This window comes from Polyodon spathula, chromosome 15 (genome assembly GCF_017654505.1).
Source record: "Polyodon spathula isolate WHYD16114869_AA chromosome 15, ASM1765450v1, whole genome shotgun sequence".
Classification (NCBI taxonomy): Eukaryota; Metazoa; Chordata; class Actinopteri; order Acipenseriformes; family Polyodontidae; genus Polyodon; species Polyodon spathula.
The window spans coordinates 8,002,369-8,146,547 of NC_054548.1; the positions used below are offsets into that span (position 1 = coordinate 8,002,369).

At 36.4% G+C, this 144,179-nt stretch overlaps 4 protein-coding genes across 12 annotated transcripts; 2 read left to right on the forward strand and 2 right to left on the reverse strand.

Annotated features, from left to right (window-relative positions):
• Positions 1-747: 747 nt before the first annotated feature.
• Positions 748-39,421, reverse strand: LOC121327880 (CRACD-like protein). 7 transcript variants are annotated; one of them, XM_041272182.1, is made up of 13 exons: positions 39,292-39,380; positions 29,999-30,142; positions 19,045-19,082; positions 17,827-17,903; positions 15,593-15,764; positions 15,351-15,486; positions 14,018-14,179; positions 12,401-12,469; positions 10,360-10,593; positions 8,399-9,932; positions 3,691-3,881; positions 1,893-2,034; positions 748-1,087 (listed from the first exon to the last, which is right to left on the reverse strand). In XM_041272182.1, exons 4-13 carry the CDS (start codon positions 17,873-17,875, stop codon positions 927-929), a joined length of 2,850 nt encoding a protein of 949 aa, XP_041128116.1. In that variant the 5' UTR covers positions 17,876-17,903; positions 19,045-19,082; positions 29,999-30,142; positions 39,292-39,380; the 3' UTR covers positions 748-926. The 7 variants fall into 7 exon arrangements, with proteins under 7 accessions (XP_041128116.1, XP_041128117.1, XP_041128118.1 ...); XM_041272183.1 differs by lacking the exon at positions 29,999-30,142 and having other exon boundaries at positions 39,292-39,421; XM_041272184.1 differs by lacking the exon at positions 19,045-19,082.
• Positions 39,422-43,773: 4,352 nt separating this feature from the next.
• LOC121327881 (testis-specific gene 10 protein-like) lies at positions 43,774-61,547 on the reverse strand. Its single transcript, XM_041272187.1, has 16 exons — positions 61,228-61,547; positions 60,406-60,563; positions 59,240-59,416; positions 58,350-58,427; positions 57,824-57,975; positions 56,447-56,562; positions 55,660-55,814; positions 55,003-55,058; positions 53,969-54,137; positions 53,253-53,363; positions 51,664-51,849; positions 50,328-50,537; positions 49,624-49,826; positions 48,721-48,825; positions 48,454-48,609; positions 43,774-46,388 (listed from the first exon to the last, which is right to left on the reverse strand). Exons 1-16 carry the CDS (start codon positions 61,301-61,303, stop codon positions 46,364-46,366), a joined length of 2,133 nt encoding a protein of 710 aa, XP_041128121.1. The 5' UTR covers positions 61,304-61,547; the 3' UTR covers positions 43,774-46,363.
• An 11,163-nt stretch (positions 61,548-72,710) lies between these two features.
• On the forward strand, positions 72,711-87,556 carry LOC121328187 (interleukin-5 receptor subunit alpha-like). Of its 3 annotated transcripts, none has more exons than XM_041272747.1 (12): positions 72,711-72,754; positions 73,754-73,816; positions 75,023-75,105; positions 76,383-76,531; positions 77,807-77,942; positions 79,487-79,607; positions 82,842-83,020; positions 83,323-83,471; positions 84,009-84,147; positions 84,690-84,789; positions 85,074-85,155; positions 86,225-87,556. In XM_041272747.1, exons 3-12 carry the CDS (start codon positions 75,030-75,032, stop codon positions 86,303-86,305), a joined length of 1,212 nt encoding a protein of 403 aa, XP_041128681.1. In that variant the 5' UTR covers positions 72,711-72,754; positions 73,754-73,816; positions 75,023-75,029; the 3' UTR covers positions 86,306-87,556. The 3 variants fall into 3 exon arrangements, with proteins under 3 accessions (XP_041128681.1, XP_041128682.1, XP_041128683.1); XM_041272748.1 differs by lacking the exon at positions 72,711-72,754 and adding an exon at positions 73,535-73,654; XM_041272749.1 differs by lacking the exon at positions 72,711-72,754 and having other exon boundaries at positions 73,662-73,816; positions 76,386-76,531.
• Positions 87,557-103,577: 16,021 nt separating this feature from the next.
• LOC121327543 (cytokine receptor-like factor 2) lies at positions 103,578-108,822 on the forward strand. Its single transcript, XM_041271618.1, has 4 exons — positions 103,578-103,735; positions 106,185-106,314; positions 107,528-107,612; positions 107,712-108,822. Exons 1-4 carry the CDS (start codon positions 103,591-103,593, stop codon positions 107,964-107,966), a joined length of 615 nt encoding a protein of 204 aa, XP_041127552.1. The 5' UTR covers positions 103,578-103,590; the 3' UTR covers positions 107,967-108,822.
• The last annotated feature ends 35,357 nt before the right edge of the window (positions 108,823-144,179 follow it).

Genomic DNA, 144,179 nt, shown 5'->3' on the forward strand with positions numbered 1-144,179 from the left:
TATAATCATTATATTATATATATCTATATATCTATATATAAAGCTACATTTCCATGTTGCAGCCACAATGGTAAAGACAACTTGTCTGACAGACATTGAGAGTTTGCATAGTCTACAGGAATGTCTAGGCTGTGTTTACAGAGACAGAGGAAATTGAAATCATAAATGCAAAGCTTCAACTGAGGCTGAAGGAAGACATTTTAACTGAACTACAATTCAACATACTGCAGGCACTCTACTAACAATTGTTGTTGCATTAGTAATCATATACCTCCTTCTTGTCACAGTCACTTCTTATATTAACAAAATCCTCTTATTCACAGCTCTGCGGGGTTGACGAGAGAGGGTTCAGTACACTCAAAACCAGTTCGAACTTTACGTTGCTCTTGCACTTCCTCAGTTTGCTTAGTGTCTCTGTATGGTGAGCATTAGTCTCCATTTAGTTGGACTGCATTTTTCACTGTGGGTGAGAATACTCAGACATGTCAATTTAATTTGTGCTCTCATAACACTATGTTTATACAATCTAATTTAGTGTACAGTCTTCATTGTACTTGTTAGATCAGATACTGCAATAACTGGCATAATCTGATTGTTATGGATTTTAAGAGTGATGTCAATGAAGCTATTTTATATCAACTACCCGTAATGTCACTCTGCACTACTCATAATGGGGAAATGCAAGAGAAATTAAAGGCTCTTTGACATGTTGCAGTTCAAAACACTGTAATGTCTCCCTGCAAAAAAACGGTTAACATACAGCAAAACTATTGCACTTCACCCTCTAAGAAGCAGTTCATTTAATGGAATCAGTTCTTCACATGCTACTGACATTAAACTGCTCACCAATGAAATGTTTGTGATACTGCAGTGTGTGTCTCTGTGCCATGTATAATAGGTGGTACAATTCTGAGGATGTGGATCTTTTAATCCATAGAAATGTCATTCCATGCCTGGGACTTCTTCTTCGCAAGCTCCATCCATGGAGGCTGACCAGCTTCTGCAGTAGGCACTGGCAGGTCCTTGCTCAGTTGGGGTTTTCCTTCTTTATCCGTGCTTATTAGTATGACTGTTGATGGAACCCCTTCTGCACATCAAAACACAAGCAATAATTCTGGTTAATCCTTCATGCTGAACAGAAAGTTACATGTTTTACATACAAGGCCAACAACAAAATAGTCTCACAATTTTCATGTAACAACTCAAAATGTATTGTAACTTTAAAACTGATTGTCCGGTTTCACAGACACCAATTAGCCCTAACCCTGGACTACCTTATCAAGGCAACGTTAGCAAAGAGAGGAGGCCATTGGCCCTTTAGTGCCCGCCCGCTTCCTATTAGCACATTGACCCCAAGACTTAGTCAAGAGTTGGTTCTTAAAGGACAGGTATTGCATGTCAACAAACTTGCAGAACACAAAAATAAAACCAATTTGAATCTGTTTAAGACAGCCAAGTGTTCAGTGCTTAGTAATGATAATGGCAATGATAGCACTAGGGGTGCTACAATATTCTGAGACACTGGTAGAAGGTTACCTCAGTGGTACGGCTGCCATACTTTCTTTGTAAACATGTAAACCTCTGCAGTAAACTGAACAGCTCTGTTTAAACAACTCATATTAAATTCATATATTACATTCATTAAGAACATAACCAATTAAAAAAAAAACTGTTACCTTTCAATTGCATATTAAACATAAAGTTAAGTCTGGTCAGGTGCATAGTGTAGTTTCTTAACAAGGGCTTGTGTACCAGTGCTGGCATGCAAGTATATAAAGAAAAATGTATCTACACTCTTGCATGAAAAAAGCTAGGTTGTTTAATAATGAGCCCCTAGCAATACATGCTGTATTCGAGTATGTATAACTGTTTGGTGTTGTGTCATACAGTACCTGCTGTGGGTAGTGCAGTGGTTTGAGTGGACAGAGGATGTTTCCACTCCATCGTGACGTCCTGCCTGTGATCCAGTGTGGCTCTCCGCTGGGTGGGAGAAAGAACTCTGTCGACCCGGACTTCAGATTGTAATGTTTCTTGCTAAAAAATAAATGAAGAAATGCATGCATGGAAAAAGAATAATAATAATAATAATAATAATAATAATAATAATAATAATAATAATAATAATAATCCAGCACTACAGTTGTGATAATTGCCCTCTATGGGTCTCATTAAGTAAATGTGGGTACTGTTTTATGCATGTATTGGTATAGTAAATTTGCATCACAACCTTTGAAATATTTCTAACCATATACAGCTAGCAAAAAGCTACTCAGAGCTGTAATTCAATTGTTCCTTCCTGCAACTCTGCAACTGCAACTTTGCAACCAAAGTGTTTCTCATTAGTTTTATCCCATTCATATTGGACTATGTGCAAGTGCTTAAAAACCATCCCAATATATTTTAAATGAACATGTATGTTGGTGGGGGTGGCAAATATCATGCTGGCATTTGGTAGTAAGTGCTCTATCTGATAAATGGCAAGTAGCAGTGGGAGCTGATGGTGATCATTTTATTGTAATAAAGTAATTTTATTGTTTATTTTGCATCCTGTAACTTGCCAAGTCCACTCCCCAATGCACCATTATTACTGACTCTGTGAGTAATAGCCTGGTTTTAATAATGTGGAATAAATAGTTTGATTAATTATTAATTTCTGTGTTTAAAATCAGTATTAAAAGTCCTAGTACTGCCAGGGCTGGTTGGTCTGGTTTAAATTTCAGTTGGCCAGGTGAGATAATGAATTCGTGTGCATGTGTTTATTTAAAGGAATGGGTCAAAGCACAGGGGTTAAAACAGCATGTGTATGAAAGCACTGCGAGACATACAGCTCTGTGTCATACTGATGTCCTAGTTTGCGACTGTCAAATGACACTTGACAATAACTAGGAGACCCGGCATCAATCAATAAATGACTCAATTTCATTAAACTCTTCTTGATCATTATCCTTTTAGACACAATGTAGGACTAGAAATATCAATCTGCAAAGGCTATTGCACCTACTGAACCATCCATCCATTATCAATAACCACTTAACCCTTAACAGGGTTGCAGTGAGCCAGAGACTAACCTGACATACACAGGGCACAAGGCAGGACTACCCCCTGGATGGGATGCCAGTCCATTGCAGAGCACCACACTCACACTGAGGTGAATTTAGAGTGACCAGTCAACCTAACCAGCATGTCTTTGGCCTGTGGGAGGAAACCCACGTGAACACGGGGAGAACATGCAAACTCCACATACAGATGACCCTCCCCCCCCGGCCAGATTTGAACCCAGGACCCTGTTGCTGTGATGCAGCAGTGCTAACCACTACACCACTGTGCCACCCTCTGCTGAACTATATTTTGCACAAATAGTGGCAGTACTGTGTTTATTTTCTTACCTGTCCTTTATACAACCACAATTATCAAAATTTCTGACATTCATAATTCATATTATCTAAGCAGGGCAGTAATTAAACACAAATAATAGGATATTGAACAAGTAAGCGATTAAATGTTCAGAAAATGTAGACGTGTATAAAACTATCCCTTTAAGACATGATTTCTATGGCACCCTGAATTCAGACTAACCTCTTCATTAGCCCCATAATTCAAGGGTTTCTACAATGCACTGAAAAACCAACATAAACACAACTGGACAAGTGTTTTTGCCTGTAGAGAGCAGGCATCACAGTGAGTTGCTACCTTCGCCTCTCCTTGTTTTACTTTGTCAGGCTTCACTTCTGGGATTGGGTATTTTTCTTCTTTGCTCGTACTATGATGCTGCTCTTGGTATCCTCTTTGTTTCAGTCTGGCCATGTTGATCCATGCAGGCTTGGCGTCAGCTGCAGTCTCTTTAGTCACCTCTGACATGCTCTTTGTGAGAGTTCCTTTTTCTGTAATCCAAAGGAAGTAAACATGGAATGTAATACATATTCAGGATACAATTATATTAAAGGGACTGGGATTTAATCACATATTCATACTATGTACTTCAACATTTTACATCATTTTCCTGAGAGTAAAAGCTTAATGCTGATTTCAAAGACCCCAAAGCGCTAATCTTGAACTACCCCATGTTAACCTAGGTAAGGTAGTCTCTGATTACTGCTAATCAGGTTATGTAAAAGAGGATCATCTATAAAAGACTATTAGGAAATTATTTCATGGCTTTATAAGCAGCAAATGTAGCTACAATATCCACCACTTACACCAGCCAGGGTTTTTTGCCGCTTATGTTGAGCAAATACAGGTTGCCATTCCCATTGAGTTCAATAACAAAGGCATAGTTTATACCGTGTTAAGCTAATAAAGTTGCTCTGTTGCATTATTATTATTATTATTATTATTATTATTATTATTATTATTATTATTATTTTTTGTTATAGTTTTTATTTTTTTTATTTTTACTAGACTAAACAGGTCATAACGCTTTCAAATGAGTTCTGCTGATATGATAATATGATGGTTAAACATTTTTAAAATGAGTTAAAGTGTACCCTAAACAGTAGCAGAGCATATAAGCTGGGCCACAGCAGTTTTCTGTTTGTTTATTACTAATACTGTGCATGTTTTAATGTCCATAAAATCTTCAGGCATTATAACTGGGTATCGTATTTATGTGTATATATTTTACATTCGAATGCAAAGGCTCACAGAAACGAACCTTAATGCATTAAGACAGTAGTATTTTGTTATAGCTTTACTGTACCATATTCATTAGGTATTACCTCACAGTTTAATAATCAGCCCAAGAGAAATTTGAAATACTTCTGCTTGAAGCTGTTAGATTTCACTGTCTGACAGTAACTGGTTGAGACGTCTTCCCCAGAGAAGGTTAGTGTCCCTTTATCTTAAAGATTAAAGGTAAACCCTGACAACAGGTGGCCTGCCTCGTGACCTTCAAGGGAGTAGAATTCTCTTAAACTACACTATACCACACTTACTATATTATTAAAAAAAAACAAAGAAACCAAAACAAATAGAGCAATATAAAGTGCCTTCAAACAGGTTTGCTTTGACGTTGGAAACCATCGGTGAACCAATAAAGAAAAAACGTTTTTTTATGAAAGACACAAAAGGCTTGACACAGAAGGCAACTAGACTTTGGTCCCTATTCTGTGTTCCACTTCGATTACCAGCATGTAGAAGCACAGCGCTGACCAGCTGAAACACAAGTTCAACAACAGTGGGGCTGTTACTTGTTGGGGCCTGGCTTGTTAAAAGCACATTTGCAAATAATAGCTGTGTCCAACCAGAGCTGGTGCTTGGCAACTTGCCACCCTAAGCAAAGTCTAGCATGGCACCCTTACATCAGTCAGATAATGATTATTTTATTTAGTTTTTAAAATCAACAGGTTTTTGATTCAGCTTGTACTGTGCTATCGCTCTTTGTGCATTACTGTCAATACTGTCAGACTAATTACACACAGCACTGTAATTAAACTAACTTCATGCGTTTAGAATATGTGCACAAGTCCCAATCCATACATTTTTTTTTTTTAGGGGTAAGAACTTAGGCGATTATTAAACATGAAGGCAGCAAACACCATCTGTATGCACAGCAAATCAACAAACAGAAAATACAGTACAGTGAGGATGGGAGTCTCATCATAGACAGAGAGCCAACTGGTCACCCCAGTAATAATGACAAGTGTAAGTAGAAAAATGACAGTAGCTTGGCTAAAGCAGTTTTACCACTGAATATCTGAGACGGATTCCATTTAAGTTGAATTTCATATCTATTTCCAGGTTAGTACTATTGCCAATGTGATGTGACAGGCAAAATTCAGATTTTTATTTTTGTATTAATTGATTCAGGACTTCAGAGATCGGAATTGAACACATTTTATTAGCACTGCTATTTACTGTCAAAATACTGTAAATTCACATAAGTTGAAATTATTAACTTACCAAAGGTTTTGTTCTGACAGCTTCTCCATAAAGCAATTTCCTCTGGTTCTCACATAATGCAGATTCCTTGCTTTAATGTTTGTGTTTTTTTACCATCCCCCTAAATTTGCCAGCTGGGGAGGTTGCCGAGTTTGGCCTGTGGCTAACCCCATTTTTTCAAGCTTTTTATAAAATGCAGAACTTGCTGAAATGTTTGCTGATGTGACACTATGGGGGAACCTGTTTTGAACATATGAACTTGTTTTATTTGGACTGAGATGGTATGATCATTAACATGTTTTCTTGTCAATATCAAACTAAACTGGTTAGCATTGAAAACAAAGGATGGAAAAAGTTAAATCCCTCTAAGCACTGAAGTCATTAAGTTTTAATTGTAACTGAAGACCAATGTCCCTTTCATGGCAGGCTAATTAAAATATGTCTGTATACTAAACTGAAAGATTAATAGCAGATTATTTGGTTTAACCAAACAGTTAAACAGAAAGATGAGAGCAATTATCAGGCGTGTAAAATCAGACTGGTGGACCTTACAAGAGTCTGTATTTGGACCCTTACTGTTTCTCATTAATATAAATTACTTGGATCAAGATACAAAAGGCAATATTGTTAAATTTGGGGAAGTAGTGGTCCAGATAATTAAAGGGATTTGGCAAACTAATTTGAATGTTAAAAAATGTAAATATTGCATATTGGGCATACAAATCTATGATATGTGTAACAATGGTATAGAAATAAAATGTTAGGCTATATTGCAAAAAGTGTGGAATATATGTCTAGAGAGGTTATGCCAGTTATATTGAGAACTGGCGACTACACACACCACAAGCAAGCACCTGAAGCACAGTGCAAAACAGAGCTAGTCATACAGCTTTTAACCTCATCTCACCGTCAGGATACAAAATCTGTAATGTATCAATTTCAAAACCAAAATTTCTGTGACATTTGTTGCCCACCCAGGCTGTAAATATAAAGTTTTATCACAGCTGAATAAGCATTTCTCTAGGTTTAAATGCAACAACTTAGTGTGACATATAGGCAGACAGACAGAAAGGTTCTTCCATAGTCTGGTACACTCAAAAAACTGATTTTCATTATAAAAGGATAAGCCGTTCTCTCGATATATGTAGCAAGACAGACACCATATAATCCCCAGATACACTCATTAACCTCAACTAATGTTTTGATTTAATCTTCCCAACACAAAAGCAAGCGTATGAGCGTCTGGATTTCTGTGTTACCAGATGATTGCATTCTCTGTCAATGATCTCATTAACGCAAATTGACTGGGAAATTAGAATCTTTCTAAAGACATTGTAAACTATCCAGCTTTTGGCAGGAAACAACTGTTCACACAAAGAAACAAGGGAAGGGTTTCCATTAACTTGCTTTCACTAGAATAAACATGACTCTGAAAATAGGCCCAACATTAAAAAACATTAATTTCTATTAGATAATTCTGTTTTCTCTGTTCTTTTATCAAACTGTGTACAGGAAAATGATTACATTTTCTTGTACGGTATGACCACCTGTGACAGAGCAAGGCTATTAGCTGTAAATCTCCCTCCTGACCAGAAAAGGCGCTGTGTAAGGTTGGTGGTATGCTTCCCCTCGACTGGCAGACTCGTTGCTTGGTGGAAACCGGAAGTCAGCCCTCTTGGATGAAGCACGTACCTGCGCGCATGCAGAATGACTCTATTTCTGCGAGGCAGGCAGTGATTGGATAAGCCAGGGCACCAGGCTGATCGTGGGGAGGACTTCTGGTAGTACAGAGGGGACACACATACGTGAGTACGGCCATTACGCTGGATATGAAACCTGAGCTGGAGCACTGTGTGTTTGGTGTTTTTGTTGTTAAATGTTGTTTGTCTTGCAGTGGAGGATTGAGATCTAGGAGCTGCAGCCACAGAGCCAGCACCCCACCTTGAGCACTACCCTCACTGCACTGCGCACGCATCACGTCCTGCACTGAAGAGCACATTTTTTGCGCACGAAGGATTGTGGTTACAGGAGTATTATAATTGTACTTGGGACTGAAATCAACCGTGAACACTTGCCCTATACCATTGTTGGTATAGGGTTGGATTATTAGTTAAGTGTGAAATAAACCAAGAACGTTTTACACTTTAAAGCACTGCTTGGACATTTCCTTTTATCCATGCACCACTCACATCCTGACACCTCCTTATTAAACAAAGCAAATAATACAGCATTTCATACAACTACGACAGGGAGTGATAATGGTCCAGGTTCTGATTAGTCACAACTGAGTGTTAGCCAGTCCATATATGAAGTATTAGAGCACCTTTTCTACACATAGACTGTCTCAAAATACTGCAGCTACACTTAGAAAGTGACAATCCACCTTGTATTTTTTTTTATTAAAACTAGTTTGCCCAACCCTTCTGGGAAGTAATACAGGGCTCCTACCACAGAAGAAAAACTACATCACTCATTATAATTTTCTGTAGTCAGTTAAAACATACATTACAGCAGGTCTTACCACTGTTTTTATGAAAACTCAATCTTTCCCCTTCTGTATTTTCACTCTTGGTTGTGACTGAAGACAGATCTGTCATGCCAGCACTTTGCAACATAGGTTTCCTCAGTAAGGGGGGTTTTACATTGAGCTGCTCAGAGGATTTGGCCTTGATTTTCCCATTGTCTTTAAAAGGGCTACCAAGGACATCCGATGGCTTTGGGTCCTCTGCTTTCCCACCAGTAGGGAGCCCGGTGAAGTTATCTGTGTCCATGAGTGTGGATACCTCTGCACTATGACGTTTCACACTGAAGTCGGGATGAGATCCCTCTCTGTATCTCAGGGATAACGAAGTAGAGCGAAGTTTAATGCCAAAGGGAGACTTCTCTTCATTATCCTCTCCTTGGCTGTCTTTCCCTACTGCAGCAACGACAGAGTCCTCAGGCTTTTTGCTAGTGATTTCACAAGACTCCTTTGCTACTTTAGGAGGTGTCTCTTCCTTCTCCACCCCGACAACAGGATTGGGTTTAGAATGGGACGATGTACTCCCCTGAAAATCATCCTTCTTTATCTCTGTTTGCTCTGCCCCTGTGAAGCTGCTCATTCTTGGACGACCCCAGGCGGATGAAATAGAAAACTGGAACGACCCAGCATTCATTTTCTTAAATGATGACTGCTGAGATAAGGGCTTGACATCAGCCCCCCTAACTATATTGGCAGGTACTGTAATGACTTGTTCTTTTTCAGCAGTTGGAATACTGTCAATCGGTTTTTTAGCAGGCTCTGAAGATTGCTTGTTCTGTGGCAATTCCTCAGGCAATGATTTCATTTTCAGGGGAGATAATTTGTGATTTTTCATTGAGTCTTTTGAATGCAGGCTATTAACTGTCCTTGAGGAAGCTGAAGGCAGCTCCTTAGTGTGGGTTTCTGATTGTGCCACATTGTACAGATCTTGTGTGTACCTGGTTATACTTTCTGTCATGTTCACAGAACAAATCATACTACTTGCTTCTGATTTGGGAACATCTCTTAAGGTGTTATCACCAATATTCATATCTAGCATTTGGAAATTCTCAGTATCCTCTCTTACTTGTAATGTAGCAGTATGTGCACCTGCACCTGTATTTAAGATCTCTTTAATCAAGTCCTTACTCTGTGTTGTTTGTATGCTTACAGGTTTTACTGGTACTGTTTTATCAAGTTTTAAGAAGTTTGTTTCAACTTTAGCATGCACAGTCACAGGATTCAGCTCCCGTGTTGTACTGGAATCTGGCGATAACGCCTGGTTATTGTCAGAACTTGAAGAATTACGCAGTAAGCAAAGGGCACTCTCCTTTTCTGTTGGCTCTGTAATCTTCTCAGTCTGCTGTTCCATTACTGTGTCAGATGCCTTGACCACTGTAGGCTTTTTATTGAGCAGAGCAGTTAAAATCCCTGTCCTAGACACTTGGCTGGAATATGAATAGCATCTTATTATTTCTTGGGGCTCATTTTCTTCTTTTTCTAACAGGGTATAGTCCAACTCATTCAGGCTCTCACAACGGGGTCTGTGTACGTTCTGCAAGGACAAAAAACTGAATTACTGCTAAAATCAAACATTAACTATAATATATATATATATATATATATATTGCATGCTGTTTGCATTATTATACTGCCATTGCTTTGTACTGATTCCACTATGTCCTAATTCTGCCATGCTACTGCATACTTAAATGGCTGTTGATTGAGCTTTACACTACACTACACAATACAGCTGTTGTACTGCTTTTTCTTCATTGCTAAAATTTAGGCCGTCCAATTTTGAGTAAGAAAGAAAGTGGCCAGATTTGTATAAGTTTACTGCGGTCTGAGGATTTATACTTTGTGGGCTCCATATAGAGCAGACAGCATTGAAAGGCCAGATCATTGCATAACATTTTAAAACATGAAGCCAATAAGAAAGGCTTCACAGTTATTCATAAATGAATGGACTGGGATCTTACAGAGGGTTGGCCTCTCCCTTTGGCTCCAGCTCTCTGGTTTCTTGGTTTTACTGAAAGACGGTGTTTGGCAGCAGAATTGTCCAAACAGGCGGAGAACTCAGGAGGAGAGCTGAAGTCCACGACAGGGGAGGTGCATCTACTGGAGGTCTGAACAGTGGGTGACAGAGGGCTTGAGGTCCTGTAGTTGGTTTTAGTGACTGGAGAGAGAGCTCTGGATGATGGTTCAGAAGAGACCTGAAATAAACAACAACAAGAAAATAAAAGCATGATAAATACAAAGTTTTCTTCTCAATAACCACATCCTTGACTATTGAAATATACGCTTTATACAGTACATCTGATGCAAAACACAAGTCTCTCGATTTTTTCTTTTGCAATTACATAACTTTCAATCACTACTGAATAACTTATCCTCCAATGTTTAGTTAACTCAAAGGAACTTTATGTTCTATTTTCCACTGTGATGTAATGACAAGGAATTACTTTTTAAATGTATACTATATTCACATATTTTGCAATGACAAGCATTTCATATATTCCGTTTAATCTTACATTACATTTATTTTACACTGCTGTTTCAGTCATGTACAAACATTCAGACATACTGTTTGTATAATGCCTTTCATTTCTTTGTTGTACCATTTCCCAAAAAAGACATATTACAGAAACTAAACAATGTAGAGCCACTGGGATATTTTAAATTGTGCTTCTTAGTCAGTGCTGTTTTTTTTTTACATGTGTGAGTGTTAGTAGTGAGTAAATACATTCAGGCAAGAACTGGGAGATCCAGAACACAATGCGAAACAGTGCTTGGCTTTCTTGTCTGCCAAATAAATTATATGAATTGTAAACTATGCTGTTCCAATAACCCTTTAATGTCAATTTACCTTTTTATTTGTTTTGACTGTGTATGACTAGTAGAAATACATGAAAAAACTTGATAATGCACAAATACACTGCCCTACTGTACACTGTAACCAATATTGTTAAACACTGATAAAGGTGGTAACATTAGTGAGTCACCTGCTATTGATGGAATTAACATGAATACAAGCATCTCATTGGTTTTACATTTTTTACAGATTATAGTATGATGTAGAAAGGTGTCCCATGAAAGTCGAGTCAACATTGTAGAAGAAACATGGTTCATTCTACATTTCCTGTCAACACATTGGCTCACAAGGTTTGCAAACATATATTTCTTTAACCTAATTGTAAAACCACATATATGTTTTTCTTTGCTAAAAAAGATTTTCTTAAAAACTACTAATTTTATACCTACAGTTATGGTCAAACGTCTTGCATCACCTTATAGAATGAACACATTTTACTTCATAAAGTCAAATGAAACCTGCTGAATCATGTTAACTTAACATACTGAATTATACACCGCTTTGTAGTTTTCCAATACTTAACGAAAAACTGACAAAAATGTAAAAATGCGACATTTTGAAATCTAACATGAAATACTATAGTACTATTATGGCTTCTGGTACCCTTTTGCAATACAAATTTATAGTTTCTTTGATTACAAGATGTTAAATAAAATAACTAAATTATGTTCATATATATATATATATATATATATATATATATATATATATATATATATATATATATATAAATTTTAATTATCTCAATGCAAACATTCTAGGTGATGTAAAGCTTTTGGCCATAGCTCTATACTGAAAAATGCATATTTGTGTCAAATGGGATTGGTAGTTCTAAAAGTTGTAACTACAAATAAATTGCATTTTACACACACACACACACACACACACACACACTCACTAATGTATGTCTCAATCCTACAATTATAGGTGATGCTAAACTTTTGGCTATTTCTATATGTAGTGAATGGATGAGCATGGTGTTATAGAATTATTTTGTTAGCTACAATCACTTTAAGTCAGTGGTGATAAAGACAGGTCATTTCAATTTGAGGGCACAGCCTTTTCAATTTCAGATCACATCTTTACATATCCTAGTTTGACTCGAATTCTGCGTCGTTTTTTGTATGAACTGGATGCATCAGAATTACCTGCTCTTCGTCTTCACTGCCTGTCCCAGTTAAACTCAAAGAGCTAAGATGTCTGTAAGTATCACTGAACTGTGGGATGGAATTAGGAACAGTTTCAGTCAAAGGTGACAAAGAAAACAATGGGTTACCAGCACAAAATCACATACAATTTCAAGATGGTTAGTAAACATAAAAACACAACACAGTTAAATATACTGGCAGGGTTTGTATGAAAAGGAAAGTAATTAAATGTTAAAAAGCAAAAGCAAGAGTATATGCATGACGTGACAGGGATCGCAATCATCCAGAAATGTAATCAAACACTGCTACACTGTATTACACTTTGAATGTATACACCAATAAATTACGGTTTGTAGCCAATGAGCATACACCAACAGCAACACTGCTTCTACACTCATAGCTTAAGTCAAAGTAAAGAAAGGTCCAAGTTCAGTCGTGTCTTTTTCATTACTACATTGATAACTGAGCAAACAGATTTGGAACAGCTATTATGAGTGAGCAGAGACTAGATGAAAAGTATTTATACTCAGCTGTACCAATAACATCAAATATAAAAAGAAAAAAATTGATTAAAAAAAAAAAAAAAAAAACTTTTCTGACCTTAAATTTAACTTTTTTTTTTACCCATATATAATATTTCCTAGGTTGGTTTCACAAACTTAAAAACAGAAAATAAGAACTGTGATATGTTTTTTTTTTTTTTTTTTAGAACATTCATGATATAGCATCAGCATTTGATCTTTTGATACTACCAGCAATCAAAAATATAATACTGGAAATTACAAACTTAGAATTCAGAAGATATTTTGATGGGAAGAGACGAAGCATAACTGAACATAGCTAGTCAGAAGTGATTTATGACCCGGGTTACTTTTGTTAGTTGGAGTGTAGAGATCCAAGTAGTGTTGGAAATGACTCAAGCACTCCAAAGTCATAATGTCACGTGTGACAACTTCTTCACATCCTACAGATTTGGTGGTGAGCTACTGAAAGGAAAATTTACCATGCTTAGAACTGTGAGAAAAAGCAAGCCTAACAAACGTACCTACATTCTAAACATAATAGGAGGGTTAACAATTTTCTTTATAAACGTCATGAATCTCACATAACCATATTACAATTAAGCATTATTCCGAGGCAAGCTGCAAAGTGTAATACTGTTTACCTTTCGCTGACAGCATTTTGGTTGAGATATTTGACCATTTACTTTCAACCTTTCTTGCACATCAAATAACATCAGAGCATAAAATAGTTGAGACATTGTTATATTAAAACAATAAATACAACTGCGATTTCTAAATCTAGCCTAACTAGCTGTCACTTTTACCCCCGAACTAAACTATACCCCACAACAGAGGGAATTACCTTAGATCAGTGGCACTAACATTCCAGTCAATTCCATTCCAGAGACTCGTTTCAACCAGGTCCTTCATTATTTAAATATGCTTGCTAGGTACAACTAAATAATTACTGCCACAGGTAATTAACTTCGTCTTTCCTCGTAGGTTATGAACATTGTGTTGGACATTAAAACACAGACTGGAGCTTTCTCAAGCCAAGTTTAAACAAAGCCCATTGGAAGAAGAAAGACGTTTCAGTAGAATGTATTGCTCTTACCTGTGCAGCACTGCCATGCGCCATGCTTTCGGGTATTGCAGATATTTCTGGAGGGCTCCTGGGCAGTCCATCATCTTCAGAGCTGGCGCCTGTGTCCTCATTCCTTTTTCCAGGGATCACCAGTGGAGGTGGGCCAAGTCTGATGTTCTGCTGAAGCTTTAACTTTTACCATGAAACAGGATGAAAGGGTCTTAATTACCATCACATTTAATTCCCAAAATACAAAAGTTTGGTTGTGAACAGTACATGGGAACAGCACCTCTATTTCAAGCATTACAGCTACCTGTTATTCTTTGTGTAACATACGTTGTTTTGTGATGCAGATTTTATAAAAGGAAAAGGAAAAACAATAATGTAGCATTAAAGTTTATTTTAACATATCTATCTGGTTGTTCAGCATGTGCATTGCTGCTTTCTAAATAATGTTTATTATTTACCAAAATAAAATTACACAGACTGAATAACTGTTCTGTTGAATATTTTCTCATAAAAACTATTTTTACTATGCTTAATCAGGTAGCTCTGGGAGTTACTTAGCTTCTTAACAGTATCTTGTCAATGAATCTCAAACCTTAGAGGGACTAGCTTCTAATTTAATTTAATTTAATTTAATTTAAATCTTTGCACTCACAGAAAGAGAGCTAGGAGAATTCTTAGTGGACACCTGAGACAAGACCATTATTTTATAAGCCAGTGCCATTCATACTGGAAAATAAAAAGTGAAATACTACATAATAAGCACTAAGTAATCTGCTACCCAACCCCTCTTAGATCAACATTTGAAAACAAAAGGATCTGTTTCTTGAACAAAGCTGCTACGTCAGAAAACACTGAAGATTTATTTATTTTTAACACTGTAAGTGCCAGAATTTCAAACTACCTAGAAACAGCAAACCGGTCATTTTAACCGGTAGCTTTTTAAACAGCTGTAATACGATAATGAAAGACAAACGATCATATAAAACTCAAACGTTTTATTTATGAACATCAAATCAAACATTTGCATAACAGAAACACCACATTTAAAAGGTGGCGCTTCTAGTGTTAATCAGTATTTATTCAGGTGTGAAGAAATATTGTGGTCTATTTTAACAATCTAAATGTATAACCCCTTTGACTTCATTGACAATAGTGATGTCTATATGGTGGTCAGTGAAGCAAAACTTATGAATGAGAGGAGGCGTTTTGGCCCATCTAAGCTTGCCCAGTTCCTAGTAGCTGACTGATCTCAGAACTTTCTCAAATTCAGTCATGAAGTGGAGTTAGAAGTTCTGTTTAGATCAATAAAATAGACCTCACTATCTGAATTCTGTTCTCTTTGAACAAAAGATACCTGTAAAGCTTTGATCTTCCCAGACACATTTTCCTGGGATAACACACGTGCTGTTACGGAGGACTCGGGCGTGGCCTCAGGAATGAAGATACTGTCATGGGACAAAGCTCTTGAACCCAGAACACCTTTTGGACACCTGAAACCATAAATATTTAGAAAACACATATATTACATATTTGCTATAAACTATTAATTCTCACCCAGCCCATTACAAGCCCCCAGAATACAATGGGAAGTTTTACCCAAGTTCATCTTCAGAGTCAGAAATGACTGCCATGGATTCTGGAGCCATGACATCACTAGCTGACTGGCTCTGCTTCAGCCCACCATTTGAAGCAGAAGCGGTGCCCTCCTTCCTCTTTCTTTTACCGAACAGACGGATTTTAAAGGCTTTGAACTTCGACTTCTTCTTTCCTGAGAAAGGATTTCCATTTGATAAAAAGAAAGGAAAATAATTTAGGTTTCAAAAGAAAGAAAAAAAATCTACTTACTCTTCTCACACTAATAGTTCAACTTAAAGGAACACTTGGTTTAATTGTTAAAGAAAGTAGTTGAATTTGCTGAATCTAATTCCCATATAAGTAATGATTTTGCCACATTAGGCAAGGCCCTTTCCAAATGATCTTCAATTACAATGCAATAGTTCTGGACTAAGGTGCAATGGAAGCTCAAGGACAGCATTGCTAGAATATACACACTGTTAATCAATTGAAGTACCAAAGCACCATATCAGTAACAGTGTGGTTCCGAATCTATATTGGTTCCACATTCATTGTGTTGTCAATGGCTAGGTTTACAAACTCAAAATTCTATCTCCACAGCCATGACTTATGTGACGTAGCACTTACATGACAAGCACATGCCTCACGCTATAGGAAGTGTGCTTCTAAAACATTGTACAACTTTAAAGGGCGGGTAAATCGCCTTCTCACGCTAAAAAAAAAAAACATACAATAGACCTAAAACTCAGTTTGTTTTGCATGGAAACATGCCCAAAAGTACTCAGTAGTAAAAATCCTGTTTGTGATGAAACATGGCGCAACTTTCTACTATAACTAAAGGCTGTACCAAGCAGTCCTTTACTATCTGAGAGCTGCTGGAAGTAGCTTTGGCAAAAACATTTAAATATACCCTACCGTATTTTATATTAATTAGGTTATTTCCTTTTGGAAGGAGAATGTACCTGGCTAAAAGAAAACTACATGGAAACCCACACTAACCCAAAAGTTAATATCAAAATAGCGTGAGAAAATGGAAACCTGACCAGTGTTGGTAAAGCTGATGTCTCCTGTAAGTATTCTGCTTGGGTTTCTTCTGGATAATATGGTGATACAGCATTATATTAGTATCCTACTGGTATTTTTCTAGAAGGAGAACATTTTCACATTCCTGTCTTGACAATCTATTAAATTGATTTCAACAGATTCTTCTTTGCAATACATTTATAGTAGTACATTATAGTTTACATTTTGGTCAACACTCTGGCCACAGGCGGTGGTTTATAAAAACTTTAATTGCTCACCACTGGTACAGTCCCTACAGCACTGGAATGCAGGAAGCCACCTTTTGAAGGGAACACCAGTGTTTCAGCTTCACCAATGTAAACAGAATTGGCAAGCAATTTCTGTTCCCTCTTTTATGGATAGTCGGATTATAGATTTGCTGTCTTAGATTGATAAAGGAATTGTTTTCAATATTGCTAGTGCTTCCACATCCAGTGCTCTTGGTTCTGGTCCAGTTTCTTTAGTGCAAGCATCATGTTCTGGATCATTGTTTATTGCTTGTGAATTGCCTAGCAGTGGCCAGTCCATTTGATATAGTTTTCATACACAATATGAATACATATTTACAATACTTATAGATTAGAGAGCAGAGTGATATACTGTACAATACAGGCTGGCAGCACCTTGAGTGACCACTGCAGCTGAAAGGGTGATTATGAAATTACACACCAGCTAGGTTATCAGAAGTGTATGAAAAATTGCATTTTTTATTTAACTTTGACTGTAAATATAACAGTAAAAAAAGAAGATGATGCATGATATACTAAAGCAATTTTTCTCCATTGCAGCCACCAGCGTGATTTTGTGCAGTCACAACACTGACCCAACCTGCAAGGTAAATGTCTAGTAATCAGCATTTTGTTTTCTATTGTGACACAGTTTTCTGTTACGAGGAATGCAATAAACAAAAGCGATTTTTTTTAAAAATTGTACAATGCTCCCTTTTCCACATTTATTTTAAGCGCGTGTACAGTTAAACAAAAAGGCACAAATAAACCTCAGTAAAGCTGTCACTGTCTTTTGCCATATTCTATTAAAAACTGTGTGTACTGTTTCTGCCTGAAATACTCACAAGAAAATGTTTAACTACTCTTAGTCATTCTTTCCTTTGTACAGTAGTTAATTCAGGGGGGTACTGTACACTGAGGCCACCAACACATCTGACTTGAGAACCTCTGGAGGGAGGTTCCTACCTGTAATATCTTCACTGCATCCTTCAACTTCCTCCATTTTAGAGTCCATTAGGCCTTTAGCCAAAATATTGTTCTCACTGAAACAAAACCAAAAAACATCTTGAGGGTAGCTAAACTTTTATACATACAGTAGTACAGTTCAACAGCAATAAATACAATTTTACTTAAACTATCCATATTGTATTATGGGCCCTATTCACAAAGCTTTCCTTGATAGCTCTTGCATTAAAAAGATGTTCAAGTTTCAGGTTGTTTTGTGAGTGACCATAATAAAAACAATAGATTAGAAAACATTTGTTAATATTAAACCATATTTAATCCACCAAACAGAACTTAAAAAAAAACCATATGTGACCACCTGATACTTTGTTTCTCTTAATAGTATTTTTGTTTGTATTTCCAGTTTAAATATACTGCTTAACCATCAATCAAAAGTCATTTTAACCTGTAATACTCAAAGGCCAACTACATTGGAACTGATCTTCATGTGTAGGTCAAATTAAGTTGAACAAACAATAACTAAGATCTGATAAGATACTGTATTGCACAACAAAGATTGGTTTCTATAAGCAATGTTTTCTCCAAAATATACATGTGCCTTTAGGTCAACAGAGCCTATATAAAATATCTAATTAAATTTTTCAGTGCCTAACATTTGGCAATAACATGTCTCTCCAATTTGTTACATCAGTTTTAAGAAGAAAGTTGTACAGTCTACCCTTGTCAGGTTTAAATAAAACACTTTACACAAGAAGGTATACGTTTGCTGGTTATTAACTATCTGAACCTATTACACCACAGTGTATCCCCCTGGTTAGTATATCATTCTGTTCACACTGTGTTCCCTTCTCACAAACCAATAAACGAAAAACAGGATAAAGAAATAGATTCTGATATAATGAAAGCAAGACAACAAATGGGCCATTGTACATAAACACTTCTCTCTCAGATAGTGTTAACAAGTTAGTTATTTACCAGTAAGCATTAGCCATTGCCTAGCAACATCATATTTGACCTTTGCTACGTTGCTGTGTTTGCAATACAAGTATTACGTGTGTTACATTTTATTATCATGTGCTGTTACATGTTGGATTTCCAATTTGCATTTAATGTGCACAAAATAAAATATTTAAATATTCTGCAATACTGTAGTGGCCAGATGTGAATTCTGTCTTACACAATTTTGAAAATATATTGCATTCTGATTGGTCGGCTCACCTTTTCAAAGTATGGGCAGTTAGCTGATTGTCTGGACCCTGAAAGTAACAAGGAAACAATTTAAGACCAAAAACTGCTGCTACTGGCAGTTACAAATCTTTGTAGCTTGCTAAACCCAAATGAAACATGTTCTATTGTGGCCAGATAGTGGTCATGTAAAATGACGGTGAAAAGAATAGATTTTGTACTTGACTTGGAAAATGTCAATTATACAGATGGTATTCCCAAATATCTATGCTGCACCTGGTGCCTCAATGGTTGTCAGCATCTCTTTGGGCTGTTTTCCAGCTATATCTGGCTGTGTTTCTCTAAACACTTCCTGCCACACAGACGCCAGGTGGGAACCAGCAAATACCCTGACGACACTGGTTTCAAGGGGAGTCAGCCAATGAGACACAACACACCTTTTTAAAACATCAATACGCTGACACCGTCGTTGTTGCTATCATGCTTAGCTTTTTTATCGAGTTCTTGAAAGTGCTAAGAAGCACAATCATTCCTGCTGAAAAAATAAAACAGCATTGAGTCTTTTAAAAATAGTAAAGTTAGAAAAATGTAGAGAAGCAACCAGAAATCATTTTTTTAAATATTTGTAGGACATTAAATATGTAATTTGTATTGGTTACTCTATGTTTGAAATGTGTGTCCACACAAAAGGTTTCAATTAATGCACGTTTGCATGTGTATTGATTGGGGGAAGCTTTATGTAGGGGATACAGTAAATGAGAATGGGTGAGAAAAGCGAGACTTGCAAGCAAAACGAAACAGCAGCACTATCCCTTTTGCTCTGCACACCTCCTCATACCATGTACTCTCCCAATAAAGGTGTTTAAGCTCCATTAGCGTGTATCAGAAATGAACAGAAAATTGGTTAGAGTATCAGAAGCTGCCTCAGAAGCACAGTTGCCCATCATTTCTGTTGGGATTGGGGAAGTTTAACAGTGGTTGTTTGTAATGGAACATAAAATATCACAGAGTGGGTAAAAGTGTATTGTAAAGCAAGTCAAAGCAGTTTTAAAATATGGACATTCCATACTCAATTATTATGGAGGTAAAAATACACCTGCTAAGTTATCAAGCAGGTTATGTGAAACTATATATATATATATATATATATATATATATATATATATATATATATATATATATATATATATATACATACACACACACACACACACACACACACATGCATATATATATATATATATATATATATATATATATATGTGTGTGTGTGTGTGTGTGTGCATATAGTTTCACATAACCTCCTTGATCTATAGATGGGTTGATTATAAGCATACCTTGTTATTGCCTTTTAGTTATAGAGAACAATTTAAAAAGTGTTGGACCATGAGTGATGCATCAACGTGATGTATCTTTACTATAGGCTTATTTACTATAACTCTCACCCAGTGTGTTGTGTGCACCGACATTGTGCACATAACTGAGCAGTTTCATTTGAGTAGAATAGTTAGTAGGACCAATCATACTTTAAATTGTGCTTATATATACTGTATTACAGGTATCAATTAAGAATAAACTGTACACTTAATATAGACAGTCCCAAAATAAAATCTTTGGTTTTAGTTGTGGTTTTTTTCCTCAATCCATTCGTTTTCCACACATCAAGTGTCACTGTTCTTTAATGAAACCCTGCTTTCAGATTAAATTGAGCAAAAACAAAGAATTAAACCTATGCAGCAGTTCTTAACGCACACCAGTCTACATACAACGAAGAGGGTCCATATTGAAGGCTTGCTTATTGCTTTCCATGGTACAGTATATATCAACTAGAAACTTGTGTTTTTGTGGAATTAAAATTAAAGTGGTGGACCACTAGGCACAGGAACTTAATTATTTAAAGACACTTTGCCTTGGTTTACTTGCAGTTTAGAAACTCAAAATTATCTCTATCACACTTCTTATAAGCAAGAAGTAGCTGCAGGCTACTGATTTGTAGTGTAGAAAATGTGCTCTTCTAAACTTTATATATTATATGTATATTCACGGTCAAAAATGTTTCGGAAAAAATGGATGGACGATGCGCTGTCTAATGGAATACTGGTATTTTTTGTGTGATATTGTCAATGAACGATTTATCCTCCTGTATAACACTCTTCCTGGGTTTTATTTTTGGAACGCTTTTAGCAAGCTGTAAACTCCTTGAATCTATACACATACTCTTGAGGGTTGTTGTTTTTTTCCTCGCTTTTTTTTTTTTTTTATCCCAGTGGCCAAATTAGGCAAGGCTGCACTTTAACACAATCTGAAATCTTCTTGTAAACCCAGTTTATGAAAGGAGAACAGTATCAGTAGTACTGCAAGGTCAAATTGGAACACTGACAGAAAAGATACTCGCATTAATTAGGTCATTTCAGTTCTGAAGTAGAACTTCTCTCCCTAAAAGAAAACTACATGTAAAATAAATTGACTGACATTCAAAATCCTGGGTGTTAAAAGAGTGGAGTGTTGTTGTTGGGAGGGACACAGAGAAATGGGGGTAAAATAACTGTCCTCAAACTAACATTTTGGGTTGACCACTTTTAATATAAAACCATGTATTTTTTTCTGTGCTGTCTGAATGTATATTTTCTCTCTACCAATAATGTCCTGGGGCTGTAGCGGCTCTTGTTGTCAAAATAAATTCCCCTTCTAGCAGCTAAGCTCTTTATAAAAGAATGAGCACAAATCCTCACAGATTAAAGGTTGGGAGGTGGGGAGATTCCTTTCTGTCTTGCATTCAGTCTTTCCACTAGTGAACTCAATGATTATTTGTGGAAAGGAATGCTTGATTATGACAACCTTGGCATTTTACTTGTGGTAACCATGCTTTGCTCATGTTAATAGAATAGAAATGTGTGGGCAATTATAACTTGTACCCTGTGCAGTAGGTATAAAACACAAAATGTCAGATTCATAAAACTTTAAACTTTAGAACTCAGCAAGCAGCAAAAATCAACATTTAATATGAATTCTTAGAAGTATTTCATGATAAGAGAAGTAGTCTTAGGGGCAATAGAGATATTACAAGGACATTGTATTTATTTATTTGATCAAATTAAAGAATTGTAGGACCATACTTTTCAATGCTGCAGGCGTTGGGGGGGGGGGGGGGGGGGGTTGCAAGCAGTGAGCCAAGGATACAGATAATAACTAGGCAGACAAAATTGGAGATGACTACATTTATTTAAAAAAAAAAAAAAAGAAAAAAGAAACATTCTCAGAGTAAGGGGCTCCCAAGTGGCATCAGGTAATGATGCTCCGCGTGGTATGCAGGATGTGCCCTATAGCCTGGATTCACTGCCGGTTGCCGACACTGGGGGGGGGGTCAGGGTATCCTTGGCTCACAGCGGACAAGTGACCACTGAAGTCTGGCCTGGCTCCTGCGGGCTTGCCTGTAAGCTGTCCAGAGCTGCACTGTCCTCCGACGCTGCAGCTCTGAGGTGGCTGCATGGTGGGCCTAAAAATAATTGGCTATTCCAAATTGGGGAGAAAATGATTAAAAAAAAACAATTGCTGACTACTAAATAATAAAAAAAAAAAAAACAGAGTTTAACGTTATAAGTGTAAAAAGTTGCCAGGATGCTAACAATGAAAAGAAAAACTGCAGGTACGTTATTTAAACATGTGGGGATATATAACACCATATTTTTCGGAACCCCGCTACCTATTCTTTAAGACTAGTAGACTGTAAACAGAGTCCTTAGAGAGGTGCTTTTTAACTGGCGTGCATTTTCAAGGATCATTTCTACTTTTGGTTACTTATATATCAGCTCTTGAAATCTAGTTAAAAAGGAATCATCTCACAGTTCACATTTTCCCTTATACAGCAACACCAAATGCTTTCAAAGGTAGTTCAGTACTTAAGAGTGTATCAGATATCACTAACAAGTACACCTATCCAAGCTGTCACAGACGTCAGCAGCATTTTAACCCTTTCATCTGAGATCAAACACAACAGCTACATAAAGTTCTGTGTGTTTTAATGAATATCTGCTATGTGAACAGGTTAAAATGACCTTCACTACAAGTTTTTCATGAACAATTAATTTGCAACTGTATTTAACTGCATTTTTTCCCCCTAGGATAGTCCTTTTATATTAGCTTCGGATTTGGTTTTTAATTATATTTGGACATATTTCAGAAATATAGAACCTTATAAACCCATGATAAAAAGCTATCCAATTCATAGGCACTGGTATTTCCTGTTAAAGACTATCAGTATAACCTAAAACTAAGGGAGGTGGGAGTTGTTTCCTGAGCTGCAGCAGAGTATGCAGATAATACCCTCCTGCTGTTGCAGGGAATGTCAGGAGCATACCTATTTAAAGAAGGTATCAAAGAGGGAGAAAAAATAGGAGCCTTTCGCTAAAACTACCTTTAAGGAACATAAACACACTAGAAGTCTACAAAGGTACTGTTCCAGATCAACAACAGTTCAGAGATGGATAATATGAAGCAAGTATGGTTAACAGTAAATTGTGATGGCATTCAAAATGTTTTGTTTTAGATTAAAAGAACATTAACTATGCTTTGCCATGCACCTGTCACTTATTGTATGGATGTGCAGGGATCTTTTACAAACTGTCACTTTTATTAACCAATTCATTCTATCAACCAATTACTGGAAAACAATTATTAGTAGTGACAAGGAGTGACTAAGAACTATCTAATTATATGTACTGTATGTTGAATAAATATGGTCACACCACAGAAAATACAACTGACAATTGTATTTAAGGTTTAAAAATAAACTCAGATGTACCATTTTTCCCTACAAACAGTGCTTTGTTAATTCATAACACAGCAACGTATAGCCCTACCTAATATCCCATACAGTAAAGCACAAAAAATAAATGTAGGTCAAACAAGATAAACACCTTGTGAGATGGGAATCTTGCTCATATCAATTACTGTAAATATTTAGGCAGTAAATATTGTAACATAGAACTACCAACACATTCTCCCATTTAAACACATTAATTAATCTACCTAATGTATTAATTCACCTGACTTTTCCCTCTGTTACCACAGCAAAATATATGTCCTCACCTTGAGTACCTGGTGATAAGCCATCCAATTCCCTTCTCATTCTTGTCTAAGAGGTTTCTGTAGAAGGCAGACTGGATTACACAGTGTGCTCCATTCTCAGCAAAAATTTTGCATACATTGATCCCTGCATTCCTCTGTAATTGTGTTCCTCTGTAATTATGCTAATGTGCAGATTAAACAATGCCGGCTGGAGATACAAGTGGAAGTAAAAAATGTGACACAGTTAGCACGTCCACTCTCGCTCTCAGAGATGCTGCCTTTAACTACAAGAAGCCGAAGTGATGAACAGTTCAGTGAACACTGACTGTTTGGTAAGCAGATTCCGTGCTTCCTGCTCTTAGTGTGACGATAATGGTATCTGTCACGTGAGCCGAACTACTTAACAGTTTTCATGGATTGCACTGTTTGCATTGCACTGCATAGAACTGCTGCCCTTTGATGTTGCAACAGTGTCCCTCATAAAACTAGTAACACAGTGCACTTAAAATAATTTTATTTCAGGAAACGAGATCCAGAACCTTGAATCGACACCTTTTAAAAATGATTTAGGTTATACATTGTGTGCATTTGCTGAGGATTTCAGTGCTGCAGATCAAGGGAAATACAGCACAGTATCTCGCCCAGCAAACTTCCATCTCCAGCTTAACTCTTTACTGACTTCTCCAAACTGCCAAAGGTTTGCAAAAAGAAAATCGTATTAATTTAAATGACTTTTTCAGACAAATGTTTATGACAAGTAAATGCCTGTTATTTTAGGGGTTAAAGGCAGCATTTTCAGGCAACAGTTTGTATTTTTTTAAAATACTGTACATTAAAGACATATTAAAGCAGTCTTTCTAGTATATCAGTAGAGATACTAGATAGTAATTAGTAATTCTTTTTGACATTTCAACAAGCCTTTCTCAATAGCTTCAATATCAGTGGGTGATATTTCTGTAGATTTAAAATCATCATGTGGGTATTGCAATGTATTGCATCAACCGTCTGCACTCCAGTGTGACAAGTCTGAGGTCCAGCACTTGAGATTAGAATGAGTCTGGATATTAACTCAGCTTGCCTGATCGGGCCATCTTCAGCAGTGAAAGGAAGGTTTTCTGGCCCATGGGGTTTGAAGCTTACAACATTTAAGCAAACTCATAACCTTAAACCTCTCCAAAGGAGTGGTGGTAGATCATTGTTTCATGCCTGTACAAAGTGTTCAATTGTGTTAACCCTGTAGAAAAATAAAGGAGCCACATTAGGGTGCAAAGTGGTAATCTCTTAAATCTAGTTGAAATATAGTCCTTTAGTTTGTTTTGAAACAGTGGTGTACCTTTATATTGCTGTTTCATGTAAAAATAGATTTGGATAAAATATAAAGCATGTATTGAAGTGAACAGTATTTCAAACACCATCCACCTGTCTGCAGGTGAGGAAAAGAAACAAGAACATACAGTGGTACTGTGGGGTACAGGGAAATTGAAAAGGAACACGGATGTACAGTGGTACTGTGGGGTACAAGGAAATTGAAAAGGAACACGAATGTACAGTGGTACTGTGGGGTACAGGGAAATTGAAAAGAAACACGAATGTACAGTGGTATTGTGGGGTACAGGAAAATTGAAAAGGAACAAGAATGTACAGTGGTATTGTGGGGTACAGGAAAATTGAAAAGGAACAAGAATGTACAGTGGTACTGTTGGGGTACAAGGAATTTGAAAAGGAACAGTAATATACAATGGTATAGTTGGGATACAGGGAATTTGTATGAAGACACAAACTTTATATTTATTTCTTCTGAGCAGAAGACAAAAACATGACCTAATATCCTCCATTGTTCTTTTTAGCACTCCATTTACAGTAACAACTAAAAACAAATAGACATTTATATAATGCTTTCATGCTGCTAGGATTACTAACATCACCTAATGAGACAACAGATTCTCAGGCCCACATGCAAATTAGGAAGATAGCATCAACACATTTGGGGCATGTTTGAGCGAGATGCTAAATATATTCAAAATGACCTCAGAGGCCATCAAAAGCAGGAGCTTTCATTAGTTATGAATGACACTTTTACACCTGAAAAAGGAAATAGTTTTGTTTTTAAGGATTTTTTTAAGAATTCTCTATCTATGGCTGTGGTCATTGTTTGTATTGCCAGACACTTTGAAGATGTGATATTCCTCTGCATCATTCTCCACCTATCACTCACCAATTCCATGTTTGGTCATTGACATGTTAAGCACAAAAAAAAATGTTTTTTTGTGGTTGTTGACTGTATTTTATTAAATTATTGATTTTTTTTTTTTGGGGGGGGGGGGGGGGGGGGGGGGGGGGTTACCTAATTTTCTTTCTTTCTTTCAATTATCAGTTTTATTGAAGAATATTTAAGGGTAACTTTTTTTATCACTAATTATTTTCTTAACTAATTTATAAATAATAAAAGAAACAAAACTTCAAGACAAATGTTTTAACTAGAAGTCTTTTTCAATGCCTTCATTTCAGTTTTTTTTTTTTGTTTAATGGATGATTAAAATAATGTGAAGATTTTTTTTTTTTTTTTTTTTTTTTTTGTCAACACACCCATGGTTTGATGTTTGGCATCTATAAAACATTCCAGCACTAATATTACCCAGCATGCTACAGAGGGCAGTTCAAACAGCATAGTACTCGAGTACAAGTAGACAGAACTCGTACCAGCCTATTCCCTTCCCCAGTTTAAACCTGTTATCATCTGGCAGTGAGGCCGTTATTTCACATTGCCGCGTCACTTCAATCCACTTGTTCCAATGTTGCTTTTAGGAACAACATGAGCTGCTTAGTGAACCTGAGAGAATTACAAGTTCATAACTATAAATACAAGTTCATAACTATAATTACAAATTCATAACTATAATTACATATTCATAACTATAATACTCTGTGTCCACACTTAAGCTCCTTGTTTTGTCTTTCCATGTCTCAGCAAGTGAAATTGCATACAGAGTAAACATATTCTGGCTTTTTAGTAATTAGAAACATTTCCAAAGAAACCACCTGTAGGGAATCACTCACCCATGTAATTGCGGTGATAGATAAACAGAGGATACATTCCCAGTGGACAGTTACGTAATACGTAAAATTAAAAACGTAATTATTTATAGTTATCAGCCCCAAGCTCCTAATTACAGTAGTTACAACTAAGGGCCGAGATAATTGTCATCTTTCAAACGTCTCTTATGGTTAGTTATACTACTATAGTACATAAACTCATTTAGTACTTTTTAAAATCAGTGTTTTTACATAATCTTCCACTCTTTAAAAATGTCTTAGTGATTTCAATGAGCATACAGTCTTGTACGAACAGTATAGTCACAAACAACAACATATTGTAATAAGGAAGATGACACAAGTGCAGTGACACACAAAATGTTATCCTGTTCCTATAAATGCAGAATGCCTTGATGGTTGTTATAACTGGGGTAAAATGGGCAACAAATGCCTCACTGGCATTGAAGGTTGAATACTTTTTTGTGAGATAAATACACTTCCACAGAGACATGACAGGGAATCCGTATCCAGTTACAGGAACTGTTATATGTAAATAACACAGGGGGTTCAAATAAAACACAGGATTTTTAAAAGATTTTCTTAATAATTTTCTAACCTGGTATTATTATAATACATATTTTATAGTGAGTCAGGGCCAAATTCATGAAAAGGGAACTTGTTGACAGCCTATCTGTGCCTATTTAAAATTAAAAGTGCAATCGTAAGCAGCTGCTTTCACTCATTCCTATCAAAATTACACCTTGTTCGAATAATGGTTAACTTGTTTATTTAGATGCAACAAGAACAAAAAAATAATGGTTTTACATCAATCACTAAATAAAAAAATAAAATACGTAGGAAGAGTGTACACAAATATACACATTTCACTACAACTCTGTGGTTGATAGAGAATCCCAAACATTTATTTATAGGCTCTATACGCTCTCCTGGAGATGTGTCCCGGGATTTTTATTTCTCTCTCTCTTTACTTGTGTCTGAAACATCTCTTCATATGTATTTGTATTTACCCCTGCTTTCTTTAAATAACAAAGCAGCACCCCTAGTTAGCGGCATTTCTGATGCTCTGTTTGTAGAAGGTGATGCCGTTAAGAATATACAAAATTATTTGATATTCTTTTTTGGAACATTTTCATAACTTTTCTACTGTACTGTGTATACAAGCTTCTGACACACAGTGGACACGCTAGCAGTCCCTCATGACAAAATTGTGATAAAATCACAATTTCTAATACATTATTTTAGAGTATAAACATTCATTCGGTAGTACTACTGTTTGTCTTCACACAAAAGAAACATGAGAGACTCCTAGTGCAGACTTCACTGGGCTCAGTTTGCAAAATTCACTATTTACTATTCACTAGCTACTGAGAAAGTTTTTCAGAACTAAAGAAAACACCAAATACAGATCTAACCCATTGTATCTTCAGTTTTAAAAACAGCTCTTTCAAATCTTGATTGTGTGTGTGTGTGTGTGTGTGTGTGTGTGTGTGTGTGTGTGTGTGTGTGTGTGTGTGTATATATATATATATATATATATATATATATAGTGAACTGAACAATAAGCTCCAATTGATATGCATCAATTTTTTTAACAGTTGTTCTTACATAAGGCTGAGTTGTAAAAACACCTCAATACACGTTTCTTTTAAATCTTAGCAGCAGGGGGAATACCTCCATAGCTCAAACAGAACTGGAGTGTCAAACAGATTTGGAGGGGAATGTGAACAAATGCAAACAAACAAACTGGAAACTTTCTTCACAAAAGGCTTGTTAATTATATTTTAAAACCAAACCAAACATCATTGTCAAACACTGCTAAGCACTGTGGTCATCACCATCTTTACTAGGTTCAAGGGTACAGTTAGCGATCCTTAGTGATGACCTATGATGATGCACCAACATCTCACATAAAGCCAAGCAATACAACTTCCAATAGTAAATCCCCATCAATTCCAAAGCTACAGTGAAATGATTTTTAGATGATGTTTCTCAAAGGTTATATAAATAACTGTGCTGATAAAATACAAGTTGTTCAAATAAGCTAAGTGATGACAGGCTATACGTTTTTACAGTTTCAAATCATTCTGCATAATCATCATTACATTTCAGTTTGTCACCTAAATGACAAACTGACAGCAATAAAAATAAACTCCGAAATTACTCTTAATTGTATAACGATGGTAGCAAATTCCAATCTGCAATTAACCTTTTTCCATTAAATAAAGTAGTCTTAAAGGCAAGTGGCAAATCTGAACAATTGTTTTGGTTAGACTGCTTTTCGGCTTGTCCTCTGCTGAACCCATATTTTAACTCTTCTATTTTACACACCAGTGCCGGAAAATCTGCTGGTAAAAGTGTTCACAGATTCTGAACATTATAGAACACTAATATACTGTACTTTTCACATATCGTTTGTGTTTGCCCAATATAGCACACTTCAGTAGATACTATAATTCTATTTTATTCTATTACTGTACTTTGAATACAAGTTCCTTTTAGAATAAAAGCATGCAAACACAGTGGAAAAGCATTAATTCCCACAGCCAACATCAACAAATAATCCTCCCTCTTAATAACATTGTATATGGATCACTTTAGGATCGTTAGGATTTAAGAGAGCAGAGAAAGAGAAAAAAAAATAACCTTAACATGAATCTTTCAGAAGATATAGAAACATACAGCATAGTGTAAAAAATATATATTACATATTGGAAAAAATGTATATCACATACAAAATAGAGAGAAACACACATTTTAAGATTACTTATTAATCACAGAAAATCCTATTCTAAAAGGAGGAACTGAAAAAGCCACTAAAAAGTACATACCAAATTTTACATTTTCATTAAAAAGTCTGGAGGCTTACCAGTTGTCAACAATGCCTTGTTCTCCCAGCTTCAGCTCCTCACAGGGCCTTCTGTTATCAGAACAGAACCCTCAGCTTCCCAGCATCTGAAGTATAAGAGTAGCCAGGCTCCAGGTGGGAAAGTGTTCCGACCCGACACAGATTCTGTTAAGTTAACGGCAGGGAGGCAGGCTGGTTAAGTTCCTTGCGAATTCTGAATTGATATGGACACCATACAAGAGAGCTTCAATGGGGAGAATATTCACTTTGCTTTGAGCAGTGCACCAAATGATCCCATTTCTGCCGCTGGATGATCCAGTGAGAAAGGGGGAAAAAAAAACACTGCTATCCATGTGTTGCTAGGAAACACTGTGTTTCTGACCTGAATTCTTAGCTAAGTTTGGTGTTACCCTGGAAGCCCAGCTATAATGTGTTTTTTTTCTTCTGTATTTCACAATGAAGTAAAGGATTTGACAGCAGTCAAAGACCAGGGTGAACCACATTAAGGGTTTTAAAACAGCAGTAAAGACCTTTGTGGATAAAGACCTAGGGATACGGTGTTGATGTGAGATGCTCTAGTATGGTACAGTACAAAACAGCTTTCAGGCTTTTAACAACCATTCTTCATAAAGGGGCTATTTGCATGTCATTGTTTACGAACTTATCACCCCTCCCTTTAGATACACAGTGAATTTTTAAACACAGCGTGACCTGTCTACTTCTGCGCAGCATACTAATCCTCTCTGCTTCAGCTGGATGCATATCACAGCACTCAGCACTGAGTTCTTACGCAGTAGCCTTCAGAAGGAGGCAATGGATAGGGTCACTTGTTGCCTACATGTACTTACTAGAGTAAGTACCTTTGCTGCCGACCACACAACTGGCAGCTGGCACTTAAAAATGGGTGTGAAATCACATCTATCTTAACAAATGAAATCTATGCAGTTCATGTTTACAATGCCAGACTGCTACCACATTGTGCATACCATTGAATCAAAAGAGGGTTTTAAAATGCTGGCAGTATTACAATTTAAAAAAAAAAAAAAAAAAAAAAAATATATATATATATATATATATATATATATATATATATATATATATATATATATATATATATATATATATATATATATATATATAAAAAAAAAATGGAAATTACTTTTAATTAACTAATAATAATATTATTATTAATATTAATATTATTATATTATTATTAATAATAATACACAGTTTTCATTGACAAAAAGACCATTGTACTGGTAAAAACATGACCACTAACTATTGTAAAACTTTGAAACTAATTTAAATAAGCAGTTAATGGTAAATACATTTAAATAAGATTTAGCTGGAAATCGCTCCTAATTGCAACACTATCCCACAGAAGTACCAGAGCCAATCCGACGCTCCGGAATCCCCAGCGAAGACTGGCGACTTTGCACAACCAGGAAGTGAATCTGCGCACACCTGGCTGAATGACTAAACCTACATGCCAGACTTAAACTACAGTGCTTTTACCAGGTGAGTCACTCGAGGACTCCTGCACATCTATTTATTTTCAAATATAAAACTTGCTCCAAGCACTGTTCTAATACAAGTAGCACCTTGCCTCAAGAACAGTTTTTACACTGGATTTTTATATACTGCAGAATATGGAATACCGGGAATGCAGCAATTGTCCTGAGTGTTGTTTTCCCCACAGTCATTTTGAAACAAACTGCTAGTGTAAAGCTTGATAGTTATGATACTTAGCTTATTACTGTACCTCCTTCTTAAACAAAACCATATAAAGTGGCTATAACACCAACAGCCAAACTGGTGCCCCAACAGTGTAGACTGATAGGGTTAGAACAATTCGTCAAAATATTATCAATACATCTTTTTTTTCTCTTTTGATTATTTTTATTACTACAAAAATATTCGAGATAAACACCACTGCTGTAAGCAACCTACTTGTGCCAGAGTTCCAGCAGGTATAAAAATGAGTTCCTTATAATTTTAATTGAGCAAGGGACCCTACAGGCTAGACGCCCAGTGAGCTCAGGTGGACACCTGCAGGGCTGGCCTTTGTCCTTTAGAGGCTCGTAGCTCGCTGACATCCACCCTTGAGTTCATGGATGTAGAAGAGGAAGCTGGTTTGGTCGGGGGATGAGATGACATACAATGAACCTTCAGTTTTTCTGAGCTGTGTGGGGAATTGCTGTGGTGAGGGGAAAGAATTATTCAAAATTGTGGAGAAAAGTGGTGGTAAAATAATTATGCACTCTAAATAAAACAATTAAAATACATGTGCAACCAAAGCTTATTTTAAATTCACTGGTATATAAGGGGAAAAAGAAATGTCTAGAGAGCCATTTATCTATGCCAGTCATATCTCATAGTCCCAATAATCTCTCAAACACTGGTCGTGAAGGTCCAGAATGAACTATGCAAGCACACTGATTCACGCTGATGAATAGTAGCCAAGTAACACTGCAGCCATTGTTGGGTAGAAAGAGCTCAGGAAGAATAGCCTCTCTCAGAGCAGAAGTAGAAGAATTCTGTCCAGCAGCCAACTACTTGGAAGACTAATTACATACTTTTACTGTTCTGCAACCTGATTGAGTTTCCTTTCACAAAACTGGCATTGATAGACCAGCCTTATGATTATATTTTAATCGACTCTCAGTTCCAGTTTTTAGAAAAAGAAAGGTCGTTGTCAAATGGATTTTTAATGAAAAAAAAACGTATTTAATGTGTCTTATCAGAAATATAAACCAGGTGGTCCCTAATAAAATTCCCTAATTCAAAATTAGACACCACCACAAAAACTGTTAATCTTACACTACACCTTACCCAGCATCTCAACAGACAAGCACTTTGTCTCCGAACATACACACAATTCACTGCTACGTAACTACATGCAAATTGCAATAACTATACTCACTAAAAAAGTTTCTTACAGTTTTAAAGAAACAGGTGCTTTTTCATGTCACTATTCCTGTAAATCACTTGTGTTTTCATGTTTTTTTTTTTTTTATGTGGGTATTTACAGTACTCTTGCTGACGTTTATTTAATTGATCTACATGTGGCAGATCTAAAAACTACTACCTGACAATGCCTAAGGCAAGAGAATCCTCTGTCTTTAGCTACAATGGAAGCCAAAACCAGCTAAAAAACTATTTGAAATATGGCACGGTACTCTCTGTGTTAAAATGAAGTCAATGCAATCTGCAGTTTTGTAACCTGCCCTGGATCTTCTGAATAAATAAATAAATATCCCTCTTCTCATCTGATATTTCATTTTTTTGTGTGTGTATTTATGTGAACCTATAGTAGTTATAAATACACTAATTCATCATTTATTTTCACTTACCGTGCAGCTGTGTGCACGTTTATGACTGAGAAGTAATGAACGGGTTCCTTGTCAACAACACATTTCCCGAGGGAGAAAGTCGACAATGTACAATAAATTTAAAATATTTAAACTATCAAAAACACATGCATGTACTTTGCAAATATTTTTAAAGCAAGCAATAGGCACCAGAACTTCCTGAACCTTACTGGTGCTGTAGCTTACAACGGTCATGTGACACACACTACCTAAATAAATAAATAAATACATAAAATATGCTCATACCGTAGGATACCAACCACAATACTCATAAAATTGGAATGAAATATTAAATCTAGTAATGTTAAATAAACTCAATACACTATGACATTACTTACATCTACTGCTGAACTTCTTCATTAGCATGACTCGCACAGGACTAAAGGCGGGGAAAGGTACAATTTAATGTACTGACTGATGACCACTCCACTCCACCCTGGTTCTATCTGACTTTTTACTAAATTTGAGGACATTTTGTGGGAATAGTCACGTTAATGTAGTTGCAGAGGGACAACACAGTGGTGACTATAGGTCATAACATAAATGCGAACATGTAAACTAATTTAAGCTCCTAAAAAATAGACTATGTGTTTACATTTTACCCCGTTTCTGTTCACAATCACCCTCTGTGTGCAGTAAATGGGGTTAAAGTGAACAGTGAATTAAGTGTGGTATCATTACAATTACACAATCAACTACCGGTTATTTATTGAAAAAAAAAAATTTAAAAATATTTAGCGAAGAGCATTTGTCCCTTTACTAGTAAATAATTTGGTGAAACATTAAAAAGTACTTTGTATTAACTGGCACCTGGCTTCAATAAGGTAGACCTAATAAGGTAGTCAAGCGACCCTGTTTTCATAAGTCTCCTGGCAATAAACTTACAAAAATACAGCTTGGTAAACACCATATTGTAATTCAGCACATTGAAAATAAATAACATAATGTGTTTACCAACTTTTCCTCAAAAATGCCAATACAATGAACTTTTGTGGGACCGACCGGCCGTCCGTCCATATAGAACGCAATGTTATATTTTAGCAACTAGAAATAAATAATCAAACTGAGTAGCAGTGTGTGACAGGCAGATTTTGTATTTTTCCTTTTTTGTATCCTACAGTGTACTATGTTCCATTGACTTCTTTAACATCTCGTGCTGCTCTAGACAAATCAATGAATTTGTTTAAATAATATGTGCACATATTTACATACTGGGGCAATATATAACAACATTTTTTTTAAAAATCGCCATTGATTTATGAATTGTATTTTAATTTAATCGTGTAGTGCTGTCTTTCTGTACCATTCGAACGATTGATTGCCCAGGATATACATTGAAATTATTAAACACATTTCATCAGAAAGAAACTTGATAGGGCCAAGAAACGTTTTAAACATATAGTATGTACAGTGAGAAAAATCACCAGAGAGATTGATGCTCCATTGCCGTCAAAATCTATGCTGGAAATCTGTGCTCCCTTTTCTCAATCAAAAGTCAAATATCATGAACTGTGACAAAACAGCATCTCTGGTGATTATAATACTTTTGCAGGAAGGTTTTTGGAATATTTCAGGCTATACTGCACTCATTCAGGTAAGATAAACACAAACCGAATGAGACTTCCCTTTTAAAAAGCTTTTGTCTACTTCCAATAAATAAATATGCAAGAAACTAACATTATTTATTATGTCTTCATTAAAGTACAAGAATGAGTTCTGTTAATGCTTCTGCTCTTATCAATCTGGTAATGATTACCAACATTGTGACGAGTCATAAGAAGTTCAAAGTTAATGGGTCAAAGGTACCTCACAAATCTTTGTGAATAGGTCCTATGTTCTTGAAATGACTATATTTTATGTGTTGATAATGTTGCTAGACCCTGTTGAATTACAGAAATGTGAAATACATGCCAAATAAACACCCATATTAACAATTAAACTGTTTTATTTCTGTGATTCTGACGTGTGGGATGGACATGTGGCTCGGACATGTCACCCCGTCAGACCTCAGTTAGCACTTCTTGGCCTACCTACCTAGCCTTATGTAAATCAACATTAGGTAGTCCAAGATTAGCGCCAATCTGTGTCGGTAAAACCAGCCATAATTGTTCATATAATCCAACAACCCAAAATATATTATAAAATGGATGATTGTCAGATATTAGTGCAATATTAAGTTGGTTAGAAAGAACCATAAAAAGTAAACTTTGCATTTGCACAAAGAATGAGACAACCAACCAAGCTGCTCTTCGGTGTTAACAATACTGTGTACTATAATGACGCACATACTGAGGACAGATTATGCACCCATCATGCCAGGTCAGAATAAGGTGACTGATAAAGTCGTTCAGTCAACAGCATAAAGAAAAAAATAGCAACAATGCTGAGCCTTGAGGAAGTGTGGCAGATTAAGGTTTTTTTTTTTTTTTTTTTTTTAAAGAAAGCAATAATATATGATGCTCCTTATAATACCACTGCTTTTATGTCATTCTCACATTGCAGGTAGGAGGCACAGTAGTGAAGAGGCAGGTCGGTAGCTAAGACAAACAACATGCCAGCTCAGTGTTTTGTCAACAGGATTGATTAAGTAACATACATCATCCCTATATGTGTTTATTTTAGTTTGTTTAGTAACAACTAGACACAAACACAAACAAAGCAATTCCTGGTAACATTGTAAAGGGAATGCTACTTCTGGCATGTAAACATGAAGTTAAATTAATATGTGGAAAAATGAATGGAATGTAAGGAATAAGTACACTTGAAGTACATAACGTAAACAGGATCCTGATATGTGAATTCCTAAATAAACTGTCAATAAACAGTTCATTTCTATTCGACAATACGAGCAATCCAGTTCCAGAGAGTGTGAAGTCACTATATGACAAGAGGTTAAATAAATGTCTTAACAAAATGGTTCATTTTTACTGGATGGTGATCCTGCTTACTACCAGATGGGACTGAATAACAAGGAGTTAAATCGCCTTGCCCAGAGTCACACGGTGACAATATCAACATTTGGGCTCCAAATTCCAACAGTGGTAAAGACAGTACACACAAGCCTATGTGCTAAACCTTTATTGTGTTCTTTAACAAATCACTGTTTGGTTTGTCGGCCCTGTAAATTATAAGAGCAAATTCAAACTGATGAGCCTGCACTAAAATCTCTAGGTCAGTTCTCTCTCTGTATACAAGAAAACATTTCTATTTACTTATATCCCACTATTTACATAGATGAAGATGGAGATGGAGAGCAACAAACATATGTATTTCAAAACATTGTACTGTGAAATTTAAAACCTTTTTCTTATTTATAAGAATTGGCTATTTTATACTACTTCAACCTGACACCCGTGCAATTAGTTGTTTCATTGATCAGACACTAATTACATAAACAATGAAAGTTTAAATATATTTTTGTATTAAAAAAACACCCATTAAAGTACTTTACTTTATGCCAAGCAGAATGAATTGTCATTACTTTTAAGAAGTAAACCCCTTTAAGTTAAAATATTAAAAAGAAGATACTAATCCTCTATAAAGTATGGTATTTGAAACGGGCAAAGAGTTGAATGATCAAGCATACAAATTTGGAGGAGGCAGATGTGCTCTTGTCTCCTCTATAGTTATGAATAGCACATCTATTAACCAATCATATTCTTCCATTTCTTCAACTGGCTTGCATGGAACAGTAAGTAAAGTCATCTAATGAAATAGCCAAGGGTGGCATGCCTCCCCTCCCTTTTTGCATGTTTTAGCCAATCACGGGACATGCGCCCTCCCACATTGATGACCTTGGATGCTAATACTGACGATATATATATATATATATATATATATATATATATATATATATATATATATATATATATATATATATATATATATATATATATATATTAATTAAAAGTACTGTTTCTGTTAGTTTCTTCAAATTACAATGTACTTTGCTCCTGAGTTAAATTTTGGCTGAATTGCTTACTTTTTTATGAAACAGTTTCATATGTACAGAACGGTATATCATTATTTTGTCAGTCATTTATTTAGGGTTATCAAATGAAGTCAACAGAACGTGCTTGATTTGTGTCTGCCTTTCTCCTGCCTTAACAACTCTTTTTTAGGAAATATTTTATGCAAAGTATATTATAGTGAAGTGTCTTGAAATCTAAATGCTATATTAATGTTATACTTGCCAAGTCTCCCCCTCCCCTCGCTCGCTCTGCATCTTAATTCAGCTGCCAGTGTTGTGTTATAAAGTGGTTCATCGTCACAATGTGGTACGTGTACCAAAACGTGACCCGTGTAATGTTAGAAAGGGGTACGCTGTCACATTGAGAGTGGTACGCTGTGAGATTGGTACAGGTGCAATCAATTGCGAAGTGATGTGATTTCCTATTGTCAAACAGAAATACATTTACCACTAAGTATACATACGTTTTATGCAAACTTAAATTGGAAACAGAGAACCAATTTCTCTAAAAAGAAAAAAAAAACAATTCACGACAAACAAGACAAAAAGACAAGTCCACCGCAGTTCTAGAAGTAAAAAAAAAATGTACAAGATCCAATGTATTGCATATGATAAATATTTGCATATTATTTTCTTAATGGTTGAAATTTAAAAAAAAAAGATGAAAAGGACAGAAAATAGCAAAACCTATCAGAAATTGTTTATACGTTTAGGCATACGTGAGCAAGCGCAGGGCGTTGCGTACCACTTTTTACCCGCTTACCTGAAAATAGCACCGTATTTTCAAAAGTTGTCAGGTATGGTTATATACAGTGGATTTTTAAACATATACTGTCAGTGTAACAGTTACATTTATTAGAATAAACTATGACGGGCTACTGTTTTCTCTGCTGGCTATTGTAGAAAATGTGTTCAACAACAGCCTTAAATTGGGGTAAAATGTTAAGAAGATATAAAGTGTCAGTCAGAATACACTAGAATACACTGCTGCTGGGGGCTTAAGCAAGGGCACTGGAACTAGGGGGTGCTGCGGGTGTGACAGCACCCCCTTGCAGGGCTTCCATAATATACGGGAGTTAGTTTTGTTCAAAGGCATTCAGCACCCCCACTTTAAAAATTGTTCCAGTAACACTGGGCTTAAGGGGGCCCCAAGCCATCTGATTTTTTTTGCCTCCCCATTTTTATTGGCCACTGGTTGCCGTTTCATATCCACAAAATTAGAATGTTAACCAATAAATAAACCCGTTTGACGCTATACACCTGTTATTTCAGCAGCATCTAGCCAACAGCCAACAGCCAATAGCTGCACCTGGAATCGATCCAACAATCTGCCTGGTACACTGCTGTACGAAGATAATCACCATTTCCCACTGTCTGTCTTCAAGAAAGAGTTTACAATTCTTGATTTCATAAGTTTTACATACTTAAAAGTCTTAAAACATCTTTAAAATAACATGTAGTACATAATAATAATAATAATAATAATAATAATAATAATAATAATATAGAGTACATTAAACAACGGCGATATCTTTCGTTTGGTATTACATTAGGCAGTATTACTAGTTTTGTGATAGTGTCGTCAAAAACTTAATCAGCTCGTCACCGCAAACCTGCAGATAACAACGGAGCAAAGTGAGTATAGCCTACTGAGAATATCGTATTATTTTTGAGAAAGCCTATACAGAAGAAATACTTTCCAATACTGTCTATGTGCCAATGACTTTGCACTCACTCATATACAGACGTCACGTTTCATTACACAATACAGTGTAGAATGTTTACAACCAATAAACATTAAACAATAAAACATCTAACGAAAAAAAAAAAAAAAAAAACGATGGCTGTGCTGTTAATTTTGCTACACAAATATTTTTTTGCGTTGAAGTTCCCAGGAAAAGAATTCAAACTTCTCAATCTATGTAATGGTAATGCAAAGATAACGACATATTTGAGTTTGTTATTTCATTTACCTTATGCTGTCGACCCTGTTGCTGTTCTTTTTCTTTATGCCATGAACATTTTCCAAGAAATGCGTTCTCCTTTCAGTTCACAGTGTTCACTGTTGCAGCGTTTTCGTGGGCTGGTCTTAGGTAGGACAAGGAGCCAATGGAGGTGGAAACTACCCCAGTACCACTGCCAAGCATTGCTGTCAGGGAAAAACATGCCCTCCAAACACAGCCATCGGTGAGTAAATAGGAGTGGCTTTTTTTGCACCTGACACTTGACTGCTGATGCAGTTTGAAAAGCTATAGGAATGCATTCACCTTGATGTTTTTATTTTTCTGCTCAAACAGTCAGGGCACAATTATTGGTCAAGGCAGGGGTGTGGATGCATTTTTTGTTTGGTAGCCTACTTTTTAACATGCTCTTCAAAAATAAAAATACAAGCAGCCAGCAAAAAATAATAGAGATTTTATTGTGTATCGTGTAAATCCAGTGTTTAGATTTGCGCATTAATCTAATGCAAAAGATTATAAACATTTGATTATTTATGTACTTTTCACTTTTTTTTTTGTAAAGTATATACTTCAAATACAATACTTCATAAATGGGTTCATAATCTGTTCATGAGATTTATGTTTAATTCTAAAAAATGGTTTTACAGTAAAATTTATTTTGATATAAAAGACACCAATATACACATATGCTTGCTAGTTTTATTATAGCAGTGACATTGCTTTTCTGCTTGTAAAAAATGAAGACTGACAGGCTAGACTATGGGTCTTATTCAGTGCTTTAACCGATCCATTCAAATAATGCTTTTTTAAAAGTCTATTTTGAGAACAACAAACTAATTATGAGATATTGCAGAATTGAATTTTTTTATGTGTCTACGTACTTTTACATACTAAGTACAATTCTTACGGAATCCAGAAAGGGTCTACATTTTCCAGCTCTTCATTTTGGAAATATTGATCGCTGCTGCTGCTGTTACACCCTTAACACTCACAAGCCAGTTTTCTTCTCTGTTGCGACTTTATTTTGCCTCGGTTCGAGTTCACTCTTGAAAGCAAGGCGTATCACTTCTTTGCACCCAAACAACATACTTGTTCCCACTTTTTGAGAGAGCATTGTCCCGTTCAGTAATAATAAAGCTTATGCATTTAGACATATTTTCTTTTTTCTTGCTTTTATGGTCTCTGTTAACACTCGCGTACACTCTCCTTACTCAACTTGATCTCCGACCTTTCACCTCCTTTGTATCCTAATTGGTAATTTCTTAAAGGAACAGTGCTCCATTACCATGCACCGTTATATGTCTAACTCAAATATAGCAAATGCAACCAAACTGTAGTAGTATAATAAAGAATTCATGAATGTTTTAGCTATTTTAACTATTTTATGGATATTAACGTTTAGTTTTTAACATGAAACATTTTAATACTTAGTATTTTCTGGGGCTCAACAATGCCATTGGTTTATCCATTACAGTACCACTATACCTAATCGGTACATGTTAGCTACTGTATTAGCACCACTGGGAAATACGATATCATTTATATTGCTAAAGTTTGCTTATGGTTCTCCCAGTGGTATTTTCAAGACTCTTCTGTATCAAATTAATGCTACCCGTTCTGTCTTTATAATTACTCATTTTGTGCAAAGTAAGCATCTGATTTTTGGACAGGAGATCAAAGCCTTATAGATTATTATGATTATTAATTTACCCTCGATTTTTTCCCCAATTTAAAATGTCCAATTATTTTTCCTCACCACAGCAATTCCCCACACAGCTCAGGAGAACCTTAGGTTATTATCATAACCATGGCTCCCTGAAATAGAAATGTAACCATTACCTAACGGAATATATCTCCTGAATTACGTGTGAATTTATATCAAAGCTGCACCTTTTAAGAGCCCTGTGTGCCTCCGATGTCATCTCCGCCCCCAGGAGAAAAATACAAGTTACACATAAGGCTCAGTACCATTTTCTCTTCAGGCCTGCTGCATTGTAGTGAACACAGAGACCTTGAAGGGTATTAGTTACATTTCTATTTCAGGAAACCTAACGTTCCCTTTCAAGTACAAAATGTAACCATTACCTAATGGGATACAATACCCGAGCCGTCGCAAGTGAAGGACTTGCAGCACTGACAGATTTGCTAAAAGGGAAGATAAACTGCCTTTAGCATTCTGCTCGAGGACCGATAAGAGTCCATGGCATATCGCCCACAGCACAGTGAGGTAGAAACCTCTTGCAGTGTATATACTGCAAGGTCATACTGAGTAACGTTAGCCTTTAACACCAGAAGTCCAAAAATGGTGTATGGCTAACTACTCCAGGACTTAAAGTGGAACATAATAAAAATGTGTTAAAAAGCAGAACGAGTTCCCAAAACTAGGGTTTTGCTGATCTATAACATTCAGTCGGTAGAACGTGGTAAAAGTATGAGGTGTGGCCCATACTGCAGTGTTGCAAATGTCTGTGACAGATGCACCCCAGAGTATCAGCCAGGAGGTTGCAAGGCCTCTTGTGGAGTGACCAGTCAACCTTTTTGGTGGGGGCAGGTTTGCTAGATCGTATACAATCCTGCCCGTGTCTGCAATCCACCTCAACAGCTGCTGTTTAGACAGGGTTTGTCCCTGGCACTTAGACCCGAAGCAAATAAATAATTGCTCGGATTGCCCTAACTGGACAAAGCATATGGAACTTTCTCTCCCTGTCAGACTGGAAAGAAGGTGGATGGAAGGCCTCCAATTCCACTGACTGGTTGATAGCAGAAATGCTAAGGGAGAAAAGCAGGATTAGTGTAGAGAGTAATCTTAGTTCTGACCTCTGCAAAAAAACAAACAGGCTTTTGCTGTGGAGAATGCTTGTATTTCACCTACCCACTTGGCAGAGATGATAGCAATCAGTAAAGCTGTCTCTAGAACAGTAATTTCAGCTCTGCTGAATGAAGGAGCTTGAGGTGCAGTCTTGGAAGTGCGACCAGCACTACATTGAGCTGCCAGCGAGGGTCAAAGTCCTTTCTAGAGGATCTTAACCTCAGAATACCCTTTAAAAGTCAATTGTGCTCCTGGGAATACTGAGTCAGTTTAAATATTGCAAGCCGAAATAGCTGCCAGGTAAACCTTAAGTGTGGAGGGAGATTTCCCATCATCAAACAGGTCCTGCAGAATTGCTGTATATCTGCTGTGGGGCAAGTTGTGGGGTCCAGTGCACATGACTGACACCATGTCTGGAAGTCAACCCATTTGTAGCCGTACTGGGAACGGGTAGACGCTGCCCTGGCATTCTTAAGGGTGACAATGACCCTGTCAAATAACCAGAGGTGGCTCAAACGTTTCCACTCGGGCCAGACCCAGAGCTGCAGAACTGTTGGGTCTGGATGTCAGAGTGCCCCGCACCAGACTCCACAGGTCACGATGGGCCGACAACTCCCACAGCTGACTGCATGGGAGCTGTGCCAGTACTGAGAACCAGGTCCTTTTGGGCCACTTCGGGGCTACTAAGAGCACCCGAGCCCAGTCTTGCCTGATCTTCTCCAAGCAGTGTAAGCAGTGGCAACACTGGAGAAACATAGAGTCTTGGGCCATCTGTGGGCCACTCTGTCTATCTCCTCACCCCTGACAGATGACCTTCTCTTACTGAAAACAGTTGTTCATGAGCTGTGGTGTTGTAAGCAGATCAGCACGCGTCTCCCTTGTAAATCCCTGGAATATTGCTGCAGGGCCAGGTGACCTGCCCGCTGCTCCAAAGCCTTTAGTGGAGACCCTCCCATGGTGGTTTCCACACGCCTGCACCCCCTGGCCATTCCAGTCAGCGCCATAACCTAGGTTGGAAGCATCTATGATCACCACCTCTCTCCTTGTGACGTTCTTGAACAAAGAAGACTATGCGGTGATCCGATTCAAGCATTCAGATTTCTAAAAGGTATTGCCAATGTTGACCTGAAAAAAGAAACCAAGGTCACAAATGGAGATTAGATAAAGGGGCATTCAGAAAAGAAAATAGGAGGCCCTTTTTTTTTTTTTTTTTTTTACAGAGAATTGTGGAACCAACTCCCCAGTAATGTTGTTGAAGCTGTCACCCTGGGATCATTCAAGAAGTTGCTTGATGAGATACTGAGCTCAATAAGCTACTAACAACCAAACGAGCAAGATGGACCAAATTGCCTTTACATTGTATTTACAGTATAATCGTAAATCTCGAAGAACTACTCACTTCTAAATCTTATGTAGTCATTTTTGTATTACTTTAGTATAAATACATGTTAATTTGGATTCATATGTTGTTTTTTTCTGACTTTATGTGAACAAAAAGACACACATTTGCCCATTGGAAATAGTGATATTTTGAAATATCACTGTCCTGGTCACAAAAGCAAAGTTTGTGGGGAATAATAGCCATTTTCTATACTTTTGAGGCATAAGCAATTAGGAAATAACACTTACTACCCAGGAACAAAAATTGTGTTATATAGTGTAATGCATGACAATATTTTTACATTTTTTTAATTTAATTGTTTTACCAGGCTTGCCTCATTTTCAAGTCTGATTTAAAATGATATTGGGCTAATAAATGTATAAGTATACAGTACATTTACAGTGCACTTGGAATTCTTCAGGGGCCTTATTTATGAAAATCAAATTAAATACTTAAGCATCTGTGTAAAGATCTTTCTCAGATAGGTGTTGTTAATGTGCACAGCTTTTCTGTATAATTTCTGCCTTCAATGAGTTAAAGTGTAACATTCATAAAGAATAAAGATTAAATAACAAAATAAATAGATATACTTTATTCAGTCCTATAAAGTACAAAATAATTGCATTTATCGCATGTATGTAAAAAATTGACATTACTGAAAATAATTCAACAAAAAAACTTGCATAAATTGTGTTAATGCATACAAATGATTAGTAATGTAAAAACACACACGCCCACATTATAAAGCAACTCATTCATTGTTCATAATAAATATTATAATACAGCACCAATAAAATGTCCCAATTAGAATCTGAGTGACAACTATACATAAAATTTCAGCAGAGAGTTTGCATTCACAATGTCAGTTAGTGTCAAAATCTGAAATTCTTCACATCTCATCGCCAATGTCAGCTGTATTAACAGTTAAAGTCAGCTAGATACTTACTAAGTCTTACTCCTGTTCTCCTTTGAAATGTCAGGTTACTTGCTGCCAATCATAAATTCTGCATAGAGGTAAAAGGTCATCGCACATAAAATATTTCTAAAACATGCCATTACACTGGATTAAATTGCAATTAGTATACATGTTGATGGAAATAGTCCTAAATTCTGTGAAATACACTGCACAGTGCAAGAATGCTGTTAAAATGTGACTGATATCAGAGGATTCAGTGAAACTGTGATCACTCTAGATAGGAGGCATTTGAGACTACTGGTAAGGCTGCACCCTGTCTATGTTGATGGGTAATTATTTAAGCAATAGAACCGGAATAAGAGGGCTTTAAGAGGGTATGGCTTGCCCTTGTGCCGTTAAATGTCCCGAACTGAAGGCGAGGGCATTTAACATAACAAGAAGGGCTTTACGAGAGGGTAAAGGCCTCTTGAGGGTTCTATTATTATTCAAAAAGGGATACATAAAAAAAAAAAAACACATTTAAAAGTATTTTTTGTGATTTTATGCAGCACTAGTTTTTCTTGCTTATGAATACAAACATTTTCCTCATATTCCATGAGTAATGCGATTTGCTCAGGCTTCACTCAGGCTTCATTATGTTGCATTGTGGGTATTTCCAATAGCCTAATACCTCAATATATTAAAAATAAAAAATCTTCTACTTACATGAAGCTGTTCTTCAGTTCAAGGACCTCGTACAGAACAGCGAAAATAGTTTGTGAATGGTTTGTAAAACATATATAAGAATAAAAGTACAACTAACTTTGAGATGCATATTTGTGTACGTTTCGATATTTAAGTTACCATTAGGTCCTAAAATGTATTAGCGAAATAATAATAATAATAATAATAATAATAATAATAATAATAATAATAATAATAATAATAAAATAGTAATTAAAAATATCTGGTAGTCTATGTGTTAATAATGTTTGTTCAGTAGCTTGTTCAGTGTGTTCATAAAGTTTATCCAAAGCCTCCTTCCTGGCTTTGTTAAGAAGAGAGCACCATCCTGTGGTAATTGTGATATGCTGAAATAAAGTTGCTGAAAGTAATCAGACTGCATCCAGTTCTTTGACTTCTCAACTCGTCATTCAGTCCGGAGAATCGCTGCTATTGTGGTGACTGTACTGCTGTTGACAGCAAAACCTATTCTTGATTGTTTTATTTTGTCACTTTATTTGCTATATTAAGTTGAAATATAGACTAAACGTACAGGACAGCGAGGAAGCAGTCTACGCTGATGGACAGCATTCAGAGGGCGTGTACAAGGACAGAGATTTTCTGTCGTCAAGCAGAAAAAAGGTAAAATACACAACTAATGTACTTTCTGGCGTATTGATTTGGAACAGTGATAAAACATAGTTTGAAAGATATGATTTGAGGTTCTTTACCAGAAATGAAAGCCCTCGTATTGTCCTGTCAGGTTAAAGGAAATTAAATGGGTCACTGACCCATCTTCTAATGCCCCATCTTTCCAGATGAACCAAGGGGTCATCCATCTACAAAGAGCTCTTAGGTCAGACATATATTTTTTTGTCTCTCTATTCAAATGTAAACAGTTATCATTCTCCTATGAAAATGTGTTTGCATGAATGGGAACTCATGTATGTAATGTATTTAAGTATGCATGCACTTGTGCATATGGAGTGTGCATTTATAGAGTGCACACTGTGTTTATATGCATGTATGTGTAATTAATTTAAAAATCATCCTTATTAAATTACAGTAAAGGTAATACATTTAGATTATATTAAAATATATTATTATTTTTCTGTTTGTAAACCTCTGGTTTTTTTATTTACCTGAAAAAATATTTTTTGGCAAAAACAAGTTTTCTTCACAGTAAAATACCTTCAGGCAGAACATTTGATTTGTGGTAACAATTGTCCTCAGAGTTAACAGTTACAATCATGCTTCCTCTTTCAGTAGTGTAGTCTTAGAAGTCCCTGAAAGAAACATTCCTGAAAGAACATAAAATACTGTAAATACATATACATCAATACCTGAGGATAAATGATTGTGTTTCTAAACTCAAATTACGTAATGTGATCTCATAGGTCTAATCACACTGAACTTTTAAAAAATACAAATGGGATGGATGTGGAGTTATAAGGGAGAGTGAGGGGCAATATTGTACTTTGAGGCCCTGCTCCAGTCTGAAGGCCATGTAATTTATATACACAGTGCCACCTAGTTACGTAATGTACATGACATGTAAGCCAGTATTGAACAGGCAGAGAAGCATATTCAGTTTTCTTGAAAAAACAAGGAGGATCCACGTATCCAGTAAACAACTCAACACGTTGCAGCCGTTTATTTGGACTGAATTAGTATATCATTAATGCTGTCTTAATCAACTAAAAGTTATTAAAAAAATCAAACCAATAAAATACAGTTGTACTACAGAATACAACTTTTATTCTGTATAGTATATATTTAACAACCAATGGTTTTAATAAATGCAGGTTAGCTATTCAACCAACTGGTAGTTACTGTACCTTATTTAAAAGGAATTAAACGTACAGCAGGAACTCTGGATGTATTTTGAAATAATTGAAAATGTTATGATTTCAAACTTCTATCATTGTTACTTAATTGAACTGGAATTTTGAAGCTCATAAATCCACTTGGCAGTTTTTAACATTAGCAGTTTTATTTCTGTTTTATAAAAAAAAGAAACACTGAACACTTAGAGGTAGAGGCACTAAGATGGGCCAGTCGCAGCTCAAACATACAGCAATTTGCATCTTCGTTACGACAGTTCGCAAAGTGCACATTTTGTCGTATGTACTAAGAAAAAAAATACGTTAATGAAGAGAGCCGCAATATACTAATTTCAATATTATTTGCGTCACCTTAGCAAGATCTCTTGCGAGAGTTGTGCGACATTTTTTCAAATAAAATAGCGTCATTTGAGTTGTGGTTTGCTGCAGCAGAGAGTGCCTGAAGGATAACATCTATACATGCAAGGGTGCAAGAATCAAAATAACATTGTTTTTGTTAAATGTAAACGTCATCTATACAATGCATTTCATTTTACCTATTATTACTGTTACATATGTAAAAAAAAAAAAAATTAACGCTGTTTAATCCCATCAGATTCTATAGTGGGGTCCCAACCTTCACCACCAAAAAGCTTTTAATAATCATACTGTACCCCCTCGCTAAACCGGACATTTTTGTCCGACATAAGGAGCTGTCGGGTTTAAAAACAATACAATAAAATCGCACACACATACCATTTACAGTTCTTGATGTGTTTTAAATATAAATCATTGCGCTGAAATAGTTTTGCATTGTACGCATTGGTGTACAATGTGAATAAAAGATTATTTTAAGGTCTACTTAATAGCCTAGACAATTAACACACAAGTGATCATGGTCCTATACAGGTGCTCAGAATGAACTGGAGGGGTTAGTGGCACATGTGTGCAGTCTATTGCTCCCAACATGCTGTGAACACCAGAAATGTGATAGAGTTTTGTTTTCAAGGCTTGTAAGTACACCCTGACTTCAGTGAAAATTAGGTACTTGGGTGTTTGTCTCAACATTGAGCACAACTGGCAACACACGAATAAAAGTGGACTGGGAAATTCCAGCAACAATTGCGACTGTTTAAAACATGCTTTCAAAAGTGCTTAACAAATTGATGCAGTTGTAATTGTCGCAATTGCCCGCAGCTTTAGTACATCTCATTATAATATGTTTGGTCCCTCATTTGCACCATCTCCACCCAGTTTTTGCGAATTTCTGTAGGAACGCCCAGAATTACATATTCATATAAGGCTAAAGCGCAAATAATAAAAATATGGCTGCAAAGCATTTGTTAAAATGATGCTAACAACGTTGCGTTTGTTTAGTATATTTCACACTACACTTCCTTCTGGTTTGCAACGATTGCGACACTTTAGTACATCTACCCCTTAATGCAAATACTTTGTGAACACAGGCCAATTTTCTGTATCAATCAAAAATGACCAAAGGAATATAAAGCTATCAGTGTGAATGCTAAGCTTTTCCTCTCACCTGTCGAATGACCTGTCTAGTGAGCGTTCTGGGGATCGCAGGAACGAACGTTCAGGCAAGTAGGTGGCTCTGGGGCTGAGGGACCTTCTCGGTGGAGAGGTGGAGCTTAGTGAGGCAGACAGGCCGTGGCGACGAAGCTCGTTCACAGCACGCTCCCTGAAGGATAAAAAAAGCAATTCAAATCAATTCAAACACATGCCACATCCCCCACATGACTCTCATACCACACCATGAACAGTCAAAACACAGGAATGGACGTACACTTGCCTTTCAAACCGCTCGCTTGATAATTGCTGATTAGTCAATTCCAGTTCTGCTTCCAACTGTGCGGATTTGCTTCTGACCTGAGCAACCTCACGACTTTGATTTAATCTGTTAAAAAAAAAAAAAAAGTGTAAGTACCATTTTTAGTTCAAATATGCCGAACTCCAGCTCCAACAAAGACATAAAAAAACAAACAAGCTGTCAAGTACACGGTTGTTAGCACAACATTTAGAAAACAAGCAGCTGCGTTATTAAAACCAGATGTGTCATTATGCTGCACAGCAATATAGGTCAAGTTACCCTACTCTACCTCTACCCTACTGATACAAGTACTTTTACCCTGTTACAGCAGTCAGTGCTACAGTGTATTTTGCACTTGCACCCCACACAAAACAAAGTACAACTAAAAAATATGTCTGAACCTATAGCAATTAAAACAGATCTAAGTTCTAAATACACTGTATCTGCTAGCATTGAGTGCCACCTATTGTCCGAAATGTTTTGTTAATAAACTTTGCAATGTCCTTTTCTCTAATGTATGAAAAGAACCAATACCTCCAACCGCATGCAAAAGGGTTGACTTCCATTACATGAGATTAGATGTTAAAACTTCATGCTAATTTGAACTCGGCTCTCACCAAGATAAGCACCAACTAAGACATAGCTTTAGTGTAAACTAATGTGATCCATCTGTGTCTCCATCCATTTGCATTCCATCTGATGATGTAGATATCCTTCTGCCTGGTGTTGATGGCTGAAGTGTAATGCTGGCTCCAGGGATCAGCTTATTTTATATTACATCAGCTGAGACAGAAAAAAAGAGAATGCCCTTCCCTTGAAAGTGCAGACATTTCAGACAATGACAAGTCAAAGCCTTTATTAAAGCTATCTTGTTTGAGAACTTACATCTTGCTGTCGGCCAGCGTGAGTTTGTCTCGCAGCAGCTCGATCTCAGATAGCTTCTCTTGAGTGGTCATCTGGCTGTGATATTCCTTCTCTCTGTTGGTTACCAGCAGGCTCTCCAGGTTCTTCATGGAAAGCCTCTCACTTGCCAGCTGCTTTTTGAGGAGCTCGATTTCTGAGCGATTCAACTCCAGCTCATTCAGCACCTGCAAAGAGAAGACGATTAACATGACTGCAAAACAACAAAACATCTGCTGGGAAATCAATTTTGCGAGATGTCTAAAATGTTCTGGAAAGATATGTGACCACTTCTGAATCATTGCTACCTTGGGGGTGGGAAATTTGTTCTTCACAATGGTCCACAATCACTTTTGAGACTGATCTACTGTATGTAAAACATTCTTTGTGTTCAAGTTCTTTGTGCTGCTTTGGACATGAAGGCATCTGATAACTGAGTGTCTATTATAATTATAAAACACGTGTGACTGAAACTGCAACAGAGAGATTTTTATTTAATTAAATAAAATTTTATATAATAGAGTCATTAATGTCATTTGAGGGACAGCCCATTTACACAACAGTGTGCACATTCCACTTTCCGTCCATAGCTGTATATACAGTAGCATTTTACTCTTTGGAACGTAGATAATATCATTGTGCTCAGGTAATATAGAAGTGTAGAACAGTTCTGTTTTAGAGATACATACTTGTTCCATCTCCAGGTTCTTGGAGTTAAGCTGTCTGCTTGTCATCTCCTTGCTGGTGTCCAGTTTGATACAAAGCTCCCTTGTGGACTCCAGATCTGATAAGGCAGACTCCTTTTGTGACTGCATCTGTCTCAGCTCATCTTCTAGTCTCATTATGCTCTTGTTCAGATGGGAAATCTGATTTTTGCAGGCATCCTCCGCCACCAACGACTGAGCCAGAGAAAATACAGAAACCAAATCACTAGAAATGTTTCGGAAACAAAAAAAAAAAACATCTCTGGATCATGTCAGAGAATTGGCCTATCAGTTTTCTAAACATGAAGTAAAATGGATACTGGAAAGAGATCTGCCTTATGTACGGTGTTCAGCGGGACAGTTTGGGAAAGTTCAGGCTTTTCAACTCAAAAACCCAATGCATTCTGGTATGTTTTACCTGTCTCAGGTGCCATTCTTACCTTTAAGAGAAGCAGGACTACACTTACCAGAATGCATTGGGTTGTGAGTTGAAAAGCATTGAAATATCCAAAACTGTCCCACTGAACACAGAGCCATACGGTCACCTTAGCCATATGTTACATTTTAAGCAATGTTAGATTTACTGGACAAGACCTGTAATGGAACTTAAACAGCCATGTACCAACTCTACATGTAAAACCAGTGGGGTCCATTTTAATTATTTTAACAGCAGTGAAATGTAATACCACAACCTTTAAATGTATATTCTTTCCACTGTATTTAACTGTGTCTAGTAATATTATTAAGGCAGTCAATAAATCACCCCAATGAGATTAAAACAATGTGGCAGAGAAACAGTTACTTTTAACTGGACACCAGTAATAAAAAAAAAACTCATAGAACACTGTCTCTATACCTAAGAAACTTAGTCATATAACCTCAACATGGTAGCCATATTAGGTCAGAGGTCAACATCAAGGTACAGTAACTAAATAACCCTGCAAATATGATGTCACTACCACAAATGGTTTCTGAGATATTATTAGGTATTTCGTCGTGGGAGCTTTGTAAAATTATTGTTTACTGGTTATGAAGCACATATTTCAAAGCATTAAGCCGTTATAGTTCAGAAAAAGTCACAATACCTGAATATGGCAGCTATTTTACAGTAGGGCACATGTCAAAGTCAAGGGTAACTTTTCACACGACTGCTTGTTCAAGATGTACCAGTATTTAACTTTAATTGTAATTATTTAATTTGGCTATGGATTTGTTTACTTTAATTCAGTCTTTTCTCTATTGTATGAGATAGAGCTGTGGCTCTATTTTAAAAAGACAGCACTTGAAAAGCAGACAAGATAAAAAAAAAAAGAATCCTCACTTCATCAAGATCTCTCTCCAGGGTTTCAATGTTTTCCTTCACTCTTCGCCTCTCAGACTCGCTGGTAAGAAACTCCAGCCTCACTGAGCTGACCTCGGCTTCCATCTTGTGTGCCTTGCTCTCCCAGCTCTCAGACTGAGACACGGCTCGACAGTAGTTGTCCAGAAGCTCACGGTTCTCCTTATCCTATGTGTACAGCACATTGCTCAATTATAAAGTTTAACTGGTCCACTTGGTTTAAACCTTTTAATTAATTTAATGTCAGAGGCAGTATCTTAGATGCAGACTTAGCAATAATAATTATATATATATATATATATATATATATATATATATATATATATATATATATATATATATATATATATATATATATATATATATATATATATTTCTTTTTAATTTTTTCCAGAGCTGTATATATAAATATGAGCTGACTCCACATAATTGCATGGGCTCGGGACCCCTGTGAGAGTATGCACATAACAGATGCGACTGAATACAATGGGATACAATGACAATAGGTCTATAGGTACATGTACATATGACTCATTTTGATCAAATCCATGACTTTATTTTTCTCTTATATTTTATTACAAGTAACTTAAAATACTGAACAAGTTCAGAAAAATAAACCAACTTGAAATACATTATAAGCTCAATGCAAACAACAACACTACTCTCTGGCAATGCACGAAAATGATATGAAAAGCTAAATAATGTACAGTATATAACAACCGGCATAAAGTAAGTTATTGTAATACAGTACCTTACTATAGATCTTGTGAGTACTACGGAGCAAAACAAATATCTGATGGCCAATACACAGTATTCGGCCGATTGAGCTGATAAACTGGAAAAAAAACCTGTAAAACTGTAAGACATAAGACTGACTACCATTTGCCTCCATGAAGACTCGTAGTGTGCTGAGGTTCAAGAGTTTTACAGATTCGCTTTGCCATTTTCGCTGTCTTTCTTGCCGGCTTTTCCCTTTGTCATGCCGTTGCTATGGGCTCTACGTCACTGCTATTTTTGAAACACTCAAACATTCTTTTTTTTTTTTTTTTTTTTTTTTTTTTAAACACTCAAACGTTGTTTGCATTATGCAATTATCTTAATTGAAATGCAATGTACAATGGACTCTGGGACCACGCAGTTTTATGCAATTAAGCGAATTATGCATTTAGCCGTATCATATAATCACTGAAAATGATGCACTAAAAAAAGGGTTTAGCTGTATGTTTTAAGTGGAGTCGACTGTGTACATACACACACTTACACAGGGTGATTAGAAAGTAAATTTACCACATCAATGCACCATGAAGTAAGTTCTTTGTGCTGTTTTTGCAATAATAAACAGTCAATATAATTGAAAACAACGTTAGGTGACAGTAAAAACAGTAAGGCGTATCATTTTATTATGCATTTATCAGTTTTTTATACCTCTGAAAACATTTCTAATATAGCTGAAACTAACCAACATTGTTTTTTTTTTTTTTTTAAATACATTTATTGAAAACAGAAAAAAGGTATTACCATATCTATTGCAGTTGACTGACTATTGCAAGTCCCTGTTTAAAAATACATACCTTAGATGTAAGCAGATTTTCTACTCGAGCGACATCGTTCATGTAATCCTGAACTTTCAGCTTCAGGTTGTTAACTACTTGTCCAGAATCATCCAGCTTGCGGAGCAGTGACTGAGGCAAAGTGTTCAAAATGTTATGTTTACAAATCACGCTTATAAATGTGCAACGCAAAAAGACTGGTGTCGAGTACTTAAGAAGAAGTAGATGCTTACCACTGTATTTAAACAATGTTTTAGTCATTACATCTTGAGTCTAATTCCTGATTATGCACTTAATATTTACTTTTTCACTTATTTTAGATATTTTTTTTGTTTAATTGTTTCATGGAAAGTAATGGACTGACAGCATAGAAGACCTTGTTCAGAAAATAAGTAACTCAAACAGTGGCAATGTGAGAAACAAGATTTAAGCCTTCCCTGGCGTTCTCTTATTTAGAGTTTGTCAGAGCAGTACAGTTTTAATCAGCTGACAGAATTGCTTTCCTTAGATCAGGCTCTTCTTAAAAAGGCAGCATAATTTGCCTTGCCATCCTATTAGATTTTTTTAAAAATAACATCAAATGAAATAAAATAACTACCCAACTTTGAGTTGAAGCACACCAACTTCAGCTTTTTTAAAATCTAAAAATAATGGTTTGATTGAACTAAACTAACAAACCAGAGTTCTACATGTTTGGGTGCTTAATATAGAACAGTTTGTGATATTATCACATTTACCTGGTTTTCAAGCCTGGCCTTGGAAAGGGCATCTTGGATCTGGCTGCACTCCCGCACAGCAGCCTCTTTGGCTCTGCCTGTCTTGGCAAGTTCTTCATTCACAGAGTCGAGCTCCCGGCGCACACTGCTAATCTCTCTCTCCCGACTGCTGACAGTCTCATTCAACTTCCTATTTCATTGAAATAGATATTCAATCGTTGTTATCTCCAGAATACAAATTGCCGGTAAGTATTGTATTAAACTAGTTTTCCAGGATTAAATGGTTTTATATGGTCAGAGAAGCAAAAGCTAAAAGCACCCCAATCATTTCAATAACTTCACTAAAATAGCATTTTGAATGAAGCTGAACTTTAAATAGCTAAGGAGGGACAAGAATGCTCTGATGTCAACACCCTCTCTGAAGCAAACTGCAAATAGTCAATGAGATAATGAGGGTTACACCGATAAGAATTCTTAATGGTTTCTTTCGATACACAGGGCCCTATTGACAAAGCGTTATCTGAAGAATTATTCAAAGATTGTTTTTATGAAGAAAATACATTTTAACTGAAGCCATCAGCAGTCTAGAACAGTTCCATGTACTTCTACCTTTTTTTTTTGTAATAGATGGGCTCCTGTAACCTCATAGGAAAGGATAGCAGATTTTTTTTAACCTTTGAGACTACTGGATGTATCATTTCCAAAGGTTACCCTGGAACAGCAGTACGAGTTTACACAAAACAAATTATGGGGTGGCACTCATTATCTTTTATTGGATTCAAGGAGCGCAAGTGCTATAAGTGAGTTCAGGATAAGTCTTGCAACCCCGAGATGTATTTCATTCATTGGATTTTGAAATGAGAAGAAATGTATGGACAATTTTAATAAACAGTTGATCAATTATTTGAGTAACTTATGCAACTTGTTTTTGACAGACAATGCTGTAATGAACTGTTTGGAGAATACTGCAGATACAGTTGCTACAGACAGTACGTTTTGCTTCTACATTTAAAAAGCGAAGTAACGTCAATTACCAATTCTTTTTTTAAACTTACTTTGTTGTAGTCTCCATTTTCTCAATAGAATTTTTCAAATCCTTGATGAACTCTTCCTTAAAAAAACATAATTTCAATATTTCAAAACATTCTTTAAATGCTGTATTTTGTTTAACAGTTGTAAGCACAGACATACACATTAATGATCCAGCCCTATATTCACAAAACTGTTTGAAAGGAAGTTTTATACACATTCTCTTGTGTTACAGTGCATTGAAAAATGATAAAATGAATAAAACCCCTCAAACAATTAAATGTTTCCAGAAATGTTTGGGAATATGACCCATAGGATCTTAAATTACTACTTCAGCTGAAATACCACAAAGGTGCTTGAAAAAGTCACCAGATCAGGCAAATTGATTCCCACACTCTTAAACAGTTAAATAAGCAACTGTACAGTAACAGCACCTCAACACACAACCCATGTGCTTGCTACTGTATCATATTAAAAGTGATCAATGACTGTAAAATGTAATCTCATACTGCCATTGTTTTGTTGCCAATACATTTTTTTTGCCACTTGAAAGCATGTTAAACCACAGACCAGCGGGATTTATGTCTCTGAGATTTACCATACCAGAAAAAATTAGTAAAGAAAATTCCAGAGACTTACTGGCCTAGATAGCGGCTACTTCTTTTCTTTCTTCTAAAAAATACCTTCTCCTCTATCTCACTGTGACAGGCAGAGATCAGCTCAGTCTTCCTATCCACAGTTTCCTGCAAGGAGTCCTTATCCTGTTCTAGTGAGCTGATAATACTCTGGAGAGTGAGGATTTCTTCTCGAAGCGAAGCAATCTGCATGGCTTGTAAATCTGTGCACAAAAGGAAAACTGATTAAAATGCACTTCATGATCATCCTCCTGCAACTCAAACACCTCAGATAACAGGCCCTCTTTCTAAAATCCAAAACCTTACTAAACCATTTAGGGTTACCTGGTGTCCACCTGCAACAAAGTATGATCTCCAGAAAATGTTTCCAGTCTTGGACCGAAAATGACCCCTTTAGACTATACAGTATGTATAAACTTCATATGTATCTGCTTTACTGAGTGATATGCATATTGTTACTGATCAACTGTACTGAAATCTCAGTAAATACACCCACAGTAGGTTTCAATTATTACACATTGCAGGGCTACCTGCTGTAGGGTCACAAAACAAGCTATAGTTAAATCAACCAGCTGTTAACAGAACTTCTTGAATAAGATTCTGAAACCTTCAAGAAATTGTGCTACGAAATGCATGGAAGATGTTTCAATCATGACTGGATGCACAGTTCTCCAGGATGCAGCTTAAAATGGCAGGAGTATGTACAGCAGTCTATACAAGTTTCATTTTGATTGGATAGGTGCAATGTGCCAGTAAACTACTGGCTGTTTTTATGCATTACCGTTTCTAAGGTCTACATCATTAAAACACAAGATTTTATTTTTTACTTTATTACCATTTTTTTCCTCCATTCGTGTGAGTTTCTCCTGAGAAACCTCCAGTTCACTGATCTTCACTGACAGCTGAAGCTGGTTCTCCCTTAGGGTCTGCTCTATTTGCTTGCTTGTTGCTCTGTAAACAGTAAAACATTTTATACCTGACTTTAATGTTTAGTGAATGTTTCAATTTTCACAAAGATTGTTCAATTTGTATGTTGATGACAAGGGATTTTAACATCCCTTATTTTAATAAGGGTCAGAGTTAAAGCCTAAGGTGTGACTAATTGACTTCAAGAAGATTACAATACTAAGAATCAAGTAACTCCGATGGGTACTACCTAGTAACAACAATTTTTAAGTTCTATTTTTTTAAGCTGTTGTACCATAGAGCAACTGAAAATGGTTTCCTGTCTCTGCATCATCAGATTCTCAACCCACACTACAGTATACACACTGTTTTCAAGCAACCTCTTTCTATATATCAGGGGTGGGAGCTGAGCAAAGTAGCCAAGACGGAAAATGCATGGTGCCAAGTGAAGGGCGAACATTTTTAGCAGTTTAGATTTTAACAGTAGTTGCATGTAGCCGATACATTAAACCTACAGAAACAAACACTGCAAAATTGCACAAACCATTTCATTTTACAAAACAAAGTGCAAACAGAAACTAAAAAAAAAAAAAAAAAAAAAAATGGACTTATCAGGGTTTACAGTGTACTCTATCTTCTCTCTTTCATCCTGTAGTAGCTAATGTAATAAATTGTGAACTTCATGCCTTTAAAAAAACTGATTTACTGTGCTAACACTGTTTCATAGCTTGCTCCCATTTTCCACCACCGTGTACTAAGTGTTAAACAGTGGTGCTAAATTGACTCATCTGCTCCTTTTTTTGGATTGAAAATGGGACCTTACCAACAGGTGCAGATAAATGCCAAGAGCAACTGGGCTGGTGGAGCACATCATTTCTCTTTGTTAAAAAAAAGGCTTTTGAAAATAATATTTTTGGATCAAAACTCTAAAAAGTGGTGAGGGGCAACAAACAAAACAAACAGAAATCGGACTGTATATTTCAAAAAGTAAACATAGGTTTTTTTTTATAAAATACCTTTCAAAATATAGGGAATTAGTAAAAGGAAGCAGTTTACATCCTGCTGTCTGTGGTGTTATGTACTATACGTCATTTCTTTAAGCAATACAGAACGATGGTAAAATGTCATTCAAAAAGCATTTAGAAAAATAAAAAATAAAATAAAGCTAAAAACGTATTCATCATAAAACTGTTGCCCCATAATACCTTCCATGCTGGACATTATCTTTCAGGCAATGTACATGATTTATATTGTTTAAAATCAATACTAAAACATGATGTTTTTGCGCTGCATCTGGTTTATTTACCTTAAAATGCTGCATTCTGTTCCAGTCCTGTCGAGGTCATCCTCTGTGTCTGCTGCCTTCCGAGTCATCAGTTTGACCTCCTCTTCAAGAGACAGCAGTGCTTCCTTCATCATGGACTGCCTGGATTTGTACTCCTGACGCTCATTTTCCAGCTTACAGAGCCAAGATGAACCAAGTTACTGACAAATTCAGAAGCATTTTTACTTTTATTCATTTGTAACAAACGTGTGTTCTCAGCAAGTGTTGGATTGTCAGTACTTGAGATGGAAATACTCAATGTAACCACAAAGCAGGAATAGTACACACTACCCAGTGAGCATGCTTCAAGCCTCATCATGATTATTCATTCAATTAGTTACTGATGTGAACGGTTCTGTTCACTGATGAATAAGGGTGGGGTGGGGTGGGGTGTGTGTGTGTGTGTGTATGTGTGTGTGTGTGTGGGGGGGGGGGGGGGGGGGGGGGGGGGGGTCTTATAATTTCAGCTGCACAAATACATTTTTCAAACAGAGGCATTTTCCCTTACCAAGATTATTTCTGACTGCAGATCTTCTATTCTTTGTTCCAGATGAGCCCTCTCATTGATAGCAGTCTCGTGGGATATCTGTTACAAAGAAGTAACTTTTTTTTATTTAAAACAAATACGGCATTACTATTACTGATTCTAGATTTTAATTTTTAAGGTAACTGTAGCCAACAAAATAGTTCTTTAAATGGTCTGTGCCATGCACATCCATTAACTTACATAGGCTTCAAATATGCAGTTTTTAAAGAAACAAGTGTTTTAGCAAACATGTACCACCTTTTAAATTATGCTATGTTGCACTGCAAGTTAAATAAATCTGTTTGCATGTTTTTAGACCAGTAGAGTTAAACTCTCCCCACCCCTAAAGGCCTTCCTTCCTTCCTGTCAGTAAGAAACCACCTGCTTCCCCACATGACTGACATGTTTGCAGCCAGTTAGATGCATGACCCCAATGATACTGCTGAAGTGAAATGATCAATGAAGTAAAGCAGCAACAGACCTTCTGGAAGGCATGGCAAGTAAACTGAGAACCCTGTTTAACCTAGTTGTAGCAGAGCAGAGAGAGAAAGTTGGATGTGTTTTGTTTTTGAACTGTTTTGCACATATGAGATCTATATAGAGAATTAAAGTGTGCAACAGGTAAGACTTGCAAAAATATTTTGTTTGCTACACTCATCAGTAAAATGCTATAAAATGATGGGTCATTAAGACATAAAAAAACATGCTCATTTACCATTGTGGCTCTGCCAATTAAAAATGTTACAGCCCATTGAAGCATAATGTGAGACCACAAAACTCGTGATTTAAGATTAGGCCAGGCCTTTTCAGTTGAAAAGCTAGTGCATTATCCAACCACTATGTCACATATCTTGCCCTTGGCAAGACACTACCTGTAACCTCTCCCTCAGACTGTCCCTCTCAGTGGTCATCCTTCGCAGGTCAGCAGTTGCCTGGTCCCTTTCAGCCTCCACACGTCGAAGAATGGAGTGTGCTGCAAGGCTTGATTTCGGAGTTTTTGTGGATTGCTTGATTATCTCCCTCCGAAGTCTTGTTATCTCTTCCTGGGCCTGTTAAAATCAGGGTGGAGAATTAAGCTGCGGCTCTATTACCATGAAAACCAACCGCACATAACTGTAATGCTCTATGTGATAGCAGACAGACATAAACTACCTCCATATGCATAACTGAGGTTGTATCTTTGTAAATGCATATTTATTTGATATTTTATTTTTTCCTCAAATTGAGTGTGGGAAATTTGAGCTGCATCTTAAATTCGAAGGAATATGGTTATTAACAAAGAGCACACAACAAGTCACAGCTCCCCCTACAGGTCACATCGTAGGTTGCTCTAATTATTTACAGATCCTCTGCAGGAGACTAGACTCAATTAGCAGAAACCAAAACAGATAATTTACGATAATGTTGTAACATTAGCCTTAGTACATTTATACTAGTATTTTTTTAGTTCATGTATAGTCTATTACATAAAATGTACAACCATGCGTCACCAAAGTTCCATGACTGATGATTGACAGTGTCAGTTGGGTCATGGAATTTTCATAATATAAGTGTTCTCATTTGAGGACTGACGATTTGAACAAAGATACATTTTTAAAACCTTAATATCTCTCTTACTTTACATTTTATTTTACTTTTTTAAATATTGTGCTTTGATGCAACTTAACTTTAGGGGCACCACAGTGCCTTTATAATAACCCATGATTGCTAAATAGTTCAATCTTCTGACCGTTCATACTCTTATGAAATGTGCCATATGTATGCATATAGCAATTAATTGGAATTTAATCCATTGATTTGAAAGGAAAGGCAAGGGCTGAACATGAACCGAAAACCATAAGGTTCAAAGATGAAAATCTTGCCATTCGTTCAATTAAGAGAAGCTCTGTAGTCAAGAGGCTAGTACATGTCAGTATTATTAACTCATCAGCCCCTAGAAAGAGTTCCATTACAATAGGCTCTTCTAATCAGTAACAACTATACTATTGTTAAAATACATGCGGTTTGAAAACCAAAGTGAATTCATGAAAGACATTACCTGTTCATGTAGAATGTTAGTGTGGTCTCTGTCTGCTGTTAAAACTTTAATGTTGCCTTGAATTTCAGCCATGTGACGCTCATACTTTTCCAGCATAGTTTTCAACTCATCACGCTCATGCATAATCCGCATCACTTCTGAATCATAGGTCCCTCCCTAGAATATAACATTAGGAAATAAACTGCATCTGTGATACTGCCATGGTAACAGCAGTAAGACAGGCTGCTAAAAGAGGTCACTCAGCATACAGCTCAGTGTCACATGGTGTAATAGAAGCAATCTGAATTAGTAAAAATAGTTTGAATAAACTAATTTAACATGCACAAACCGACTAATGATATAACCAGAAACAGTAAAAAATAATTATACAAAACAAAAAGTACTAAAAAGAAACTCTTAATCAACTATATCAATGAGTTTGTGTGCTCTCGCCAATGTGCAAATGTGCTGTCCCTCACATGACTGAATATATGTGTTCTATAATATATAACAGCTGCATCTCCCTGTTGCAAGTGAGTTTTAGTCACAATAGGCAAGCCTGACAGATCTGCCAGAATATAATAGTAGGTACTTGGCTGGCAGGCGCTTCCATGTATAACACTGCACGGATTATTGCTGTTTAACAGGGGAACAGCCAGCAGATTTCCACATACAACGTCTCTTAAGAAAGAAGTACAGTCTTGGCTGCTCATGAGGACCCAACACTTTATTATCAGTGTCGTAGTAAGTGTTTGTGCAAAGATGTATGTAATATATATATATATATATATATATATATATATATATATATATATATATATATATATATATATTATATATTCTTAACTGGCATGGACCTTGATGGGCTACGACCTCTGGATTTGCTGCGCATTGGACTTGAATTTCTTCCTTTTAGCATCTTCCTCGGGTTTTCTACCTCTCTTTTGTAGTGATCCCGGTCTTCCTCCAAAGTCTTTACAAAGGAGTCCAGTCAAGAAGGAGACTTGTCCTTCCTCTTTAGGTGTCCTGGTTCCCTTTCAGCTTCTAATATGAACTCTTTTTCTAAATAACAATAACGTTACTACAGTAAATGCATTCACTTAGATATCCAAGCTTAAAACGTGATACATTTATTGGACCAAGACCTTCTGAAAAACATTCAAGAGTTGGAACTACAAAGGTATCAGGTCAAGGGTACAAAGAACAGTATGCTTAAAAACATTGTATTTTGATGAAAGTGTCATTACTGATTGCTGGTAATATACATAGTAATAGTTACACCACACAGCAGACTTAATGCTAAATGAGAGCTATCAAGATCATGACAAAGTGGAGCACCATGATGTGTACATGTATGCACATATGTGTAGACAGACAGGCACCATATACAACAGCATTCCCAGATTCATCAAAATAATTTTTTTCTAGATTTATATAAAAATGGAAGTAAGACACATCGCCAGATGGATCATCCTATGCCTCCATACTGCGTATCCCCGGATTGGGATACTATCAAAAACGTGTGTAGAAGAATGTCCCTCCTATCGATGTATGTGCTAGTGTGAAATATGACAGGCACTTCCACTACATCTCTGCAGGAGATAATAGTACAGTATGGGAGTCTTAATATTTATATATATATATATGAACGAGAAAAAAAGACAAGGCATGGTGTAGTACCTAGCAATGACGACATCATGGGACGTTACTGCGTGTGCTACCGTTATGATAATGTGGGCATAATCTTACACTGAGTGTGACACACGGAGTGGCCATTTCTGAAAAAGAGCTTGAAACACACTTTGTAAGTTCTATTTTTGTAAAAGTCCTGTCACCTTGTTCTTTAAAAGAGATGCACAGGTACGTTATCTCTCAGGTCTATGGCACCTGTAAGCACTTTACAAAACAGGGAACAAAGCAAGACTGTGTAACATCTTTTCTGTGTGTGGATGAGAGAGAGAGAGAGAGAGAGAGAGAGAGAGAGAGAGAGAGAGAGAGAGAGAGAGAGAGAGAGAGAGAGAGAGAGATGGTCCTTTGACTGTGAATTTGGAAATCAAGATTGGTATTAATTAAAGAGTGTAAAACCTTCTGCTAGTGTCTAAGTGTAACAGTACAGTTTATTTAGTGTAAAATATTGTAAACTTGGAAACTCCAGTTCCCTGTATCTATGTACTGCACCTTTGTCTCTTCAATTTCCTTATCTGCAGTGTTTACAACCGCCTTTTTGTTTCAGCCAATTTGTCAATCTGTCAGCTCTTTGCACAATTGCTCGTTCTTGCCAGTCACATCCTCTTTTCTTTCCAACAGATGCTGAATTTGAGTTCCCTGGGCATTGTTGGTCCTCTGCAAATTTTCAATCTCAATGCAATAGAAAAAAGACAGATTGATAGCGATTTAGGCTGTGCTTTAGACAGACCTATAAACATCACATTATTGTGACTGGGATGTCAGTGCTATCATATCCAGTTGCAGAGTTTGCAATCTGACCTGTCTGCTTTGATGCTCATTACAAATCCCCAGAATGTTCCCAAACCAATCAGGAAGCTCAGCTCACTCAGACTGTAAGACCCTTTAACTTCAGGCTGGTTGCTTGCACATTGCAATACTTAAAATGAAATGCTGCATACAGCTCAACATTCTAACACTTAACAGCCATTAACATTTCATAATTTAAACCACTGAGCAATAACTTCTTGTAACCAAAGTTTTTAGCAAATTCATGCAAGTTATTTTTAATTGTTAAATATGCAAGGTGTGACCTATATGGAAAATACATGCAGATGCACCTTTACTATATATGACCATTTTTGAGCGGATTATCTGGAGGGGATAATTTTGAATCTAACAGGAACAAAAAAGATTCACTGAAGCTGAAGCATAAGAACCAGGAAGTATGAGAAACACGTCTTCTATGTTTTTTTGGAAGATCCTGTGATCAGCGGAATTAATCCACAGCTCAGTTTTACACCTTTCTGAAGGTAGTGTCTTTTCAACACTAGTTTTTCATCACCAGTTTCATACTACACAAATTCGATTGTACATTAGTAAAATACTATTTTAGTATTAAGATAAAAAAAATACAATTAAAATAGCAATTGCACGCTCACTGAAATAAATGTAACAAAAACATAGCTCATTGTAACTACCTTATGCCCCTCTAAGGATTTCTGCACCTTTGCGTTGTCCAGAGCTTAAACAGCTCAACATTAAGGAAGGAATGAATGATCTTCACCTCACCACGAAACAGTTACACGTTGGCATAGCAGCTAAAGCCCCCCTTCAACCCAACGTCAATTCACGTTTTAACTTGTCTGCAGCTTCAGAAGTTTTAGCAACAGAACACAAACAATCACCTTAATGCTAGCACACTGATACATTTCAGCTAACACTTTAAAAAATATTTTATAACCCGCCCCCCACCGGAAACTCGTTATATTTATGAATATATCTTCTCTAGCTAAATAACGCGTTGGAACTATTACAATGGCATTATTGAACTTTAAAATCATAAATGCAACTACTAAATTACTATCTGCATACAAATGTTTTATTTTTATTTATTATTTTTTTATATTAATTAGAAAATACTGCAGTACAATATGATTTTTTTTTTTTCACCGGCGTACTATAATCTACAGAACACACATTTTATCGTTAAGTGATGGTTTCATTTCTCTTAACCTCTCGGTGATAACAATTCGAAGACGTAATTGCACACCAACTTACCAGCAGTACTGAATTAATAATAAAAAAAAAAACGGACTTACCGGTTCCCCGCCGTTTCCAAGCATTTTCCCTCTTTGAAAGAATAATTTGTTGCTATGTAAACAAAACATGTCTGCTTTGCAGCAATCTAAGTGAGATCGACCTTTTCAACCAGGGACAGACTGTTTACTAACATAACGGTGTCTTACAAGATCGTCCCCTGCTCAGTTTACTCAACACTGCAATCTATCTATATAGACATTCTATGGGGGAGTGTCGCGTTTTACTGGTTAGTGATAGTGTGCATGCTTGTTTTTAATGAAGATAGTAAAACTATATACAGTAATAAGAACCACAGAAAGTACAGTAATTGCTAGTAACAATACAACACACACATAATGCTCTTATGGCCACATTTTCAAACAATTAAACACATTGAATTACAATAAATAAGTAGTTTTTTGTTTGTTTGTTTTATCAAAAGAAAGTTTCGGTATGCTAACATGCCTGCTTTGTCCAGGGAAATTATGTTTAAAAACAGCGGGTATATACTTCCTCTATGCCCAGAAGAGTTAAACACAATATGCCTCTTTACAATGATTATTTATATAGAAATATTCATGTTACGCTATTAAAATAGCAGTTTATAACTAAAATCATGCAGGGGAAAAAAACGACTAATATCAATTAAAAAAAACAAATCAAAATTGTATGTACATGTATTTACAAATACTTGAGTATTTACTGAACTTGTTACTTAACAGTAGGTTATAATACAGTTCATGACACTTAAGTAAAAAAATTAATAAATAAATAAATAAATCCTGACAATAATTAATTTAAATCAATTTCCCTACCTACGTAAACCCGCATTCCTCCCAAAAGGCACACTGTCTGGCGCAGTAGCAAATCAGTGAACGCCTCAGTGTCATAATCCAAAACGTCACAGCGAAGAATGTAGGCATGCCCAATCAGATATGTATTCCTTTTTTAGCGTCGCTATGTATGTTTATGTTGCCGTGGCAACCTAGCGTCCCAAACAACGGTTTCATCTGAAGGCACATGTGACAGCAAGGGCAACTTCACAGTGCTAGCGATTTTGATGTAATTTTTAGTCGTCGTGGAGCCCAGATAAAGTTGTTGTTTTTTTATTAAGATGGAGATTTTCCAGTGTTTACAGTATGGTTAACAATGGGTTTTGTGAACAGTGCCACAACGTTATGTGTGTTTTGTGGCTGCTTTGAACAGCCACAGGGTAATTATTTAATTGTTTTATTGAGCCAGATCACCTGCCTGTAATTAGCAGACAGGTATTTAGACATGTGTGCAAGGTGTGGTCAGGGGCTGTGTAGAGGCTGGAGAGGGTGAACCTGTGTTGTTCTCCTGAAAACCCAAAAGGTACTATGGCTTAGCTGTTTGCCTGATCGTTTCCTCTACAGGAAACTTATGCTTGAGCTTTGACTCATTCGACTCCGAGACCATCACTTTCCATTCAAACACAACATATCTCACTTTCAATCACTCCACAACACCCACGTACAGAAATGTTAATGTTAAAAAAAACTGTACTGCTGAACCTTGTCTTATTTAATATTAGCATCACAAGGGTATCCATGTATTATAAAAAGTAATAGATGGGCCTCTTGAGCAAGTTACAAGTCTCATCATTTATGACATCACAGAAACCCTAGATGGAATTATTTTCCTGTAACTCACTGAAGCCCATCTATTAATCTATATGTATTTATAAACAGAAAACCCTAATCCTGGCTGCAGTCAACACTGCTGATTACTCCTACATTTCTTTTCATAAATTATACTGCCCTCTTATGAATGTTTTGGGGGATTATTGCTCATATAAAATATTTAATGATGCCTGTAAAGTGTACATACAGAGAGTTATATATTGTAATTATATAAGCAATAATGCCCCAAACATAGGACATTAGCCAAAGGTAAAACTGTTCTGTTTCTCTAGTAATTTCCAATGTGGAGGGCATTATTGCAAGCATATGTCAATAAAGATATGGAATGTATTTTTTAATCTTGTGTCCATGGTGAGGTCTAAGGCAATTAATCAATCTTCAGAATTAACTTTAACTGCTTGAATTCCAGTGAACATATCTCGAGACATATAGGTATACTTACTTAATCTAATTCTAGAATCATCACATGCATTTTTAAATGTTTTTTTCAAGACAATTTACATTAACATCAATCAAACTCAAGTCTATGTTCAATATATGAACAAATGTTAGGTTACTATCATAACTCTGTTTCCCTGAAATAGAAATGTATCAATTACTGAATGGGCTTTAATCTCTTTAAGACCCGAAACCTAAATAAATATATCAAAGCTGCTCGCAGAGCCTCTGTGACACAATCATGCCTGCCCCCGCGTGCATAAAAGGGCTGCACACAATCAATCATGGATGCAGTGACCTTGAAGGTTATTGGTTACATTTCCATTTCAGGGAACCAGGGTTATGATAAGGGAAAGACTGCTGCACAATCGGAATGCTACAAGGCTAAGCCGAGGCTGCCCTGTGCGTTACTATTCAGGCCCCCGGTAACAGGTAGCTAGGGCTAGAAAATTGAGGGAGAAACTCACTTCTATGCCTGGGTTGACTCGGAAGCCACCCTTAGCACGCTAGTTGCAAAGCCAGGGTTCTGAGGATCCACGACATTTAGAACAAAACATGGAGTGTATTTCAACACAAAACCACATGCATTAAAACATGGAGTGCATTTCAACACAAAACACATGTATTAAAGGGCTACATGTTGTTAAATGTGTTGTATGTAATAAAACAAAATCACATCCCAAAATTAAAACAAAATAAAAGCTGCAGTGAAAATAAGTTGACAATTCAAATTCAAGGACATTGGTATGCATTATTATTCAGAAAGTAGGAAACCAATCTGAATAAGATTATTGTCCTGGAATAAATTATAATACTCAATTGTACTTGAAAAAGGCATACTGGAGAATACATTTCAAATTTCCCTCTTGACTAGTTGAGAATAGAGATGCAAGCACTTACAGAGAATAAAACTAATTCCCAGCTTCTTGGATTTGCTGACATTCTACGGCATTGCTTATTAACCAACCACATGCTGCAATTACCAAACTGACATAAGAAGCCAGTTATTGAGGCACTTTGCCACCAGAGGGACCTCATGTGCTCTTTGAAGATAATGTGTAGACCAAAATGGGAAATTAACAGCAAGAAAGCTAACAAGTCAGTTTGCTCCTAAAACCTGGGTTGTTTACTGTAGCTCCCTCTTCTGTCACAAAGAGTTATTTACAAAAAAGGGTGAGGATAGACTTTATTTCAACAAGCAGTGTTAAATGATAACGAAGTGTAAATACTGATTTTGAATTGTCTGCTTTATCATGGTTGATGAAAACTGAAAACCAACTGAGGTGTGAGATAAGACACCCATCCTTCATCACATTTATCACTTCCCGCAATGGGGAGGCTGAAATGGCAATGCAAAATGCAGTTACATAATTTCCTCAAGTGTTGATCAAGTTAATAGTCTCAAAACAGTTCTAATTACTATTTACACATTATTATATGAAAGGAGAAATGACCTTAGTAACTGAAAAAGTAACACAAATACAATTTCATTACAAATAAAAAAAATCACAATGTACAAGCTCTTCAAAAGCATAAATATTAAAGCTGTGTCTGTGTCAGAGCCCAAGCGAGTATCTGTAACAAGTATGGCCATTTTTTCCAAGCAGGTAATATATCAGCAATTTTACTATTACTCTTTAGTCGGAGAGAAAAACTTTTTTTTTTTTAATTAAAAAAACGTGCTTGTAACCAGCAGGTACCCGGTTGAAATCCCAGCTCAGTTATTGACTCACTGTGTGACCCTGAGCAAGTCACTTAACCTCCTTGTGCTCCGTCTTTGGGGTGAGGCATTGTTGTAAGTGACTCTGCAGCTGCTGCATGGTTTACATACCCTAGTCTCGTATCTTGTAAAGCGCTTTGTGATGGTGGTCCTCTATGAAAGTCGCTATATAAAGATTATTATTATTATTGTCAGTGACTGTGCGAATATAACAACATGCATCACTGTTCTCAATGTTTTTAAAAGAGCCCCACCTTCTACAAATTAAATGCTGGGCGCACAAATTTAATTTAGTTGGAAACCATTTTTCTGGAGAGTTGAATTCAATTGTGGCAACAATTAAGACACATTTTTCATTCTCATGAAAGCTGAAGTCGTTACATACCTGTGGTTCATAAAGAAAAACTACCCAGAGCTGCCTGCTGTTTTACATCCTCAGTTTTACCTACGTGGTTATTTGGATGTTCTCTTATGCCTCTTTTCCAATGTACAATCGAGCCGCACTGGGGCTCTACCAAGCCTTCACCGTGCGGTTAAGACGAGCCTAGGTTGTTTTTCCACTGCACAGCAGAGCCGTGCTACTGACGTCACACGCAATAACAGACAATTGTTATTAATTCATTCAGTTTGCCAAATGACGTTAAAAAATTATAGACCAACGGTACAGCTGTATCTTGTATTACTATATTTTGCAAATATATTTAGGAATGTCTTTATAATATACAAATTGTACTGATTATATCGAATGCTGAAGGGGGAAAAAAGGGTTTTAATAATATGATTTGCCAAAAAGTGATCATGTTTTGTTTTTTGTTTGGGTGTTTAAAAAAATCAATTAAAAAAAGCTGCGCAAGCACAACAAGAATCGTACTTGTATGTATGGTACAGCTGACAGTATTTTGTTTGACTATTTTTATAAATAAGTTTAGAATGCTTTTATTTTCACTTTTGTTTTTCTTTATATTAACATAATAAAGGTCAAGGATAAAAAAAAATTGTGAGATAAGTGAACCGCACTCACGGTTTATGGCCATTTGCTTCAGATCGTCTGAAATTCGGGCATAAACTTTCTCATTTCTGACTCATGACTCCAAATCTTTCTGAGCACTTCTATCTGCCCACAGAGAAACTCGAGCCTGCACTTCCTCAGCATCCAACGCTGTACTTTTCTCTCATCACGCTTGCTGCCTGCCATGTTAATTGCTTTTCTTCGTGGAGTGTACTGACTGATGCAATGTAATGATGAAAATCCTTAACCCCGCCTCTGGCTCGGCTTGACTCGCACCTGGATTCAGATGTTGTGAGGCTGGAGGTTCAACGTTTGGTTTTAGCTCTGCTTGACAAATAGCCAGTGGAGAACCACCCGTACTCGTACTGCACCGAGACGTCGTGGGTCGGATGTGCCAGTGGAGAAGGGGTAAGGGACGACGCCGACCGTTAACTAGCCCCCAAGGCAGCGTTTGAGATTGCATCCCTCCAAGTTAAAACTAAAGAATTACTGTTGTGTATTATATGGTTAAACTCCATTAGTTACGGGTAAATCTTGGTGAATAGCTTAAAACTATAATAAGTTTTAATAGTTTAAAAAAAGAAGATATTAAAATAACATCATCATTTAAATAAAAAAAAATGTATGTGTGCTGCATCGTTTTGTTAAGATAGCAAATTGCTGACTTGGTTGTAGAATAAGACCCTGTTCACACTAGTGGTGCCTCCAAAGACACCACCTCTCACTGTAAACCACCTGCCCAAAGTGGACACACCCACATAGCACCTGCTTCAGTGCATTAAGTCCATACTGTAGTCATTGTAAAGGGTAATTTTTGTTTACAACATATCAAAATTTGATTTTTAAGTGCTTATGTTAAAGTAGATGAATTTGCCTCTAGAAATGCAACACTGTAAATGCTGGTTACCAGCTCACCTGCAGTTGTTGTAATTTTCAATTTCAGACTAGGGTGTGTGAACTATGCATCAGCTGCAGAGTCACTTACAACAACAAAACTCTGTCTGGTTTGCTATACCCAATCTTTGTTCCACGAATTTCTGTTATCTTATCATTTTAACCCCACCAAACTAATTGTGAAGTTACCCGACTTCCACAAACAAGCTTTACTTGCCTGGAAACTTTGCTGTTGTCACAACTTCTCTCCACATAAAACAATTATTTGGAACAATCAGTATATTACATCTAAACGTAAATCGTTATTTCATAAATGATGGCTCGATAATGTTAGTTTTTGTGCTGGATTTGCTGGACAAGATAGGAAACCTTTGTCAAGATCTTATAGGGAAATGCAACTTTCTAATTACTACAAAGGATTACATCTGATTTGTAACTCAGTGCCATATACCTTGTTACATCAACTCAAAAGTTATTATTTCCTAGACAGGCTAAGTAAAGCAATCCCCTCTTTTAGTTATAAATGGTATACGTGTTTTGGATTGGAGATGTGATAATAAACATACAAAGGAAGATATGTATTTCTCAAAAGTCCTCTAGAACCCCTTGCATTAGCTACTGGTCTAGTCATTTTGGTAATATCAACTGGGGACTTACCTGTGTACCCTGTACCGCTTTCCTTTAACATGGAAGATTAAAGAACTCCATGTTACACATATGTAACCCCTCAAGTACAACGCTACATTTACTGGTAGTCTGGATAATTGTTGTTTTTGTTCCTCTGAACTGGAGTCAACAATACATGTATTTGTCTCAAGCAAGATAGTTAACATGTTTCGGACTGGTGCATCTCTTTTTTATTTTTAAAAACATTGCTGAGTTCTTTCTTTTGGATATCAAAGATATAAATGTGTTACTTTAGCCAAGCTTCCAGAACAAAAGTCAATTACATTATTTATTATTCTGTTAGGGTAGTTCTACACACATAAATGTAAATGGTCTAAACATAAGCCTTCATATTTTTGACACAATAGACACATTATATCTATGCAATTACTAAATTAAGCAAGTAAAACATCTACTTTATTTAAAAAAAAAAAAAAAACAACAAAAAAAAAACACCACTTTTCTTTATAGTTATGTATGACTACTTTTCCCCTGAAATTATTTTTATTGTGGCAACTAACCATTGTAAATGTGTTCTATTTTATCTTTGTCTCATGCTATTCAATGTAAATAATTTGTGTTAATAAAGCTTTTTTTTTTTTTTTTTTTTTTTTTTTTTTAAAGGAAGCTTCTATGTTTTGGGAAAATTCCTGCTTAATGGTAAGGTGTGGTAGGGGTATTCTTTTTCAGAATTAACATGTGTCCTACAGCCAAGAAAGATAATATTATTAATTATAGTCGTAGTAGTATTTAGTTTTAGTAGTTGTAGTACTATATTTTAAAGTTTATGGATAATAATGTCTTTCTGACAGTCAGTTCACATTGCTTTCGAGATTTTATATATATATACATACACACACACACACACACAGCTAAACAATTAAATGGTTTTCTAAGTTTTGTTTTGATTTAAAAAACAAACAAAAAAACTGGGCACACGGTGTTGAGATCAGTCCAGGCTGGTCTATCACAGAAATTTATATATATATATATATATATATATATATATATATATATATATATATATATATATATATATATATATATATATATATATATATATATAATTATATATATAATTATACAGTTAAATAGATTTTTTCAGTTAGTTAACACAATTGTGTGTTTTTAGAACTACGTGTTTGAAACGCAAACTTTGCAGTCTCTGGAGAGGTACTTTCCAAGTGCTATCAGCAACTGACACAACCAATTCACACTGTGTCAGTGCTGGATTACTTCACAAATACGTACATAAATAAATAAATACATACATGCATTGGACCAGGTATTAGAAAATATGTGTGCCCTGTGTAATGAAGTTGCTGTTGTCTTAAGGATAATGTCCTTGTAGTGTGTGTAACAATAATTCTAAGGAAACAGTACTTTGAAAGAAAACACACCGTGGCGTGACTTTATTTGAAGTCAAAACAGACGCACAGTTTGTGCAAACAAGAACAAAAGAAAAGTCTAGCCCTTTCTTGGGTCTAACTAAACAGGACAGTGTCCTTGTCTAAACAGGGACTGCTCGTGTTTTCCCAGGTTCCACACACACACGCAATTCATTTAGTTCTCCTTACTTTCTTTTCTACGTAATCAGCAAACTCTCACGCACTTAGCAAGTCCTTCCCATGCCCCCATCGTTCTTTCTCACGCTCACAACTCCTCTTAGCTTTCCTTTAAACTACACTGGAGTTACTTCTGACTCCAGTCTCCTCCCAAGGTCTTAATGCCCCCAGCTTTCTGATGTTATAAGATGCATTTCAAACAAACATGACATTCTTTTTAAAACCAACTTTGTTTGTTTAACTTTTCTTAATCAATCCATGGTAACCATTTTCATTTGTATATTACATTTAACACGTTACATACAAATGAAATAGCATTCCATAGTATATGGTAAAAGAAAACAAGTAAAATGATAAAAATAAGCCAAAGCAACGATGATGTTACTGCTGATTTGTACAGTACTAATGAAGGATAAAGGAAAGTGTTGTTTTATCAGTGTCACAAACATGTATGAGTTTACCTGGTGGAGGTGGGTTGTCGAGGATTTGTGGCACACACTGCAACCCGGTTTCTCAGAGACGTCAGGTTCAGTGGCCAAGAGTTGTGTCGCACAGTGAAGAACTTATCTGAAGCAGCAGAAAGGAGCAGCAACTGGCTGTGGTTGAGACGGAAAGATTCTGGATGGGGATCTCAAGCACAATAGAAAGAAAGCTACGCTGATGTCAGGTAAGTAAGCTGGGCAGAGCTGAGTGTGGGATGGAGGGGGGTGATGCTGGAACACACTGTTGAGCCCTCTTGAGGTGTCGTGGGCTAGTCAACGAAACACAGAGGATGGAAGGTGCCCACTTGAAGACCCCAGAGATGTACCCTACTTAGTTCAATCCAGACGGTTGTCATGCTGATGCCCTGGGGAGACCGCACTGGGTTGATCCCAGCTGACAGCATCGCAGCTGAGGCAAAATGAGCTGATCCCTGGAGCCAGCCAGAACATTCTGGAAATTTTAGTTATGCAAATATCTATTAGACAGGGAAACTGCACACTGCAAATCAAGAAATGTCCTAAGTTAGATGGGGATTCACAGTTTCTGTATGAATGTGTTGAATGTGACAAATGTAAAAATCATGGCTGTGAAATACCTAAGGTTAAAATCTAAGTGCTTACCTGTCACTATAGAAAGAAATGTGACTGCTGCTTAGACCTTAATTATTGTTTTCAAATTTGGTACATCTTCTGATACCACGTTTTCAGACAGCCATTAAGATTCATGTTTAACCTTTTGCTTCTAGTTGCCATTTCTCTTACATTATGTCCCTTGCGTTCATTTCTAGTTTATCTTTATGTACACTATCTATTTAGATAAACACAAACTGGTAATACTGTATAAGTATACCAATTTGAGCTTAACAAGTGTTAAGATTTTTCTTTTACATAACTAACAAAATTGGAAATTTCTTTTGACAAAAAACAGTAAAAATAATGCAGCCTTCAAAAAAAAAAAAAAAGTAGTTCCTGTTTCAGTTTGACAGACCTTAATACATAGAAAGAAACTTCCTCACATACGAAGAAGTAACTGCACAGGCTGCTTATCTCCTGTAGAACAGAGACGTTTGATTGTTACCACAACTGTGTGTATGAATACAAGTTGTTGTAGATTTTTTTTTTTTAAAGTAAACTTATAAATAGCAATATATAAATGCTCTGTTTTTTTTACTTTATTTTGACAGCACATTCAGATGGAAAGTTTTCAAGTTTCATCAATGTAAAGTCTTCTGTTATTTATACCTATGGTAAGTTATCTTTTCTTTAATCTATTACAATTATTCTGAGATTTACACGATACAATATAAGTATTTATTTGCCCTATGTAACCATTTTGACTTTACATAGAATGGCCATTAATTCTAATTCTTAATAGTTTTCACATATTGAGGAAGAAAAAGATACAAAAAAGTCACAGTAATGGAGAACTCGAACAACAATGATAAAGACAAAACATCATATGAAAAAAAAAATCAATGGCTGATTACTTTGTGTGTGATGATGACACTTATGTATGATACTTGCTATACAGTATTAAGTGGCGACAAAAGCATTGGTGCTTGTTGAATAAAATGTTAACAAAAACAGTAATACTACAATTTAAAATTAATCATACAAATATTGTATAATGCTACAGATGTATGACTTCAGTTTTACAAGTTATTTTGATGTGTAATTGGATTGTTAAAGTTTTTACTTAGTTTTGGGGTATTTATAGGAGCACTAAAAAGTACTTCAAGTCCTGGAGAGTCAGATAAAAGATATTCAGTCCCTAAGGATGTATTTGAATCTACTGGTAATCATTGTAAGCACTCTGTTATTGGCGACTATTAGTGTTGCGTTGCCTGAAATATATTTCTGTGTTCTGTTATGAATGGGACAGACAGGTCGAACTCTGTTTTGTATCTATTCAGCACAGAAGTGACAGGGAGTCACATGCAAATTAAATAGTAAATATACAGTACACATTGTAGCAGGTTCACAGATGCTAGAATAACTATTTACTATTTAATAAGATATACTTCATAGCAGATATTTATCTAGACTGCTTCTTTTAAGGAGAGTAAATAACTTAACGTCATAAAGTATGTATTTATTTATTTTTTACATTTCCCTTGCTAAGCTATTTTCTACTGTTTGTAATCAATCTGCATGTTAATGGACTCCAGTATTGAGCTATTATAATTTTCCGTTCAACCTACTCTGCATTTATATAGACAGAGAAAGAAGGAAAAGAACACAGTTTCATTATTTGAGAGGAATGAGGAAGTCAAGCTCAAAGCCAGGCAGAGTTAGGGAAAAAAAAAAAATATTACAAGTGCATATTGGGGCAAGAAAACCCAGAACCAGGAAATGTTTAAAAAAAAAAAAAAAAAAAGGTACTTGCACCCATAAGATACTCAGCAGTACTGTATTGAAAATAAAGTGGATGTGTTTTTATGTTACCTCAACAGTGACAAAATGCCTTCTTCAATTGCCTTGATTATTTTTTTTCACCTGGTATATTCTGAAGCTATACCAGACAGTGAACAAATTGGTAGGTATGCTTTTAAATCATTAACCCTTCATTACTTGGGGAAATTATGTTAATACTCTTGCATGCAGCAGTTCAGAGGTAATAAACTGCAAGTACATGATGAGTTCATTTGTTTAATTCACTGTTCAGAGTTTACTGGTATTGTAATAATGTAAAGTATAGTACAATTATTTGATTTGTAACTCAAAATGTAATTGTCTTTTCAGTTTCTTATTCTCAAATTAAAAGGTAATAAAATTACTGGAAAAATCCAGGTCAAATGAAACATTCTCATGAGGTGCAAGAGTCAACAAAATATTGTAAACCAAACATGAGTCTCAATGGACATGCACATGAATAAACAGAGTCAGGATAAAGTTTTGATTATGTACAGCATGTCTGATTTGACAATGAGTCACTGGAAATGCACACTAAAAAAAACAAGTTTGGGTTTCCCATGGCCATTATCAAAATTCCAAGCGTTGGCTTGATAAGTTGCACAATGTCTGTATATTTTACAAGTGAATCTATGCCAGCCATGTATAATGTCCCCTTTTTGATCCAACGAACATTAATTACAAATGCTACCTTTGTTGCTGAATGTTTTTAGCCTGAATGTTAATCTGAGTGCCCTGCAAGCACCACAGGGCCAGCTCACTATTTATTTATTTTCAACAGTTTTCACTACCATTAAAAATAAAAACGATCCTAACCCAGTTTGTGTCCAGGCTGTGCAAAGAGGTCGAACTTTCTGGGGAACTCCGAAGGGGGCGTCACATTAGCTCTGACCGCAGGGATTCCTTCTCTTTGTCGGGCAACAGCGAACCCTACTGGCCAGACACCGAGCACATTGAGAGTGGATAAGAGGCAGGGCTGATCACCTCTCTTCGGGATTGGTAGCCCGCCTACCTCTGCCCTGTATTGCTCGCTGTAAAAGTAATTCTGGCTTTAGGCCTGTGAGATCAGAGGACGCTCATACACCCTCAGGAGCTGTGTGGGGACTTGCTGTGGTGAGCAGAATAAACATAATTGGACATTCCAAATTGGGTGAAAAATAAATAGAAATAACAATTAGTCACTCAAACAAAAAAAGGGGCGCTAAGTGAGTTGTCTTGTGTTCTTCAGGTGGTACATTGTACACTGCAGCAAACAGATAAAATAAAGTTATAAATATAAAGTAATATAAAGTAAAATAAAGACACTGTAATCGTGATGTGCAATGAAAAATAACAACAGGCTGTCAGAATATAAAATGTACTTTAAATGATCTGAGACTTTCTGTTTTGTACCTGTTACAGTAGAAATCCCCCCACCTACAGACTTTATTAATACAGAAATACGTTTAGGAGTTTTTAACTTCACTTGGAATTCGAACCTTTCGTATAATAAGGATTATGCTGTACATTACAAGGTGTGCATTGGGGATCTAGGCAATGAAGACTGTAAGGTAAGTGCTCTATATTAGTTCACTGAATGTCTTATAGGTATACATGAACTAATGATAATGTTCCCCACACATCAGTAACAAACTTTTAGGCTTAGAGGGCATGTGACCTGCCACCATTGATATGTGATAAAAGTATCTGAAAAAGACAACAGAGTTTCATAGCAATCCCATATCAGGGTTTTATTTCTGTGGAAATGGAGAAGTTTTTAACGGCACTAGATATACAGCACTACTGGCTTGATTATTGTATTCATCCACAAAGCACATACAGTAAGTCACTAACACAGGCAATTTGACCTTCTCTTCACTGCAGTGCTAATGTGCCAATGAGAAAGACCGCCCTCTCCGGCAGTGGTCATAATGCCAGTGGTTCTGTTTTTCCTAATTTGTTTAAGCAGTCTTACTCAGATTCCTAAGTCACCTCATCAGTTAAGATCCCCGGTCTGCCTCAGTTCCCGCTGTCAAGCCAGTCGATTCTTTTCATCCACCAAACCTATTCAGTGAATGTTTCCAAACTACTGAACCCAAGATGCAAGGCTGCAGTCTGGGAAGTTTCTGTCTGGACTCGTCTGACTAGAAGGAGTCACTGAAGAGCAATGAGGCAGACTATCCCCAGTCAATTTTCATGTTGGAGCGCAAAGGCCAATATGGGCTTTCAGCTAAGATTTGCAACTTCAGGAAAGGCGATTCCAACCACACTCACTTGACTCTTTACATGTTACCACATCTACACTTTTTTTTCATTAATCAATTATACTTCATGTTCACATACAAAACTACTCTATCACAGATACTATTCTCCTTTATTTAAGTGATAGTGCCCATCGATGAATGCTCTACTGCTTGGTAGTTGACCACGACTGGAATAATGGAGTCCTGAGCCGAAAGCGAGAGCACTAATGAAATTCAAAGTCAGCTACCACACAGTAGAGCCTTATTCCAGAGGGCACTATTGTTATTAGATTTTTTTTTTCTCATTATTTTCTTTAAAACATCACTTTAAAACCTAGATTTACCTTGAACGTATGTTTCCTCATGTACCCTTCTGCTGAGGAAGGTTTTAGGAAGATAGATTTGAAACTTTATTAAACAAATTACTTTTTATTTGTCAGAGTTGTTAAAGTTTCTCTTAATAGTGCCAGCAGTGGGCATATATCGTCCGATCCCCTCTAGAACTGTAAACTGATTAGCTGATGGTACTAAATAATTTACTTTTTTTTTCTTCTGTAAGATATGGATGTTTTTAATCAATTGCAACATTGTTTGTCTTAACAGGAACAGGAGATGAAAGTTGCTCATTTTAAAAGATTTGTATCCAGAGGAGTTTTTGCAAAAGTTAAAACTATTGTGTTTTCTGGTAATAGAAAAGTTGAAAGCAATTGGACCGTGAAGACTTTTCCGCTTTCAAAAGGTAGAGCTTTTGTAGTGCTAATCACTTCCCATTTAATTTAATCAGCTAAGGTACTTCGATTTGGCATACATTTATATTCATAGCTGTTCTATGAATGGATTTAGTTCCTCTAGTACTGTACACATTGTACTGTATAAGCTAATATTCAATTCCTATTCTCAAACGACATTTAGAGTTTCTGTGTCACTTCAGAGAGAAACACGTTTTATGAAATTGTAACCATGCTGAGAATGTGGTATTATAGAAATATGGGTAATTCTTTGCTGTAGGGGTATCAAAATAGTGATTAATATATGTGCAAACAATTTGATTATTTTAAATAAGAACCACATTTTGTCTTCAAACAGAAGTAGATGCAAATACATTTTTGAGTAACAGTTCAGAATTATCTCACTGTTTAATTCCCCTTCTAGTACTGGATGTATTGTACCATAAAATACAGATTTTACAATAGGAATATAGCCTCTTGGACAATTTTGTCTGTTGTAATTTATCTTATTTCACCTAACTGATTTAGTTTGGTAGATGGTTAGACTAGATATATTACACTGGACATATTTATTGGAGAATGACCCAGATTCTACTGTACTTAAAAAGAGGCAGAACTAAACTGTGTGCCACTCAGCTTCTGGAAAGAGTATGTTACAATTGCAGTTTTAGCTAAGGGTATATACCATCTTAAAATCGAAGTAATTCTAATATAAATATATCAAACAGAAAATACCATATTTAATCTGTTTTAAAAAATGAACTAGGAGTTAGGGTTGCACTACTAGCTGCATGGATCTGTATATACTCAGAAGTTATCATGCTGTAGAATATATTGCAAAATTGTCACCTTCACAGGACTCAAGATAGTTATCGTTGTTGTCAGCCTAAAAAAAAAAAGTGATGTTAGTGGTTGTTTCAAAGAAAATGTAATTTAGTTTTAAAAACACAGTGCAAGTGTTGGTGGCTGATTTGTGAAATGTAAGCTTGTTTTCTGCATTCAATTCTGCTGTTCACTCACTCTATATACCAATACTCTGAGTCCATTAAGGTTGTTCTGGTCTGTCACACTATATGGTGACCATGATAACTGTTTTGATCATGTACCACTCACCAATTTATCGTACACTCCTAGCCTAGACGTTTATAATCTGATTTTATTCAAATAATTGAAAACGTTCATGTACTGTCTGATTGTTATGCAGACCCTCTGTACATGAGTGCACTGGTTACTGTATGCTATTAAATATATATATATATATCATAATATATATATAATATATATATATATATATATATATATATATGTGTGTGTGTGTGTCAAAGACATGAATGATTGCAAGGAAAGTTTCTCTTGAAGTCATGATTCCTTGTACCACAGTTTGAGGGGACAGAAATTAAGGTAATTTCTAAAATCCCCTTACAGTAAAAGAATAATAAATATTGTAATATTCTGAACATGTAGATAAGTATCTTTTGAATAAAATAGCTACTTAACTACTTTTATTTCTTGAAAGACATCATCACGACTGTCTGATTTTGGTTTATCTCCTCAGGCATAACTGAACAAGCATTACAGAATGTGTCCTGCATTTTGTACAACTTTGACCATGTAAACTGTACGTGGGAAACAGCAAAGGAAGTGCCAGATGATGCACAGTACTCGGTTTATTTTGGGTAAGTATATTACATATAGGGCTTTTGATGTTTGGTTTTAACCAATAATCACAAATACAACCCCCAAAACAAACAAACAAACAAACTTGAATCGATATATATCTAATAACCACAGGAAAAGAAAAACACTGGAAATGGTTACTCGATTCATGTTGACTTCACCCCCTTCCCAATACAGTTAGCTGTGCAATGTCCCTCCTTCCTGACTTGTATCTAGTATTGATTCATTCTGAATACTTTAAACCCACCACAACTACTGAGTGGCAGCAAATTCCTACATTTCTATTGGAGAGTGTGTGAGTCTGCAGACAGGGAAGATTGCACACGCTTATGAGATTTAAAACAAGATTAAAATTAGATACGCAGCATTGTTGTTGCTTGCGAGACTTAAAACAATTACAAATTATGAACGGAAATTTTTTAAATGCTAAGACATGAAAACCCCAGAAGAATATGCTTGTGACCATAAGGATTTAGTTGTGGAAGACAGCAAAGGAAAGAAGGCAGTGTGACAGTATGGTACTGTCGAGTTACTATACATGTTGTGCCAGAAAAAAAATGACAAGTATTTTGGAAGTAACTGAAAAAAATAATCTCATACAGTATATAAAAAGCAAAAGCCCTGGAAAAAAAAAAAAAAAGGATTTCATGGCATCTACATAAAACTCTAAAACAGCTGAAAATAAACACCAAAAAATGTATTTAATAAACACTGAAAAACCAAAGCCCTAATTATATATCTCATCCAGGGGTGCACAATATCCTAGTTATGGTATTGATACAATACCAATTATTAGGCCTCCAAGCTGGCTTGGAGAGCCTATTGTTATTGTAAAGATTTTGTTTATTTATTTATTTTTTATTGATTTATTTTTTATTATTACTGTCGTTTTTCCTTCCAAAATTTCAAACTGCTCCTGTTCGCACACGGTGTAACCAATCAACCTGATACTTGGTAGGTATCATCCTGGGTAGATTACAGTTCAGATGCAAAACAATTTGCGCTCCTGTGTCAACCAAGATGGCGGCCTGACACATTTTCAAAATCTTCTTCTTGGGAATCAGTGAACTTACTGATCTGAAACTTCACATGTCATCAGCAACCAAACCCCCTTCAAGTTAGTGAAGCAGAAGTTGCTGCGATAAATTTTACTATCAAAATGGCTGCCACCAAATTCGCCAAAACGTGCCCCAAATGTCAAACTGCTTCTGTTAGCAAACTGTTTAACCAGCTAGCTCCTAACTGGGTAGGCATCATTCTGGGGACAATGGAATTCAAATATGGCAAAATGATGATCTTTCGTAAACCAAGATGGTGGCCAGACCTATGTTTTGTTCTTAAATTCAAAACCGCTTCAGCTGAATATGGTTTAGTTGATTAATTCCAAAGTTGACAAGCCTGTGTCAATGCAATTTAATTTTTCAAAAATGATGTTTGTGCGTAAAGCAAGATGGCCGGTTGTCACATTCTTTAAAAACCTTTCAAAATCTTCTGTCAAATGTAAAACTAGCTTATAACTCCTTACAAAGTGCAGATAGGTTAATGGTTACTATGGAGCACATATCAATCAATCTTTATTTTATATAGCGCCTTTCATAGTGGATCACCATCACAAAGCGCTTTACAAGATAGTGAGGAATAATGCATAATACATTAAACACAGTGAAGTACAGCGCATAGTACATTAAATACAAACAGTGAAAAAAAAAACAATGCAAATACATTAAATACAGTATTACACATTAAACACAGGGCTAGGATGTGAATTCTAAACATTGTGGATGCGTGTGTCATACAGAATCATATGAAATAAGATAGAGTGAAAAACCTGAAATAGCAATTTAGACAACTGCTAATAACAGATATCAGGCTTAAAGACCAATAAAAGCAAGAGAGAACAAGTGGGTTTTGAGAGTTGATTTGAAGCGAGCGACTGTGGGAGCTGCACACACTAAAGCTGGGAGAGAGTTCCAGAGAGCCGGGGCCATGAAGCTAAAAGAGCGCTCTCCGAGTGTGGTGCACTTTTGCTTGAGTATAACAAGCAGATCAGTCAGAGGACCTCAGCTTGCGTGCAGGGCCATAGAGGGTCAGGAGGTTGGAGAGATACTCTGGACAATAAAAATAAAACTTCCCAAGCCACCTTGGAAGCCTAATAATGTGGGAACAATTTAAACACATACCATGGGTGTACAGATGCATCATATGCGAAAACAACCTTATACGTACTGCAACGTACTGGTACAAACTTCAGGCCAGAAGCTGGATCGTAAAAATCACATAAAGGAGGCAGACTGGGTTTACACTACTGCAACATGATTCAATACCTTGTGTTTGTTGCTGTACATTTTCAGAATCAGAGTCAGTGTCCAATTCCTGTCTCTCCTGTACTGGCTTTGCAGGTGATGTTTCGTGCGAGGAAGCTGGCAGTTCTCCACTAGCATTAGGCCTAATACTTCCATCTGCTTCTGACAATGTCATTGTCTGGCCACTTTGAAACCATTTAGTGTATACTTGCTTAGCATTTTCAGCTTCTTTTCTGAAAGCTGCAGCTGCCTTTTCTGTTCTCTGCGCTTCACACAAATCGATTTTTCCTTTGGCAGCATATTTGACAGCTGATTGAACAAAGCTTTTATTTTCCAGCCGCAGCCGCATGCAGACTTTTTTTCCTCCAGACAAGTCTGTTATGAAAAAGGAGGTGGGAGTGTTATCATGGAATTTGCATAAAAAAAGTTGACGGGTTTTAAAAAAATTATTTTGTTCAGAAATATTTAAGATCACATTTAATATTTTCTCTTTGTTGGTGATGAATGAACAGCAGCTGTGAAAGAATGCTTTACACACACAGTGAACATCCTCATATTATTAGTAAACGGAATAATCCGTTGTTGGATTATTATTATTTTTTTTGTACTAATACTCAACATCGTCTGAGCTTTCACACCGAGTCCCGCCTACAGATATGTAATATTAAGCTCCGATTTGCTAATGTGTGTTTTGACTGACAGGCTTGCATTCGCATCCCTCACGCACCGGGCCTGAAATGTACTGTATATAATTTTGTAATTCAATCAGCTCAATAGCTGGATCTCTATTTAGGATAGAAATACCAAAAAATTAGGTTGATCTGCCCACTCCTAATCTACTGCCTAACTCAGTGCTTCATTTAACAGGGAGCTGATACAATAATGTATTAGATTTCACAAATAATGAACTGTCACATACTTTCTCTTTAGGCAAAGAAATAGACATTTTTCATGTCATCAATTTATTAGAAATGATCAGAGGAAAATTACTGGATGCCATAGCAAAAAAGGGACGGATTTTCTTGATAAAAGACTTTACCTACTTATCAACGTGTCAGGAGTAGACTTCTATTCTGCTCCCAGATTCAGATTTGAGCCATATAAAATAGGTAAGAAAAATGTGTTTCCAGGTAAAGGTGTTTAGAACATTTCTAATTTACTTTTACAAAAAACCCTTTTGATTCCTGCATATCTATTCCACACAAATATGCCGGCAGCAACATTGCTAACAAACGAGGAGCTTGGTATTCACAGCAATCGTGCAATTTTATATAACATTTTTTTATAACATTGTGTGCTAAATACTTTTTGTGTTCATTGTTTGGCCCAAGCCTTCTATACCCGACACACCAAAATGACTGTAACCAGATTTTTGTTATGAAGAGTATTAAAAGAAACTTTTGTTTTTCAGAGAAGCTCAACCCGCCAGAAAATATCACAATAGCAAAAAAAACAGATGGTTTACACATTGTATGGGATCAGCCATATTCATTACTTACCAACACAAAAAAATGCTTTATTTATGAAGTAAAGCTAAGTGAAAACGAACGATTCTTTGAGGTAATGTATTTGCAAAGGACAGGAGGGGCCAACTTACTTGCTGACATAGAAGTGCTAATCAAGTTTTTTAGAAATATAATTCAGATACAGTAATGACACACTAAACATGTAAACAAAACTAAAAACAAGGGATATGTTGTGATTTTAAGTGTGCAGCCTTGAACAAGTTGATCGTGGCTTCTTATGGATCCTGTGAGGTAAGGCCTGTGTCAGGTGAGCGGTCTGATCTCTCACAGGAAATGCAAAAAGACACTCATGTAAATAGAATGCTGTGGATGTATATAGAGAGCCTACTTACAATGTTACAATAATACCTTGCTTTTTTAGTTTTAATAGTGTGCTTTAGATTTAAATAGAAATATGAAGCCATAAATAATATATATATATATATATATATATATATATATATATATATATATATATATATTTAAAGCTCTCAAAATATTTTTTGGGATTGAAGAATATCCTGCAGAATTAAATGATTAATAAATCCAGCTGCTGGACTTTTGACTAATGTCTCTTTCTTTTTTGCTTTAGCCATTGAAAATCATTAAGGACATTAATTGTTCTATAACAACTTTTGACCCAACTAAGAGCTATTCTTTACAAATACGAGCAAAGAGATCATCATCTTGTAGAGAAAACCTATTTTGGAGTGACTGGAGTAAAACCATTAGTGAGTTGTTTGTTTACCAATAAATGTTACATCTGGTTTGAAATTAGCAACATGCACTGAGATGTTCATACCCATCCAATCCTGGTCTCTTTGAGATTCCATGGGAAACATCTTAAAGCACAGAAAGACATACAGTAGTAAAGCAATAACATGTATTTTAAGGCATTATAAAACCATAAACCATTGTAAAGCACTGTAAATAAATCATGTATGAGAACATTAACTGATTTGTCACAATTACAGTACATCTAATCCAGTGTAAAAATATAATCCTGTACATAGAACATAAGGCTTAATTTGAAAGTTAAAAAAAACATTAGTTATGTTTAATGCTTAAGATGACGTCTGTTTTAGCAATAGCAAAATTCTACTGGGGAAAGTAAGTTAAACTGCAAAATCACTGGTAATTTATCGTGACAAACTTTCATTAGAGATATTCCCAGCCAAAGTGACAAAACAGTTAGTTTTTGGTCAATAAGGAATATTGCATCGCTAATTTCCTGAAATTGTCTTTTTATGTATGTTTATGTTTCCTTTTCTAGTGATAAATGGCACATCTCCTAATCCCACAGTATTGTTAGTTGTCATAGCTGTGATTGTGTCTGCTTTCTTTCTTACTGTGTTCAAGTGGAAAGGACCAAAGTAAGTTGTGCATTTTTCATTTTGTTTTACTTCACCGAATTGAGAAAGTTAAGGACAACCATTTTGTAAGGAAAAAGAAACCTGAGATAAACTCAATCCACACAATTTATATGACAATGTTTCCTCAACTTAAAAAGAATACCAGCAGAAATTAACAGAACAGCTACATTTTCACAGCAAAACATTTTTAAACACAAGCAAAATATAATCTAAAAGTAAATATTAACCCATATTCCTGTTCTAGTGTTAATGCATCATAATAATGCATGCATGTCCTGTTTTAGGGTTTTGCGAAAACTTTTCCCGCCAATTCCTAGCCCTACCAATAAAACGAAGCAGTGGTTGGAAAAAGAAGACATTATCCAGGTAAGGAGAACTGTTAAACTTTAAATAACCTAGATCCTTTTGTATTAAGTTAGTGCTAGAAATTCTATGTACCTTCAGTAGTAAACCCACTCGCCTGTGGTGTTGGTCCTTTGACTGACCTTAATAAAGTGGTTTCACCGTATTTCTTTAACAAATCTCTTTAATATTACAACAACACTTGTTTACAGTATTAGTAATGCAGTGTACTGTGAAAACAGACACATGCACCAAACAGATAATGCTATTCATAAAAGGGGATTCACAGGAGATTTTTCTTTTCATTATTCCATCATTTAGACTTCTGAACTTCTGCAGGCACAAGCTTCCTCACTCAAGCTCCGGACATACAATGCAATGCAAAACGCAATCTGATTTTAAAACCTCATCCTAGAGGCTTGTGGTTGTGTGTGGAATGCAGAAGTCTTGCAGAAATATAATTTTTTTCTGCTCGAAAAAATTGCCTTTTGTGGTTCAAACATACTTGTTTGAGGTTACATTTTCAACAACAACCAACATGAAATAAAACAAAATACAGCAGATAATACTTACGGTGTCAACAATGTTCACTTTATCTACTCTTGTTCATTTTATTGTTGGTGGATTTTGGAGCCCACCAAAATAGAATATGTGATTGGCCACAACTTTTTTTTAATAGACAGTTTTGTTGTCACAGTTATTTCGGAAACAGCTTACTGAGGCAAAAAGAACTTGACAACTCCGGAAGATTGGAAATTGCCCTGCAGACTGTTCTCGATTTATTTTCAAATGGAATACCAAAAACAACAATCCTGATAGCCCTAAATATGCTAAATATGCCTATAAAATATATTGGAAATGACATTAAAAACCATGAGAGACAGTATTTATGTCATGGGTGGATGTGGCAATAACGAACAGTGTTGTTTTTATATGATACGCAGTGTGCTGCGCAATAGAATATATTAGAGGTGCAGGACGTCACAGTGGAAAAAAAAAAAGATTCAGATGCAATTAATAATACAATATTAATGCATATTTAATTGAAACATTAAACTTGAAGTTGTCAAATAATCCTTTTCTGCCTTTATAGCCTTTCAATCCAAGGGGACACCCAACCGATATTGAGAACATTATTAAAATTGAAGAAAATGAAGAAAGTGATACATTGTGAAGATGCCTATATTTATAAAGTGAAGAAGAAAAGTAACTGATGAACTGATTACTAACTATTTTAATAATTAGCTACAGCAGTTCAGCTTCCACCATGCTTTAGAACTAGGCAGACTAACGCGCGCGGGCGAGAGCGAGAGAGATTTTGTTCTTCTGCAGTTTGTTTATTCAGTACTTGTATAAATAACTAGAATATTATTAATCGGTTATTTACTCTGCAATGAGTGACCGAATGTATACAATGTCATCATAAAGTGTCTGGTCTAGCATTCAAGAATCAGACGCTCTTTTTGCTTATGTTAATGTCAACCAGTTGCAAACCTACCATTTTATAGGATGTTTATATCCATTTTCCTGTAGCTAGGTTAGATTGCTATTGGGTGGCTACATTACATTATTTTCTTTTTCTAAAGCTACAGGTGAGAAACAGTAAGACATGTTTATTATTTTTATATACATTTTCATATGTCGTGTTTCATCTGTGTGTTCTCTATTGTTCTCTGTCATTGTTTCTGCTAAGATTATTATTTAGCAGGGTTATTTTCACCACTGAATTTGCTTCTGAGCAGACTCCTAATGCTGAAGTGAAGTGGTTTAAAACTACCACTAGACTTGTGCAGCTATTATTTATGTCCCCTCACTGTAAATTTTAATTTCCTCTGCAAATTCCAAATTTCTACTGCTATGCCTTACACATATTAGTATGTTTTAATTTTATAGTGCAAGGCAAAATGGAAGGACTCACATATTTTCCCCCAGTTATGAGTTTTAATATCTTGATTTCTTGGAACCCTAATCATAGCTGGCCAGTGAGAGAAGAACAGTGTTTTCAGTGGTTTGTGTTTGAAGACTGTATGACTTAAATCGCCAGTAAACATTTACACTGTACAGTATTTGTGCAAGAATATGTAAACCTTTGTCTTTTAAATTGACTACCCATGCACGTAGCACCACATGACATTGTTATCTGCGGTTAGATTCAAAGAATGTATTGGAAAACAGAGTTCAGACAGCAGAGCACATGTCCTCTTAAATAAAGTCTACATAGCTCTCAGCTTCTTGTTCCAGTGGAAACAGGTGTGTCTTGAAAGTGTCTGTGATTTTCGATGCCTGACTGTTGTTTGTTACTGTAAGTTGCACATGTCTGGGGTTGACCTGTTTTGACCCTATTGCATAGATGGGGGGTGTGGCAGAGCAAAGCAAAGCAAAGCTCTGCCCTTTATAAATTGGCAGGGATGCGGTTACATTCCCCTACCTGCCTGGGTTTACTGTGTTCAGGTGGCTGGGGTTGATTAGTTGATTAGCATAATTAACGATCAATCAGCGCCCAGCCACCTGACATAAAAGGAGTCCTCTGCTTCCCATTGGGGGAGGGAGCTGAGGAAGTAGGTTGGTGGGTTTTTTTGTTTGTGATTTTTGAATTTTCGAAATCCAGTGAAGGCATCGCCCAGCCTGGAAATGTTTATTTTTGTAAGTTTTGTGAGTAAGTGCTTTTTGTGTCTTTCTTTTTGTGTTTTGGCCCTTGTGCCCTTTTATTTTGTGTTAATTTATATTAAGAGTTATTCTTTTTTGAACTGCAGTCTGTCTCTGGGCCTCTATCAACTTGCCAGCCTGTCACAGGGGGGTTTCAGCAAATGTACTTGTCTATGCTTGAATTATGGGGTTCCATTTGTCCTTGTTTGAATAAAGAACTTTATTTGCAATAACTGAATGATTTTTAAGCAGTGGTGCTGCTGATTATATGAAATGCATGATATTATTTATTTTTATTTAATGTGACAATCTTTTCATGAAATAAGTGAATTCATAAATACTGCATTATAGAAATACAGCACATTGCAAAACAACTTTAAACTATAATTTACCTGTGTTCAGGGGAGTAAAAATAAATCACATATAAGAAATCACTTATAAAAAATAAACTAATCACTGTTACGGAATATACAGCACAATTCTAAAGTTATATTTAATTGAATTGTAGTTTTATATATACTGTGATGTATACCTGTTTATACTGTCTCTTTATGTAGGAGGCATTATTTCTCACAGTTTGAGCAGTTGGAACTTCTCTCCCAAAGTGCACGAGATAACAGGCTATAAGAACTGTTTGTGATTAATCAAATATGTTTTCCGTCGTTTCATACAACTGAATGGCGTCATGTCATACCAAAAATCGATTGTTTTCCACAATCCAACAAATCCTAAAAAAGTCAGTTTCCTAATTTGCATATTATTGACTATAACAACTGGAAACAGGAAGCAACTCATCATACGCTTGTGATGTAAAGGACCTTTCTCCGTCTGTGTTTAATAACACATCTCAGCTGTTCTTAACACAGACAAAACACATGGGCAGGCTGAGGTATTGGCAGAAAATCCTAATGCAAATGCATTTCCAGCCCTCGCCATAGCTGTATGTCAGTGCCCGAGGTTTAAACGTTCATAAAACGTAACCAAAATGCATGTCACCCATATTAGCTTATTGAATGGCTAATATTTATAGGTTTCCATATCTTACATGAATATAGATTCATATTAATTAAATAAGGTGTATTCTTTCTTTTTTTTCCCCCTGAAAACATCTACATTTAAAACTATAATCAGTGGTTTAAATAAAGCTTAACAGTTTTGGCAATGTTCAATAATGCTTAAAATTGAAAACAATTTCCAAAGGAATTAAATATAATTTTTAAACTACTGCCACCTAGGTACAATTATTTCCTTAGGTTTCCTGACAATAAATAAAAATAAAAATAAAATATTCTCATGAAACCTGCCATACTTGTATGAATGCATATTACATGGTTCATGATCATTACACTAATCCTGTAGCATTACAAAATAAAATAAATACATTATACACAACTATGGGTGTCTGTGACAATAGTCATGTCCTACAGAAACAAATATGTCATTATGACATGTTTGTTTTGACAGGTAAAACACTTTATGTAGTATGCATACCCTAGTTATAAACACACGAGTTTCCTATGAACAAATGCTAATTATTCAGAAATAGCAGCTATCTACACATAAATTTTGAGCAGTAATAATGTGACTCGATTCAGAGAAAAATGTATACAAACAGTGATACTGAGGCTACAGTCAAACAGCGAATCCTTAATATTTACAATTCGGTGACCATGGCCATTATAATATATTTTACCTTGCAGCAAACGTTAATGTGTTTCTGCCCCTTGCAGTTGACTCATAATAATTGGTTTGCAGTTTTTTGCGTTTCATCCACAATTCGCGGATCGACTTGGCTCCCCTTTTCTTCCTACTGTTCTGTCTTTTGGGCGGTCTGTCTAATTTAATGTGTGCATGAAAATCTAACAGGAAGTGCGTTCCGACTGTTGGTTTTTCGAAATGAAACTTTCATGTGTCACTCGTGATTTAAGGAAAAGGTGTAAACACGGAATGTTTGGAAAAGATTTCTTAAAACATTTTAAACACCGACACTTTGGTGAATAGATCCCAACATCTCTTATACAATAAGAGACACCATACACACAATATATTAACTTAGAAAACCCAAAACAGCACCCTACTTATTGCCAATACACTGGCTTTCAGTTTAACCGCCATCCGGACACGAAGTGCTCTGAAGCGAAGCTGAAGCGTCACGTCTCCTGGAGCTCCTCTCGCTGCAAAAACAGTAAATACATTAGGAAAGATAACCACATAATAGGCGTTATATTTATTTAGGTATGAAGTTCATGCTGAATAAGGTTTGTGTGTTATAAAGTGCCAGCTCAGCTTTTCTTCAGTTCAGATACTCTATCAAAAGGCAGAGACAGAAGAGGACGTTAGACTGAGAAGTTATTTTCAGTTTGAACAACACCAGTAGTGTATTTACTGTAAAAATATTGCATGAATCGCTATTACAGGGAATTGGGTATGTTGTAGGAGCATTACAGCACACACACATTACTTGCATAACAAGCACTCATTTTGCAACCCTTACTTTGACCTCTTCGTTGAAAAGGTTGTGAACTCCTACACATTGTCCCATCTGTTTTTCTTCTAGCTCCTGCAAAATAAAGGGAACTTTGGACACATCATAACATGTTATCCATTTTTACATTGTCATAACACTTCTTGGAAAAGGCAGCCAGCAAAAATGTATACCATACTTACTGTATGTTTGTTAATCTCATTCATTAGCAACATTGTCCATCTTTATCCAATACCTTTCAATTTAGCCCTGTTGCTTTAAGAAAAAATATCTTTTCATTTTATGCATCCTTTTATCAATATGGTGACCGTTCAATCAACTTAAAGGACACAAGCCTTAGTCTAGCCAAGTTAGAAAAAATGTTGGTTCTTATATCAGTGCAACTGATATTGTACAGTATTCTTAGAAATACTCTGTTTAGTTTAGTAGCAAATATGATTAATCAGTATTGTGATGATCTAACCCCCAATTGCCTCAAAATGAATCATCATTCTGATACCAATTATTTTCACTAGACTGGTGTATTTGAATCATGCTTTCATACCTTAACACCCTGATGCTAGTATAATGGTTAACAGTATTAAATTGTAATTCATGGAAGTACCATACAGTATATATACTAGGACCATATGGAAAAGTGGGGGATTCACTGAACACACAGGAGTCAGAAAGTTTCTTCTGGGACGTTGCACAGGCACACACGATTTGTTTTTACCCGGTGGGGTGGCACCAGGGATGCACTCAGGAGGTTTACCAGCAATGGTATTCCTCCGAGTGGTTTATATAAAGTTTGTTGGTACAAATAATAATTCAGAATCAAAAGGAGAGAAGAAAAAGAAAATAAATACTGTAAACAAAACTATAAATAAAAGTTCTGCTACCAGCAGTGTCTCACAGCCACCGCTATTCTGCAAGGCGCCAGAATGATTGACGTTGCTTTACCTTCATTATACTACAACAGGGTTGCCAAGGTTTCCCCTGTGCTACACTGGTAACGTCCCAGGGACTGTCCTGCTGCAGTATGGGTATTTGGAATTTATTATCACTGCAGCAAGAAAAACATTAAACAGATGGGCTTTTGCATCAGAAAACTGGTAACAGTGTCAGAAATTGTGTGTGACGGGTAAGTTTATTAATTTGTTACATATATATATATATATATATATATATATATATATATAATTGGAATTGGAATTTATTTGTTTATTAATACAACAAAGATAAAATGCGATGGACGTGTATCTGAGTGTCCTATATCCGAGTGCTTACTTTATTACACTTTGGGACCCATTCTGGTCAAAGAACAATATTTATAGAGGAATGCAATTACTTTAATGATACAAAACTAGAAACTATTAAGAACAGTTTCCTTCCTTTAACTACATTGTTTCTTGTTGGTTTTATACAACTGTTTTATTCCACTCAGAAAAATAGCATAACCTTTACCCATGCTTCAATATAGGGCCTTACTTTATGTGTCAGTAATATAAAACATGTTACATTTTACAAGGGCACACAAAAGCACAGCAGAAAACAAAGCACCAATGTTCATTTTCTTCTAAATTGGGTGGACTTGGCGCAACAAATGTAGAAAATGCCAGAATTAAATTTATACAAACCTTGAACTTTTCCATTTTATTTTTTATTTTTTTGCCACAGGTAGAACTGCCTCAGCCATAATGCAAAGCAAAGAATCTGGTCTTTATATTTTTAAATGGCGCCTAATACAAGCAAAGGAAGTGTTTCTATGCTTTTGATATGTATTAATATAATAAAGGAAGTTTTGTTGAAAATTTGAAGTGTTAACATAGTTACTTTGGCTGACTTCGAATGGGTTGTCATATCCTCTTTTTGAATGGTTAAGGATAGTTCTGAAAAACATATACTTACCAGTAGCAAAGAACTAATTTCAAAAAAAAAAAAAAATGGCAGTACTACTTTAGAAACAAAATAATGCATCAGACTTTACTAAGCTATGTCTTTAATCATTCAAGCATGTCCTGTACTGCGTGTTCAAAAGAACAAAAGAATCTAGAGTCTGATCTATTCCAAGGTTTTCTTCTTGTTTGCTGTCTACACCATTTGCAGTATACTACATTTGGCTTTCTGTTGACATGCTTTCTTATTTCCTTTCAAAATCCCATCTCTCATTTAGTCTGTCTGTACTGACTGATGTCACAGCTATTTTATCTGATGAAGTGACTCCTCATGGTTTCAGCTATTCAGTTCATGATTTAGCCATCTGAATATACTGTTAGTTACTAGATAATTGAATGTATAATTGTATACAGCTGTTGAAAGAGTTATTGCTGAATATTTTTGTTTTTGCATTCAACACTATAACACAACTTTTTTTGGCATTTTTGAGCTTGGCGTTCATTCAGAATTAATAGCCGACTCATACAGCCCCAAATTATAATATAAGGAATGTCTGGGAAAATTCCTCATATTCAGCTGATTAATTTAAGTATAAATGCTGTGCTGATTTTGGATGCAGTACATCAACTTCCTTATAAGTGTAATGAAAAACTAATAATTAGAAATCTAATACAATGTATCAAAAATAAAGTATGTTTAAACCTAAATTAAACAACTGAATTCAGAGAATTTCTTTTAGCACAGCTATACAGCCTAATTTGTAATAGTGCCAATCGCCCGGTCATTCTGTTGTTGGATTTGAATAAAGACGGTGTGAACAGGATGACTTGGGGGCGACTTCAGACCAGGAAGAGACATACAGTACTGCGAGGAAAAGCGTGGTTGCGTGCATTTATTCTAAATTATAAACAGAATATGTATACATAAAACAAAACACTGCAGTCAAAACAAATGGCATGATGGCCAAAACAGACAGACACTAAACACGGACAAACAAACTCTCAACAAACAAGTATCGTGTTGGTCCAAATCCAGCATGAGTAGCAATTGTTTATATATTTGTACCTTACCTTTATGTTCCTGTGAAACAAAACCTAACCCCAAGCAAGAGATCCCTGTCTCTTTTACGCAGCTGTGCCTGGGCTCGATTACTGTTAACACTATGTAACACAATTTTTTTTCCTGGGTAGTAAGTGTTATTTCCTAATTGCTTATGCCTCAAAAGTATAGAAAATGGCTATTATTCCCCACAAACTTTGCTTTTGTGACCAGGACAGTGATATTTCGAAATATCACTATTTCCAATGGGAAAACGGGCAAATGTGTGTCTTTTCGTTCACATAAAGTCAGAAAAAAACAACATATGAATCCAAATTAACATGTATTTATGCTAAAGTAATACAAAAATGACTACAAAAGATTTAGAAGTGAGTAGTTTTTCGAGATTTATGATTATACTGTAAATACATTTTTCGCACTGCGGATCCACAGCGAAGCCACCAGACCTATAGTGCTGGAAGACAACACAGATATGAATGGCTCCACTGCAGACCCCCAGGTGCTCTATCAGCCACATGGGGTCGCTGGTGTGTGGTGAACCGTGGATTGCCATGCCGACCTAAGACCTCCCCACCCGGGCAGTGCTTGGACAATTGTACGCCGTCCCCCAAGAACCCCTGGTCACGGTCGGCAATGACAAAGCTTGGTTTTGAACCTGCGATCTCCAGGCTATAGGGTGCATCCTGCACTCCACAACATTCTCTTTTTAAACCACCTCACCATTATTGTTAGGTATTAATTAAATGGAATAAAATATGTTAATTACTCAACACGAAACAAAGCATTCCCTTGTTTACACAATTACTGAATATCTTTCCTTTGAATCTCTGCTCGGAATTGTGGTATTGAAGTCAAGATGTAACCTCTGATTGACCTTACCAAAGAAGTACATCTTCCACTGTACACAAAGGTAGATAATTTGGTAGGTGTAAGGAAAGGCTTGTATACTTGATAATTGTATTTGCTAGTTTTGCGACATATTTTCATTGTCAGTAGAAATTTCAGTGCCCCTGGTTAAGGGAAAATTATTTTCAAATGGCTTTTAAATCACCCAAAGAACGGAAGTTAAATCAGATTATTTAATTGAAATTAATTGCTCTTAAACTAACTTTTATTAACTGCCCCCCCCCCACTGGTCCCTTCGCCTTCATAATGGAGTAACTTTCTTTTACCCCCAACTCTGTATTGAAAGCCACACCCCAATTTCTTAACCCTAGAGTTCCCTTGGTTTGGTTGTATCAACAAGAGTAATCACCCACCAACATCTAAAGGAGGAAATTAATTTTTCTAAATCACATGCATCTACTACAGGTCCCCTGGCCATGCTGTTCACTTTATTGTTGCTTCTTTTGATCCTGCAATGTTTTGATTCTGCTCTCTTTTGCCCTTTTTTGCTAAACATATCATTGAAATTTAGGGCTCTGTTCCTGACAGGTTTCAACTTACTTCAGAACAGACATAGATATGATCCCAAAGGAGGTCTCACAGAGGATTTTAGATCACATTTAACAGTTTTCAAAGAATTTGCAAAGCTTGACTTTTCCTTTTATTTTTCATCCACAACATTGATCTTTTTTCCACTGTGAGCTTGTGAAGTTGTAAAGTGTATCTTTCCTTGGTTATTTTTTAGGTTGTCTTTTTAGGTAATAAATTAATTTTACATTATTATTTCAATTTGTTTGACTACTACTAGCCAAAAGACGCATGCCTATTAAAAATGAAGTACTGAGCACTGTACCACACGATTATTAACCACTGTTAAAAACACAGGTGACAAAAAGCTAAAGAAAATAAATAACGTGTATTACCAGGCCATAAGTTGATCGGGTACTGCCCTCTTGTGTTACAGCAATTCAACTGTAACTGAATTTCCTCTTCAATGCAGACAACCTTACTGAGCAACTGGCATTTGAAAAAGGCAAAAATACACAGTTGTCAATTTTTCCTGTTACACAACAGCTTATAACATATCAATAGGCCCAGGATCGATACCAGGATCATAACTACTAGCAGATCACTACAAGCAATGGCAACACAATGTTGGAACACATATTGTAGTGTACCAGATACAATAGCATAACGGTAATACAGTACATTAGCAATTTGGGTTTATACAATTCCAAAATAGTTAAATGTTGGTGTTGTATTTCAGAAGGAAACATTTCCAATCTTAACTCAGAGTTAACCAAAATCATACATAAATAAAAAATGTAATAAATTGATATTTTTAATAGACACAACAGATGGCAGATTTGTCCATCTGTATGCCAAACTTACATTTTTGCATATATATGGAAAAACACTTGCTAAATTGTGATGAATCTTGATAGTGACATGACTTAGTAAAAGTTATTGGGGGTATTAGAGTTTGGGGATGTATGGAGGTGTCACATGACACATCTTTGGAACACAAGGCTATTCCAAGTACTTTAAATTCATCATTATACTTTACTATTATACAGACAACTCATTTGCTTACCTGATGACATCTAGGTCTTAAATACCACTTCTCTAATGTTCACTAAACTGTTTATTGGCATTTCTTATTCTGTACTATTCTGGACATATAGTAAATATATGTCATGGAAACCAACTTCTTATTGCAAGCCCTAATTTAGAATTGTCAGCTGTGTCAGGGGGATACATTGTACTGTTTGTCAGCTTAAACTTATTTCATTTGACTATACCTTCTGTATGTTGGAAACACGTGTGACTGATAGAAAAGAGACTGGTGCAAGCTGAGAGTCAATTCCAATAGAGAAGCCCATGAAAAATGTAAGGGAGAGAAGAGAATCAGGGAGGTGGGCATGGTGAGAATTTGTGTCATCTTCAAATTATTTTTTCTGGACATTATTAACATCACATAAAACCAAGGCAAGACATAACTGGCTAGTTTAAGTCACCTGTAAAATTGCAAAACGGAATGATATAAGAAACATGTACATTTTCCTTGTAAATGTAATTAAGAAATAGTTACCTGAAATGCATTCTGGTATTCATGCTGGTTCCAGCGGCTTTTCTGCCTTCCCCTTGGCGTGCTTCTTAGTTGTCTTAGTCAGGCCCCCAGTCTAGTGGTACTTTACTGAAATGGCAAGCTATCCATGATAGTAAGCCACAAATTTCCTGTTTATAGCTTGCAAAGTTTGCAATACACCTGCAGAAAATTCCTTATCAATTATGAAATTAGATAATTATCAAATGCAAACCTAACATAAGCCTTTTTTAAACCTGTTATAACCCACTTGTACAGGGCATAAAGTAGGTCAGCTACTGTTTGTGTTTCTGTCTGATTGTCATGTCTGATAGTTGTAGAACATCAAACAGAACAACACTGTCCTTAGCTTTTAGAACACATGCCTGGTTTTCGAGGCTGAGTAACAAAGTATCTCTTCCAAAAACATGTATGAAAAGTTTAAAAATAATTGGAACAATTGGAACATATATATATATATATATATATATATATATATATATATATATATATATATATATATATATATATATATATATATATATAATTTACTATATATATAAAACCGATCGGTATCAAAATTGTGGCTAGCCAACAGGTATTAAATACCTTAGCACCTGTGCATACCAATTAGACAGAAGTAGTGTAGGAATGTTGAGAACAATTAATAGAATTTGACATTTTACAGTAAAGGGATTTTAAAATGCCCTTTTTTTTTAACCACCATGTATGAACAATTGAAAAAAAGCATAGTACCACCTCTCAGTAGGAATTTCTGAAACCTCTCTATTAAGGGCAGTCAAGAGACCAACAAAATGTAACCGTAATAGTGGGGTTGCCTTACTACTGAAGGTGCACGAAGAATTTGTTGTAACATTTTGATGTTAATAGTGAGGTTGTATAACAAAGGTATTTGATATTATGTTTGTTACTGCAAATGGTGGTAATACTTAATACAGAGGTGGGCTTTTTATTGATGATGACTTTACATTGCAGCCAATTGAGAGGGTCTTTGTACTGAGGTCGTCTTAAAGTGAAGTATTTCCATTGTGCATGAAAAAGTCAAGTTGTGTTCGGTGATCTCCCTGGACACTATGCTTGCCTCACAGTAAACTATTTTAAGTCACTGTACATGTGGCAGGACTGAAGCTCTGCACCTGTAAATAATGTGTTTTGTTTGATTCTAAATAAAATGTGTTTAATATTACAAATCATATCATCCTGCACTAGGACTGCCATTGTTGGTACCCTAGTGGTGGCCACCTGCTACTGCAACAGCTTGTCAAACTTGTTAATAAAACCTGCACGCCTGAGCACTGTTTGAACGCCAGCCTCTGTGTCTCTTCTGTCAATACAGTAACAGAAGAAGCCTGTTACCATACCATGAAACACTAAAATGTCAACTTACAGGTCACTCAGTATGTAGTCAACTGTAAGTCTTATTATATTTCAAGTAAAAAAAAAAAAATCTGTTTTCAGATGTGATTGTGTACTAATATATGCTGCATTCAGTTTCACAAAAGATTTGCTAAAAAAGGTTCATCCCTATCCATAAAAGGAAACTGCATATGCAAACTGAGGGTAGATAAACAAGAATGAATTAAACATGCAATATAGTGGCAATACTTTTCCTAAATATGGTAATTTGTTGAGAAATTTTTGGTGTCCAAATACTTGTATCTTCCTATAAAATGGCTTTGCCTATTGTATGTTACTAGTAGCAGTAAGGTCTATGAAACTGTAGCATCAGAGTGGATTATAACATCATTCTGTGTTTGAAATTAACAGATTTGTAATATACAGAGGGTCCTAAGCCATTATCTATGTCTGCTTGGTTTCTTGTCACAAACTCCCCCACTGACAAAGAATGCTTTTAAAAAAAGTCATAAACTAAATACTGGACACGTGGTTTATCTTCACCAGCGCTGAATAAATCCTGTAGCGCCGGCGGTGTCTTTCAAAAGGTAAAACCAGACGGTTTAGAATGCCTTGACACTATTGAGAGAGAACAGGACACCTCATAAATCCAGCCGACGGGGCGAAACAGCAGACCAATTGAGAACAGTGGGAAGTCTCAGAACGAGAACAACCAATAGGAAACACCTCACTTGGACTCAGGCACAGCCCAAAATACACAAACTATCCAATCAGAGTGGTGAAGACAGAGTTACAAAAGCACAGGCGCAACTTTCAAACAGGGCTCCCGACACGAAATCCAAGGCTCTTGACACACAAACAAGTCTCTGAACTTTGACAATCTGAAGACCCAGCCTGCGACCGGCTTGAACAGAGATACCATTTTCACAAACTCTGATACAAAATAACTACTCTAGTGTGTGCCTTGGTGTGGGAGTCCGCAGTGTAAGAAGTCAAAATCCTAAAAGTACTTGTAATCAAATCTCTAACTTATCACCGATTGATCACCGGAGAAAGAGTTGGATGAACATTTGAAGTCGACAGAGACTGAAATATATTCAGTCTTGTAGCTAGCACTGCCAGAGTTTGCAATGGAATATCCCAGACATAACCAGACAAAGAGTGCACATATTGGTGGAAGAATTGCTGTTTCAGTGGAATACCTAATAATTAATGACTCTTGTTTTTGCAAAGACATTTCTTTAGTCCCCTGGTAAGGAAGCAAAATGAGAGGAAAACAGAAACCAGAATCTGAACTTTCCATTCGCCTACAGGAGCGCCTTTGAATATCTGTTTCAGATCAGCTAAAGAAGCAAAAATTGATTAAGCATTCAACAAGCAGTGTTTTATCCTGCTATGAAATCGAGAATAAGCCAACCTTAAAGTAAAATGTAATGTTTTGTTTGAGGTAGAATTTAAGGAAAGTATTATTGCTTTCAATTCATGCTTTGAGTTAATGAACACTATAGTAATTGTTTGTTGTATGTGATTTATACAAATTGATGTGGGTTTGACAAGGCAATTATCATTCTGCGTCTAAGCTAGAATTCAAATTTAGCAGTCTTTATAGATAATTCTCGATAGGTTGTCTGGAAGCAAAGAGCGTCTTTATCTCGCAAGAATGAAAATTGCCTTCTAAACCAAAACATATATATGAAACTGATTTAACGATGCTGATTATCAAATATTAATGAAAGTAAATATTTGTGTTACTAACGATACCCCTGTTAACACTAACCATCTTAAATAACTGTCAGGAATGCGACTGTAACCTTTAAGGAAATCTCCCATAGATTGCTTTTGATTGTTAATCAACTATAGGGAGTGGGGGTGTCGTTGTTTAAACGTTCTTTTTTGTACTGTTTAGTTCAGTTAATTCTTCCTTTCTGTATCACTTTAGTTTAGTTGTTGCACATTTAATTTCCTTTTATCTACTTTTATTTCTAATTGAACTGTTCATTTGTATTCACTAGAAGCGGTGTCCAATCTGATTATTAAACTAGTCCAAATACAAATATACCTTGCACACTACAAAACTGTATTATAAATATGGATACTCCTATGTAATTATAGTTCTGGAACATTAGAAAAAAAATACAATGTTACATCAAAAAGTCCTAAATCCTCAATGTTTCTTCACAGTAGTTATAACTTTCTAACACTGTCTAAGACAATGATTCATTGGCAAACAAGAATATAAAAACACAGCAAATACAACCTATTCATTTTGCCAAAAACATGTTCCATATGTTTTTAAAACTACCTAATGAGGCTGATTACTCTAGGTTAAATTGTGTTTCAAAATGTATCATGAACCACAAAAAAAAAAAAAAAAAAAAAAGTGCAGATATTAGTTTGTAACATGTGACTGGGTGTTCCAATGCTGATAAAGTTAAAATATGCAGCATGATTTTATCTATACACAGTAGCTGAGCAGAGGAAATGACAGAAGGAAAAAATCTACAAAACCCCTTTTCCCCTTATGTACTATAGAAAAAACATGTGTCATTAAAGTCTTTCCAACTTCAGAGCAAGATATTTGGTCACTCTTATTGTGATAGCTAAATGTGCAGAATGTACCAACAGTGCCTATTGTTTTTAATAATGCATCTATTAAAGAAGGTGGAGGGAGAGGTGGCTGAAGAAGGTGAGCCAGCATAATTTCTTGAATACCTTTTATATTACGATATATTGTATTTTTCATGACATGTTCTAACCACCAAGGTCATTATGCCAAAAGCAGTTGTAATATTTAAAATTGGTAAATGTACTTCTGATTCTGTATCCTCAGTAGGTTGTTATGGTTATTTGTAAGGTAAAAACAAATTAATTTATCACTAATTTTAGGAGAACAGAAGTTTTGCTGGTTTTATCGAAAGTAGCTATCATAACAAATAGACCAAATGCATCTTTAAGTGCTTATTACCATAAATGTCCAACCATTTTAGAAATCAGATATGATACTGGTACAAAACAAGGAGAAAAGGCATATTTTAATAGATTTACTGTATAAATGTATACAAGACACACCAGGGTTTATAGATTTGCCAGATGTACTTGCATCCCAAATAATTTGTCCAGAATTGTCCTAGATCTAGATTATTCCTAGATCAAATAATAATAATAATAATAATAATAATAATAATAATAATAATAATAATAATAATAATAATAATAATAATAGTTTGCAATGAGACTATTTAGTTTGTCTCATTGTCAAACCCTTAAAAGATTATCTTAGCTATATGTTAGGAGAGACCTTGACCTGAAACATAGAAAATTAAGTAACATTTCATATGGCCAACAGTTTTGCATCAGCTTATAGAATTAACAATTTTTGCTTCATACAGTCTAATGAAACATGCTAAATAATGTTACGTTAACATATTTAATTACAACCGCTTTGTAGGTTTCTACAAACTTTACAAAAAACTGTCAAATTGAAAATGTGACATGAAATACTGTACTACTATTATGGCATTTTTTTGTTATTGTGTCTTAAATCATAGCTGTATACAGTATCTCATAGGAAGATTATAACAAAAAATAAATAAAAATAACATACTTTATCTTTACCACGCCTCATTATACCCATACGCATTTAAAGTATGTAAGTAACAGATTGCAATAGTATTCAGTTTATAAATTACAGATTTTAAAGATGCTAGTCAATTCTTGTTCATAAGTTACACAAAAAACAAACATTAAATATCTGGCAACATCATTACTGGTATATTTATGCATATTTATATCATAATTACTTGCAATTAGGAGAAAAATGCTTGATTAAGCTATTTATTTTATTCTCCTATAATATTCATTTAAAAACCCTATCAAGCACCATAAAACATATTGGAAAGTGTGTGCGTGTCAGGGATTTTGTAATTGGATTTTTTTTGTGGTTCTGTCGCAGCTGAGTAATGTTTTGAGTTGTCCACCATATGATGCAATCATCAGTACAATACATTGTTTTACAGGCCAAATCGGACCAAAACTCCTCTTCCTGACATACCACTTCTTATCACGCACCTAATAAAAAATGAATTAGGAGCATGACAATAAAGTGCGTTATGGGAAGAGAACATACAATTTTAGCTTATTAAAAGTCACTGTAATCAAAGAGTCAAATGGTCGAACTAAGTCAAGTTTCTTATTCGGCTTTCATAAATGTTTTACCATGAAATATACTAGAACAAGAACATTGTAGTTTTAAGATAGGAGCATTTAAAGTTCTTGTACTCGACCAGCAAAATTGTATTTTAATTCAGGCTAACTGCAGTGACTAATAGTCTCACAGCGTATTATATGTTACATTTGTTGCAAATCTGACAAAGCGTAACCACATAATGTTCTGCACAACTGACAACCAATAATCAAATAATGAGTACAAAATGTCATTAAAAATACCCATTGATTGTATCTTTGGACTCTGAGTTTCCTTTGGAAAGAAATGACACCTCCTACAGTACCTGGTCACTTTCCTCTGTAGTGTGATTAATGTGTCAATGCAGCTGGTTCTGAAGCTTTTATGTTTTTTTTTTTCCTTTGAAGAGAGGAAGTGTGTAGGCTGTGGTGAACAAAATCGGATATTCCTTACTGTTAGGGTTTTTTCATTCACTCTGTGAAACATTAATTAGATTTCCCTGCTCATTACTTCAAGTCATATGAATATAATAAACATGTATTCTGCCATTTCAAATTCTTTGTTACCCATTCAATAGATATTGTGTTCATTTCAGTTCTTTGAAATTGCATTTAATATCATTGGCTAAATAAAACTTGCTATTTTACCCGAAAATAACTTCGTTGTGCACAAAAACATGAATGCCACAGTATGAATGTAGAGCCTAGAGTGATTTACTATGCCTATAGCATACAAGAAACAGCAGTGACCAGACACTACTGTATGTTAAATTAGCCAAATATATGACACAATCCTGCATGACTGAGATAAAGCATAGAAGCTTTCCATAGCAGAATTGAGCAGAAGCAATGTCTTTTAATGCCGAATCAAGTTTCTATGTAACATGCTGCAGCTTTCCCTGAAGTGATAAAGATACCTTGTATTATTTCAGTAATTAATCCTCCGCAGAATCTGACGATTAATGGTTCGAATGATTACATCATTGTGAATTGGAGAAAAGAAAATTGGATCAATCCAGTTTGTTTTAAAAGCCATCTGCAGCACAAAAGCAAGGAAGACGATGACTGGCAGGTATGATAGCTTTGACTAATCTTCATTATATAGTAGTAATGGTAGTAACAGTGTGGTATATGAAAAAGGCAGATAGCTTGACACTCACATGGCTTGTATCTTGCAAATAAGAATTTTGCATCTGTATTTAAATAATTAATTAAATGATCTTTGCCAACTGAAATGAACTGCAGGATGAGATTGTTCCATGGCGTTTTCTTTTAATGGCATTTGGAAACCAACCACTTTAGAGAAACCACAGCGCACACTGAGAAGTGTTTTTGTGGTTTTCCACCTACAAATAATTGAATTATTTGTGAAATTTTGCCCTCGCTTAACTGGTTTTACTATACTACCATTAGTGTTGGGAGTGTTAATAAAGTCTATAAATGAACCACCCTGAAGAGGTTTGTAATTTGTCAATACCAATCACAGTCCCCTTCAATACAGTACCGTCTTCAATGCTCAGTAAAAGGTGACTGTATCAATAAATGCCTATACAAAGTTCATCATCTTCATAGTATGTACTCAAAATGAAAACCAGTTAAATATTTTACGCACTCTCAGACACTGAAATAGCGTTAGTAAAAACAGACAGCTGGAAAGGATATATTTGTTGGTTAAACAATTAAAAACTACAACCACAAGAATAAAATGGGAAGGTGCAGAACACAGAATCCATACTGCTCAGAGTAAGCTTAGTGAACAAAATATATCAGTTGTCAGTAGACGATTCATAAGGACTACTGCGTCAGTCCCCTTGTTTAATGTGTATATTTATTTTCAAAACAGAATATAACTGGAAACAACATGTACTCTGTCACAATACCAAAATCAGACAGAGAAATGTGCAATTTCTTTCGTGTAAGAATGAAATGGAATAAAGTTTGTGATAGTGGCAGCGATTGGAGTAAGTGGAGTCCCTTGGTCATTTGGAGAAATGGTTCTGTGTTAGGTAAGATTTATTTCATTATTCAGAATAGATTGAAGTTTCCCCACCATGCACATCTATTTATTTTATAGGTCTCAAATATGCATTTTTGAAAGAAACACATGTTATAACAAATGTATTTTCATTTCAAAACATAATTATCTGGTATTACACTAGGTTAAAGAAAACTCTTTGGAAGCCATGCTTTTTTACTGTCTTTCTGAGTAATTTCACCTGGAGAGTGAAATTATCCCCACCTCTTAACTAGCTTCATTCCTCTCAATAATCAGTTACAGTTCTCCCCCTTTATAACACTAGTTGGGAGCCATAGAGACTTTGCTGTTTGTGTTCCACCTTATAACGAGAATACTGGCGTTAGTGTAATGGCATTATGGGGCAAATGGGAGCCATGACCGTACCATCTTATAACCTGTGCAGCACCATAACGGGCTGACTTATAAAGGGGGAGCACTGTAGCTGCTTCCTCTATTGACTGATATGTTTTCAGCCAGTAACATGCTTTTACCCAGAAGACACTGATATGAAATGACCAAGGGAGTATAAGCGCAAATATAAATAAAAATATATAAAAAGAATAAGGCATAGAAACTGTCATACCAGCTGTCAGGTTTTAAAATTAAAGTACATGTGAGCTGTAGCATCTGCTTCTTTTAAAACTCCACATTGGAGATGTGTGTTAATAATGGAAGTGCAGACTGACTAAGATTTATGGAATTCATTTGTAAGCTGCAATTAGTTTAATGCAGGTGCTTTAACGAGTGGTATTATTTATCTTTACAGTATATTAACATACTTGCATTTTACTGATGCTACATGGCTGAGATGTAGCCAAACAAAAGTCAATCCCTTGTAATATTACTTCATAGAGTCTACTCTGGAATGGTGTCCGTTACCAAACTTGACTTTATCAGGAGTTTACCCATAACCTGGAAAAATAAGCATTAAATTAAATAATTTACAGATATTGCAAAATAGCTTCCTATTCATTTAGACATATCTCTAAATCATCTGAAGATATCTTGAAATGAACAGGAAGCAAAATGCTCTGTTTTGAATGGAAGTATGAATGATTTAGAGATGTACTTAAACGAACGAGAAGTAATTTAGAGATATCTTCAAATGATTTAGCTATATTTTAAGATATTTCTAAATGACAGTTTGACATACCATGCTAGCAAATCCACATGGTTTCCATATTATTTGATGCTATCTGTAAATCAATTTGAGATATATTTGTCATTTTTAAATATGTCTAACTGATTTACATATATCTTTAAATTAATTTTAGATATCTTAAAAACTGCACAATTAAAGATATATGTAATTCAATCTGAGATATCATACAATTGTACTGCGCCCTATGCAACACTAAGATGTTTAGATTACTGGTTATGAGACACTGTTTAGCTTATTATTTGTTTTATTCTATTTTTGCTTTTTTAATTGATGCAAGCAGCACTGTTTAATACGTTTACATTTGAATTAGTACAACACATTTGTAAAAGCCAATACAGCTGGAACTACTGTTTATGGTACTGGAACACACACAAAAGGTAAACAAGCAAAGGCGGGGAGGGAATAACACACAGCATGCAAACAGACAGGGAAGTACATAAACACTCATACATGGATCGCTACGTATCTGTATTTTATGTATTTTTACAGTATATAAGTTTACCTGAACCAATTACTTATACATTTTGAAAAACGGAATAGCTTCTAGCAGTTTAACTAAAAACAAAAAACACCGTAAAATTATTAACGGAATACAATGTTGCAAACAAGTGTTATTAAACCTGTGTATCTTTCATTATTTATCAACATGAGCATGTAGGGGGTAAAACTATTTTGCAGAAAAGATATTTTAACACAAAAACTGTGTTTTCCTAAACCTGAAGTCCCCAAAAGGGGGGAGTGACTTTTACGCCGGTGCGACCTATAAAACGATTTTTATGGTAGTTTGAAGCACAGTTGCCCCCGTCCGTACCGTTATCAAAATTGCCCAAAGCTAACAAGCAAATACATCGAGACCACACCCTGAAATTTATGCCGACCACTGGCACAAACACATACGAAAAAGGAGGTGGCACCACTCTTTTTCATTGGTCAGCGCTAATGGAATTGCACCAGTGCCCAGCTCAAACTCCCTTCAAAATCACAACATGAAGGGGACAGAGCAATTCAGCGCAAATGTAAAGCACTTTGCCCTTGCGTTTGTGCTTTATCGTGACTCCTCAAAACTGGATGCTTAAAGTTGTATTTGTTATAAACAGTAATTGTGTATAATTAGTGATAATTTGCTTTTAAGTGCAGTGGACTTCGAGGTAATCATTCCAAATTTCAGTAATCGCAGTTTGCTTAACTACAGTGGTGATGTCAAGGGTTTTCTAACAAGAAATCAACGCTCTGCCTGTCTTTCTTTCTAATTAACTATTGTGATCTTTTTCACCAGACTCCTGCCATGATAACCCAACAAAAAATGAAAGAATATTATCCAGCATTAACTCCAATGCACCATTTCTAATTATTGCGTTAATGGCTGCTATTGCTATGCTGTTGTATTGTACATACAAAACCAAACGGTAGGTTACACTTCACAGATGCTTCTATTTATATATATATATATATATATATATATATATATATTATAATATATTATATATATACATATGCCACGGAAGTATTCAGACCCTGGGGACCAATTCTCTCATAGTATCTCAGTGTCTTGAAATTTCAAGTGTACAATTTGTACATTCAGTAATATGAGGAGAATTGGTCCCAGGTCGGAAAACGTTTGCAAGGCCATGTATGTATATACTATATATAGATATATATATATATAAATATATATATATATATATATATATATATATATATTTTTTTTTTTTTCTTTGATAAAGCAGACCACACATCCTGGTCGTATTTTGGTTTAAAGCTGTTATAAAGAGTAAATGTGTTTATTAGCGGTGTGGAAAAGAGTTTTCCTTAGGAAGTATTTATTGGCAGGTATACAATAAATCCATTTATTAATGTGTTGATTTTAAAACAAAAAAAAGCTGTCCTCCCACACCTATACAACTGAGTACCAGCCAATAGCAATTCATTTTCACACCGAGTCTTTTAAAAGCCAATTGGAGGAATATTTCTCACATGCAGGGCACTGACATTCAGTGGGGTTCCCTAGAGACAAAAGGTTGTCAACGTGACTAGTGACAAATCAAGCTACTTTGCTGAAACTTTTCAGTGGCTCTTGCTACTCTTGTAACCTCTATGACACTGTTAGAAAATTGATTGACACAACGGCAGCCTATTCTTTTTTTTCACAGAGGACATCTTTCAGGAGTGAGAGCACCACTGTATGATATCATTAGTGTGTGAGCACTTTTAACAAATCTGCCAAGTCAGTTTTAAAAGAAACCTTGTAATTACTTCACAACGTGAAGCGTCCTTAACATGTTATTGTAATCAATTGTTGTTCCATGTTAATAATCATCAAAACCTTTATAGATTTACTCATGTAATGTATTTTAGAAAGCTGGAAACAAAGCATTGGTAATATTTAACAAAACATTAGAGGACTATCTCTCAGAATAGTTTCAGAATAAATACAGTAAACACACTATGTGTGCATGCCAAGTCTCAAGCTGGTACTACATTTCCTCACACAGTATGTTCCTATGCTTAAAAGATGAATGTATTATTTGATATGTATTTATTTTACTGCACACGCATACACACACTTAGACAGTAGTCAATACACTATTAATTTGGATTGTGATTTCTTTTCCTTTACAGATTAAGACATGTACTAATCCCTGAAATACCAGACCCAAAGCATGTATTTGATGATCTGTTCAGTTATTATGATGGAAATGTCCAGGTAAAACAATATCCTGTATATTTATATCGATCCTGTACATTAAAAAACAAAAACAAAAAATTAAAAAAATGCTAAAGTGTCTGTGTTTGAAACCCCCAGGTGTGGCTGGGTGCGTCTGAGGCATCCAGCGATGAATTTAAACCGTTGGAGTGTAAACATATTTGCATTGTTGAGGCGGAACCAGAACAGGAACAGGAAGTGGAGGAAACAATGATAAATTATGAAAGTGTGAACCAGATCAGTTGTGAGATATCTCATGCAAACACAGCTGAGACATCTGTGGTCTCTGATAATCCCAAAACTGAGGACAATGCTAACTTTCAATTGAACGAAAACATGTATGTGACCTGGTAATACCAGCAAAACAAGTTCGGCTTGTTTTAAGTTGTCTTAGAGAAAGCTGGTCGTCTCCTTGAGGAGCTACAGTATCAATGCCTGCTTACCAGGAGATTTTTTCCACAGATTTTTTTTTTAGCTGGAATTATATATTTAATGTAAAGACCATACAAATTTCAGAAAGATCTAAATTAATTTTATCAGAAACAATTTTACTTACATCAACCTTAATCTACCTGTCTTTATACTTCTGCTGATAACACCAATATATTGCTCATGTATAAAATTCTAAGCATGATGTCTATGTATATAATGCAATTTTTCAGTAGCTGCTATATGGTATAATATGTGACATTCATGTTCAAATGTCCCTTTCAATGTACAGTGATTACTCAATTCATTTGTATTGCACGAGTAAGAGACCTACCTTTAAAATGCACCTAATATTATATGCCCAAGCATTATCTTCCAGTGTTAATTAGTTTTCAAATTGTATTCTTCCATGTAGAGGGACTATGGGACTTTCATTGTCTATGCTTAGGTTCAATTACAATGAAATGACAATGGTAGCTTCACAAAATGTGGCAATGGCTCGTGTCTGTTAATGTAATAGACAAAAAAAAAATAAAAATGAATGCAAATGCTCACAACAACAAAAAAAATCCCTGGAACACCCACAACCTAAAATAGTAGCATTAAGCTGATAACAATGAAATAATTATAAAAATCACATACCCCCTGTGCTTACCATAGTCACACATGCTCTTTGTAAAATAAATGTGTCTACTGCACCCAGAATTGGAGATAAGGAGATTCCATGATTGTTTGTCGAGGTACTATTCATAATGTTTTTTTTTTTATTTATTTTTTTTTTAATACTGCACATAACTTATATTTGTTTTAGGGAAAATTTGCTAATGAACTGCATACTGCTTACATTGCAAGTAAGATTATTATGATAAACTAGTGAGATTATTTTTCTGACTATTAGTGAATTTATGGGTATTATAGCGATGAACATATTATTGTTAAAAGGTTCATGTGTACTAAATATATCACTTAAACTAATACGTACTGTACAAACCAATAACCAATATCTACAGCTCAGCACAATCACAGGGTGTTTTGCATTTACACTGCTGTTCTTGAAAACAGTCATACAACAACAAACATAGCCCTATTGCTCTTAAATTGGGCTAGATACACTCCATTTTTTATCTTAGGTTTGTGTAAGGTAAGTGAAACAGAGTTATTAAAACCTGCTAATCACAATAAAGCCTTGATTATCATGCATGACCTTGCTAGTTGATCTTAGTGTTATGGTAGAGCCCTCATCTATGGTATCTGATGCAGTCAATTACCAGAGTGTAATCCTCTGCAATTACAGTTCTATTCCTTAATCAACAATGTCATCAATTTCTTCAGATGTGTTCAACCACATTTTACATATAAATATATGCCAGAAATGCATGTACATTTCATACTTTATATTTCACTGAGAGTATTTCAACCATTTAATACACAATACAATGTAAGCAACTGCAATTCAGTGTTTCTCTGAACTTGATGCCAAATGTCATGAATTATATAGATTTATATTAAGTTGCCTGGGTTGTAAGGTCCTCTTTTATGTTTACAACCAATGTAGTTCCTTCATTTCACTGAATTGCAGTACCTGTGATCCAAGTATGTTTTTTTGTTTCCTTCCGAACACAGGGGTTCGTGAGTAGGGGAGGAGCTCGACCTGTCAGTGCTGTTTTAATAGAGATACTGTACAAAATGAAGGAGGATTGGGTTTGATTTGTTTTTTAAAAATCACAGATTAGAAGGAACAAATGCAACTGTTTTTTATTTCCTCTACAGTTATGCTGCACTTTGTACCAGACGTTAGTATACATCTAGAACAGGGCTCTCCAAACCTGGTCCTGGACAGCCCCTATCCAGCAGGTTTTATGGGTGTCTTTACATTATCAGTGGCTAAAGATCTGGCACACCTGTTAATCTTGACTAATGAAGCCAATAATTGGTTCAATTAAGTAACTGAAAGAGTGGTTGAAAGGAAAACCAGCAGCCACAGTAGCTCTCCAGGACCAGGGTTAAAGACCAGTGATCTAGAAAAATATCCACAGGCATATAGTTAGGGCCATATTCAAATGATTAGTTTATTCAAAGGCCTCAAAAATGCTAAATGGCGATTCAGCCCAGGATAGTTGTGGTGCAGCAGACCTTATGCACATGGCAGTCCGTATGGGAGTTAAGCTTATAAACTTTCTGTTTTGAATTGTGTGTGTTTGTATTCCCGGAGCCTTGCATGCTGCCCTTTAGGAAGGAAAACATGCACGTTTCTTTAGGTTAGATTACTAAAAGGGCATTGATTTGTGTAATATTGGGTTAGAGCGAACTTGAGTAATTCAGTGCTTACTATATTACTCCATGTCAAGATGTATCCTCACTGAATGAGAGTAATACTAGTAGCAAGGTTACTGGAGAGAGATTTGCTGTACTGTGGGTTCTTTTTGTTTTTCTCGCATTTTGGTGAAATGTTTGAATTGATTTGGATTCTTTGTTTGGATTATTATTATTATTATTTTGTACATTTGTCATGTGATATTCACTTGGTTGTAGTATAATGTCTAATTGTTTGGAGTGTAGTAATTACTTTTTTACCACTATTGCCTGTTTCAATTGTACAATTACCTGTATGAAATCCAATCATTACTTCATTGATGCTAATTGTAATTTATGTCTATTGAAATTCAAGCATTAATTATTTCATTAATGCTAATTGTAACTACTGAATTCAATTTCTAATTATGTCATTGCTGTTAAGTGTAGTTTGCCTGTATTGAAATCTGATCTTTGATTATCTCATTGCTGTTAAGTGTAGTTTGCCTGTATTGAAATCTGATCTTTGATTATCTCATTGCTGTTAAGTGTAGTTTGCCTGTATTGAAATCTGACCTTTGATTATTTCATTGATGTTAATTTTAATCTGCTTCTGTCACTTGCCTGCCGTTGTGATTTTTGTATTTTAATCATATAATGTGATCTTTTAAAATAATCTGTGTTTTAATTGTTTTAATTGCCCTATACAATGAACCTGTGTATCTTGTGTGATCTGGTAAATTTAAAACTAAATTCTGAAGGTGTAATACCTTCTGTGGCGTAGTCAACTATCTCTTTTATATCCAACCAGGTTTAATGCGCTACACAAGTAAAATCATTTTTAAGTTATTTTAGTTTGTTTCTATAAATTGTTTTCTACTCTTCCTGTTCCAGAGTTTATATTACCTGAGTGGCACAACACTGCCATTACAACTAAATTAACTTTCTCTGCAACAAGTACTAGCACTCCACTTGTGCCCCTGTGAAGGGGTACTCCCGGCTGCTGTGTGTATTTCGTGTTTGTGTTGTACTGTTATTATTTAAGTGTACTGTTTTGTGTTTAAACATTGTTTTACTAGTATTATTGTAAATGGATGGGGTTAAAATCCCCCATCCAGATAAACTTTGTGCGTAACGGGGCCATCTCCCAATTAATCAAGTAATTACCAACTGGGAGATGGCCACATATATAAAAGCGAAGCAACCGCTCCTGCTGGGTTGATGAGAGAGAAGAAAGTTTTGAGAAAGGTGACGGAGAGACAGTAAGAGTTATAAAACTAAAAATAATTGCTACTCGTACTGGCTTTACACCAGCACGATACTTGTTTTAATTATTGTCTGTTTTGTTTTTACCAATGTGCCTTTTTGTTTATGAAAACTGTTTTGCTTTGATTCAAGGTTTATTTAATAAATAAATACAAGCGCACTCACCCCCGTGCAGTTTAAAAGATTGTATTAACAATACAGGAATGAGTAGTTAAACTGATACTGCAGCTTTACCCCTTGAACACATTTATATGTTGTAAAAAGGTAAGGGGTGAAGGCCCCTGCTTGTCTCCACCATAATCCCGCCTATGCACGCCAATATATGGTGATGAATGTAAAAACAAGTCTGTAACCCGATGTATTTTTTTGTACAATAGATAAGAATGCTTCAAACCTAATTCATTCAGGTATACTAGTATTTCACTCCTCATTGGTAGAATTTATGTTTGTAATTTTTGTTCTTTTCGTGGTCAATTTATCAATACGTTTGTTGGTGTGGGTTTGCAGAGACACGTTTGAAATGAGCGAGACTGAAAAAAAATACAATTTATGGATAGCTTTAACAAGTAAAGGCAAGCAAACATTTCAAATTTTTCTTGCAAATGGATATGTTGTACATTGGTAATGTCTTTAAAAGCCCCAATGGCACTTTCCCTTCAAAAATGTGTTCTGTAAATATGGAACAATGAATTCTAGACTGGAAATTAAACACCATTACTTGGACTCTTATCTTACATTCTCCAGAACTAGATAACACTAATCTCAGTTATTCAATAAAAATTTATGCATGTTAAAGTGTACTTTCAACTAATCACATTTTAGTTGCATGAATTTAAATGACTAATTTCACAGACCTCGATCAACACTAATCTGACTAATCTGGAGCTACCAAATCTTAAATTCTGTGAAACCAGCGAAAAAATTGTTCAACTAATTGGAGCTGAAATTATTCTTAAATCTGAGGAGCAACTTTACTTTTTCTTGGTAACAAGTGTAACTTATTAGAATACTGTAAATATTATACAAATCCTGTATTTAGAAGATTTAAGCATCACTGAATGGAAACTGAATTGTAAAACAAATGTGGTTAGGGGAAATGCTTTTGTAAATAGTTTGAAAGGGGTGTAACATTAGTAATAATTTAAACACCCAAACCAGTATGTTAACCACATTTTCCATTGTGGTTACAGTTTAGACTTATATTTGTAAGCATCAATCCTCCCTCTCAGTGCCAGTGACCTTGTTTATACACGTGTGATGACATAAAATTATGCTTTGGTTCTATAATTTGGCGGTGCTGAAGTGGAAGTTATAAAGCACACACAGTGTTCCCTGAAGAACCTATCCAGCAATATTCTCACATGTTGTCTCATTCATCACCACACACGTTCATCCTGTCGCAGCATCTGTAACAGGTATTTTAATACATTTGTCTTCCTAATTGTAAAAAATAATTAAAATCTATTTTGATACTTGTGCTGAAAGGCCTCTGTTGCTGTTCTCCGCATGATGTGAGTTTTACTGGTTTACACATAAAAAATGTCCACTTTGCTTGCATCTGCGAAGACCCTGACAGGATTCTTTCCCCGTTTTTGTCTATCAGGAATCTCGTCTTTTCTGACCTGTATTGGCACACTGAAGTGGGGCCAGAAGCAATACACACCCTGGAAACAATATTAAATATACATTTAAGTCTGTGTGTGTGTGTGTGTGTGTGTGTGTGTGTGTGTGTGTGTGTGTGTGTGTGTGTGTGTGTGTGTGTGTGTGTGTGTGTGTGCATGGCATGAAGTTTTCAGACATGATAATAAATATAATTACCGCTTCAGTTTTTTCTATCCACGTCACTGGCACCACTTCAACAACTTTTACTTCTAAGAATTCAACCACAGGATATTGAGAATCAATCATCTGAAAGGATGTAACGCAGAATGCGCACAAAAATGAACACTATCTTGATACATATCACAAATGAACATGCAATTTTAGTTATGGTTGAGTTTTGTACTAACAAATGCAATGTTGTAACTTAATGAGAAACAGGAATGGATTATTTACAAGCAGGGAACACAAAACACAAGCTAAGTTAGAAGAAACAATTGAGGCAACCTTGGCCAGCACCAAGCAAATAGGCACAACTGTAAAAGAGGTGGGAGTCAAGGTTGCTTTGTTTGATTTTTTTCATGCGTTTGATCTGAATTTATTGTGCCTGAAAAACACAGCAGTCTATCCAGAGGTCTATGAGTCAACACTGCCAGCATTGTGTCAATGCACTTGGAGGTCATAACCAATACTAACTTTGAAATGTTTTCATTTTGACAGTGTGTCTCATTTTCATGATTCTTTGATCTGTATTTTTGTTCTGTATTTTATGTTCTATTGATTATTTTGTTCTGATTATATTATATATATATATATATATATAATATATATATATATATTCAATAGTATCGTATATGCTTTATGAATATAGAAAATATAATATATAAAATATAAATGCTGGCACTACAGAAATGTTTCAGTCCAGTAATCAGGAATTAAAGTGTGTGCCATCCAACGAAGTAGGGTACTTCAAGTTAATGAACATGAACTACGTGTTACATTTGTTCAGACGTGTTTCGACATGTTGTCTTCATCAGAGTGTATTGAAAGCAGAACTCATTAGATTTATTAAATGCACCCGGTACTCATTGTCATTTAACACCTTATCTGATTACTAGAAATATTAATCTAGCAATCAATGCATTCAATTCACATTCCAAATACTTAACAATCTGCTATATATTGTTGTGGCAGCGTATCTGGCCTGAGATATAGCAGTGAAAACTGCTATTTTATTGAAGTGTTTGGAACAGCAGGCAAATGTGTGCGCTCTTATTAAATGGTTTGGCTCGGATAGACAGCTCCAGGACACACAGCTACATGAAAACCACAAAATGACCCCGAGCTGCACGCAGGCAGCTCATAAATAGTGATCTCCCTGAGCCCTATTGGCTCACACACACAGGAGTACATTTACATCCACCCAGTCCAAGCGCTCAGACCCTTGGTCCCGCGCAAACAGCTGGTTGGCAGAACAGAGCACAAATCACAATGCATCCAACACAGACCCAATCTACATACAGCTGCACTGTGCATGTGACACCCCAGGCAGTGTGCCAGCAGCAATCTGTCAAATAAATTAAAGTGATTTTTTTTAAAAAATAAATATAATAACTGATGCAGCATAATGCAATTGACATATCCAAATTCAATCATAATTTCATATTATTTCATCAACACATACCACAAATACATACAATAGAAACTATCAATATAATATATATATATATATATATATATATATATATATATATATATATATATATATATATATATATGTGTTAAGGTTATGTGTGCAAAAGTATGTATGTTCAATGAACATGTCTTCATATGAACTACATTTTTTTTCACATAAAAAATGTGTTTACTATACACACACACAATGTACTATTCTTTTAAGTTTGCAATATAAACCCCGTGTGGGAATCGAACCTCAGACCTGCTTCTGATACAGCTTGCAGTGCAGATGCCCTAGCTTTCATACCAGTTTGTACTTAACATTTCACATTTGCGAGTAGTATAGCAGTAAAGTTATATTTTTTTAAACAAGTAACGAGATGAACAAGCGTGTAAATAATGACGATGTATTATCCCGATTGTATCGAAAATGTGGAGCTAATTTTGCAAACTGTCATATTAAGTTTGACCTGTCCATTTAGTATATTGTAACGTGATTATGTTTCAGAAGTAGTACATATTTCCCAGTCACGGGGTTGGTGATTCCCAGTCATTACATAAAATATGCCCTTACCGTTAACAGAATGCAAAAATTGGAATGACATGGAATGACGATTGCTTTCTATGGAATGACAGGCCTGGAATACCGATAACACACTAAAAACATACAACAAATATAAATGACAGTCTATATCTCCAAATCCCAGACAGGAATCCCAAAATGTTTGTGATCTGAAATACTCACAGCAACCCATTTACGTACAGATGTACTCTCAATACATCCATATGTTTTACCTGCGATTACTGTAAATGCATTTAAACCAGTGTATAACCCACAGTCATCTGAATTGTTTTGCTGCACAGCATCGGAACACAGGATCATATCGCATTCATCTTTATTAAAAGTTGCAACAGCTATCTGATAGCAGGCAGCAACAATACACAACAACACTTCACCATGTGCTTGGGATCTTGATTTGTTTTTCATAGAATCAAGAATGACTAGTTCCTGTGTAGAAAAGATTACCACACCAAAACACCAGTGAAATCCAGTCCCCCAGACATCAGTGTTGAATGGAGTTAACAAAATGTCTTTGGTGAGAGCTGCAGTGCTTTCCAGAAAAGGATAGAAAACGTCAGGTGTATCAGCTTTCCAACACTGATATATGTATGTTGGGCATGCTATAAAGTTGGTGTTTTTCTTTGTATTGCAAACAAGAGCAGAAATTGCATCTTCAATCACTGAAGAATTGATTCAATTTCCAGGCTGTAATGCTTACATGTCATTACTTTGTGTAATTCCCTGATGTTTAATTTTGATTTCAGGCATGTCCCATGGAAAGCGATTCACTTTGTTGCTCTGGCACTGGTTCCACATCATAATCATAGTCATCTTTCCTGGGCTTTTTTTTCCCAGACTGGTTTGATCTTCCACTTTTTCTTTTGCGCAGCACTGAGAGTGAATATATGTGCTTATCATCAGCTTCTCTGTAACCAATTGCCATCTGAGCAGCAAAAATGTGGTAGTATTTACCAGTACTTGGACAAGAGCAAGTTGAAGACTCAGGTAGAAGCTATACTGCATGAAAATGTGTTCCACCTATGCGTTTTACTACAAAAGTGCTACTTTGTGCACAGAGTGAAACATTTCCAGAATCTACACAGTATCTGGCCATAGACGTTTGTGACATGCGGTACTGTTGTCTTTTCTCCACACATGCCACTTGTGTTGCAGTACTACCTTTAATCTGGATCACCGTCCGACCACTCACCTATCTCCGGGTCTCTGTCAGAGACTCAAGTTTTTTTGATCGATAACTAATGTGTATTAAAACACAAAAATGAAAGGGCACAAGGGCCAAAACAAAGCAATTTAAACACAAATAAAGCAAAAATACACTCACAAAAATAAAGGTTTCCAGGCTGGGCAATGCCTTCACTGGATTCAAAACATTCAAAAATCACAAACACCAAAACACCAAAACACCAAAACACCAAAACACCAAAACACCAAAACACCAAACACCCAACAAAACACCAACCTGCTTCCTCAGCTCCCTCCTCCTAAATGAGAAGCAGAGGCCTCCTTTTATGTCAGGTGGCTGGGCGCTGATTGATCGTTAATTAAACTAATCATCTAATCAACCCCAGCCACCTGAACACAATAAACCCAGGCAGGTAGGGGAATTTAACCCCATCCCTGCCAATTTCTAAAGGGCAGAGCTGTGCTCTGCCACATACCTCCCCCCATGTACAACGTACACCGGCCGCAATCGGCCAACTCCCCCCTTCCCCCCCAAGAGTCCAATTATGTCCCTTGGGTGGGCTGTTTTGGTGGGTGGTGGTGGGCGGGGTTGATGTCGGAGCCCCCAAGCCTTCTTTGGTTGAGGGGGCCCCGAATCTCCAAGGTAGCACGACGACGACGGCGGCCCGGCTCCCTCTTGTGGTGGAGGCGGCGACGGCGGCAGCAGACCCTCGGGAGGCCTAAAAAACAAAAAGGAGACACCAGCAGCCCCAGCCGATGCGGAGCAGCAGGCGACCCCAGCCGATGCGGAGCAGCAGGCGACCCCAGCCGATGCGGATGCGTCATCCCTGACCGGTGCAAGGCAGGCATCCTTGGGCCATAGCTCCTCCCCTCTGGGCTCTGGGAGCGGCGGCTCCTCCCCCCTGGGCTCTGGGAGCGGCGGCTCCTCCTCCCTCTCTGGCTCTGGGAGCGACGGCTCCTCCTCCTCCCTCTCTGGCTCTGGGAGCGACGGCAGCTCCTCACCCCTCTCTGGCTCTGGGGAACGGCAGCGGCTCTGGGAGGCTCCTCACCCCTCTCTGGCTCTGGGGACGACGGCAGCTCCTCCCCCCTCTGGCTCTCGGGACGACGGCTCCTCCTCCTCCCTCTCTGGCTCTCGGGACGGTGGCAGCTCCACCTCCCTCTCTGGCTCTGGGAGCGACGGCAGCTCCTCACCCCTCTCTGGCTCTGGGAGCGACGGCAGCTCCTCACCCCTCTCTGGCTCTGGGGAAAGGCGCTCACCCCTCTCTGGCTCTGGGGACGACGGCAGCTCCTCACCCCTCTCTGGCTCTGGGAGCGACGGCAGCTCCTCACCCCTCTCTGGCTCTGGGAGCGACGGCAGCTCCTCACCCCTCTCTGGCTCTGGGAGCGACGGCAGCTCCTCACCCCTCTCTGGCTCTGGGAGCGACGGCAGCTCCTCACCCCTCTCTGGCTCTGGGAGTGACGGCTCACCCCTTTTTATTGGAGTGACCGGGGCATCTCCCATGTCTACCGCCAGGTAATTAACCACCATGAGGGCAACCTCTGGGAAGGATGCCGGGTGGTGTTGTTCCTTCCATTGTTCCCACCTCTCCCCATCTCGACACCACAGTGTGTTGATAACTATGGGGAGATCGTGGACGAGGTCTGGGACAGTGCTGGAGGTAGTGGGGTGGCCCCTAATGCCTGGGGTGAACACTGCACCTCCTCCTGGGCCTGGTTGTAGGGGCATCCTGCCCTGTTGTGGCCGTCCTCCTCACACCGGCCACACCAGTTTGCCGGTGGCACATCTGGGCAGGACCGCCAACGATGGTCCTCCTTCCCGCACCAGGAACACCAGGGGAAGAGGCTGGCCGGGTCCTCCAGCGGTGGCTGCAGCAGCTTACATTTCTTCAGCTGCTGCTTGTCCTGCCTTTGCCGCTGTCTGCTCTTCTTCCCCATGTTAAAAAAAAAAAAAGATCCCAAAAATTCCAAATAAATAAATAAATAAATAAAACAAAATACTGCTCTGAGCCTCTAGGTGGCGCTATCCCACTTCTGACACCAAATGTGGCAGGCTGGTGAGTGGATAGAGGTCCAGAGACAGTCTGGAGTTCAAAAAAATAACTATTTTATTATAAACACAAAAATGAAAGGGTACAAGGGCTAAAACAAAGCAATTTAAAAACAAATAAAGCAAAAATACACTCACAAAAATAAAGGTTTCCAGGCTGGGCAATGCCTTCACTGGATTCAAAACACCAAAACACCAAAACACCAAAACACCAAAACACCAAAACACCAAAACACCAAAACACCAAAACACCAAAACACCAACCTGCTTCCTCAGCTCCCTCCTCCTAAATGAGAAGCAGAGGCCTCCTTTTATGTCAGGTGGATGGGCGCTGATTGATCGTTAATTAAACTAATCATCTAATCAACCCCAGCCACCTGAACACAATGAACCCAGGCAGGTAGGGGAATTTAACCCCATCCCTGCCAATTTCTAAAGAGCAGAGCTGTGCTCTGCCACACTGGTCAATGATTGTTTCCAGAGGATAAAACACTGGAAGTGACATGTGAATAGGACTCTCGGCCAGGTGTTGAAAATTCTTTTTGAGTTTATAGTTTCCAAGCCCACGGTGTGCACGTCTGAACTCATGGATGTAATACATCTGCATGTAGAACATTGCCAGTACCATGCTGTCGACAGGCATCGTTTTCCAATCAGTTTGCTGCTTTATCACTTTATACATGCTTTCACTGATATTGTTTGTCGCAGTCATGTTGTTCTGGAAGGCCGCAAACCTGAACGTCGTTTATGAGAGTAGGGTGCCAAAATGAAACCAGAAGATCTGGGTAGAGTGTTGTTTTCCACACATAATCTTTCAGATGCACTGCAAGTTCAAGCAAGCTGAACATTTTGTCATTGGAAATTTCCAATTTTTTTTTGTTTCTTGGTAACTAACATTTTTCACTTGCTTCAAGTTACGTGGGCGATCCACAGCTATGTGCTTGTGTTGGACTGTGTACTGAGAACTTTTTGATATATTTTAAGAGGCTCCCCCTGTGATTTTGCTGCCTCCTTAACATGAGTCAGGGTAGACTTCATGGTAGGGATGAATGGTTTTTCAGAATGTTTTTGAAAACCATGTGGTGATGGTTTGTACAAAGCCTAATTTCCCAAGTAATGCATGACATACATTTATCTGTTTTGTGACTCTCGTAAACAGGAAATATGATGGCGAAAACCAACAATTGAATCTTTTCCTTTTCCTTTGCTGTTTTTTAAATAATAGTACCATTTCATTACCATTTGTCGTAGAGTTATGAAAACGCATACGTAGGTAGATGCCTATGGCCATAGTAACAGACTGATGGTCCTTTGGTGAAAAAGTTCACAGTTTGGTCAAAAGGCTAGATCTCGTGAAAATATTGGAACATTTTCAAAACTCTTGTGGACAAAAACAACTTAAGATGGAGATCTGATAATGTCAGTATATAGAGCACAAATGGTCTATAAAAAGAAAACGTTGAAACAAAATCAATTGGACAGTTGGTTTGCCCGCTGCGTTGGATTTGCGCAAAATATTCAAAGATCTTCTTGTCTGAAACCGCAATGTTGATTGGCACCAATTTTGTCACATTTGCTCAGGACAAGGTCTTTCTAAGTTTTGTAAAATCCCAGCTTTTTCGTTAAAAAATATGGATACAGCGAGCAAAATAACAATTTCATGAGTGCTAGATTTACATGTATTAACATATATGATAGTAGAGTATAATGTGAAGTACTGTCGATTTCAAAATGGTGTGTTTTAGTGACACGGTTTGGTGGCCATATTGATAACTGAAAAACGACTTTTATGACCAATAACAAGAATAGTGTTGCACGTATGCTCTTCAGTGTTGGTGCAATTGTACGGTTCATAATAGAACTAGGAACTCTAGTTCTATTTGTTCTATTAGGTTATCTGTACTGCGCTATACCGGATAAAGTTTATTTCTGAGTATTTCTGATTAAGTTGATAGACTGGAAATTCGTTTTTAAAGTAGAGTGTTCACCTACACATTCCTTATACAAAACAAAACTTATTTTTCCTTTAAAGCAAGGCAAGCACCTTTCATCAAAACCCCTTGTTTTCTCCATTCCTGTATGCAAAAACAGACCTGCATTTATTCACATCTGTAATCTGTGTCATTGATCAGTGTTTCATAAGGCTGACTGTCTTGTCTTGTTCATACAGCATACTGTCAAAATGCTTTTTGCTGCCAAATTTAATAATATGCAAGGGGAATTTCTGCTTCAGGCTCTTCGAATAACTGTTTAAAGATTTTATTAACAATTACAATCAATTGTATTATATATGAACTAACAGATGATTATATACAACAATATTTATTGGATTATAAGAACAATATCCACAGTATTAAGGGTTTTACCATATAATGGTTGCTTGAAACACTTTGATTAATAACATTGTAATAACAGATTTGGAATTAAGTATTGTCATAGTAATGTGAACTCTTCCATGCTAACACACATGGACAGTTTGGACCAAGCAATTTCATTAGTGTAGATCTTTTTTTACTCATTTTTATATAGTAATCTAGTGCATGGGGACTTGGCTGTTTGGAAGCTAATTTACATTTCACCCAGGGACATTTTTACTGTATTTTTGTGTGGTGGCCTTTACAACCAATAATTTGTCATAATTGTGACATAATTGGCATTTATCGTTATTCACTCTTTAGAATAATATATTTGTTTATATTTTACCTTTTGTAAGATAAAAAGCCCTGTCCTCTTACAGGAGAATATACCACTGCTTTTCTTTAAAAAAAAAAAAACAATAATATACTGTTTTATGTATAATAAAACAGTAGTTTATTTGTGTGCAAAAATAGCAGGCAGACATGATTACGAGACACACAAAATAGATGTTGATGGCATGTACGTCAGTGACATCTTGAAAAATATCTTACCTTTGTTAAGGAAAAACTACATTTGTTAAGCACTGTTCTCCTATAGGATGGACATGATACGGTATTGCTTTGCATTTAAACAAAACGCATTGAAAGCATGCAGTCGAAGAAAATGTGCTGTTTTTAGACAAAAACAGAAAAAGAGTAAAACTAGCAATACTACTACTGAAAGACCTAACCTTGAATACAGCTATTGAGACGTGCCGCACAGCGGAAATCAAAAGGAGAGCCATGGAGCAGGTCAGACAGCAGATCGACATTGTCAATGCTGCAGAAAAGCAACAGCGAAGCATGACTGGTCATCTGGGCAAACAACAGCAAAATGTCTACCACGGCAGTGTACACAAGAGCAGTGTCCTGCATATTGAAAAACATGCAGGTCGTGTGGTAGCCTAAATCATTTTGCTAGAGTATGCCTGTCAAGTAAGAGACGAAATTTAACAGGGAAGCTGCACAACTTAGAGGAAACAACTTTAGATGATGCAGACCTCAACAGCTCAGAGTCAATTTATTCCAAAGAATGGATTGCCACTATATGATCAAAAGGCCAAAAAATTGTTTGTGAATCTCAGACTGAATAACAATTTACAACCCTGCCAGCTTGAGTCTGGGGAAACATGTGACATAATGAGTCTAAAAGCCAAGACGAAGCTAGCACATAGAACCCGACTACAGCCAAGTGACACCAAACAGAAGCATATGTTCACGTATGAGTGTATCATACTTGGACATATGTGAAAGCTTGAATTTGAAATTGTTGAAGCCGTCAGAAACCGTTATTGTCTGGTTTGACATGTGAGTGCCTAGAACTGATGCAATTCACCATCCCTGCTGAGCTAAACAAGGTAGAACATCAGCCGAATGGACCTTTGTTGAAACAACAGCTGACCAGTGCATATGATAATGTGTTTAATGGGCCAGTAGAATCCATTCCAGGAGAGGTTCATTTTGAACTTGACCCAGGCACCCCCTGGGGCAGGAAGAGATGGCTAAAACTACCGTTTAGAGTCTCCATAGTCAAGAGGGGTATCAGCATAAGCAGCATGAGCTATTAACTGGGCTCAGTGGCAGTGGTAACACAGATGAGGAGCAGAGCGAGATCATGACAACAAGCTGCTAGCACTAATGGATCGATGCAGTCAAGTGAAGCTAAGGCTTAGTATGAAGAAACTGCAATTCTAGATGAAAGAATTCTGCCTCCATGGACATATGCGTTCCTCAAGAGGCTTAAAAGTTGGCCCGGATAGGGTAATACTGGAGATGCCACAGCCTACCAGTCTGAAATCAGTGCAGCGCTTCATTGGGTTTGTGACCTACTTGTCCAAATTCATGCCACGTCTATCAGAGGTGTGTGAGCCCTTGAGAAGGCTTCTGGACAAGGATGCAGTTTGGCACTGGCTTCCTATGCATGACAAGGCAGTGCAGGAAATAAAGCGCTTGGTTACAGATATACCTGTGCTGAAGTACTACGATGTTACAAAGCCTGTCACTGTACAGAGTGATTCAAGCAAAAATGGGCTGGATGATGCCTAATGCAAGAAGGTCAGCCAGTTGCTTTTGCTTCTACAGCACTGACCCCAACCGAGCAGAACTATGCACAGATCATAAAGGAATGCTTGAGCATAGTGTTTGCCTGCCGGGTTTCCATCACTATCTCTACGGCAAAGAAATGATCACAGCAGAAACTGACCATAAGCCACTGAGAGCCATCATCAAGAAGCCCCTCCTGAGTGCACCCAAGCAACTCCAGAGCATGTTGCTTACATTACAGAATTACAGCCTCAATGTTGTCTACAAGTCAGGCCCTAAGATGTATGTCAGCGACACACTCAGCAGAGCAACGGCAGCAGACAGGATGTCCAGTGCACAGCATGAGCATCACACAGTTTGCAGTGTGCAACAGGAGCAAAATGACATAGCGCAGATCAATCAAGCAGATTATTTGAATGTCACAGATCAGATTATACAGCACACTGAGAGAGATGAATGTTTGCAAGCACTGAAGTCAGTAGTCCTGACTGGATGGCCAGAATTGAAGGAGGAAATGTCAATCATTGAGATAGAATACTGGTCATTTAGAGATGAAATCAGAACACAGAATGGCATTCTGTGCAAAGGGCCACATTCAAGACACATTGGTGGAGAAGCATGCTACAGGCAGGCACGCGACACCCTGTACATGCAAGGTGAGGGCGCTGTGTACAGGGAATAGAGTTCCCTAGACTGGATGGCCAGACAATTCATTCCCAGAGTTAGGCAGAAGTCGGTACATTAAATCATTGACCCGGAAGGGAAACTATGTTGCAGCCGCGAATTGGAGGAGTGGTTGCAATCGTTAACCAAGGGGTAACAATTGAAGGTATATAAGGGGACATGGCGAGGTTATCTGTTCATTTGTTGTGGTTAATGCTAAACCTGTTTGTTTTTATTAGACGGCTAACATGATCCGGAGCTGTTTAAAGGCCAGCATCAAACCCGGACAATATTTCACTTGTGTCACTATTAACGGCATTTGCACCACAAGCACTATAGCACTCACTGTGGACTTGCGACCGTGTTTGTATTACGTGTGGGTGTTTCAATATCAGGACTATTATTTCGTGGCCAACCCATAGATTAAAAGAGAGCAATACGCAAACCATTGGGTATTGTCTGTTATCATTATTGTTTACTGACTTTGGATTACAAAAATAAACCACCATTTCACCAGTTCTTTATTTTCTGCCATTGCCTTGAGCACTGTATCACCATGTGGCAGAGCACAGCTCTGCTCTTTAGAAATTGGCAGGGATGGGGTTAAATTCCCCTACCTGCCTGGGTTCATTGTGTTCAGGTGGCTGGGGTTGATTAGATGATTAGTTTAATTAACGATCAATCAGCGCCCATCCACCTGACATAAAAGGAGGCCTCTGCTTCTCATTTAGGAGGAGGGAGCTGAGGAAGCAGGTTGGTGTTTTGGTGTTTTGGTGTTTTGGTGTTTTGGTGTTTTGGTGTTTTGGTGTTTTGGTGTTTTGGTGTTTTGGTGTTTTGGTGTTTTGGGAAGGCATTGCCCAGCCTGGAAACCTTTATTTTTATGATTGTATTTTTGCTTTATTTGTGTTTAAATTGCTTTGTTTTGGCCCTTGTACCCTTTCATTTTTGTGTTTATAATAAAATAGTTATTTTTTTGAACTCCAGACTGTCTCTGGGCCTCTATCCACTCACCAGCCTGCCACACACCACTACATCTGCACACTGCAAACCACTTTGCCACAAAGGGTAAGCAAGATTTTTTCATTGTTTTTAAAAACAATTTCACCTTGATAAGATTGTATACAGCTACATAAACTGAGAAAAACAAAACAAACACAAAAACAGATGTAATTCCATACACAGTATATAAAATAACAGAGTTTAAATTAAACCAATAAAATAAGACGGTGTTTTATTTTTTGACTGCAAAGCCTGGAAAAATACATTTACCAAAATAGTTTGACAATGTTTTTGCTAAATGGAAGTGTTCATATAAGAGGAAGTAGTTTATGCAGATTTAGCAATATGGATAGGTATTTGCATTCTGCTTTGTACTGAGGAAAAGATCTCTGAAGTATTAATGTTAAACATTGAACATGTTTAAAATGTCTTTCAGCAGGTTTGTCTGACAAGAGAATTAATATTCCAAAAGATATCACCATAATAAACAAAACTAGGGATGACAATTGTGGCTTTAAATTTGTTCAAATAATCCAGCATTGTAAGTGTTGTTAACTGTCTTCATTTCTTAAAGCTTACACGCAGTTGTCTATTGCCAAAACAAGGTAGATAAATAACTTAGGAGGGAAGCAGAAACAAGAGGCAGCTGTGTTGGACAACTGTAGGAGGCAGGAGATGACATGACAAGAGGCAACAAAGGATCAAGGTAAAGTAAAATAACTTCTGTTCTGCTGCTCCAATGGCTGCAAGACATTTATACCATACCTATGTATAATTTTATTGTTTGGCATTGTGTGTTTTTTTTTTAAGTTATATGCAATCCAAAACCTAAACAATAACATATCTTCAAAGTAATGGGTCAAATAACAAAAGACACGTCACAGAACTTTAAGTGTATTTATGCTATAAACAAACGGTTTAAGCAGTCTCTAGGAGGTTTAGTCCATTCTCAATGTAGATATCTATGGAACTGTGCGACATTGAAAAGGGGGTTGGTATTGCTAAATAGGCATTTACATGTAGATAAGCTAATTCTTAAACGTCAAAAAATACTGGGGCATATTCAAAAAGCAATCGGGCAATATTAACACCAGTTTTTTTCTAAAAAGGAAAAAAAAACCTTCAAATAAACAATGCAAGTTGAATTAAAGAGCACCTTTATGAAATGTAGTTGTTTCTTGCTAGATCAAACGCACAGTGTTTCTCCTAATGTGTTTCTCATCTGGCTCCTAGCCTTAATTGTTTGGTAGCCAAATAACATTTTTTTCTGGGCCAAACAAAATATTATAATTTAAGGGTTTTCTTTAAAAAAAAAAAATAGAAGTTTTGTTAGCATTCTAGGTGACTGCAGAAGGGAATGCAAAACATTACATTGGCAATAGGGGGCAATATTGTCTCTCCTTATTTATTGTTTTGGTCAATGCGATACAAGACTCAGCATTTTAAAAACATTTGTGGTAATGCTTTATGAACAACAGTAACTTAAAAGTGTATTGCATAAATATATTGAACCTGAAAATGTTTTAGAATGTTGCAGTCAGATAAATATATTGGAAAATGATATTTGAGTTGACAGTTTTCTGTACTTTAAGTTCGATCTACACCATTTAACATAATGGAGAACACATCAATTAGAAGTCAGTATTATCAGTTCACACAGAAAAGTTACAAAAGAAACTCATAGCTACAGGGGTCAAAACATTTGAATCACCTAAGATATGTAGTACACACTTTTGGGTAAAGGGACACACAAGTGATGAATTTGTTATGCAAATATAGTAGGCACTCTGTTGGCAGATGCTTCTGTAGCCAAGACTGCACAAATTACAGATGTTTCAAAAGCAACAGTTTCAGTATTGATGACAACAGCATGGACTGTATTTGATATGATACTGTTATGCAGGTGTTTATCGTTTTTAGTCCAACCCCTGTATGCGTATGTAAAATACAATATTCATAGTTATGTTGACAGCTATTGACCCTAACAACCATATTTGCTTCACATTAAAAAGGTATTACATATAACAGAAGGGGGAACTATGCACAATTGTTTTTTATTAATGTTATTTTCCTTAAGTGTAGAAATTAATAATAGGCTAAAATAAATAAATACACAAACACTTTAAAAACATTTTTTAGGTTCTCATTAAATAAATTTGAAGCAGTATCCATCCATTTTTTTATCATTCTAATTTTATAATCTCTTAATATCTTACAATCTTGTGCATTTTGGGTGAGAGGACCATGACCTGAGCCATGGCTTCTCAAAAAAATATACAAAAAGACTTCTGAGAGACCCCCGTGACAGGGTCAGGTCAGGTTACCAAAGCGCTATTTGAATAACAGGTTTTCGGATAACCAGGGTTTGGAGAAGAAACGTTTTACTGTACTAGAGTAACCTTAACGATTTAGCTTGGCGAATACTCAATAATTTCCCAATAAGGGTGTGTGGCAGGGAGCCCTGTCGCTGGTTCCTGGGCAAGTGTGTGTAGCTGAGACGTGTTCCTGGACAACCAATTGGGCTGAGCGCATCAGGAGGTCTGGATTGGCTAGAGGCCGTGCCCGGAAATGCTGTGCGGAGTTCAAAAAGTATCTGCGCCACAGTTCGAGGCTGCTGCAAGGCCATTGCTATACAGATGGGCGCTGAGCGAGAGTGTGTTTGTTTACATCAAGGAGGAGAACAGCCGCTCTGCAGGAACTATGACACTGAACTCCTCAACTACAGGATGGTGCCTGTGAAGGCTGCTCAGCCAGGACCGTCACAACGACCCGGAGCCGTTGGGAGGCCGGGACTTTGGAAGCAACAACAAGAAGGTCAGTTTAAGAAATGTTGTTCCCAAGTATAGGATGGGTTATCACAGAGTAGTAGGTTCCTGGAGCGGGACATGGCCTTTTAGTGGGACTAGCCTGCATCATTTTGTGTGGCAAACTTTTATTTTTAGCTTTGTTTTCTTTATTAAATGTGACACTAGGCCTACCATTGCTAGTACCCTAGTGTCAGCACCTGTGGTATTAAATATCCATGCCTGTGCAGCATGTCAACACAATGCTCTGTGTCTGCCTCATGATTATTCAGTGATGACCCACACATGTAATACATCACCTTGTTAAAGAGTGTTTTCATATTCAACATGATTTTATACTGTATGCAAACAACTTCCATTATTGTAGGCTCTTTTCTGAAAGACTATTTACAGAAATCCTTAAATATATTAAAACAAATCTTATCCATCTTTAAATTATTATCTTTGTAAATATTAGGCATTACCCATGCTGATGAAATTATTGTATGTTATTAACGCAAGACTGCAAACTCTTAAGGACAAATAACTCCAGTTAAAATTGCACACTGCTAGTGCAGTCTAGTGTAAATAACGCCACTCAATGTCAGACCGCAAGAACACTTTTAGTCTAGATAACATGTTCTCAAATTTCTCAAATTAGGAAACAAAAAATTACAAAGAAAATGTGCTGTAGTGAAAGTAAGCATTGAACCTATGTGTAAGCATCAGAGATAACCTAAAAACTACTTTTAGGTTCTATTAAATGTTCACAGTACTGAAATGACAGCATTTAGTTAATTGAATAGATTGATTGAATAGACCTCTGAATTTCTCCTTAGTGAAAAGAAGTTTCCAGAATGTTCTGTTGGTACAGAGTAGGATAACTGTTGGCCCACAAAGTTATTGTCATTGTGCAGGGATTTCGTGCACAAATCTGATTTATTAATATTTTTACATGCATTAAACCTAACTGAGCCTAATATCTGCATGTGATTAGGGGTGATTTTTTCAAAGTGATACACTGTAGATACTCTGCTGAGAGAGAGAGAGGAAAAGACATTCTATCCATTCTTTCCAATCAATGTTTCTTCTTTCTTCCACTCCACCGAGAGTAAACTACCTTTGAAGCACAAACCCACAGCCTGAGGGTATAACTGATTGTGAAAGACCTTCTAAGAAAACAACTACTTTGTTTTTAAAGGAGCACCTGTGTGCAAACAGGAGAGTTTTTGTGGTTAAAATTACCTCTAATTAGATAAATGCTTTGTATAAGATATTAGTAAGTGATTAGTACTGTTGTCAAGTACGGGGATATGTTGGCTGGGATCAGCAGAAGGCCTGAGGTTTAGAGAAGATTGGACAGGCCTGGAGATTTAAATTGCTTTATTTTTGAGCTTGAAAAAACTAAATCTATCCTGCCTCACTTTCCACAAGGAAAAGAATAATGATACCTCAAGACAGCTGCAGTTGCTTACCGAAATGCTGCATGCATTTTCCAGCAGATGAACTCTGTCAAAATAAGAATGCCTTACCTTGTCCAGTTTTACAGTCTTTTGAATCTAAAGCAATTCTTATTCTGAAACTTAAACAACAGACTATTAGACTGCATTGAAAAACTCACAACCGTAAAACTGGCACTTAAAAGTAAGGCTTTTAACAGCTGTTTTACCAGGTCCCAATTATTATGCATCTTAGACTAGGTAACTTTATCTAAGATATCCAAGATTACTTCTGCTTCCTGCTAGCTTATCACTTCACATGCGGCAGGTTAGTTCCAGCCTACTTGAGTACTGAACCTGTGCAGGACCACTGCCCAGTTTTGACCTCGCAACATCAGTACTTTGGAAACTACAGTAACAGGAATAAAGGACAATATTATGGCTTTGTATTTGTTGCATAAATGAGTTATTCCATATATGATCCATAGCAAATGTAAAGCTTTTATGATGTTGCAGGGTTGCCATATTTTAAAATTTAACTGAAGCCTGATCCAAAAAGAAAATCCCTTGTTTATCTCCTCGAGCGTACAATCCTTTTTGGAGTATATTATCGTTTTCTTGAAGAAATAATACCTCTCCTTGCTCTCATAAGAGTAACAACAAACAGCTTGCTTAATTAGTAAATTAAGTACACTAAATATGGCTTACAGTCATGTTCCTGTAAAGCCATAATGATAATGAACACTCAAACAATTACCTCTTTACACTTTACAGTTATTTAATTATACATCTTACTTTTTTGCTGTGCAAATGGGAATGGGGATTTTTACTCTCAGGTGAATTGCTCCTTTACAAACATTTATGGTCTTGTAAGTGCCTTAAAGTGCCAGGGATCCTTAAACACCCTCTGTGCATTCAGGGTTCACATGTTTTATTTATTGCTTGATTTTACCAGGGTAAAGGCTTTTTCAATTCCATAAAGGCCCTAAGACATTGCATGCTGTAAAAAGAACAAACCTACTTTCACACTTGGACAAAATAACATACTGTACATGTAAATGTAAGCACAAAGAACTATTTGGAAACAGTTTGGTTTGAAATGCTTCAGTGATATGGGCATATATTTTTATTAACTGCCTGTTCCACCAATAGGCAGGACAACCGGTGTACAAAACAATATCAGCAGATCCGTAAAACAACTACTAACGAAAAAGACTAGTGGGGGGTTGAACACCTCATACCCCTGGAAACAAGTCCACTGATATTGCTTATAGACAGTTTTCTACTATTTAGATGCTAGGTTAGAAATCGTGGCACTGCGATAATATAAACTGTACCTAGTTTCTGGATTAAAATAACATGTCACTTTTTGAGCTGTCAAGACCTCCTCTTCCATGAGAATCAAACTCATCACCAAAACACTTTAATAAACATAAAAAAACCTTGCAAATTATATGGAACAGATGGAGGATGAAAAGGGAGACTGGGAGACTGGGACAATACAGAGGTAGTACATCCGTGATGGACGACTTGTTGAAATACTATGGACTGAGGGGTTTATACAATGTTTTAGTGCAGTTCTGGCTGTATGGACTGCTGAAGCATGGCCTAAGAGCTATCATTCTGAACAAGGAGAGAATTTAGAGTCCTCCATTTGAGAGTTATGTCAAATTTATGGACTTTATGTTCTTTCCAACACTAAAAAATAGCAAAAGCTGCAATCAAGACTGGGGACGAAAACTAAAAGAGATGTCTACAAGAGACATAAAACCAGTGAGGTTCAGGAATACAGAGGTGCTGTGACAGTGTGTTCAAAGAGCACCTGGTGTGGTGTGTGTGTATGTATTTTATGTATGTTTTTTACATATTTATACACTTCTACACATATACAGTTGCAATGGGTTCTTACCGTTATTGGAGTCCTTGTAAAAGGAAACACTGATTTGCCAATAGTTCTGCCAGGTTTCCTTTCGGATAATACACTAGTATTGTACTAATATTTAACTTGACATACTTACAACAGAGGAGTATACAATGACTAAAACATGTTTCACCGTGTCTTAGAAAGCAATGTTTTAATTTCTGAGGACCAATATTAACGGTAAATACAAATACTGACAAGAAATTCATTGGCAGATTGTATCTTAACAGCTTCAGCAGAAACTCATTTGCATGTCTTACATCTACCATCTCCAGTCAGAAAAACCTTGCTGTTTAATTTTATTAAAGGACCTTTCACATTTCCTAAAGGCATGTCTCAGCTCAAAGCACATTGGCACATGATTGTTTAACAAAGGTGTCAAAACAGAACACAATTGTAAAGCGTATAATTATGTTGAACTGAAATAAATAAATAACATTGGTTTTATTATGAGACAATGACAAGTTTGTCAATCGTGACAATTATAAATATAATTTGCAAGGTTTTTTTTATGTTTATTAAAGTGTTTTGGTGATGAGTTGGATTCTCATGGAAGAGGAGGTCTTGACAGCTCAAAAAGTGACATGTTATTTTAATCCAGAAACTAGGTACAGTTTATATTATCGCAGTGCCACGATTTCTAACCTAGCATCTAAATAGTAGAAAACTGTCTATAAGCAATATCAGTGGACTTGTTTCCAGGGGTATGAGGTGTTCAACCCCCCACTAGTCTTTTTCGTTAGTAGTTGTTTTACGGATCTGCTGATATTGTTTTGTACACCGGTTGTCCTGCCTATTGGTGGAACAGGCAGTTAATAAAAATATATGCCCATATCACTGAAACATTGGAAATGACATCATCAGAAAGATTCCACCAATCAGAAGTAGATCTCACTACCCATGAGGTTTGTCACATTTCCAACAAACATTCTAGAATGGTGGTGCCCACCTTATGTGTGGCAGTCAAAGACTTCACTTTTGTCTCTGAATGTTTGTTTAGAGGGCAATGATAATGTTACCATTGCTATCAGCGCTAGTGCATCTGAGGACAGAAATCAAAAGTAGGGTTACAATGCAGAAAGCCCTAGGAAGAAATAGATACTTTTCAAGTCACATGAGCTCCCAATGTGTATTCTAACCTATCAGATGAAAGGTACAATATTTATTTTTATACCACAAGCGTGGGTATATCTAGCGTGGGATACATTTCTGCTCTTTCCACTGAAGTGGAAAAACATGCTTACTGGAAGTAGCTTCAAGTTTGTCATTGCTTACATTCCAGTCCAGTGGTGTATTGCTGAAATTGATAGACAGAGGTTCCATCTAAAAGACATTGCAAAAAGGGTTCAAAATTAATCTCCATCAAAGCAAAGTCTTTTGTAAATGAAAGTAAGGATCTACTAAAAGAACATTATACTTCACATTTTGGACCTCATTTACGAAAAGGCGCTAAACTTTATGGTCCTCTAATTTCAATTAGTGTGCATGTTCATGATTTCTGTATTTACTGTACTGTACTGTTGCAATTTTATTCATTATTGCACAAAATAGTGGGCATATTATGGATCACACTGATTGTACTGTGCCATACTGCGGTAATCACAATGAATATGTGATTTGTATGGTAATGCATGGTAAAGTATTTATAGGAGGCATCCCACTCTGAATAGTGAGATGAATTTCATTCACACCTCATTTACTAAAGGGCTATAATCATAGTGTGCACATTAAAGTGAGCGATAATAACTTTGTTTGGAAACCAGGCTTTAACAACTGACAGGCGTGCTCTTTAAACCTATTTTTCTAGGCTGAAAACCAGGGATGTGCAGTTCGATTATTTTGATTCATTCAGTTTAGTGAATCCGTCCAACAGATTTGTTAGTTTGATTCACAAAGTCACTAATGTGAAATAAATACATCTTGCTAAATTACTTCATTATGAAAATGTTTAGAAATGATAATTGTCTAGGTCAGGGGTGTCAGCAAGAGCCATTTAAGTTAAGTATGTACGCAGGCACAGTTTCAATCAATTAATCAACTTATTACTTAATTTATTTTATAGTACAGAAATAGGCAGATATAACTAATAGCAGCTTTCCTAGAACACTGACAAAAAAACAAACAAAAAAAAACTCTATCGCAAATATAGGAGGAGGAAATAGAATAGTATTTTACTTTGGAAATCTCAAAGTTGTTATAGGATATAATGCTCCATATTTAACTTGCATTCCAAAATAAAACATTTTTAACAGCACTGGCAAAAGATACTGGCAAGCTGTGAAAATGCGATTTAGTAAAGAGTACCACTATGAAATGTACCTTTTTCTGTCCAGACACTTGGCACTTCTTTTTTGGCACACTTGATAACAATGCTCATTACATGTTCTAATTCTGAAATATTTCCACATAATGCCTGTTGATGCAGAATCCAGTGTAGGAAAATAGTTACTTCTGCATTTCCTTCTTTAATTGATTCTGCTAGCCAGTCTACTCTTGCCCAGTCATATATAATGCACCCTCTGTTGTAATCCCAGTTAGCTCTTCAATATTATTCAATACTATTATTCAGTGACAAAATAATCATCCTACTGATGATTTTGGAATCTTCTGTGTTCCTCCTCCATCTTTCGCTTCCGTGACATCTCTACTTTTTGGCTACTGATTTAAAATTTTACAAAAGTAAAATAACTAGTTTAAACAAGCCTTTGCCTAACCTAATCAAAATTGTGTGCTGTTACACGCGTGCATGAGGAAAGAGATCCTGTGTGCCATCTGATTGGCTATTTTACTACTTCTGTGAGCTGTGATTGGCTAAATGGGAATGTCACTCATACAAGGCAGACTGCACATATCAAATATACATGTTATATTAAAGAGGCAGGTTCTTTTAAAGAAGAATCCCAAAACGATAAATGACATTTTAGAAACGAATGGGCGTGCTGCCAAAAATTGCCCTGCGGCCGTATGTTTTACACCCCTGCTTTCAAGAATTAACTGTTTATTTTAAACTATGCCAACAACCTGCAATTTGCAATAACAACAAAAAGCCCTGCTAAAGCTCATGGGGAATTATATAACATTTTACAGGATGAGAAAGTGGGCTTCTACCAGGTGGCTGGCTTCTCCAATGTGATGGGTGCTACTGATTGTAATCACTTAGCACTGTCATCTAGATCCACGGAGCCTGCTTTGCAGGGTGGCAATGCCGACAAGGAAGAGAACTGAGGCTACATCAAACAATATTTCTTGGGAAAGAACAAAAAGAAAAATATGCCATTGCACAACATGACTTTTATTGTATATGCATTAAAGGAAAAAGGAAAAAGAATACGTTAAAATTAAAAGGTAAGCAGTGCAGTTTCACTTAACGTTGCCTCTGCCTGTCCCCTGCTGAGTGCTGTGTCTGTTGATTGTTCAATTTAGGTCAATGTAAGCCAGCTCCACCTTTGACGATGAGCTACTGTCCAAAAGTTACGTCTGGACCGCTGGGGCTTTTTATATGAAGGTGGGCCCATGTAGTCTTTGACATTATTGTGCACATTAAATTATTGCTCGCAGTAAATTTGGTGCGCAGCTATGGTATTAAATGAACCAAATACTGCACATATAAATTATCTGTTAGTAAATGGGGCAGTACATTTGGATTGAAATTTACAAGCTTTAACTTGATCTTATTTTCAAGTTGAATAGACCCAGTAGCTAAAGGAGTTTAGTAGTAGCTGCAGACACATGGCATGCAAACACACTGGTGTTTCTATAATGTACGCGTTCTGTCCTGCTGTATGTGTTACTTATATAGAACACATTACCACTTCAGAACTACCTCTGGATGACAAAGTTTTGCAGGTGTCCTCCTTGAGCTGCCATTGTGCCTGACCAGTAGGGTGCGCTGTTGTGCAGTGAAGATCAGTCCCTGCTAATCTTGTCTTCCTATCCTGCTGGAGCACCACAGCCAATGCAATGTTCTCTAAATCAGCGAAGGCTGGCAACTTTGCAATCTGCACTCCACTGACTGAATCTGGATATCTGGTTGGGTCCAATTTAGTTTGTGTCAGACTGAATTTAGGACTGTTAATAGTGATAGATCACAGCAACTATATTATAATGTACCTCATATCCTTAGTTAAAATTTTTGTAGGCTACAGTCAGTTTTCTGTTTGCCAACATATAAGTACTGATGGCGAGCAAATTTATTTCCCATTTTCAGTGTGCCAAAATACAGTATTTCATCTATATTTGGATACAATGTATTCACATTCACAAACTAGCATGGCAAACTGTATGCACATATTAAGTCTTACCTTATACAATAGATGATGAAACCATTTTTAGACTTGTCCATTAAAGACAAGTTCTTAAATAAAATCAGCCCATAAATATTGATTAAAAGGAAATAAAATCTAATAGATTCTTGACAATCAGAACATGTGATGCCATTTCACAGCCTTGTGTCAAGAGGAAACATACACAACTACAATGACTGTAAATGTGACGGTTTAAAAACAGACGAGAATATATTCACATTAGAAATTATGTTTGTGTGGGTGACATATATTATCCTTTAATCTCAAGCTTAGCTTGTTGAGCATCAAATTGAAATATCCTGAACAGATGTAAAAACACATGCGAGCCGCTGCACAAGCTGTGCAAAGCTCTGTTTCATCTGCTGATAATGTGAGCCTAAAGGAGATCTTTTAAAAATGTCATTACTATTCAAAAGGATAATTAATACGTACCCTCAGGCTTTGATTATGCTATACCCAGTGTGTACTGCTGGTGCAGAAATAATGAGGCGCTTATCAGGCAGAATGAATGCTCCCAACAAACACAGTTTGCGTAAGATACTTAAGATTCAGCAAAGGTACAGTGTAGGTGGTTTAGTCTAATTTTAATTTGTAGCACAGTACAACATATAAGATCATTCAATTGTAAGCATTGGAGGTATTTTGTTTACAACTAACCCCTTGTCAGAATTCAGCAGATGGTCCTTTTAAATACTTTCTTGGAGTTTTATAACAATAATTTCAGCAAGACGGAGAAAAAGACTCTCTGCATCCATTAAAATGTTATCAGCTGTGGTGAAATAGAAGAGTTTTTGACTCCAAACTGTCAGGTGCTGTTGACAATAATGAGGCATGACAGTTATTATGGGACTAAAATGCAAGACCAGGGTTTGCTGCAGTTTTTTAAAGAAGACCTTGACCTTTGACTTCAGCATTCCCCAAAAAGGTCTGTTACTAGTAATTACAGGATCTTCTGCAAAACAAACCTAGAAGTGATCACACCTTGTGATTACAGAGTAACCTATCTAGCTACAGTATAGTAATGACAGATAACTCCTGCATAACCAGATGGATATAATATTTACAAGTTAATAATTGTTGCTGATTATTCAGATTGCAATGACAATGGCTAGATCAATGTGTGTGAATCCAGAATGTAAGATACTAGAACAATTTGAAACCTGCCACGTTTAAGGAATTTGTGAAAATAATCGCCATTAAATATGTGTCAATGCTCAACATAATAGCCCAAAACAAGGGCTAGTAAGGAGTGACGACAGGACATTGACAGACTGTATTATACTCAGACAATATTAAAAGAACACCCTTGAGGGATCCATGTAACAATGAAACAGCACCATCCTGTAGGACATTTTAAATGACGATGAATCGATTGATGGATTAACACATTTGTGTCCAATGCATAGTGGTTAAAGTCATGTCAGATTGTCATAATAGCAGTAAACGACAGTAAACAATAACAATGCTAACAGGCAATACAGCGGCTTGTATTGCTCTATTTTAATCCCCAGGTTGGTCCTGTAATAATAATAGTCCAGTTCCTAAACACCCACATGTAACACAACATAAGTCCACAATGAGTGCTAAAGTGCTTGTGGTGTAAATACAGAAACAAGTGATGTGCACTGATGTCTGGGTAAGTGCTGGACTTTGGCGACAGCTGCAGATCGTGTTCCAGCTATCTAATAACAACAAACAGTATACTTGGACATGAGAAAAACAGACAAAACACTCACGATAACAACACAGGTTCTCCTTCCAGTTCAGCATAACCAAACAATGGAACAGATCACTTCACTACACCCCCTTTTGTACCGTCAATCATGACCCCTTGATTAACTATTGCAACCGCTCCTCCAATCCGCAGCTGCCACATTGTTTTCCTTCCGGGTCGATCATTTAGTGTACTGTCGCTCTGCCCCCTTTCTAGATGGCCGACCTCCGTCTAACTCTGGGAATGAATTGTCTGGTCATCCAGTCCAGGGCACTCTGTTCCCTTTACACAACGCCCTCATAGTTCGGGAGGGAGATTTATCACCAAGAATCATTCTGTCTTTGTCACAGGGGCTCTGGTTGGCTGAGGGCCAATAACAATGTATCTGTTCATGTTTATCTGTTCGATGTATCTGTTCATGTTTACCTGTTCAATGTATCTGTTCATGTTTATCTGTTCAATCTATCCTTTCAACTCCACCAAACAGGTGTTTACCCACTTTTTTATTTACCACTACATCACTGGTTTAAATCCTCCTCCCAGCCAAGACTTAAGAAACAGTGTATGAAACAGACGTATGCTGAGTAATAACGTACATGACAATATCAAATGTTAAAATACAATTAGCATCTAGAGGTGTATTAGCTATCTTACAAATCAGCATTCAATAAATGATCTAAGAATCCTTTTTAACTCTCTTGTTAACCAAATCAATGGTTTACTTCAGAACACATTGCAGGAATTGGCACCTCCAAAACCTAAAGGCACTTTTCACTGCAGATTTCCCAAGGCTGATGAGAGACACCCCGGAGCAAGCATTCATAACGTGGACATGTTCAGCTACAAGGTTGCTCAAAAGTGTCTCCTGCTTGTGAGCAGGCTGTCAGAAGAGCAGCTGGAAAATGAACTTGCTGATGACTAGAAGGCATGCACTGAGCAATCCCTAAGCAGACCAGAGGAATCTCCAGTGCACTGTATCTGTGAGAGGAAGTGCTACATAAGTGCAATGTAGAAACATCAGTGAAAGTGGAGTAACAGTCTGGAGTGCCAAAGATAAAACATTGTGTTGGTAAAAAGGCATTGGGTTGTATATTTCACAGTAGTCTGAACAGAACAAACCATATTATCATAATGGAATGCATGCTGTAAAGAACTGTAGAAACGTATCATAAATATATGATGAGTATGTAAAACAGTTACATCTCGGTACGCTACATTCAAATGGTTTTTACTGAAATGTAAGTATAAAAGTATAAACACCTTGAACTAAAACCAGACCAATACTTTACTGTTTTTTGATCAATATGGACCATCGTTATATATTATTACAGATGTGGCAGGGCCTTTCGAAGCCCATCTCTTACTTACGAAGGACACAGGTACTACAATGATAACAGCTACTGTAGCCTTGAGATACATTGATATATACTAAAATGATGTTGATGTAAAATAAAGTAAACTTTAATTTAGAAAAGGCCTGCTGTTTTTTATCAAAGTTGCTAGGAATATTAAGATAATTAACACTTTTTTTTTTTAACTCTGAGTTTGCTGTTTTCATTTTCTCCTTAGAATTAATGTTACTAGTAAAGAATTGGATGTTGATCATTGTAATTCCGTCTTTCTTCATAAGATAAACCTCCTAATAGATTTATGAGAGTAGTGGCTATTAATATGTTCTAATAGGGTAATGAAGTAATATGTCTTTAACCTTACCGTGTGAAACAGCTAATATCCGCTGCGCTACAAATGTCAAATATACTTCTCTCAGCTCTCAGATATAAATTGTACTCAAGTAAAGCTGCATTATAACTCATATTATATGGCAGTTGAATAGAAGTAAGAAAGGAAACATTTGATTTTGGAAAAGAAAAATCCATACGTTTAAAATGAGTTCCAGTATTTCCAACATGCCTGTTTTATATTTATATAACCATGAAAGTAATAAAATCCCAGAGGAATCCCTTGTAAGCAATTTCAATAACCTTTTAATTATGCTTTCTGTTTGATACAGCATATTACTGTTTATTATAGTTCTCTCGTTCAACTTAATAAAAATACATTTGTGTAGAAACCTGTGCATTTATTATATCACTTGTCGGTCAAGATGATAATGACAGCATGTTCTTTTTTCATATTGAGCTCTCTGCCAGTATATGCATGTGTGACTGCTGGCTTAACAAACAGACCCGCTTGAGTTCTTTTCCCTTCTAAAAATCACGATACACACACAGGTTTGAAAGAAAAATAGCGCGGATGTGCAACTTTAATAACAAAAATAAGCAAAACAAAGACAAAACAAACACCTAACTCCTTCGGAGTACTGACTAAACATTTACTGCAAGTTCCTAACTATCATGCATGATGCATACGCCGTTTACCTGCCAAAAAAAAAAAACACAAATAACAACATCAGTTTCACACAATACCTTTCACAAAACAACTGCTCGCTCGCTCTCTCTCTCTCACACACTCACACTCTCTCTCACACACACACACACACACACACACACACACACACACACACACACACACACACACACACACACACACACACACACACACACACACACACACACACACACACACACACACACACACACACACACACACACACACACACACACAGTCGGGCTCCTCACTCAGCAGCAGCCCTGAGCAGACTGGCTGCCTCTCTTAAATACCCTGCACCTGGCACTAATTTACAATTACCACCAGGTGCAGGGGATAATTAAACAATAAGACAATTAAACAATTACATAATTAACCAATTAAACAATAAAAACCCTTAGCCCATTCACCCAAGCGTGCATTTTCACATGGTTTTTAAAGCAGGGAGGATTTTAACCCCCTCCCTGCTATCTCACAGCATGCCTTAATTAACTGCACATTGTTCCCTTTGGTAGCTTAAAGAAGGAGCTTTTGAGCATTCAGAAGATGTGTGGAAATAATAGATCAACAGCATTGAATAAATTATATCAGTGCCAAGTTGGGTTTAATTGGGGAAGATGGAGGACAGATTTGGGATGCAGTGACACTATTTTAACACATGTATGAGCAATCAGCCAATCATTGTTAAACATTTGTCATTGTCAGAATTCCAGTACATTTCATCTTGTTTATAGATGTCATCCCTTGCATAGAACATATGACAATTGTAGTTTGTTGAGCTATAGTCTTCATTTTTATGATTTATAATAAGTTATTAAAGTACTTTGTATATAGGGTGTCTCTTATTATAACATTGTCATTTTAAAAAGTTTGAGCAAACCAAACTGCATGAGAATACACCCTACATGCAACATAAAGACTAACGACCATTCTAGATGAAAATCAAATTCATCACAAACAAAATAATATGTGATTTATGCATTTCTGACAAGAGGTATTCCCAGACCACTGGTTTATGTTGTCTTACTCGCTCTATTAATTAAGCAGAATTTTGGAAAAGGTAGGAAGTACAGTACCTGCTTCTATAAAAAGGGGCATAGTTCAGTCCAGCCACCGATCTGCCACTGACACACTGCCTCATTTTGAATCCCAGGAGTCCCTCAATCAGGCTGGCGCAGGTGAAATGTTATTCCTCTTAAGGGTTAAAAATTTTAACCAAGCCTCTTTTCTTGTTTGGGCCATGGGTTAATGTGAGTATAGACATGCCTTCTCATTTAGAATTTAAATTATCATTAATTAGAACAGGTATTTCCTGTAATCCTATAAATAATTGCTTAAAATAATAAAAAGGGATCTTTTCCTTTAAAGAGACCCATCAAGGAACACATGTAACAAATATGTGAATCTCTTCTGTTTACCTTTTATATACCAGATAATATTAATTTTAGTCCTGTCTATGTTAAAAATCAAGACAGAGAATAAAACGATGAAATAACATAAACTATATAAAGAGGGGGGGAATAATGTGATCTAGTTATATTTGCAGTACAACTCGCAGAAAATGTTTCTTCAACTTACCTAAGATTCTGGTTTTTATTTTTAATATACTGGTCTAAGGGTTAGTTCCCATGATCAGTCTAACTTGGTCCACTTGATCAGATCATTTAATCTAATGAACTGGATCTTCTGAATAGTACGCTGCAATTGGGACTAATTTTATTCATTTCGTTGGGATTTTCTAGTCCCGAAGTTAGTCCACTTAAAGTGGACTAAACCACTGGTGTGCTGCATTTTACCCATACGTACTACGTGAAACTTCCCTAACAGTAGGGTAACCAGACGTCCCGGTATTCCATCAAAGGTCCCAATGTCCTGACATTTTGCTCAAAATCTTTTAAAAGTTCCAGTTTTCAGCCATTTCAGTTGTGACAGAGAGCAAATGAATCAGAATCAATGATCTCCCTCTCGACCTGTGAGGGCACTCTACAACAGGAACTGTGTGCCTCGTACTGGATGGTTTGGCAGTTCTTTCCAGGGTCAGTCAGAAGCCGGCCATTCAGGAAGGGGGCGGTGTCACGGTATTAGCAGTCATCGCCCTAGTACGGTGAGCGAAGTTTCAATCACAAATTGGAGGAGATGTGATTGAACTAGCTATCAGAGGGGCCGGGGCTTAGGGTACTTTATGGGGACGTGACGCCATGATTGGATCATTTGTCGTGGTTAATGATAAGAAAATCGTGAGTGAAGTGTTTTTGTTTGTTTTGTAACTGTATATTTGTCTTTGTCAGGTGGCTAATACGAAAACAGGAGCTGACGTTTCAAGCCAGCAATAAGCCCGGACTGCACCACACCTGTGAACAAGCACCAAAAGCACACACTGTCCGGAGACGTGTCTGTACCTGTGTTGTGGATCTGTGTTCTGCAACCCCTTGGTTTATACACCGGCAACACCCATAGTTGGGTAGAGCCATTGTTATTATTTCATACGGTCAAGGCGATCATTATAAAAGAAGATAAAAGGTCTTGAACTGTGAACTTTGTGTTTGTCGTTGTCTGGAGCACCTGCATCACCCCAACACCTACTCACTGTCACTCACACATTCACAACTGTATATTCAGCTTTTAAGTAATAAAGGAATGGAATGGAAATAGCGATCCTATAAGATGCCAGGTGTGGCTTATTAACCACAGAGTATAACAAGTTGTTGATTTGATATTTTTTTTTTTTTTTTTTTTTTTTTTTACATATTTTGATGTTTAAACAGTCACTAACACATATTATCAAGATGCATAGAAGAATATTAAAAAGTATGCTCTCTACATTGTTAACATGAAAAAAGTTTTTCATTAACTGTTTCAGTTTCAAAATTGGCAAAGCATGAATCCAATACATTTCTCAACATCATTTTTTCATGAGTGGGAATCAGAATTAGATCATTCTACTGAAATATATACAGTACCATAACAAATCCTCCCAGCTCCCAGTCTCAGGTCAATGAGTGCCAATCATGCTTTGGTCCAGGTTCAGACTGGCAACAAGTTGTTGATCCTTAGAAAACCATTATGATTCAGTTGTTGTGAAAATTGATTCTCAGGTTGACAAGAGCATTCTTCTCTGGCTGGTAGGGTCCTGCCATGGGAAGCAATTATTGCAAGATGCCAGCTGACAGACTCGTTTCACAGAAAGTCAGGCTGTCTTGATCCTCAGGCGTTCTCAAGGCAGATTGTATCCTTACACTCATCTCAAACCTCTTACCAACTGTTGGCTTCTGTCAGGGAAATAGATTGTTCTCTTTGTTTCTGTGGCATGTTTTAGAATGAAATGGACACCCTGTTTCAACAATAACACAATTTTCAATGTTTAATTCTTAACAGTAGGCAGTTTTGCAAAGTGTGAAAGGCTACAGTACATGCCTAAGGACCTTACATGTTTGACAAGTTTTTAAAAAGCAGTTTAGAGGGTTGCTCTTTTACGTTCCTAAACAATACTTGCAATACTTTCTACTTATTGATGTTAGGGTCTGTCCAAGTTGAATGTATGAAACAGCTGCTGTTTAATACATTCAAAATAAGGTGACTATCAAAACCAACATCTAAAACAGTGTGTGTTTGTGTTAAGTGTGTTTAAAATATTAAAAATAAGTACAATTTGTCGGTTGTTTTTGGGTTAGCCCTAATTAACGTTCCTCAATGTGGGCTATGTTTTGCCATTTTTGTGGGATTCGGCTTGGCACAAACCATCATTTTGCCCCAAATGTTGAGAAACGTTAATTAGGTCCATGCGCTCAATGTATTTTTTCTGACAAATAGAAGGAAGGAGAACAATTCAATCACAGAGTGCATTTGACCAGCTATGTAACGTAACGGTCTGCAATAAAACCGTAACTTAGCTACAGGCTATTAATTCACCTAACAATAAAATGTCAGGTAACTACGGTACCTAATTGTTTAAGCAACACTGTGTATACTGCTTAAAGTTTATAAGAAACACATTCAGATGACTGTATTAAATATAGATGTACCAAATTCCATTACAACGTTTCTTTTTTACTTCTCTCCAACAGACCTCCAGCTCCAATTTGTTGCACAGATCATGTGACAATGTCATTTCCATTGTGAATATTTTTTTCCTGTTGTCAAATATTTTATTTCTTGTCTTCAAAATATTTTTCACGTTCTCGTTTTTTTTTTTGTGATCGTAATTAAAAAAAAGTGTGTTCTCTTTTTTTTTCTGCTTTCAAAATATTATTTTTCTTTTTTGAATATTATTTCTGCTTTGTTTTTAAAATATGTAGGTTAGAGTTACCATATATTTTTGTAAAAAAATCCACTCTTATCATTAAAGCAATTTGATCAATAAGTAAACTAGCCATTAAAGCAGTTCGTGATTTAATAAGAATAAAATAAAAACTTATTTTGGGACACAGTTTGGGAATAACAAAATTGGTTTGGTGTGTCAAGGTCCATTTTTAAAAAATGAAGAATTAAATTTTTTTACATATATATATATATATATATATATATATATATATATATATATATATATATATATATATATATATATATTTATTAGATATATATTACTATGTTTTCATTAGATATAATGGCTTGTGTATTTTAGTGGAAGGATCTGTGAAAAGACTACTGCTTGTGTAATTGATGCCGCTGACTTACTCGCCTTACTACCCTCCTGACATTTTTGTGACGTCATGCTTGCCAAATAGTTTGGGTCTTAAGAGACACAGCCCTCAATGCCCTTAATTTTTAAGATACACACCCCTCAATGCTCTTAATTTGTCCAAATACAAGATACCTCTACATATCCTGTAACCCAGACCTACA

Bases quoted from the DNA above. Each gene is read 5' to 3' on its own strand.
- LOC121327880 (XM_041272180.1), bottom strand. From the start codon at position 24,123: ATGGCTTATCACCAGGTACTCAAG. The intron at 15,765-17,826 runs GTAGGAACCTCC...ATCCTTTCTCAG, and splicing joins ATGCAGTGAAGATATTACAG to GAAAGAAGAAGTCGAAGTTC. The intron at 2,035-3,690 runs GTAGCAACTCAC...TTTATTTTTTAG, and splicing joins TAAAACAAGGAGAGGCGAAG to CAAGAAACATTACAATCTGA.
- LOC121328187 (XM_041272747.1), top strand. From the start codon at position 75,030: ATGCCTTCTTCAATTGCCTTGATTATTTTTTTTCACCTGGTATATTCT. The intron at 76,532-77,806 runs GTAAGTGCTCTA...TTGTCTTAACAG, and splicing joins TAGGCAATGAAGACTGTAAG to GAACAGGAGATGAAAGTTGC. The intron at 77,943-79,486 runs GTAGAGCTTTTG...TTATCTCCTCAG, and splicing joins GACTTTTCCGCTTTCAAAAG to GCATAACTGAACAAGCATTA.
- LOC121327543 (XM_041271618.1), top strand. From the start codon at position 103,591: ATGTACTCTGTCACAATACCAAAATCAGACAGAGAAATGTGCAATTTC. The intron at 103,736-106,184 runs GTAAGATTTATT...CTTTTTCACCAG, and splicing joins GAGAAATGGTTCTGTGTTAG to ACTCCTGCCATGATAACCCA. The intron at 107,613-107,711 runs GTAAAACAATAT...TGAAACCCCCAG, and splicing joins ATTATGATGGAAATGTCCAG to GTGTGGCTGGGTGCGTCTGA.
- LOC121327881 (XM_041272187.1), bottom strand. From the start codon at position 61,303: ATGCTAAAAGGAAGAAATTCAAGTCCAATGCGCAGCAAATCCAGAGGT. The intron at 54,138-55,002 runs GTAAGTTTAAAA...TCAATGAAATAG, and splicing joins AAAATGGAGACTACAACAAA to GAAGTTGAATGAGACTGTCA. The intron at 49,827-50,327 runs GTATGTATCTCT...TTCTCTTTGCAG, and splicing joins AGAACCTGGAGATGGAACAA to GTGCTGAATGAGCTGGAGTT.